The sequence below is a fragment of the Orbicella franksi genome, chromosome 15 (assembly GCF_964199315.1).
Source record: "Orbicella franksi chromosome 15, jaOrbFran1.1, whole genome shotgun sequence".
Lineage (NCBI taxonomy): Eukaryota > Metazoa > Cnidaria > Anthozoa > Scleractinia > Merulinidae > Orbicella > Orbicella franksi.
In genome coordinates, this window is record NC_138159.1 from 20,172,847 (window position 1) to 20,279,015 (window position 106,169).

The window sequence follows — 106,169 nt, forward strand, 5'->3', positions numbered from 1 at the left end:
AAAATTTACCAACAAGTTAGTGGGATATATTAACTGACCTGGCCTGAAGGTCGGCATCGGCATCAGCAGCCACAGCTTGCTTAGGAGCTTCTTTAGAGCCGACGGCTCCTGAAGTGGTTGGAAGGCCTGTAAGCTGAAAAAGGAAAGAAAATAAGTCAACAATAAATTTGTAAAGACTTGTCAGTCACTTTTGGGCCTGAGCAAGGGGCGGTTTTCAACTGAGTGTCAAAAGTAATCATGGTTTTGGTTTTAGGAGGGCTACGGTTTGAAATTGACTGAGTAGTCTAATTGGTAAGTAATTGATTTGGTTTTAGTTTTTACGACACTCAATTGTAAAGCCACTCTAAATATGCACTAATTTATTTATGATTTCAAAAAGACTTTTCCTTCTATAGTAAGTCTCCAACTGTTAAGACCATTTTTCAGCCAAAGGGTTAGTAGTGAAGGTGTAGGACACGCATGATATTACATGCAAGATATTTTAAGACCCTGGTTCATGGTGTTCCAGTTGAGATTTGGAAACACCAACTGAGCTCACCTCGTCGGTAAGAGTAAGTCCAAGTTCATCAAAGACTTGTTGGACAACTTGTTCACTGTGAGCAGAAACAGAGAGAGAAAAAAAGTAAACGGGTTAACAATACAGGTTTGACTGTAAAACAGGGCAAAGTCTGCATACGAGCCAAGCGGCCCATCAGGCGGGTGCTTATCCCGGTTTCTGTGGCATGAAGCGACTAGGAGTATTTCTACTCCCCCCTGGATGGGATGCTAGTCCATCACAGGGTTACCTGCAGCATTAAATTCGCCGGTACCCATTTATACATCTGGGTGGAGAGAGGCACTGTGAGAGTAAAGTGTCTTGCCCAAGAACACAATGCAATGTCCCTGGCCAGGACTCAAACCCGAACTGCTCAATCCGGAGTCAAGTGCACTAATCCTGAGGCCACCACGCCTCCGTAAACAGGTTTGACTGAGTGAGTGTGTAGCTAATAAAATGGCACCAAAAAAATCTCCAAGTTTGACCAACCTTTCTTCGTCATCTTCCTCGTCTCCAATGACATCATCAATAGCATCATTCATCATTTCTTCCTTCATGTCCATAATTTCAGACTACAAAAAATTCAAGTAGATATCAATTTGGGGTTGTGGTCATTATAATGGTGGTCCTATGTGCCATGTTTTGGTTAAAAAGTTCAACTGTTAGCATCTCCTAGCACTTTTGGTCAACTGTTAATTCAAAAAAAATTATCCAAACCTGTTTCTCAAACTCCATCATGATCTTTTGAATCTGTGGTAGTTTCAACTGTTTGTTCATGTTCGACATGGCCTACAAGGATGGAAACACAAGATAAACTTGAAGTTAATACAAGTCACAGTGTATATGTATGGGAACAAACACTTGATCTGTCAGTGCATCAACACTCAGTGAAGGATCACAAGAAGTCGGCAATGCAGTAAAGAAAGGATAGCTTGAAAAAGGAATTTTGGCATGAGCGCTTGCACACAGAATTCCCTTCTTTCTCCTACTTGCTACACCTGTCATGCTGACACAGACTACAGTGGAACCTCGCCTTAATGTCACCTTGTTATTATGGCCACTTTTTTTTGTCCCCAGTGAACCGCCATTTTCTTACAAGAACACCCCATTGATACGGCCCTGCCACCCCATTGATACGGCCTGGGTTCAATTTGAATTAGTTGTTTCAATTGTTTGCTCAGCCCCAATAGCCTCTGTGCTATAAACACTACCAAGGGTAAATAAAGGTTATTATTAAAGGGCCAAAATTACTGAAAGTTGCATCCAGTTTTCCTAACCAAGACTTTTATTCAAAGGATTTGTTTTCAAAATAGGTTATGTTTTGACTCATATTTTCCATCAATTAAATGACAAATGTGCAGATTCCTTCAATGACTAAGCTATAGTAAAAGAGGGTTCAAAGTTGTTACTTTCTCTTGGGGATAATTTATTGTTCTGTTTAAAAATGTGCTGACTTTGTTTTCTTGAAATCTTGATCAATGCATTTAGCTAAATCTAGCTATAGTGTAGTTGACAGGCATGCCACTTAAACTGAAAGAAACCAATATTTAAAATAAACATCTTTAGCCTTAATTAAAAATCACAACTGGCAGGAGGCAGATCTGAGGAGTCAAACTAGGGTCTACTGAGAAACAACTCAACTGAGTGTTCAGAGGAGGAGTTGACCCATTGATCTCCGAACCTCAGGTATCCTAACTACTCAGCCACGCTGCCTCCATGGAAACTGACTACAGTGGAACCCCATTTACACAATCACCAATGGCCAATGACCATACATATAAGATGGGGTCCCACTGTAATACATTAAGTAGTTTGGTAGTTTTACACAAAATAATTATATTCCCCGAGTGTGCTTGCTACAGAAATTTAAATGAAGTCCTACCTTTGCAACTCCTTTCATCGCTTGAGCCATGGCATTGTTGGATCGCAATGTCTGTGATCAGAAATGCATTTTTAATTAATAAACATACAATAATTTTCAACAATATTTTGCTGCAAGTGGTAGATACAAAATTAATATGCAAGTATTGCTGTTGTAAATGACTAAACAATATCACAGCTTTTAGTTAGTAGTTCAAGAAAAAAGAAATGACTGACTCCTACTGTAAGTGCTGTAAATTTTTATGCACTAGTAATTTTACTGTGAAAGCTTAAAGAGCCGAGCTTTTAAAAATGTTCAAGAACTAAATTATACCAAGGAATCTGTACTGCAGGTGAAATTTACTTTGCCACAGGGGAATTGAAATGTAATAGGTTAGGGTGATTATTTTTTTAATTTGAACTTACAGGTAAAACACTGTTTACTTGATGGCTATTTTGACATTTTTGCCTATTATTTCAACCTGAATAGATAACAAACTGTTTTTCTTTTTCAGTAACACTAATTAATCAAAATTTGAAAGGAAAATTCAACTCTCAAATTCATATTTTAAGAGTTAGTTTGAAAGAGAGATGTTTTTAAAGCCGAAACTTAAGGTACAGTGACTCATCTTGATATTATGCTCTATAAAATTGAACCTATTTTAATTTATGACCGCTCAAACAGTGCTTCTCTCCAAATGCAGAGCCTTAAAGATTTAATGCTCAACACCTTTATTAGCACAAAATTATTGAGCTAGAATGTATGCAGGCAGTTGAAAGTTACAATCAAACTTTTTCATTTTTAGAGTTATAAGAAGTCATTGCAATTTTTATACAGGAGCAATTGATTTTTGCCCTTCTCTGACCGGTTCTAATCAACTTACTAGACAAAGTATAATATGTCTTGCAGTCAGTCGTAAATGACTGCTATCGACAGAATAGTTATTTGCCACACTGAAATCAGAGCACTCACTGCTTGCCTAAAGCATAAAATACTATGAGTGCTTATAAAATATGGTAGCTGTCATTGCCAATTTTTGGTGTTTTACAAGCAACAATTAACTAGACACGGTTCAGCGAAAAGGTGAGAAGAGTATATGTTTCAGCCTGGAGTGAAAATAATCTGAACTAGATCTTCAGGAGGTCTTCATGCCTACTTTCAGATACATAATTATTAATTATTTTTTGTCTTGATCTGATACTGGTAAACCAGAGAATTGCTCACGTACTGATCATTTTTCTGATAAATATATTTAACAGTGTTATTTCAAAATGTTCTCACCTCTTCTATGAATATACCGTAATCTTAAGATAGTCAAAACACACTTGAAAATATATTCCACCTTGGAACTGTAATTCCATGTTAGGAACAACATACAAATACTAACATCTTTGACAATTGCTCTTTGAAGAAAATCTACCAGAAATGTAAATTAAAGTTGTCATGCAAAATCCTATTATTTACAGTGCACAGGAATTATTTCATATTTAACTTGACATGCATTTTTGTGTTAAAATTTGCCTTTTTAGTAAAATTGAATTTCCTGTGCACTGTAATTAAAATTATTGATAAGACAAACTAAATATCACTTAGAATTATTGCAAGTGACTAGATTTGTAATTAAGGTAATATTATTTTCCATGCAAATTGTTATCAATTTTGACAGGCATGCTTTTAGCTAAGAACCTACATTGTAGGCACAATGTTATAACGTCATGGACATATGAAATTTCAATTTAAAATCATACATGACTGAGCCATTGCAAATGAGTGACTACCTGGAAAATCTTTCTTATCACATGCTTAAGAAAGAACTTTTTTTCTCTCAACCAAAATGCTCAGCACATCTTATACATAACATAATTATTACACTGTCTAAAGAAATGGACGTTTTTACCAACGTCGCATACATGTAATACCCCCATTCAAGAATTTTTCATATTTTTCAAAGAAACAAAAAATCACCTATAGCATGATACCAGATATAATAAATCCTTTATTGGCCAAGCTTGCTTGGTCAAAATGGCTGGATATTGTACTTGTTGTTTTTCTGCGAGTTTATGGACCTCAACTCCATCTTGGTCCATAAATACATGTATGCAACAAGAATGAGGCCAATATCCAGCCGATAACTCATATATCTCAATAGCTGTGGACATGGCTGAGCAGTCTTGAAAATACATATTATGACCCAGTATTAAATCAGGAAAATCACAAACTCCATTTATTTCAAAAAACGTAATATTTGCTGCTCTTTCCACAAGTTTGTTCCACAAGTACAATCATTATGATGACTTACCTGGACTTTAAGTGATACAGCTTGAATATTTGCACGCATCATAATAAACTTTTTAATGTATCGTCTGGTTCTTACAAGGTCTTTGGCCATTATCTTTACGGCATCCTGGACAAAATACATTTATTCAATGATCTCATCGACTCTTACTAACTTATTAACTGATTACTGGAGAAGAACATAGCCTTTTGCTTGTACAAGAAGACGCTATGCAAAAGTGTAAAATCTAAAATCTTCAATGTTACTGCATGTAAGGAGAGAGGTGCTGGTTTGGTTAGCATATGTTGGATTATGATAGTGATAAAGTTTTGCAAAGAGAATGGCTTGTCCGGGATAGGGGGGTCTAGGTGGCTAGTCTAGATGGAGTTGCAAAGTCTAGCTGATCATGGTCTAGTAAAGAGTAAGAGTTTTAGTGTCCCAGTGGCACACCCCCACCCAAAGATTACAGAGTACCCCCCCCCCAGGGGGGGGGAGAGTACAGAGGGAAGAGTTAATAAACACAGGATGTGATCCTGAACAAAATGATAGCTGCCAGTCCTAGTAGGCAAATAGGAGTATCCCACCTCCTTGGCTGAAATACATTTACCAGTCTATCCAACGCTATCCCTAACCACTTTGTTAGGTCTGCATACAGTTTGCCAGTAACAACCATATTTATGCCACTGGTTAAAAAGAAGCACTGTCAGATTGTCTTGTCCTAGAAAATAACACAATAATCCAGGCTTGGACTACTGAAGACTCCGATACATTAAACTCTCTGGCGCAATTTTTAAGAAATTGTCATCATACCATCTGTCCAGCTTTTGCCATTTTCTTGATATCAGCTATAACTTTTTTCTCTTGTTGTTCCATCTTGGCACGTTCTCTATCAAGATCTCTGAAAAAGGACCATCATCTGAATTTAGATTTCTTCCACATTAACTGAGATGGAATGATTGTTTGCCATAATGAAAAAAATATTGTTTGAATGTGAAATAACATGTATTTAAAAAGGTCATTCTGAACTTTTGGAACATTCTCTCATATTTTGGAAAATCACGATCTATGTTCCAGATAGTTGTTGCAAAAATTGCAATAATTGAATGTATATTACTACAATGTCCTGGAGGAGGTCGAGTCTCCTAATTCCTACTAATTTCTTTGAGATTCCCAGCAAAAACTTGCTTTTCTTCCAAGCATCACAAAAGGTACATATATCAACCTCCATCAATCTAGTATTAATCTGCCTGTCAGTCAACAACTTAGTTCCAGCTGATGCCAACTAGAATAAGATCCAAAGACCCGAAGACCAGAAAAGCCACAGGTCTGCATTTGTTAACAGGCCTGCTTAGGTTGTTATTCACTATATCCCTTATTATTAAAGATCCAAGGTGGCAGTGGTTGGTCCAGATTAAAGATAAAAAGATTTGTGGTAGCACAAGGTATGTTAATGATTGTGTAGTCAGCAAATATAGTACTTACGCCTCCACCTCTGTTAATGCAAGATGCCATAAAACCTTGCAAAATATTGTAATCACTTAAAATTTTTATAGTGACCATGGGAGAAAGAGTTTCAAGTAGAAAACAGTAATGTTACATATCCAAAATTTGGAAAGGGTACAGCTTTCATAATTCTATTTCACTAACGTCCATGCAAACTCGATCGCACCCAAAAGAAATAAAAAAAAGTGATTTAAGTGCATGTTTATTAGTACATGCACTTACTCTCGTTCCTAATGCAATTATGTACGTTCAGTATGTGAACGGGGAATCCAAGGAAGATTACAGTATGACCAACAAAATAGAAACTAGTTACTCGTAAGATCGGCTCTGGCTTCGTAGGTAGGTCCTCATTGCAATAATGGTTCCAAGGTTTTCAATTTGAGATTCCATCGTGTTATTAAAAAAAAAAACTCATTTGCCAATGTATCTAACGTGAAAATATGGCACAGTCCTTAGCATACACTACAAAGAACGCCAATATTAATCAGCTAAAACCAACGGTGTAAACTTGCTTGAAGATTTCAAGAAAATGTTACTAACCTCATCGCCCTATTCAGCGCTCGCTGGTTCTGTTTAAGCATCTCCTCTGGAGTCTTCTTCTTCCCAAACAAAAATTCCATGATAAATGCTCTTAAATACAGCAGATTTCGAACAATAATTTACCTAGATGCACAAAGAAACGATCGAGGAAAGCAAAGTTTTCAGCTTTCCGTCAATTTCCAAAATAGAACTCCCGTCACATTGCGGGCTCAGTCACAAATGGATACGTCATGACTCACGTAAGGCAAGTGACGTCATAGCCTCTGCTATAAATGTATACAAAGAGAGAGGACCCTGGTAACGAGGTCGATATTTCTATATTGCCTCTTTAAACTTCTTTATGCAATAGCTTGAGCGAGTCAGTTTCTAAGCTACAGAAATATCTGTTCTGAATAGAAGTACGGTTCAAGTAACTGTTCCGAGAAATTTGAACCCGATGAAGTGAATACTTTTTGTGCGAGGTGGGTTGAAAAACTTAAAATTTTACAAAGAATGTATGATGAGGTCTATATGAGACCTCGAAGCAATCTCCTCTTGAATATTACACACAAAGAACCCAAAATTTCAACAATTACTAAGTTTCGCATGTTTGAAGACAACTCTTATTTAGCATGCATGCATGATGCCACCGCTGGGCTAATAAACTTTAATTATAAAGTCGTATGTTTAATAACGAGGAAATATAATTTAACAAGCCCTATATAGCTTAGTTAGAGTTGATATATATAATATTTATGCATTTAGTACTTGGTGTGTTTAACATTTGCTGATCTGACTGATGCTCGTGGTTGACGGGAAAAAAATTGATGTCGATATCATATATTGTTGATTTGAAATATTATTAAAATTTAAAGACGTTCTGTGGTTAAAATAGTTTAAAATTACGAGCTTTCGATTGCCAATCTGCAATCTTAGACAAATAGTGAATATAAGTCGCGATCGTTGAAATATATACGGTAAAAAGTGAGATGCAGAAAAAATTGCAATACGAACAAAAAGATAATTGCGAGGAAATAAAAATAAATGCTAATATGGGTTCATAAAAGAATAGAATATTGTCTAAGTAATGTTTTTTTTACTCTCAGATTCAATTGTAATTGCAGTATGCCAGGATTCCAAGGTCTTCCTCACGCGAAAATTTCCTTTATCAATTACATGGGCGTCATAAAAGTCAATAGAGCGGCCGTTCAACCATGCGTGAGTGGCAATGTTTGAACCTTGTTTATAGGTTTTCGTGTTCCTAATATGTTGGTGTTTACAAAAGAGGAAAACCATTACTTAGACAAAAATCTATTCTTGTATGAACCCCATATTAGCGTTTTATTTTATTAAAATTATGTCTTATACTGGTTAATTACTCGTCCATTTTTAATTGAAATATTATGTTTCAAAGAAGCAACTTTCCCTCCCCCCTCCCATCGGTTGTCCCATCATTTCATTTGGTCACTTACGATGTTTTATAATGATTGAGGAGTTTCACTTTCTTAAATAATGCTTCTACATAAACGTATTTTCATATCCTAGCTAATCAAATGAACGGCCAAAAAGAAATATCGGAGTAAAACTGAAAAAAAAAAAAAAAAAATTCAGGGTAGGAAAATATCCGGGCGGAAAAAGACGAGTTCAGAAGAGTTCATAATCAAGAAGTAGGATCTGCTTTAAAGATTGGGGCAAAAGATACATCACTTTCATCTTTATGATCTCTAATAAATTCTCGGTCTTCGGCCATCGTAGCTTGATTAAAAATATAAAACAAACAGCGGTGATAACATTTTAAAAACATGAATTTTATGAACTTGACGTTTCGTATGCTAGTCAACATACATTTTCAAAAGCATAACCGTTAAAACTTTTGGAAAGCTACTGTTTACCGGAAGAAGACATTAACTAGACTCTATACCAAATGGGATTCATTTACACCACGCAAATACAAAATCAACCTTATCTGCACGCTAACCTATCGATGCTTCCGTATTTGCTCCACCGCTTCATTGTTACAATCCGCTGTCGAGGATCTCCAAAGGCTTTTGCTGCAAAATGGTTACGCTCAGGGCATCGTCACTTTTAATATCAATGATGTCCTGAACAAGAACAAGAACAAGAACAAGAACAAGCCAAATGAACCCGTAGCAACAGTCCTCCAAAAAATATTATTATTTTACTACCAAGGGTATAAAATCTTGTGTAAATCGTTTCTACTCTTTTGTTAATTAATGTCAAAGTTATTTTTCAAAACACCCGGCGCATTCTTCCCATACAAGGACCGTCTCAACCGATCACAATTATCCAAAGTCATTTATAAAGTTAGGCCATCCCCTTTTTTTTCTCTGTTTAGCGTCGTCCGACCGACCCAGATTTTCGCGTTTTCAAAAAAAAAAAAAAAAAGTTACGCAGAAGGCAATGAAGGCAATGACACATTATTTCAAACAATTGTCACTTTAATCTGAAACATAAGCAATTTTTTGCCTTACAGATTTTTAGTTCTTCCCTGCTCTCGTTTGATTTTAACAACGACGTCGACTTTTTCCTTCCTCCGTTGCCGCGATGTTGACTTTGTAACCACACCTTGTTGTTTCCAGGCTCCACGGATATTATGCTGAGGTACCGGCCTGCTAGCTCCAGACTTCTTTTCCAATTTTATTATTTTATTAAGATAACGAGTTACTTGTGTCAGAAATGCAAAAAAAAATTGGGGTCATTGACTTCGTTCAGAGATAAAGTGTGTGGAAAACTACCCTGATTTTGAAAATTTGGCACACATAATTCAGCATGGTCTACAGGGGCCTATAATTAGAAATATCGAAGGTGAGTCAACGGAGGCAAACGATCTTAATCGTATTTTGTGGAAGTGGGTCTGTTGCGTAAATAATTCCAAATATTACCAACGTTCTCACAAAACTTAACCCTTCAAGAAGCTTTTGAAACCGTCGCAGAGATAAACGAAGAGCTAAAACGAACGGAATTCGATGGCACATTTTGCAAAAAATTCAAACTTCTAGACGATAGATTTTCTTCATTTTTTCGCTAAACGTAGAAAATCGGTAGAGAAAATGATCTGTCAAAAGAAAAATAGGGGTCACCGAGCGTCCAAGATCATTAAATCCGGGCAAAGCTATAGCAATGGCCATCTGCCCTATCATTTTTCATTTTATTACTTAGCGCGCGCTCTCATAATCGGTTGTCACCAAACTAGTTTAGCTCTTTAGTTATTTTGGGTGACCAGCAACTGTATGTATTTTTAGTTTATTTATTAATTAGTAATTAAGCTAATTTTTGTTGTTGACGTGGCGTGTGAATTTGCGTGCGCAGTAAGGATGCGCAGAAACAATTAGCGCGAACGTCCTTAAATTTCTACTGCAGATGTTTTCTGTCTAGGTTCTAGACACCCATTGGTACAGTATAAATAGCTTTCCAAAAATTTTAACAGTTATACTTTAAAAAATTTATGTTGACTAGCATACGAAACGTCAAGTTCATAAAATGCATGTTTTTAAAATGTTTATCACCGCTGTTTGTTTTATATTTTTATGATCTCTTTGTAAGCTCTGGTGCCCTATCGGAACATTTCTCTAGAATTATTTTTTGACCTTCTTTGGCTGCCTGCTGCGTTCTGTAGCAACCTCTCATTCCCAGGGTCGTGGTTGCTTCTACAGGCCCAGGTACCTCGAAATTTCACGGCATGCCTTGTGCACGCTTCGTCAATAAAAATGGCGGGAATTGGTCGATCGATCATTTGAATTAACCAATCAGCATGCATTATATCACGTAAGGACCAATCAGCTTTAAGAAGGCATTTCGCGCCACTATCTCTGGCGTGAGTAAAAAATTCTCGTCAATTCCCTCTGTAAGTTGACGAAAAGTTTTTTCATCATTGAAAACCTTTGTGCTAGTTTCATAGTTTTTACCTATCGAAGTTGGCTTTAAAGGGTTTCCATTCACACAAAAAGAGGGCTAACAACGCTTTAAAAAGACTTATTGTGATCTCACAAGGTGCCAAAGGTAAGTTCTTTGAGAAAAGTTTGTTCCGTTACATGCACGATCATTAGCGTCGTACAAAGTTCACCATACTCGAACCTTCATCGTAATTATTTTTCCAAGTCTCGAGCTTGAATGAAATTTTAAATTAATGAACAGAGTCCTTTTTTAAGTGCTAAATTTAATAATTGTCCCTTTTTGTTGCCACAGGTTGTCTATCTACGCCTTCTGGCCAAAGTTTAACAGACTTGTTTACAAGCTTCATACTTCGGGAAGGAAACTCAGGTAAGGTTGAGAATAACTGAATTGGAAAGGTGGAAAAAGAAGTCCTTTTAGAAAGCCATTCTAATATTTCCAAGTCCTTTGAGAAAAGAGAATTTCCAAAGATTCTTGCCAATTATATTAAAGCGCTTTGCTGGCGAAAATGGGGACCGACATTTTGAAAGTCGTGCAAACGTGGCGCGAAACAAGCGAAACAAGCTTGCAAAGTTTTGGCGAAGAGAGGAAATCAGCAATCCGATGTCATTTTTTTCCGTTGAGTTGAAGTTGCGGAGCATTCGTCCAGCTGTTTAAAGTTCTGGTAAACGATTTAGTTATCAAAGTTCAGAGATTTTTATCTCTTTCCACAATACAATAATGAATTTTGTCGCTGAAATTGACAGAGCTTTGTCTGGACTTGGCCTACAGACCAAGGACAAATATTTAAGCTTTATAACTTACATGGAAACTAAAAATGCCATATACACTTTCAACCAAAATCCCTCAATTTTTTTCTCAATTAAATGGTTTTCACAGTACTTCAAGTTAACAAACTTTCAACGTTTCGGAACTCGAACGGAAATTTTTTGCCATCGGATTCCTACACCAGGTTTGGTTCAAAATGCCGACTACCATGCAACCTTTCCTGAAGCTCATCCGCTCTTTTGAGAGTCCAAAACACTGCCAAACTTGATCAAAATCAGCGAGTGGTGTAGAAGTTATAGCTATGATTTTTGTAGTCATCTTTGAGCCATTTGTCAAACTATGCTATCTTCAAAAAATGTTTATATTGCTTAATGAAATGTCAAGGGAACAAACGGCAAATTTGAATGAATTGCATCTGTGGGCATATTCAAGCCTACAAAAAGCTGCAAGTACTTTTAGTGGTCGCACACTCAACGAGTTTCGTTGCCGTGTAGTAAAAGTTTTGAAACTACTGTACTTCAAAACGATTTCAACGTTTGTCTAGTTCATTCGTTTGTCTTAAATCACTGAAATCTCCAAAATTCTCACAACTAAAGCAGAGGTTTTTAAAGTTCAATCAGAAAAATTCCGAGATTTTGCTAGGCTTAAAGACAGGAACTGCTTCAATGATTTATCAACGGAATACTGACTGATACACCGTAAAAGAGAGACACAATTTTGTACCACTCGTTGTTTGTTTTTCTTTTCATCCCCATGGTCTCTGCCTCCAAACACGCTCAAACTATTTTGCTGTTGTTCTTTTTGAGAGGTCATTCCATATACTTTTGCGGACCGATTGTTCTGCATGTCACTTTTCACTTGTCGCTTCACTTTTCTTTTTTCCAGAAACATGCGATCAAATGAAACAAGAATGAAAACGTCACTTCTTCTTGGGTCTGTTCTCTGTTTATTTTGTTTGTCTCGTGCAAGAGACATTAAAATGGGGATCTTTCTTCCCTTCACTGGTAGTTGGCCAGGTGGTCCAAAGATGGCATCAGCAATCCTTATTGCTATGGACAAAGTAAACAATGATATTTACTGGCTTCAAGGACATAACCTGACCTACTTAGTTAAAGACAGTAAATGTGAAGCAAGAAGTTCTCTAGCCATTTTGGTAGACTATTATACAGTGGAAAGCCCCAAAGTTGATGTCTTCATTGGTCCTGGCTGTTCTGTGGCATGTATTCCTGGTGCTTACATAGCAGAGCACTGGAACATTCCCATGATATCTTGGGGATGCACTGCCTCAGTGTTATCCGACAAAACCCTGTATCCCTACTTTGTACGCACAGCTGGCACATACACTGGTTTGGGAGAACTCCTAAGAGCCTTTTTAGACCAGTACAAGTGGGATCGCATAGGTATCATGGCCTCAACAGAAACCGTTTTCTCAGAGATTGGCAATTCAGCAAAGGTCACTCTGGAGAAAGATGACAAGTTTCAGGTGCCCTTTTTTGGGAGCTTCGATCCTGGAGCAACTGACCTTTACAAATTAAAATCAATGGTCAGGTCTATGGCAACCAAGGCACGTGGTAAGTCTTGTGACCTAGGGGTAAACTAAGAAAACAGACTAAATTACCAGTACACACTTTTCGCAGCAAAACCAGTCATATGATCTCTTAGTTTTACCTTTTTAGTCACTTACATTTCATTATTATGATTACCTGAGTTTTATTCCATGTTTTCAACTGGTCAATTAGAGATCTGGTCTTGCATCAATGGGAGTCAGCAAACAGGTTCAACTCGTTTTTGTCTATATTGCTCATCCACATATTCTACAGCAAAGAAATGTTACCTTTAATGTAATAACACAAATTTGTAACACAAATTTGTCACAAATAAGTAAAATGAGGAATGACCCAATTCTCATAACCAGTATTTTCTACAGTGTTTATGCTGCTTTGCTACGGTGATGCTATGAGACGTCTAATGCTTATCTTCAATGAGCTGGGTCTATTAAATGGAGAGTATGTGGTGGTTGCCTTAGAGACACTCCCAGCCTCATGCGAAGCAGGAGATAGCAGAGATGAAGAGGCTTGTAGGGCCTTTGAAGGAATCATTGATGTTAGTCAGTACATCCCAGATTCACAGGCCTACGCGGATTTTACAACCAGTGTTTACAACAGGATGCCTGAAATGAACTACTCCATGAATGCACCCAACGAGGCAAGTGTCCCAATACTATAAAAAGCTTTGCGAAACATTAAGTGTTCTTTAAATGAAAAGAACGAAGACCCACTGATATTGATCTTCATCTTCTTCTGGATCAAAACAACCACAATATGATCAAGACAAATCCCATTAATTTTGTAGTGGTCTGTCTCTTTGCTCACAGGTCAGTTATAATCTGTCTTGTTTATATCAATACAGAAAAAGAAGAAATTTGTCCAAGATTATCATTCTTTATGATTTCTCTCAAGTCTTGGTGATTTGAACTGATTCAACAATGGGAAGTGAAAATTTAAAGGAATATCAAGGAAATGGACTGATTTCGACATCTTAAAATTCAGCTTGGCAGTGAGGCTTAGAGGACACAAACAAAGGAAACTGAATTACATGTCTATTCATTTCTTTTGTTTGTGTCCTCTAGGCCTCCCTATCAAGCTGGCCCCAGTTGTTCAAAGGCTGGATAATGCTATCCAGCATATCAATCACTATCCAGTGGATACGTGTTGGCAAAACAAACCACACTATGATAGTGTATCCACTGGATAGTGACTTATCCGGTGGAAAGTGCTATCCACCCTTTGAACAACTGGGGCAAGCGCAAGTGGCCTATTCAGGGGTGCTTGCCACATTTGTCTGTTTCTTTGTTCGCATGTCTATGCTTGGATGAAAGCAGTGCAGTCGCAACTTATGTAAACAATGCTTAAGTTGATGTTACAGTTCTGATGCATTGCCGACTTTCCCTTTGGGAGCATAAGTTGCCTCTGTGAGTGCTATTTGCTTTGTGTTGAAGACAAGCATTTTGAAGACATCTTCAATTCCACCTGGAGCCAGCCGACCTGATACATGAAGATGCTAACTGTGTGCTGCTTTTTCTTCCAGACTAACATCTATGCAGCTTACCTGCATGATGCCATTCTTTTGTATGCTCGCGCCCTTAATGAGTCCTTGAGGGAGGGTGTTAACATCACTGCAGGAAAGAATGTTTCTAGGTCAATGATAGGATTGGAATTCCTTGGTAAGCAAACATCTACATTACACTATATAGGTCACAAATGCACTCATACATACAAAGGAAAGTTAGTTTCAGTTAGGAATAATTATTGTTGTAGATATTTGTTTTTGCAACTCCAAAACTTGCACCTGTTGTGAGTAATATGTTATTCTATATTTATTATATGGCTGTGCCTTTCAAGGACTGGGAACTACCGAATTCCCAGATTTGATTGGCTGAAATCAATATTGAAAGTGGTCTAAATTATCCCATCTAGACTGGCATCTAGACCAGTTACATTTTGCAGTGAAAAAGTTGCAAACTAAAGTGCAAAAATCTTGACTATTTTCTTCCAACAATATTTATTTATGAAAGTGCCAAAAAGCCTGATGAGAAAAAAAGCAAAGAGGACCAGCAAACATTAGCAGAATTAAGTTCAGCTAATCACCTGTTCGCAAGCAAAATGTCAGCCCGTACAAACCAGTAACATTAAACAAATTAAATTGTTCTTGTTTGCCATATGATAAACATCTTATTAACCAAGTTTAGTCGGTCTGTATGGGAGAACCTTTTTTAATTATTATTCACTAGCTTTACAAATTACAAATATAGTCACTTACGTTACTTACAGTACAATACGGCTACTCACATTATTTACAGTACTAGTACAGTTGCTTACACTGCTTACAATACAATACAATACAATACAATACAATACAATACAATACAATACAATACAATACAATACAATACAATACAATACAATACAATACAATACAATACAATACAATACAAAACAGCTACTTACACCACCACTATTAGATACTGCTATTAATACTAACTACCACTGCTACCACTTTTACAATATTATAATACACTATGGGAGAATCTTGACCTCCGTCGTGTACAGACCTGAATACGTTCAGTCTGTACTCACAACTTTCGTCAAGATTCTCCAATACAGACCTCCTGCTCGGTCAATAAGAGCTAAGTATTAGTAAATGCACACTCCTGGATGTGGGGAATCATATTTACTTGTTTTCTCATCAAGGCTAAAACTATGTAATGGTGCATTCCTCTAAAAAAAAAAAAAAAAAGAAAAAGAAAAAGAAAACAGGAAACCTTAATAAAAAACGGAACAAACAGCATGATTCAGAACAATCAAAATTACAAAGTAAAGTGACTTTTCCTACAAAGTACTGTAGTTTGGTTCTCAACTGTTTACAGGTGTTTCGGGTCCTGTTGGCATTGATGAAAAGGGAGACCGAGTTGCCTCTTACAGATTACAGTCATTTTTGAAGGGTATGTCAAGTGTAAGGGTAGCCAACTATTTTGGCACAACTGGACAGCTTCAATTGTTGAATCAAACAATCATATGGCCTGGTGGCACAACAGAAATTCCTCTTGGAAGGCCTGCATGTGGTTTTGACAATGAATTCTGCAAGCCTGTAGCAGAAGGTATGAAACAAATCAAATGGATCTATTTCAGCTTTACAATAAGGGGTGACTATTTGTACAATTACTTACTATGCATGCAATTCGTGTTACTCATTTCACTATTTTTTCGGTACAGTACATAATCTCCCTGGCATTGAACTTTCTGGTGCCCTTCCCCTCCCCCAAGCCCATGCCACATAAAATTACGGTTCACATGATTCAAAGCTGTTTTTGTTGGGAAGAAAAATTCTTACAATGAAAAAGCTCAATTTTACAAATTCCATGTTGTCACGCATCTGTTCAGTAATAGATCACAGATGACATCAAGATGCAAAAACGTGGCACACAAGCCACTAGGCTAGTGTGTCACTGATGTTCTTGTCACATTTTGATGTCATCTGTGATCTATTATTGAACAGACATGTGGCAACATGGAATACAGGGTTCATACCCTTTTTCAGAAACAAATTTCTGAACCAGGACTCAGATTGATTTTTCAAGGACTCTTAAATTCACATTAACCCTTTCACTCCCAAGATCTTGATGTTAATTCTCCTCACTGTCTGCCATACATTTCATATTTTTTGCTTCAGTTTAACAGATTTCCAGAACTTTCCAGTCCTGGAAAATACCACAATAAAATTCTAGGACTTTCCAGGTTTTCCAGGACCCGTACGAACTCTTTATATAAAAGACACACAAAAAAATGTTTATGCTGTCATGCATCTATACATCTGTCCTCAAATAGATCATACTTTCTTAACAATTTTGGCTTTTGAAACCCTCCTCCCCCTTGGAATTTCTGTTAACCTTCCTTAGGGTGGGTATGGATATTTTCTGGAACTGCACACTGGCTAACTGTTGGTAACTTGTCGGGAGCCTGTAAGTTATTCTGTAGATCAGCAGCCTTTGATCAACAGTCAGTTGAGCAGAGCTAATCTTCAGAATATGCCTGTTCATCACATTATAACCAAAATAAACAAAAAAAATGATGCTTTCATCATCCTAGAGGACGATCCTACATGGCCATATATCTTGGCAGGAAGCCTTGTCTTTGTGCTGATTGTTTCAATTCTGGTTGGATTTTTATTGTGGCAGAGGTGAGAATAGTAAACTTTGAGACACTATACTACTTAAAGAAGTGGTAATCTCAAGACAAAGTGATAAAGGCAACCCATAATTTATGCCAAAGAGTTTTGGTAAAGGACATTAGGGCCATTTATATGAGAAAAATAAGCCGTGGCCTACATACAACACGAACTGGACCATTTATGCGAGCATGGCTTATTAAAGATGCAAAGTGCTCATATAAATGGTTCGCGGCTTATTTGTGGCCTCACTTTTGTGTTGGTTGTCATAGCATTCACAGAATTGTGTGAGCTGTTGCGTAAGTGTGGGAAAAATTGTGCTTGCACAGTCTGAGTTTGCGTCTTACGTAAGCTGCAAATAAGCCGTGATACCATTTATACAAGTGATTTCACATCCTATATAAGCCCCGTGTTTATTTAAGCCAAGCTTGAAACACTAGTATTACACAAGTCATGGCTTATGTTATCCATGGCTCATGTAAGACGTGAACTGGCTAAAATGTACCATTTATACGGTAAGTTCGTGTCTTATGTAAGCCTTATGTAAGCCCACTTAAGTAAGCTGCGGCTTATTTTCCTTGTATAAATGGCCCTATTGTATCTGAGATTTTCCATGAGTACAGTTAACTCCTGTTAACGTAAACCCCAGGAAACCAGAATTGTGCACTAACTCGAACTAAAATTGATTCCCTTAAACTTGAACCCTCAATAACTCAAACCTCTCACTAACTGTAATGCTCAGGTCATATTCTTTAAACATGTTTGTTTTCAAGATTTAGATAAATGGAATCCCTCTCATTCTGTTATTTTGCTACATTTTGTTTAAATCCCATCAGGATTGTTGATTTGCTATGTTCTCTAAGTATCATTCCACTTTTAGTGCTTCTCTGGAATCAACCGGATTGAAGCCAGATTGAAAGAGTATGTTCACCATTTTTGTTTGTCCCATTTATTTTATTTTCTGACAGAAAACAAGCTTTTGAGGCAGCTTTATTAGCTCAAACATGGAAAATAAAATATGAAGACATCAAATGGCCAAAGAATAAAGGAAAGTTAGGAAGTAGGAAGAGCATGGTAAGTTGAAAAACTTGCTACATCTGCATCATTCACTTAAGATACCACTTTGATTAGAAAAAAAGTGTTCAAAGTGGGAAAATCTCCCAATTAGAAAATGGGAAATGAACTTGTAAATAATTAATGGTTGTCATCAGTAAATGTTCCTTACATTTGCTGTATTAGACACGAAAAGGCCTGACTTGTAGCACATCGTTGTAACTGACAATGTAAATTTCCAGACCTGGGGCCCGTTTCTCAAAGTCCCCGGAAAATTTTTGAGCCCAAACAACCATTTTTAGTCAACCAGTATTTAAAGACAAAGAAGTGTATGTGCCTGAAACTTCTTGCACGGAATGAAACCTCTGTTTCTATTAAGAATATGTGAATAAATCAGCTCTGTAGTCATAATGTTTGAGATTTTGCTACGGCTTTCTGGGTGCGAAAAATTTTTGGGACTTTCGAGAAACGGGCCCCTGATGTTTCTTTTGAATGGCTAATTTCTGTTGCATTTATAGCAATAATACACACTGACCACTTAAGTCAATGTGGGTATCACTGATTAACAGCATGTGGAGTGACCATCTATGAGTGACTCTACGTAATGTCTAAAAGAGAGTGTTAAAAATTAATTCCATTAATTTGCTTGTTTGATGTCTTTAAAATGTGACTTTCTTTATAGGTAAGCATGGCTGGAAGTGAACGCGGATCAATGGAAGAGCTACGAGGGCAAATTTTTACAGTCCTTGGGATTTATGAGGTGAATATCTTATTACACAACTATGATATATTAAATTTATAAAACATGCAAAACCACTTAATAAATAGGCACCTGCAATAGTTAACTATCAACTGCTGACCAATGTACTATATTTTTAGGATATTTTCATTAGGTAAAACAACTTCTCTTGAAATTTATATAGGGCAACTCAGTGGCAGTTAAAAAGTTACAGAAGGCAAAAGTTGTTCTGGAACGTGATGTGTTGTTGGAGCTAAAGGAAGTAAGATTGATTGCATAAATTTTGTTTGATTATTTGCTATTTACAATACATGCATTTGCGACCAGCACCATGTAATTGACCTGAAAGGAGAAATGTCCAAAACAGTCTGTTTTGATGTCTTTATACAGTTAGGAGTATTCAGAAAGCAAATTCAAAGTTGTTCAAAAAAGGTTGGGGATGTAGGGAACTGCCCAGAGGCCCTTCTATTTGCTCTGAAAATGTTTTCGCCTTTTGAGCCTCACTTGTATTTTTGAGGCATAAGGGGGAGAGCAGTTGCTTCCTGGGCCTCATCTGTAGGTTTGTAACTGAATGGTACATAAACAATCTGACCAAATTGCCTCATTTTTTATGAATGCTCTAAACTGCTCATTTGCAGCACACTGCTTACTCAAAAGAGTAAAAGTTAGTTTTACTAACAGAGAAGTAATGCATTAATCTTATTAATACATATACATGTATATTTTTTGGAAGATGAAAGATCTCACCCACCAGAATATCAACACCTTTATCGGTGCTTGTGTTGAACCTGGTAACATTTGCATCTTAAGCCAGTACTGTGCCAAAGGAAGTCTACAGGTAACATAAAATTACCGAAATATGAATTGAAGTACTGAAGTACCAGTACATTACTGATTTACATTCATGATGTGTCTCCTTTTCCAAATATATATATAAATGTAACATAGCTGAATTGCTTAACAATTTGGGTGTGCATTCCTTACTTAGTATGATCCGTTTTGTAGGGCTCAATCTACAGAAAAGAATTATAATATCTAGCTGGAAAATTTCATAATAGGCCTATTTGCATCAACTTTATCTAGAGATCTCAATGTTACTTGTTTTGACACTGAAAGTAATGAAGTGGATATTGCATTACTTGACTAAAGCTACTAGGAAAAAGATGGTCTTTATCATGCTGTAACTCCATAACAAGGACAGTGATCTCCCAACCCCAACCCACATTTTCAATTGTATTTTTTTTTTTTTTGGCCTTTTGTCTTTTTTTAAGGGAAGGGGTTAGTTAATTAGTTTGCTTGTTTGTTTGTTTTTTATTTCTGACAACACTTGGCCTGATTACCTGGAAGTACAGCAAGAGTTTAAAAAAAATCTGAATGAGCATAAATGTCCTGAACTGTATTTATGATCCAATTTATGTCTCATATTTTGCAGGATGTGTTACATAATGACAGCCTGAAATTGGATTGGATGTTTCAAATGTCTATTTCATCTGACATTGCAAGAGTATGTATATCTGACTGTATAAATAATCCTCCGTAGGAAAAAAGATGGTGACTTGTACATTCACCCATAGTTCTTAGCGCACAAAAACCTTAACAATGTTCATAAAAACACACAGAAACATTATACAATCTTCAAACCTAGGCTACTTAATGTCCTTAGTACAGAGATGTATATTGTAATAATTTGGTTTTCTTTGTGCCTTTTAGGCTGTGTTAGGTTTGCAAGGCCTTGTGGTAAAATGTACATCCGCCATCTTTTTTCCTACGGTGGATTGGTGTCAGTCATCTTCAGTTGTATTTCATTGCTAGCTGGAGTGTGCAATCCCTTATTTAATACAAACAATCGATCTCTTATTGTCAAAAGAATAAAAGTGCATCTGGCAGTAAAGTGGTAGTCTATTTCACACAATACTGTCAGTTTCCATTGGTAAAGGAATCTTAATACATACATATTCACTTAGATGCCATCACTAATTGCAGTAATTTATTCATTCAAAAACAATAATCCTGAAATACTTACTTGTGATCAAAGAAAATATGTTTCAATTTCCCCCCAACAGGGCATGCACTTCTTGCAGAATAGTCCAGTTCAGATTCATGGCAACTTGAAATCTTCAAATGTACTCATTGACAGTCGCTGGACATGCAAAGTAACTGATCATGGACTGTTTCTGTTCAAAGAGGGACAAGAGGTTGATGTGGAAGCAGGAACAGAAGCCAAGTATTATGGTAACTTATGATTTTCTGAAAGTTTTATGTTGTTGACTTAATGTTAAGAGTACCATTTTTGCTTTAAGGGCGGTGCCTACTAAATACAAAGGTTTTTGCGCCACATTAGGACCATGAGGAAAAAGTAGATCTTTGCAAGGACTATTGGAATCCACAAAGAAAAATGGGGGTAGCCATGCATTTTGTTGAGATAATTAGCCTTGAATCTCAACAAAATTATGGAACAACCCAGCCCAGGAGCTCCGCTTTTAGGCTTGCTAGATGTATTATATTTGTTTTGATTAATATTGATTCCCTTCTTTGCAGACAGCCTTTGGACAGCACCAGAACACATCTTTAATGAACAATTTCCCCGATCACAGGCTGGAGATGTCTTCAGTTATGGAATTATACTTTCCGAAATTGTAACTCGTGGTCTACCATATGGCATGTTTGAAGATCTGTCAGCTAGAAGTATGTGTTGACTTTAGTGCTTGTTACTATTCTCTCTCAAGCTATCATAATCAAAGAATGTCAAGACTTAATTGAGAGTTTGTGCTATCAGATCCAATACTAGAACTGTTACTTACAAACATTAGTCACATGTGAAGACTAGCTTACAATTCCATGAATTTTAAGAAATATATATCATCCTTTCTGACTTGCTTTTGAAATAAAGTTAGTATATTATGTTGCATCTGTAAACTGGAAATGTGCTTTTAAGGTGGCTTACTACAGTTTTGATGGATTATAACAGCCCAACTTCTAACTCTTTTGAAAAATGTTCCAAGATGTTTCTTCTCTCTCTATTTACTGTTTACTTAAGTCTTTTATCATTCTATGTGAAACTTGAACAAACGTCAACAAATGGTAAACATAAACGACCGAGTACTTAAGGAGAGACTGGGCACTAGTAGGTTAAATCTCGTTTTTCTCAAAATCTACCCATATGACCTCACCTCAAAATTTCAGGAATAAGAAATTGGCTCTGAGTCAACTTTCATGCAAAGTAAAATAAAAATCTGTACAACAGATTTTTCACAAACTAAGAAAATGTGAAATCAAAAATAGCTCAAAAGCTGTCTTACAGATTTTTTAAAAATTTTGGCTCTAAACGTGATTCACCCCTACAAATCAACTGTGAAAATTTCATCATAGGTTGTACAGTGGGTTTTCAAGCAATCCTCAATCAAAGATTGGATTTTACAACCTTGGATGAGAATTGAACTGCGCATGCTCCAATATTTAAGCACACACTCATGTGACACCATGTATCACATGTGAGAAAGCAAGAGTAATTTAGTGCTCTTTTACCAGTTGTTTATCAAGTTTTTATGTCATTTTTTTGGTCCTAGGCTTAAACACACGTTAAAACACAGTTTGAAACTATTGCTACGTATACCAAATTGATTTAATGCCTTTCAAGTGCTGAAGTGGTTTTCGTTTCTTCTTAGGGTTGCTTGCGTCATTTGTGCACACGTAATTAATACTGACATCTGGCAAGCAATCATAGCACACGCTACTAGTCTCTGAAAAACTGTAGTAAGCCACCTTAAACGTCTTTACTGAATTGTGTGAATGTATGCTCTTTATAGGTGTTATTGGTCGAGTTCAAAAAGGAGAGACTCCATCTTTCCGTCCTCGCATTACAAAAGACATTGTAGGACACGCTCTGTATGTTGACATGATGAAACAGTGCTGGGATCAAGACCCAAATGCAAGGCCCAAGTTTACAGACTGTATTAAATATCTTAAGCAGATGAACAAAGGAAAGTAAGTTGACTAAAAACCCAGTTTGTGTAAATTTATATTTCCATAATAGAGCACTTCCTATTTCATGTTGACAACATCAGAAATGCTTTTGTTGTACGTTGTAATTTTTTTTTTTTTTTTTTTTGGGTTCTACTAGGGACTTCAATATTATGGATACTATGATCACCATGATGGAGAAGTACACCGATCACTTGGAAGACATTGTTGCCGAGAGAACCTCAGAGCTCGCCGCTGAAAAGGCAAAGACTGATGAGCTATTGTACAGGATGTTACCAAGGTATCGAGGTTACGTTGCGTCCCGTACGGTGATAGTAAAAGAGCAAACATTCTCCTTGGTTGATTAACCTAGGTCTAAGGAACTGACCAGCCCGGCCCGCCGCTGTATTTTTTTCATTTGTTTCAGTAGAAGAATTAGCGGAATTAGCTTGCAGCGACTTACATATTTTGCAGTACAGAGTCTACATCTTACCTCACAAGAACAACATTTGCCTCGGCGATTAAGCTGAACAGATTGAATTTAGCTCCCCCAAATCACCGATGTTATCTTTTCTTCATAATATTTAGACTGTGTACATACTCCTCTACAAACTTCGTTGTAAGGCGCCATCTTGCAAGGCGATATTTCAACCCAGTCCCTAATAGCCTGTTGCACGCGTTCCGTTAGACTGGTTAGTTGGGGCGCAGCGCGGAAAACAGCGCGCGAAAATATAAAAAAAGTCCGGCGCTTCCACTCACCGCACTTTTTTTAATTGTTGTTTGTTTTTTCGCGCGCTGATTTTCACGCTGCGCCCCAACTAACTGAGCGCCTGGAAGAGGCTAAGTCCCCGAGCGACTTCGTAATACGAAAGTGCGCTAAAAAGGAAAAAAAACCTATATATTGCGATTTCGATTGTCTTGTACAATTCTCAGTTTGATTAGCGGAAATACTTGGTAGCTTTTAAATCAAGCTCAAGTTTGTTTTCCTTTCTTTCTTTTTTTTTTTCTCTATTTATTAATTTACTCTTTTTTCTTGTACGATCACAGATCTGTAGCAGAGGAGTTAAAGAGAGGACAGCCAGTCACTGCTGAAACCTTTGACTCCGCTTCATTATTCTTTAGTGACCTCGTTGGATTCACCAAGCTCGCATCTGAAAGTACTCCTTTACAGGTAGCATTCATTGTTTCAGTGTGTAGCTAGTACGTATTTTCTGATTAATTTTCAAATGACACAAAACAAAACCACTGTCAGCAACGTTCCTATAGAAGCTGAAAGCTTTCTTTACTTCTCTCTCTTTTCTTTTCTTTTCTTTCCTTTCCTTTTCTTTTCTTTTCTTTCCTTTTCTTTCCTTTTCTTTTCTTTTCTTTTCTTTTCTTTTCTTTTCTTATTCCTTTCTCTTTTTTGACAAGTACTAAACCTGGCCAGAGTTAAGGCTTGTTTTGGGATTCCCTCAATATTATCACTCAGATATTTACGTGCTATTTCCTTGTATTGTCCTAATAGGTTGTCGATTTATTAAACGATTTGTACACTTGCTTTGACGAGATCATTGACATGCATGATGTATACAAGGTAAGATTCAAATTTTAATGCGTGAATTTCACGTAATAGGACTGAGTGGAGTCCAATTCGGTCTGTTATCATAAGAGTGATAGCAAAATCGGATGACCGCTCAGCGGGAGGCCGATTTGTTTATCACGAGTATGATTACAGACCGAATTGGACGACACGAAGTCTTATTACCGATTAATCATAAAAATTACAATTTCCAAGAAAAGAAAAATAGCCAAGTTATGAAAGAAAGGGAAAACTTGCATTAAAATTTCTACAAAGGAGATGTAAACATTCTAAGGCCACCGCGCCTCCTACCGGCAATTAGGAGCCAAAAACACAAAAGCAAGCGCGCGCGCGCACGCACTTAACTACAACTTTGAATGTGATTGGCTTATTGAACTGTCCGGTAACAGACTGTCCAATAACAAACTGTCCGATAACAACTTGGCAAGTGAATTAGTGGAAAATAGGAGTTTTTTTAAACCAATCACAATCGCGGAAATTGTAATTTTTATTCGGAAAAACATTCTTCCCTCAATGCGAAGCGTCAAGTAAGCTTTTCACCATAGCGGTAGACATGAAATTCGCCAGTCTGGAGCTTTTTTCGTCTTTTTTTCTTGGTACGGCATGCGTCAAGTTGTCTGGAATTTCCTACTACATGATGCAAGCAAATGCTCATTGGAACAAACTGCAAAAGTGCGTAAATGCTACACTTTGATGGCTATTATTGCAGTTTCCAGAGGTATGAAATACAGCCACAATGTCAATTCTACCTTGTATTGACATTTTCCACTTGTTTGGTGCCTTTTAGGGTAGGAGAGAAGAGGCGAGAACATTTGGCCTTTTCAAGGGAACAAAGCTCTAGACAATGAAATTATACTTTCTAGGTTGAATACAGGGATAATTTCCATCGCAAATAGGATTTCATTGATACGGAACAAACTTTTTGTCTACACAAACCTAGCAGTGCCCTTCGCGTGATGAGAAATCTTTATTTTTTCTCTCGTTTCAAATGAAGGTGGAGACAATTGGCGATGCCTACATGGTGGCTTCTGGATTGCCAAACAGAAATGGTATCAGACACGCTGGGGAGATCAGTAACATGTCTCTTGATCTGCTTTCAGCGATGACATCTTTTAAGATCAGGCATGTTCCAGGAAAGCAGCTGCAACTAAGAATTGGGATCCATACAGGTTGGTTCACATGCCTGTCAATACATGCATCTCACTGAACTTCTAATTAGTTTTAGAAAAACCAAGTTCTGGACAAATCGGTTAACACTGCTAAATGCTTAATGTTTTCAGGCCCTGTTGTTGCTGGGGTTGTAGGTCTCAAAATGCCGCGGTATTGTCTTTTTGGTGACACAGTTAACTATGCTAATCGAATGGAATCCTCTGGTTTGGGTAAGCGGTTGTTTGAATTTCTGAGCCATCTACCAGAAATCCATTTTGCATTTGACATTTCAGTGGACTAATTAAAAATATATATATCACAATAACTGCCCGAAGAAAGATAAGCTTGATAAAGTGCAACTGTTGCCAAGGTTTAAAATAATATGGGATTGTTTGCTAACGGATTGATGCCATCAGATCATTGTAAGACTGAAAAAGAGTGGTAGTGTTGATCTACCAAAGAGAAAGTAATGGAAATGTTGGAAACTCTTGCCAGTCACCTTACAACACTGCCACTATGGACAAGCGCAATTTAGCTCACAACTCCTAGTTTTTTAAGTCCTAAATTAGGAATCACTGGTTGCTTGACTCTTTGTGAAAACGGTTGTTTGGCTTTTTCAACGAAAAAGGGCGCCTTTCTGAAAGCTCTTTCCGGCTGTTGCTTTTCCTCTGCGGTTTAGCCGTTAGGCTATGGTGTGTCGGTGATATGCAACCCCATTAATTAAAACGTTTTCAATCTTTCAGCTCTCTGCATTCACGTGAGCCCTGAATGCAGAGAAGTTCTTGAACAGCTTGGCGGGTATATCTTGGAAGAACGAGGATTTGTGGAAATGAAGGTGGGAAACTTTAGTAATTGTACTTCTCTTTCCGATGACCGCCTGTTCTTTCGTTTACCTGATTACTATAGTTTTATTGCAAACATCCAATTAACCAAGCTGTTTATTTAACTTCCAGGGCAAGGGGAGTATCCTAACTTATTTCTTAAAAGGACGAGAAGGTTTTGACAAGCCTCTTCCAGATCTAAGTCTACAAGCGGGCATGGAGGAGCACACTTTTAAGTAACTGTCCTTAAGTGGTTTTATTTCTAAAGGCGAGACCTGCGTGTTTAGTGCAAATATAATCACTTTGAGGATATTTGGCCTTTGGAATTTTTTATCTCTACCACATAAACTGAAAAAAAACCCTGACTTATCTATTTAGTGCTTGATCTTTGAGGTTTGGTTTCTTAGGTGTCTTGTCCGTATTTTAGACAGAGAAAAAGTCAATTATGAACGCTATAACGCTATAGCTTTGATAGCCAGTTTTCGTTCTAGGTTATTCCTAGTCTATGTCACTGTTTCTGCCTGTCGTCTTGGATTACTTTGGGAGAGTTTTTGCGAAAACTACACAGCTAAAAGGGAAAATATTTCCCGCCGCACGTCCGCGCTTCTTGGTCCCCCAAAATACTTCACTTGACTTACAGGCAGCCGGTCACTGAAAAGTAGTGGGACGAGCGATAAATGCACACATGTCTACACCAGATAGAAAGACAGCTAAGTTTCAGTTTTTATTGCGCTCATTTTCTAAACCACTTGTTGGGTCCGTCGGAAGACAAAGTAAGCATGAAATGCACTTTCCTGGAAGTCACTGAGCTGAAGTTTGCTCGCATGACTTACATTCTCATTTCGCCGTTCTTGCCCGGCAATTTTAATTAACGGAGTACACGCCAATCTTAAGCTTTCGGTTGTTTGTATGTAAAGATCAAAGTTCCTTGGATTTAAAAAGAAAATGGCAAAAGAGACTCGTTCTCTCGACTACGCCAACTTTCGCAGTTCTTCAAAAACTACATAGGAACTCGTTCACAGGGCCGTCCGCAACTGTCCCGTTCACTAAGATCATAGACATTCAGATTTTTTGGCCAGTCAGACTGGATTCGCAATTCTAGTTACGCTGGTTTGTACATCAATATCGAAGACTGAGTCAAAAACAGGCTAAGTTGGTCTAGGCTAATTAGCTTTTGTTTGGGTAAGATCCTAGCTCTCACGCAATATACTGAAAAGTAGACCCGTTCAGACCTGTTTGACTTCATTGTTTAGTGTTTTGAGTCGCCGCTGCTTGTGGTCTTTCATATCTTTTGGCTTACATTCATAATTTATTTTACTACTAGATATAGTCACTTAGGCATTTAACTTTTACATTAATTGTATTTTGTGACAGGTTCTGTTTCGACATTAGAGAGGTAAAGCATGACGTTAACGGCAGACGGCAAACGGCGAAGATAACCTCTGATTTTGAGTTCTTTTCTTCTAATCTGTAAATAAAGCACACAAAAATGGAATAACGTCTCCTACTATTCATTGCAAATACAAAAATAATTTCACACTACTGTACACACAGCTGAAGAGAGAGGGAAAAAGTTTCATTTTTGCCGTTTGCCGTTTGCCGGAAACGTCATGCTTAACCTCTCTAATGTAAATGGGTTTTTTAAATACTTAAAAAAGGTTGTAAAAAATTGTGACTATTAAAAAGTTTTAATAAACATTGGACTTTGAAGGAATGTTTATATATTCAAGTTCTCAAAGTCGCTATTCCCTTTTAGCCGATAGGGGCTTATTTTTAGCGCGTGGAAAAAATGGCCATGGACATGCTGGAGAGGCGAGATTCTAGCCGACTAAGATTTCACTAATTCAACGCTCGTTTTCTTCCCCCAAATAACCATTCGTTGATCTCTAACTAAAACCGTGCCGAGACACCATCGGCCAGAGAATGATTGCGAGAAAAATCTCCCAATTTTCATTCCTCCGATCCCCTCCCAGGCCCTACCGGCCTTCCTTGTGCCTTTTGTGTTTTCCCTATATTGATCTCGATCCTATGTGATCGTTTTACTCCAAAGTGTGCACTTGTCGGTCCGGGGATCGACCATGCACGCTTCAACTGCTCGATACTTGATGCCCAAAAGTTTGTCTGATGCTTTCTTAGTAAACAGGCCACGATGAACCTTGTGCATTCCGATTGAGTCTGTGATACACTCGGACCACTCGGGCAGCTTTATCGCTCCTGTTGCACACTTAACTTAGCTGGAGAAGTCGACTGGAGACAATTATTGGACACCCTGTCCATTGAATATTGATTAGGTAGTTGAACATTGATGGCTCCGGCATGATGTGTAAAACTGACGCCCGGCCGTTGATAAAAGGTTGAATGATGAAACATAGGCTCCTGGTTCAATAAAGCTTTTTCCTCTAACAAGACAGTTCGCTCAGTGATTTTTGCGCCTTGGCTTTCCCTTCTCCAAGAAATCTGACACGAGAGATTTAAAACCCTTTCAGTTTTTTTCTCTTCAAAAAAAAACAGGATCATATATTTCTCTTTTTATCGTCATTATCGGTGAACAATTCCCTCACATCCACGACACTCACAGGGCCCAAACCAAACCTGCCAGAGATATTTAGTTTCTTTGCATTCATTTTCGAATTCACTAGACACACTCAGTTTATACTGAAAGTTTTCATTGTTGTTGTTTATAAAAGTTCTTGAACTGCCAGCTGGTTTCGAATTCCACGGGATCAACCGAGCAAGAGATCAAATTATGCTAAATATCAGGTCAGACGGTCCAATCAAAAGAGTGCGTAATGCATTCTGTGTCAATCAAACCCCTGGTATCTGACAGCCCATAATTTTGTAACTGTTCTTCCAGCTAAAGGCAAACTTGAGGATTTGGACGTGAAAACAAATGAACACTTATTGCGACCTACACAGGGAAAGTTTGGGCTCTGTTTGAAAGGCGTTATCAATGGACAGCATGTCCATTATAACGCAAGTTAACAAGGAAGATGAATCAGTGGAAGTGAGCCCGTATACGCAAGCTAAACGTAAGTACTTCTCGGGCTTCCATATTGCTCACTTGCTTCCAGTGCATGTCGTTCGAACGGCGCGAATTTCATGCACAGTTTTGTTTGCAATCCCGGCGAAATTCCGTCTGCAAAGAAGAAACCTTAGCCACCTCTTTTGAAACTCTCTTAATTTCTGTTTGCCTCAGACTGTCTTTTTGTGGTTAATTGAGTCAATGCAATCGTCAATCTAACATTTGATTTTAATTGAAGTTGGCCGCTTAGTTATGACGTTCGTAGATTTTGTTAACCTGAGATTATCTTCCTTCGCAGCGTGGTTACTAACGTTTGCTACTCTGTATTGCAGTACCTGGTTCGATCTCCAAAAAGACCAAAAATCGGAACATATTTTCTTCGTTTTTCTGTTGTTTTGGCGCGCAATCGGCTGCAGCCGGTACCCCGTGTACAACTGTAACCCACACAAATCACAACCACAACCAGAATGAAAACTCGCTCAGCAGCGAAGAAAAAGATTCGAAGGTAAGTACTTCTGCACGTAGATAAGCATAAATGATATTTCCAAGTTATATTCTACAGGTGTTCGATCATATTTTTCCGCTGGTCGTTTCAAAGCAGCATAGTACTCTAAACAACCGCTCTATACCGTATCATGTATTTCCGCTGCTGTCTTTTCTTAGAAAACTCGAAGGTCGTTTTATGAGGAATGTAGTGAAGCGAGCATAATTGTTATTCTCGAATCACTGCGGAGCAGCTATGTCCAAGATTATGTGATCTTCTGCTTTGTTACCGATGTTAATGGTCTTTGCTAAAAAGTGTATTCTTTACCATTTTGGTGTAAATTTAATATCCAAATTAATAACATGCTCGAGGGTTTCGTGATGTTGACATTCCAGCTTGTCTGTTTCGGAGAAGAGGAACGTGCACCTTGATATTTAAAGGGCTTCATCTGCGATCTTCGCTCTTTTATCTTAAATCTACGCTTACTCTACTCTTCGAAATTTTTTTAAAGCGTTTACTCGGATAGGCATTAGTATTTTGTAAAAATCGACGGATGGAGAGTAGAAACCCACCCGGTGGTAAAATACTAGGAAAGGAAGATCATCTTTTCCCGGTTCCTTGTCTCTAATTAACTTAACCCTCAGATGATTTCATACCCGCTTGGCGCACTTGTTTCGTGTCGATAGTTGAATCTGTTTCAAAAGGGAAATACTAATTAATTGTTCTTGTATTTCCGATGACGAGTTTACCGTATTCTTGGCTTCACTGGGATAAAACTAATATCAATCCTTCAGGGCTAGATACGCTGCGTGCATGTTTATGACAGCTAACTCTCAGAGCACAAAATCCAAAAGAAAACAAATTAAAAATTAAAAAGTGTCATCTTTGCTATACAAGACATACTCTGTAGTACCTTCTTGCTGCAGCAGATAGGAGAAGTTAGTGATCTCTTAATTCTATTTCCTGCTGTAGGAAATAGTTGAACTTTTTGTGACAAAAGGTGGCAAAATAGTGTACAAAAATTCGTGATTATTTTTATTGATAATTAGCGTAGGGTAAATCCGTGCTAAGTTGCATGCTAAGTACTTTTTTTTAGTCATGAATATTTGATGAGAATCTGTTGAAAATAAACAGTTATTAGGGTTATTAAAATAGTTCTATAGTTGATAAATTATGGATTTTCTAAGATTTGTATTCATGAAATATGTACTTTTAAATTCATGGAATGTTTTGAAGAAGTTAGGCCGCATGTTGATGAATATATTTCTGAAAATTAACTACAAACTGCATATATCAAGTTGATTTTTGTCATGAATTTTCCTTTTTTATTCATGTTTTTATTCTTCTACTCAAGCTCAAGCAAATAACAATGCTCGCTTGATTTGAAGCTGAAGATTAAACAATGTTCAAATTAATCCAAATAACTGCCGTGATATAACTGCTTGGTAACTAGTCAACTTTTAAACAAGCCCATTGTTTAAAAACAAATTTGCTCTGGGAGCAATGATTGTTTATTATCAACAAGGACATCTACAATATTTACAGTTTTGCTGAATTCATGCTTTTTAATAACAGCTGATGGCCTCACACCAGGAAAGACGTGCAGAATCTCAGAGTAGTTTCAGTACAACTTAGAACATTAACTTTAAGGAGGTGGTGAGATTTTGTACTTTGTAGTGTCCTAACTGAACTGTTTGCTAATGATTGATTATTGTTTCATTTCTATTTGTTTGCAGCCCTGTAAATATCTCCTTCCTCCAGTCAGACATCAGGATATGCACAAAAAATGTATAGTGATAGATCTTGACGAGACACTGGTCCACAGTTCCTTTAAGGTATATACTTAAAACAAATGCAATTCAATTTTTTTAGAGTAGCTGAAGCTGGATTGAAAATCTAATGTAAAATGATCACGTGTTCCAGCTAATGGGGAAGTAATGAATTCATTAATGGAATTTGAGCTCATACTTTGTTTCACACTTCCACTTACATGTATCAAATGTAGAGTTCATTGTTCACAATTTTGATTGGATTGATGGCAACTAGCTTGACCTGTGTCAGGCACTTGTTTTCCTAATAATATTTTCATAGAAGTAGAAAGGTCAACAACTTTTTACCCATTTTATTCATTAGCCATTCTTTTTCTTCTTTTTAAAATTTCACTTGCTAGTCGTGACTTTTTTTTTTTGCTGGAAATGGAAGAGGTTATACAGTCAGTATAAGTGAGATACATGTATTTTTACTACTGGAAATTGAACACATTAAATCACAACTGAAGGTCAAGAATGTAAAGGTCTTCCAGAATCTTAGGGATTTTACTTGTGATTTCCAATGATATGGTCCTGTCTTCCGATTCTGCTGATGACTCATTCTTTAGACTAATAAACAATGACTCTTCCCCTCTCTAAACCAGTTAAAGAATAATCTACCAAATTTTTAAGGAGATAATGTTACCAATGTGTGCTTCCGTTTAAAAAATTGTATCTTAATTTATTGAAATTCTTCTGTAATATGCCAAAACTATTGCTGTCTGAGTGCCCAGCTGTTTTGGTAAAGTAAACAGAAAGTAATTTGCATGTCCTTGAAATGTTGCATTGAACAGTTGTTTATTCTATGAAATGTTCTAGGACTGTTCAACCTGTATGTTTGAAATTTGTGGAAAGGAAGTTCAAATTTCTCGTTAGACTCAGATATTGGCTCCTGTCTGACTTTAGTATAATATTATCTATTTGAGTTGTTTTTTCCCCTTTGGACACTGCCAGTTGTCTTTGGTAATACATTTGTTTTCTTGTGTAGCTGAATCAATATTGTTTTAAGCAAGTGTACTAAGCCAGTAATAAAACATTAAGTATTCTGAAAAATATCCATACTCTCCCCACAGAATGTTTTTTTGGGGGGGTTTCGGCTCTCCCTGACTCCAGAAGTTCCAGTACAGTTGCATTCTTTCTGTAAAATGTGTTTTTTAAATAAAACAATTGGCTTTTGATATCCCCCGTCAGCTTGGAATTTCCAATGACCTTCAGTGGAGTGGGTATGGATATTTTCTGGAGCCATGTAATGTTAAAATTTTCTTCCTTTTAAGACTTTGGGTTTGTTTGTGTCATACATATTGAAAGTGCACATATAATTTTGTTGATTCAGATCCAGGCTTCAGATGTTACTCATTGCTTTATTGCTACAGCTCTGTTTTGTATGGCCAAGAATGACCACACTCATCAGGCAACATTAGCAAATGACCGTTAACTGACAATGCCGGCGATATAATACAAATACAAATGTATGGGCGTGCCAGTAGCTAGTGCGCATAGGTTCGTTACACACATGTTATGTTATTCAAAAGAACTTGTGTGTGAATCTATTTCTGTGGGGACATGAACTTGCCAATTCATTTCTCATGTTTAGGCTGCATAAATCTTTTCTACAAATAATCAAAAACTTTTCTTGGAGGCATGGGTTGCACTTCTTGCTCACATTATTGTACGGTTCACATGTTCTAAGAACCTTCCACCTAACATGAAACGACTTCTGTTTGTCTTTGAGACACCAGATGTACTTCGAAAGTGCACATACATATAACATGTATATCTAAAGTACAACTATGTTGTCTGACTTCCTTGTTGCAGCTTGGTTGAATTTTTATTCCTCACAGGACTGATCATTACTGATGATAAAAATGTTATTAGCAAACATTTCTTTCATGTTTGTTTGTTTTGTCATATTTCAGCCTGTTCATAATGCAGACTTTATTGTTCCTGTGGAAATCGACGGTACAATTCACCAGGTAAGCTATTATTTAGTGAAGTTGCTCCAACCATCAGTTTTCAAATGGCAACAAAAAGGAAACATTACCTTTAACTGTAAAATAATATTATGGTCTGCAATCAGTCTCAGCCATACTGTTTGAAGTAAACTGTTGACCAAATAGCTTTTAATTAGCCTTATTACATGTATTTTTATACACTGTATATCTTGTAAATAGCTTATCTTATCATCTATATTACATTATATTATATATCATGCTGGGAAGTGCTTCACATGGGTTACTACTCCCATCCCCCTCATGCTTTCCCTTTTGGGAGAAATTATTTTTTTTAAAAAAAGGTCATCTAGGAATTTAATAATCCCTGGTCTTTGCCTCTGCGTTGTGTTTCCTTTTTTGCCTGCCTGCTTGCCTCTCATCATCCTGGTGTCAAATAAGAGCTCACAAGAGCATGATATTCTTGTTGTCTTTAATTCCTATTGCGAATGGACTTTATTTTAATGGCTCTCGTTCAATTTTGAGTCACCAGTTGCCATCTTCACACCCATAACAAGTTTGTTACTTTGTGGCTGAATTGTATCTGAACAACAGGCAAGTTCACCAATAATGTCAAGGGTCTATCAAGCATACTCGGTCGCAACCGGTGTTATGGGTTACCACCCTTAATGACAGCCCTGATTTTTCTAACGTTGTTTAATTTTGTCAAGTTTGAATGTAATTTTCTTTATGTCCAGGTGTATGTGTTGAAACGACCTCATGTTGATGAGTTTCTTCAAAGGATGGGAGAGTTGTTTGAATGTGTTCTTTTCACAGCTAGCTTAGCAAAGGTGAGACTTCACAAGTGTTTTTCCTTGCATTCAATAAATGAAGAATGATGTGTCTTAATGTACTCTGAATGGAACCTCTCAAGCTGATCAAGAAGTAAATTAAGAAAATTGTTAGCTGAAGGATGTCATCTTAATGTTAGACCAAATTGTCAGAACGGAGCTTAACAGGGTTTGAAGAAAGTGCTGTCTGGTCATCCAGGACAAGTAACTTTTTTTTCCTGCCGGGCTTGTGAGTTACTTTTCATTCTCACTTTCATGATGGGCTATGGCCAAGGTAAGTCATATGTCAACTAAATAAAAAAAATAATAAACTAAGACTTAACCAGGGCAACCAAATTTGTGAGCTGCTTGTCCAAAGGGCAAATGGGATTCTAATCTCTGTTAGAAGTCTAATCGTTCACCCTCAAAGCCGAGGATCTAGTGAGGGTGTTGTACATATGCTTAAAATATAATGGCAGCAAGTTTTCCTGGTTTTCTAAAGAACCCTGCAACTAAAATCTGAATCTTAGGTCAGTGGCCTTAGGCCTTTGATGTGTTTTAAAATGTTTAATGTTTTCTCTATAATTTGTAAATAAATGTTAGTAGTGCTTTCAAAGAGGCCAGAGTTATAAGACATGTCAGCTACAAATTATTCATGCTATATCACTGTACGGCAAAAATTAATACAGCTGTGTATATTTTAGTATGCAGACCCAGTGGCCGACTTGCTGGACAAGTATGGATCATTCCGTGCCAGACTCTTTAGGGAGTCCTGTGTGTTCCATAGGGGAAATTATGTCAAGGTAAAATAAGGAAGTTAATCTCTGTGTTCGTGGCCATGTGGCCCATCAGGTCGATGCTTATCTCCAGTTTCTGTAGCATGAAAAGACCAAGAGTTTTCCTACTCCCTCTGAATGTGATTCTAGTCAATCACAGGGTTACCCCAGTATTTATTTCACTGGTACATGTTTATATGTACTGATACACCTGGGTGGAGAGAGGAACTGTGAGAGGCAAGTGCCTTGCCCAAGACCACAACACCTCACGCCCCGCCAGGGCTTCAACTTCTGTGACTACTTGATCCAGTCTCGTACATTAACCTTCAGGGCTCAGCATCTTCCACAAGGTGAGGATAATTATTAATTTTATAATCCCTTGGCCTTGGATGTTTGTATGCAATTTTGCAATGAAACTTGCAGATATATATATTTGTTTACTTTGACATGTTTGTTTGTTTGTTTGCAGAGATATTTTTGTTTGTTTTTGCCTAATTTAAGTAATTTTCACTGCTGGCTGACATTGTGGAATGGCTTATGTTTTGCAGGATCTAAGTAAACTAGGAAGAGATTTAAAGCATGTTCTTATTGTGGATAATTCACCTGCATCATATAGTTTTCATCCTGAGAATGCAGTAAGTGATGACATCTTTTTGCTGTCAAGTTACTTTACAGAGCATTCTGCTTCATTAGGCCAGTTAGTTACATTAATTTCATGCTGTTTTGCTTTCTCACAGCTAAGATGTTGAAGAAATGAACGAGACTATTCACTGGCAAATAAACTACTAATACTTGGAGTGATTTTCAATTGAGTGTCGTAAAACCAAAACCAAACCAATAACTTACCAAAAAGACTACTCAGCCATTCTCAAAGCCTAGTAGCACCAAAACCAAAACCAAAGTAATTGCCTGATTACTTTCGACACTGAAATGAAAACCGCTCCAAGCCATACTGGATTATAACAATATGATTCATTTTCCAAGACCCTCTCTATGATTGAAGTGAGTCAGGTAGTCGGGTAAAGAAAAGTGAAAAGATGTCAAAACATAGCATTGTACTTGTGGAAATTGACTGAAACCAGGAGTTTCCCTGTAACTGAAATTTTATAATAAGACTACATGTCACTTAAAAAAGGGGTTTGAAGATATTTACGACTTACAGTGGTCACTGGTTGTGTTAAACTGTTAAAGGAATCACAGCTGTAAAATGAATCAGGTAAGAGGGCAGGCAGTGAAGCTGGGTCAGTTAGGGAAATATGGGAAATGAAACAATTATTTTGTTGGGTTGGCCGTAACCAGCCAATCGGACAATGTGGTATATATTTACTGTCATCTAATGCTTAATGAACATTGTGTTTGTCGTCAGGTTCCAGTTGCATCATGGTTTGATGACTTTTCTGACATGGAACTTTTAGACTTGATTCCCTTCCTCGAAACATTGAATGAAGTTGATGATGTCTGTGCATTTTTGAGAAGTGCTAACATGAACATCCTGAAAGGCAGATGCGATTCACTGGAAATCCGTAGCTGAATGACAGTGTAATTAATTTTAAGGTTTTTAAACTAAAGGCTTTAATTAATTTACATTTTTCTCTTTTATATTGGGACACTAGACAAACTGAAAGTATTGTTAGTTAGCACTCTTATTGATAATTTTTATCGGTATTAGTGCACATCATGAGGTGAGATTTGGGTCTCCCGTGTGGTGTGCACAATATTTTTAAAAAGATCCACTTACTGAGCTAACTACAACCAATGCACAAATAACATTATCACAAAACATATTGCTTTGTATACATTTTCACAGTTGATTTTACCTTCTTCATAAGGGAAGTAAGGATTTTTCAAATTAGTTTCTTTTCTTGTTATAAAGAAATTTTCTCTCTGTAGAATGTTATTATTCATTTTTGTGAATCAAATTCATAAATGGACAGGTTTGCCCTACCGAACTGGGCTGCAGCCAGGTTGTAAATTAATGTAGAAGTAGTGGGTAACTGTGAAGAGCGACTCCGATTTTAAGTTGTTGGTAACCTGTCAACCAACTGTTGTTGACATGTTACCAACAGATGACCAGCACTATCTTTTGACAGCTGCTCTTCACTTTTACTAAAACGAAGCGTCACTGGTACATTAATTGGCAAGCTCTCAAAAATGTGGAACTCGTGAGAGTTGGTTACTATAATTCTCACTGGAGACACCATCATAGATCTAGGGTTCTTCGAGTATAGATGAAGCATGATTTGAGACGTCATGTGATTATCGCGATCCACTGAAACACTATAAAGCTCAGCCCAGTTAAATTCTGGAAAGGCTAAATCATGGCACAACACATCATAGGACAGTGTCATAGGCCACGCCTATTGCACTGTGGTAAAAGCCCTTATTGCCTTTTTTTAGAACTTTTTGTTTGAAACGTTATTTTTAATCACAATCATTACGTTGATTAACTATGTTTTTACGTAAAGTGTACATAGAACTGGTTCTGTAGAAAGAAATACTAAAGTCTCATTTATTATACAAAATTATTAACTCGTGGTTCCCATGTTGATTATAAACCTCGTGGCAGAAATGGCATAATTTTTAAGGGAGGCAACTTTCCTAAATAGAGAAATAATGTTTATCTTCTTTGCACTAGGTAAGACAATGTAATATAGGATTGACATTTTGATATGAAACAAATTTGTGCAGTGAATGTTGTTCAAACCTTGTTTATAGTCTAAACACCATTTTTTAACTTAGATCTATGTATTCTTGGAGTTTTGTACCAATTTAAACCAAAAAGAGATTCAAATGTGTATTTTGCCACTTTCAAGGAATTGTAATGGGCAAAATTTCCTGGGATTTTTGTATTTTTGTTGGACTCTTTGCTATTTTCATGAAGTCAAAGCAAAGGAAGTCACTAACCATGATTTCTGTAGTTTTGATATGCAATATTATTCCATGCTGTGGAGAATACAGCCAATTGCAGGGATAGAAATGGTGGTATCTTATGCGTGGGTGTTTTCTGTCTTGGTGTGTGCTCTTTTGGAATTTACATGTGTATGGGGATGGGGAAGTTATGTACTGCTTTTGCATGGTATACCATATATACAACTGAACTCTTTGTTTATGTCAAAATACAGTCTAGACAACTATGTAAATTAATATTTGTGTGTAACAAATCAATAGTAACTGTCCTTTATTATATGGCTGTGTCTCACAAGGACTGGGAACTACCGAATTCACGAATTTGATTGGCTGAAATCGATATTGACCGCAGTCTAGATTTTCCCATCTAGACCGGCATCTAGACTGGTTTCATTTTGCGTTGAAAAAGTAGCAAACTAAACATACAAAAATGTTTACCATTTTCTTTTATTTTCTTCTCAATCATTTATGGAAGTGCCAAAAAGCCTGATGACAAAAAAAAAAAGTAAAGAGGATGAGAAAATTTTGGCAGGTTTAAGTTAAGCTCATCGCTGTTCGCAAGCAAAATGTCAGCAAACCAGTTACATTAAATGAATTAAAGTTTTCTTCTTTGCCATATAATAAACATCTTATTAACCGAGCTAAGTCGGTCTGTATGGGAGAATCTTGACCTCGGTCGTGTGTACAGACCTCACTGCGTTCGGTCTGTACTCATGACCTTGGTCAAGATTTTCCCATACAGACCTCCTGCTCGGTTAATAAGAGCTAATTATAGTAACTTTTCCATTCAGCAACTAGAAATATTGAATAAGGTATTTCTTTTTGGAAAATTGTCAAATTTACATCCATGTAAACATCGGTAAATTGAATCTTTTGAATGCGGTTAGCCTGTGAGCAGGTTCTTTGCGGGGAGAGAAAAGCAAGATGTGAATGAGTTCAATAAAGATCATTTAATATATGATCCACTCTGACCTAACTTGTGCGTAAAACTGAACTAGGATTAGTCCCTTGTACAATATGATCAATGGTATACCATGCCAAAGGATTTCATTGCTATTTTCTACTATAATATAAATGAGACTCTCTGTGGATAATAATTAATTTGAAGTTGGGGATAGTTAAAATTTTAACAATTCCAGTGACTCGAGTGAGAATAAACTTTCTGATATAACACCAACAGTTTTGGTTACAAAATGAAACATTTGTGGAAACGTTGTTAGGAAAAATTTATTGCTACCTGTAGAGAGACTTGCAGTTAGGTTTCATTGATTGATAATTATTCTATGCCTCTGTTGATTTTCGTGTTAGTTATAGATGCTACTGCTTTAGTGCAAGGTAGTGTCAATGTTTTGAATTATATGGACTTGTTTTGCCTTCAGATTATACAAATACTTTACTTTTGCTATAAACACTAAATATTCAAGTGCATTTTGCCTGTTTTCAAAGTATAATTTTAAAGATTTGATTGCATTCTTGTAAAATAAAAGGAGGCAACAAACTGTCATTTTAACAGTTAAGTGGGATAAGGGGCCACGCAGTAAAGATTAGTTTTCGTATCAAATATAAGAGGGTTTCTTGTTCTAAGAGTGTCAATATCAGGGTAAAATAATTTTACTGTCCATCTCAATTCAGAGGCATAATAATTATTCAATATTAACTTGTTTATCTTTGTATTGTATATTTTTTATACCACACATACTTCAGATATTTTTGTAAAGCTGCAGTCCAAGTGTCAAACAAAAGGGTTGGTTATTAGCTTTTCAACATAACTGATAGTGACAATAAAAAAGTGTATTTTGTACTCCGTCATGTCTGTTTTAGTTACAACGTACAACTCGGTGTAGGTGGGTACAACTTGTCTTCACTCAGTTGTCATGGCTATGTGAGCTATCATCCCTAGATAGTGGACTTGTATATGAAAAGGTTGGGGATGCTCGTGCAGTCGCAGGGTTTTCAATTTGAAATAAAGTAGCAGGAGGAAATATTAAAGTAGGTGGAGCACTACTGGGTCATGATAAAAGCAGCCATATGTGTGTGGGGAATCAAAGAGTTCCGAAGTGGGTTACCCTGTCTGACAAGGGAAGGGGGGATGGGTGCGGGCTCTGGAAAATTCCTAAAATCTGTGTGCCTTGAGGTGCATTCTGTCCAGTTATTTCCTTGGAAAGATAACGGTGAATCACAAATGCATATTAAAAAACTGTGTACAAAAAGTATGCAGCACAAATCCTTGAAGTAATGGATGACTTGCGTTGGGCACTGGCTTATTTTGAAAACCCTGCACTTAGAGAAACAGTAAAACTCTTATTTGCATTTTTAGGCTAGTGCAGGCTTCGTCACTGAACAGCAGCTGGTAATGAAGCCTATTCCATTTGAAGTTGTATTATTTAGGGGTCATGTAAAGCTCGAGTCATGCTCAGATTGGCCTCCTCTAGGGTTTTAATTCAAACTTTACAATTAGCATCCCAACCATTTCACATGGGAATCCCCCCACGGCCATCATCTCATCTTGGGCAGGGCAGTTACCATCTACACAAAAATCTGGTCAGAATGAAAAAAGCCTTGTAGTGAGTATGGTTTGACAAAATTAATGGTACTTTGGTTGGGTTTTGATGTACAAGGATTTCAGCTTTCTTTGGAAACCATTCACGGAAATAAGCCATACTATTTGAAGTTGTAAACAGAACATTTTTGCTTTCGTGGCAAATGTAAAACAACCCTAGTTGGTAAGCCACAATCCCAGGAGACCCAGGTACTGTATGTCCACCATCCCAGGAAGCCCAGGGAGCCCAGGGACTGTAAAGAGCACTGCCCCAGGGAACCAAGGTACTGTAAATCCAGGGGCCCGTTTCTCGAAAGCCTCAGAATCTTTTTGGACCTGAAAAGCCATTTTTAGTTAATCAGTATTTAAAAACAAGAGGTGTATACGCTTGAAACTTCTTGTATGAACAGAACCTCTGTTCGTGTTAAGAGTATATGAATAAAACAGCTCGGTAGTCAGAAGGTTTGAGATTTTGCTACGGCTTTTCGGGTGCGAAAACTTTTCGGGACCTTCGAGAAACGGGCCCCAGGACTGCAGGTAAGTATGGACAAGATGGAAGTCAATACAAGAGCAAAAACGTTTAATTTCATCTTGTCTTGAGCTAGAAGCTTGCAGGTTATGTGTAAGCTTTTAGAAAGAAGTGTCGCGAATCACAACAGAAAAAACACAATTTTGCTATTTTTCATCACCAAGGGAACCATTTTTATTTGATCTGACTTTTTTTCTGGTACATATTCAACCAGCCACTAGCATGGCTATAGTAAAACAACAGTATCATCTTGGCATTGTGAACAGACTGTGCTTGACATAGATCTGACGCTGGCAATGTTACTGGTGATCAAATCTTGTTCCACAAGGTGAGAGACTAGAGATTGTGAAAGGACAATATAACATAGCAGTACAAGAACAACAAGCAGGGTTAGCCAAAGTTCATTCGTCCACATCTTCGCCATTCTTACTCTCTGCTGCCACAGCATCACTTGCTTTATTAGATGCCTGTGCAAAAAAAACAAAAAAAATGAATAAATAAATAAAATTGTTTTCACATTAAGTAGGTAACTGTAAATTTATTAAGGTAAAGTCTGCATACAAGCCAAGTAGCCCATCAGGCTGGAGCTTATCCCGGTTTCTGTAGCATGAAGCAACTAGGAGTATTTCTACTCTGCCCAGTATTTGTGAATAACCGTGTACCATGCAATTAAATGAAACAGTTAATTGAATCCTGGGACTATAGTATAATCAAGGAAGTAAAGACAATATTTCATTCACCTTCTTTTTCTTTCGTTTTTGAGTTTTCCTACTAGCTGATGTTGCTAGGATGGCCTGCAAAGTATATAACAAGAAACTTGAGAAAAAGGTTTAATCGAAAATAATTAACATCACAAGCATGCAAACAGAAATAGCAAATATTTTTAAGACAAATTGACCAGGGACATTCTGTAGTTGAAACTCAAAAATTTCATACATTAGCAAAAAATTAACTTCACCATTTGTAAAATGTCTCTTGAAGTCAAACATTAGACACATTTTAAAGTAAAGATTTCTTGTAAATTCCTAAACTGAAAACTAAAGAAACTGTAAATTATATAATGTTCAATATGTTACCTTTATATCTGGATCCTTTATTGAATGTTCTGAATGTATTACTTCCGGATCAAAAGGTCCTTGCGTTATCCTAAGAAAAAACAAAGTCAAGATTTTAGTAGATTGAATTCGGTATAGGAATAACTCATTATTTTATGCCCTCATATATAATTTATGTGACCTTTTTGGCTTCATATATTAGAGATTTCAGGGTCAAGATAAACTTTGAAGTAATGTCTCAGCTTTAAAATTTAAGAGATACATGTATACAACTCGGGGTATCACTCCATCAACATTTTCATCAGGAGGACAACTGGTTTTCACAGACAGCCAAAACTTTTTGAACTGAAATTCTTTATAAGGAAAACTTTCATCTAGATGCTCAAACCAGGCAGGCACAACTGTCCCCACAGCCTGTCAATTTGCCAAATGCCTGACCCCTAATGAAACCCCTGCAACTTAGTGTTATTTCCAACATGACATGACTGTGATGTGAAAACATTACTGCAAACCATTCCTAAGGATACCCTACCTGATTGGTCCATTTGGCATAAGTAACAATGTGAATTTGAACTGCGCTACATATTCACCTGTGGTAAAACAAAAGTGCAGTACAAATTTTGAGTGCCACTGGCAAGAAAAAAAAAGACAAAAAATAAGAAGATTAAGACCCAAAGAAAAATGGCAGAGAATAGCGGGGAAGCAGAGAAATTATTTTGGTTGGGAGAGGTCAAGTACACTACAACACTGGGACAACAATGTTTGCGCACTATGTGACACGAAAAGGATCAATGTTGATGATGCTGATTGCATATTTATTTGTCTAATGATGACTCCCAAATTTGCTAATAACAACAATACCTATCTAACCATCAATTTGTATTAATTTGTCTAAGTATATTCAGAATTAATATTTTTTCTACTGACCTTCTTTTTCCCAAAGAACATTGAAAGGTTCTAGAAGACTGTGTTTAACGCATTCCACAACACCCATTCTTGCCTTTTTCTCATCCTCAAACGCTCTGTAAAAAGAGTGCAATCAGAGATCAACATTCATCACCTGAAGAGGTGTCGGCTGACAGAGCTTCCTTTGAATACATCAAAAGAAACATAATGGAAAAAGAAGACAGGAAAGTCAGATACAATATTATTATAGTTTTAGAAACACAATAAGATTCACCTACCTTAGTGTAAATGGCATGGCAGTGAATTTATTAGTAACCTCACTGAAAAAAACTACAATAGAGCCAAGAGTTAACAACAAACAACAATAACTATTTACACTCTTTTACTCAACTGCAACCTTAACCTCGTTTAATCTGTATTAGAACATTCCTTGTAGACTAGCACCTAACCATGCTACATAGTTACACTGAATAATTTAATATCTTAGTCTTCTACAATTTTTTCACTCTAGAAACCCAATCAGACCTGCATCATCCAGTGATAATCCTACATGTATACATTTTTCTATAAGTAAGTTAGATATCAGGAAACACACTTTTCCATTGTAAATCATTCGGTGAACATCTGAGCCAGATGGCTACCACACTTTTACTGTACATTTTAATCTTAATGCCAAAATTTCTCATACACAGAATGCTTCAATTTAAAATTTCCATGTTGTATTTTTTTTCATGAAAGTGGCCATACATATAGAAGTGACAATAATTGTTCACAGTTGTACCTCTAGAAGCCTTCATTTTCAAGCTGTAATTGTTCTCAGTTTTCTTGTACACCGTTGTGCGTGTATCCTTTTCTTTAGTTTTGCCTTCTCCAGTACTTATGAGGAGATCGACAGCAAAAACGTCATGTACAGAAAATTCACACTTGGTATGGTCTTTCCTGTCACAAAAGAAAAATTTATAACAAAAATAATTATTATAAATGAATTGTTATAAGATCAACAGCAATAATATTTGAAGGGACGCCTTGAAAAAATCTGTAAGTGACTCCTGATAAATTGCTAGATTCTCCTTCCAGATTGCCTTATTTTCCCTTGTGAAACACAAGGAGAATTTGATGTTCCATCAACAGTCACTTGGACCTTATTCAACACACTAATTCATTTATAGTGTACATGAAGACTCAATGTGGTTTCTATCTGCCATTAGAGTTGCTACTCTATCAGGACAAAGTGCTAAGTCAACAAACATTAATTACCTTCACTGGCTAAACCAATAGTAATAAGGTTACCTTTGTTGCTCTGTGGGATTCTGTATGATTGCCTTCTCGCCATCTATGATATTTCTTTTCAGTTCATGGGATAACATACCTTAAAAATTAAAATTAAATTACCTTGAACTTGTTCAAAAGTTGTAAAGCAGAAGAATATTATTTAAACACTGAAAAAGGTAAACTGTAGTTGAGGTGGTAGACTTGACCATAAAAAGTCTATGTTTCAATGATAAGCATTTCTCAAATTAAGAAAACTGGCTTTAGTAAAACATATTAGGCCACGAAATATTAAGCTTAAGAGTAAGAAACATTGATATCACAGACTGTTGACAATTTTTCACACATGAGGTGACATTAATCCATTTGAATTGAAAGGTTCAAGATTGCCACTTTTTGAATTCAGAGCTGTACCTTCAAAGGGCTGACTAAAGAGGAATGCAGGAGTTTATTTCTATCAGGACTGCAAATAACATACCTTCAACCGGCTTGCATTGAAATGCCTCTGCTACTTTCTGTATATGATCTGTAACCGTGTAGTTCTGCAATAGGTTCAATAATCATTCAATATAACTGGTCAATTGTGTAACTGCATGTGTTCAGTACAGAACTTGAATAGGAAGGATGATACAAAACTGTACGTCAATTTCTCGTAATAATATTGATTGCTCAATCTAGGGTAGAATAACGGGGAAAAATGTTTGACTCTCTAAAAATAGGTGCCCCTCTAAAGTGAGTGTACCTTTAATGGTACATGCAAATTAAGAGGTCAAGTGGCCCTCTTTGAAAAGCATAAGCATCTAGGAGTACTTTTTCCTGTACGGAGTGCTAGTCCATTGCAAGATTGTTCACCTCTCTCCAACCATCTCTAAAGTGCGTACCTCTCTAACTATGAAATTAACACCTCAGACTACACTCAGTGCACAATATTACTCTGAAATAGAGGGCTTAAACTTACATAAATAAATTTTATGTATCGTAATTAGTTACCAAAGCAAAAGATATTTTCTCTAAGCTTACCTCATTACCGGCTTTCACCAGTCTTTGTGCTACTTCAGATGCTAAGTATGCAGCTTGAAGAACATCAGCTTTTCGGCCTGTTACTTTATTGTCCTACAATGATAAGTCAACAGATACACACCATTTCTGATTATTTGATGCACCATTTGTTACTAAAGAAATGGCAATACTTCTGCTTGAACATAAGATACCAAAAGGTTGATGTACAAATTCAAAATCAAGAATTCAAACTTTACTTTTGAAGCACCAACAACAATTGTGTGTCCTACTACTGCAATATAGCCGTCAATATGAACGCCGAGGTCTCTGTAGAAACAAACAAACTTACAAGTTAAAACAATACTCACCATGAACACCAACGGCCATAGCTAATAATTAGACAGGCTGCATTCAACAAATGGTAAGGCGTTTATAAGCCAGATCCTGATGTATAAGATTTTTAGAATGTTGAGAAATGATTCTGTAGTTGTAGGGCCATACCTGTGGGGCACATTATTATGACCAGGTCTGTCAATAAGGGCCATCACCTGAAGCACCTGTTACAAGTGAGCATGCTTGATGGGCTCTTGATGCTATAGGTGAACTTACCTGTAGTTGATATAATTCACCCATAAAGTACCAAGTTTGTTACAGGTGTGAAGATCAAGGATACAGACAAATCAAAACTTAATGACAGCCCTGATGGTCATTCCACAGTACCACGCTGAAAGTATAACACACAAACCAACTTACATTTTTACAAGGTCTCCATCATCAAGTGTGATATCAGGTTCACTCAAAAGCGGTGAAAAATGGCAAACGCAATTGTTCACTGAGATACACGTTGGGAAAGCAATACCTGGTGGTACAAAAGAGAAAGTCCCATGAAGAACAAAACCATTTACTAGTTAAAAGTACATAAACAGTCAGCTTTTTAAAAGTTTCAAGAAAAATAGCTGATAATTTGCTTTAAAATTAAACTATACCTTTCTTCAGTTCTTTTTCTTTCTTGTAAACTTTGCTCGTTTCCTCTTCAATAAGATTATCTCCCATTTGGCATAATGTCCGTGCTGTAGTTTCTTCAGTTGCAGCATCTATTAGTTTCTTCAAAACACCTTTGGAGTAAAAGATATATCGGTCAGTAAGAAACTATTCAGTGCAAATCCCGCTGATTTCTCTCCCTCACATCCTGTTTATAGGCCTCCCAGATTTAAATTATGGTGTTCCAGAAAACATCCACACACTATACCCCTTCCATGGCAGGTTTTTTTTTTCTGGATTTAACCACCCACCCCTCTGGAAATTCCAGTTTTGTTTCACAGTTTCCTCAACATATTTGAGCTTTTTTTTAGACCCCATCCCCTATTGGACTTTCTAATACCTCTTCTCGGGGCTGGTATGAAATATTTTCAGGAACAAAACATTGCTAAAATTTGATCTACTAAAAGAAAATCCTTTCCAGTTCAGCTCTGAGCACATAAACTGTCCCTCTTGGAGGTACATCATAACTCCCTCTTCCCTAACCCACTCTCCTCCCTAAGATTTCAAAAGGCTTACACACTTTATTGTGCAGTTCCAGAAAATATCCATACTCCCCCAAGAAAAGGGATTAAAATCTCCCAGGGATAAGAGGTTTCTCTAAGACCAAAACATTTAAAGCAATGTATCAAGCTTAATTGGAATTTCCGGAGGTGTGGGGGGGTCTTGAAAAAGAATCCCTTCTATGGGGTGGGGGGGGGGGGGGCGTATGGATATTTTCTAGAACTACACATTGTGATTTTTAAATAAACACATGTACTGATGTAATAGAAACCGCATTATCCAAAATGGATTTTCCCAGATTTGTCAATAATTTTTCTTTGTGGCCGTGAATTTATTGTGGCGTCCTTGTATTCAAGTTTTTGTTGATTTAGTGCCTTGATAACTCAGACTGTTCTCTCAAAGACCTAACATGCCTGGATATGGTGGTATCATGGTATATCCCTTTGCAACCTCAATCCACATAATTTTATTTTCATAAGGTGGTAAGCACCAGTAAGATGGCATTATTTAATAATGATATACAAAGTAATCTAAAATCCATACATGTTACTCTTATATTCAAGAAAAAAAGAAGGTTTGAGATAAAACCTTATTATTCCAGCTTTTATACTGACAAATGTACATATACATAATTACACTCCTGTTGTTATCTTAAAGGGTGTCTCATTACGGTGTTCGGTAATACTAAAAGTCAAATTTTTCGCGCGGACAGTTCCTAACTAAAATGTACCACTATGCTAATTTTTAAGAACTCTTTACCGAAAAAGCATGAATGCATAGAGCAAGGACTTTATTGCTGAAGCGACAGGAATCTGTTCAACAAGAGCCCTTTATCTCGAAAAGAATGAACAAGGTTGAAATTTTATAAACAAGTAACAAGGCTGTAGCTGTCATAACGGTTACCTCATCTAATAATTTTGGAATTTTTCACTAAATATTCCTTCAGGAAAACGAAAGAGCCGACCAACATATAGCTTATATTTTTACTTACGGTTAGCCATGTCGCCTGCCATTTTGTACTTCGTGACGACCACATCTTCAGCAATGGTAGGATCTTCCTCTTCTGCAGAATCGTTTCCTTTATCTGCCATTTTAACAAAAAAATGTTTGTACAAATGAACGAAAAACCATTCAAAGATGGCGGCACGTGCTGTGGAAGATGGTACCCAGGATTCACTGCTCAATGGGGGGTAATTTTCCACTTAGGGTACTCTGCAGGGGAAGACATAACAACACTCACCAGTAGACGGGAGAGATGGACTTTGTCACCTTGCGGTCATGCGATGCGAGGTTACGTGGACGAAGGTTTGTGAAATGGCACAAGATATCCATAGAAACTCTTTACAAACGGTTAAATATTGATTGTTCGATCGTAATATCTCTATTTTTTGTTAACCTGGTTGTAAGCAGAATTCAGCAGACTTTAGAGAAACCATGATAAAAGTTGTAATTCTTATTGGAGGGCCAATGAAAGGTAAAACTCTTGTATGTGTTTTTACACGATTCTTCCAACTATTTTAGTTAGCTTACAGCTAACGTTATGTTTTCCGCTTTATAGGAACAAGGTTCCGTCCTCTCTCTTTGGAGTTGCCTAAACCGTTGTTTCCTATTGGAGGATTTCCAGTCGTTTATCACCATATCGAAGCTTGCAAGAAGGTATAACAAGCTATACATGTCAAGCTAAGCTGCAAGTGATGGAAAATCCAAGAAGTGAACTGGCGTGAATTATTATGTTTTGGGAATTATCAAAGGCAAATGCTGAAATGCAATTTGATCAATGATTTTAGATTTAGATTTAGATTTAGATTTAATGCTGCTGTGCAGTGTAGTGTCGGCAAACTTTTTGTTTTGTTTTTGGTGTGTCCTTGTTTAACGAAATTATGACAGTAGTAAAAGAAAAATAATAGTTTTATTTCTCTGGTGATGGTAATATCCATTTCATGTCATAAATGGCAGACACATAAAGAAAAAAAGAGAAAAATTTTGGTGATAAATAAAAACACACATATCAACACATCTATCTAGAAATGTTCAAAATACTTTAAGCCTAGTTAAAGTTAAAATGTCAGACATCTTCTCCCAAATCACAGAGAAGTTAGTCACCTTGGGGGTTAAGGCGAGACGGCATCTGACATTTCAGACTAAAACGCTTTTGGAGATTGTCGTAACATCCTCTGAAATCTTCAAACGTCTTCTGTTATGGTGTGATCTTCTTTAAAAATGCTGTTACTCACAGGATGAGAATCTCATGCTGGTGACTTGGAAAATGTTGGCGGTTTTATCTTTTCTATTGTCTTTTTCAGTGTGAGAAGAATAATAGTGTTATTGGTTGTGCAAAGTTAAAATAGATGCAGAGTACATGTACATGGGAGGAAAATGATCCTTCACTAATGTTTGGTTTATAATTTTTTTCAGATTCCTGAACTGAAAGAGATTATCTTAATTGGATTTTACCAGTCCAGTGAGAGTTTATCAAAGTTTATTCAGAATGCTCAACATGAATTTAATATTCCTATCAGGTACATTACACTTCCTGTCATTTTGAATTCACTGTAATCATATTGTTAATCATATTGTGGAGGTGTGCAGGCTCACAGTTGTTGCGCTCACCTCTGGATCAAGTGGTCCAGGTTTGAGCCTTAGTTGGGGAGGTTTTATTGTGTTCTTGGGCAAGATGTTTTTCTCTCACAGTACCTCTCTCCACCCAGGCGTATGAATGGCAGGGCGTCGTGGGGGGGGGGGGGGGGAGTCCTGGGGTGCCCGTGATCCCCCCTTTTGTAAGCCTTTTGTAAGCAAACAGACTATAACAGGTGGCAAAATCGACATGACAGTCTGGCGAGTACCCTCACTTTGACACAGTGCGAACCCCACTTTGAAAAATTTTTGCTACACCCTGGAATGGGTACCGGCAAATTTAATGCTGGAGGTACTCCTGCAATGGACTAGCATGCCATCCAGGGGGGAGTAGAACATCATGCTACAGATGGGCTACTTGTCTCATATGGAGACTTTCCCTTACCTTACCTTACATAAAATATAGATGAAGGAAGATTGGGTTGCATGAAACTTGTAACTGGACATATGCAAGAGTATCAGAATGAATGAGTGATATATCAAGATTCCTATTTTGTTTGAGGAAACCTTTTTAGCTTATCAAATGTAATAAAAGTCTGGCATACGAGCCAAGTGGCCCATCAGGCCGGAGCTTATCCTGATTTCTGTAGCATGAAGCAACTAGAAGTATTTCTACTCCCTCCTGGATGGGATGCTAGTTCATCACAGGGTTACCCCCCAGCATTAAATTAGAGAGGCACTGTGAGAGTAAAGTGTCTTGCCCAAGAATACAATGCAATGTCCCCTGTTAGGACTCGAACCTGGACCGCTCGATCAACAAACACACTAACCATGCTCAAGGCCACTAGACCTCCCTTTTTTTTTCTTTATCAAATGTGACTTTAATGAAATTTTTTGGCTTTAAAAGTAGTAAATATAAATTTAAGATACATGTACTTAAGCTTGCAAAATTATTCTACATAGATATCTCCAGGAATTCCAGCCTCTTGGCACCGCAGGAGGAATATATCACTTCAGAGACCAGATTGCTATGGGGGAACCAGAGGCATTTCTTGTACTGAATGCTGATATCATGGGAGACTACCCTCTCCTTGAATTTGTTGAATTTCACCGCAAACATCCAGGAGAACATTCCATTTTGGCTACAGAGGTGAGGACTTTTTTGAGTCTTGATTTTATTGTAAATGGCAAGTTTATTAATAATAATGTTATCTTTCATAACAAAAATGTTAATTTATGGTTTTCTGTGATGGGTAGCTAGTTTTTGATCCATTGCCACTAAGGCACTGCCATAGGTTTAAGGCCATTGATGTACAGTTTCCATTACACTTTGTTAAGAGCTGCTTATTCCACATCAATTTGCAATAGCTAGTGTTCTTATCTTGTTTTCTCAAGAGTGACAATAACCAGCCATATTAACCTCTAAGTTACCTTTTTCTATCAGGCCAACAAAAAACAAGCGCACAACTTTGGCTGTTTGGTAGAAGACCCTGAGACCCACAAGGTTAGTGAATTTTGTTATTTTTGTCGTGTACCAGCTTGTTTATGGTATATTATTGTCTAAAATTGATCTTTATTTTATTAATATTGACTCGAAAGGGGCTTAGTTGAAAAACCACATCATCATGGAATTCAGCTACACCTACAAGAAATCTCAACTTTTCTTGACATCTGGCAAACTAACTGATTATTGACTCACCACAGAAGGTTCTGTTTCACTTAACAGTGATAATATTTCCCAGTCATCAATTTACTATTTCATATAGTCTGTTCCTTTCCACTACAGGTTTTGCACTATGTAGAAAAGCCAGAAACATTTGTTAGTGAAATCATCAACTGCGGCATTTACATCTTCTCGCCGGCTGCCTTGTTCAAACTCATGGGAGAAGTCATTCAAAAGAATTATCGCAAAATGAGGTAAGTACCAATAAATATATCTTATTAGATGTTTTGGTGTGTAGCATCACTGTATATTTTTACGAGATGTGCCGTATTTTGAGGAGCCCATAGGGCGAATCAAAATACAAACAATGAGTAAAAATATAAAGTGATACTAGACACCAAAACATCTAATAAGAGATTTATTATCCAACTGCTATAGCCAATAAATTTATCAATGAAAGCGGGAGAGAGTGACAGTTTTGCGCGCACGCGCCGACCTGTACGGCAAACAGGTTTTCTACTATACAAGTAACTGTACAGTAGCGCTGTATATTTTTACTGTTATTTGGACAGTATTCACTGCAGTTGGATAATAAATTGTGATTGTTTACCATTTACCAAAAAATTCTGGAAATTATTTTTTGTGATCTAAAATGGTGTGGCTATTTTGGTCTGTCTTTTGGAAAACTTCCAAATTAAAGAGAACATCTTGTGGTGTGAAATTCCCGACAAGAGTATTCAAATGGAGTGTGCTTAGCATTTGTACAATTTCCAGGCCCTCTGGCAGTTTTGACAAACTTTGGGTAAATCTGGGAAATGGGACACTCCAGATCTCTTATATGGAATTTCTGTGTAGGGCTTTTTGTCCACCATTTGCCCAAACTGTAAACTTGTAACTAGCTGGTTTCTTCGAAAGGGGTTTCATGAAATTTTTTGAAGTAGGACAGCCATTGGTTTTCACAGGCAGGAAAACTTTTTGAACTAAACTTCTTTATGAGAAAAACTTTGCTTTAGATGGTCAAATTGGGTGGGCAAAATTGTCATCACAGCTGGTCAATTTGCCCAGTGCCCGCTTTTTGTGAAACCCCTGAAATTGTATTAGACACCTGCAAGACATCTCGTGGGAGCATGCACAAAGAGGTATGCTGTACAGGTCAGGCCCTGTAAAACATTTATTAAACTAATCTAAAGGCATTTCTTGCAGTGAGGAACCATTTGCTGGCAATGTTGAAGCTGTAAGAATGGGTGAAGATGTTCTTGCTGCTATAGCCAGTTCAGGATCACTTTATGCATATAAGTCAACCTCGTTCTGGTCCTCAATCAAGAATGCTGGGTAAGAATCCATAGAAGAGATTCTAAAATCTCCTTTTATGTTCCTTAACCATTCATTAGCAAGTAATTGCTCATCATTTATAAGCAATTAATTTATTCCCTATAGTGAAATTTCTGAGTTTTGGATCCTTGATTTTTCAAACCTTCCAATCATTCAAAGTAAAAATTTGCTCCATTGACAATATTTAAAGTAAGAAGAAATCTACCCTCAGTTTTTCAAACCTCATGATTTTTCAAACCAATTTCACTTCCTCCACATTAATTGGGAAATCTGGATTCCACTACAATTTCAGAAAATTTGTTATCAGTTTCATACACTGTATTGGGTCTTGTTGTAATATTGTTGTTTTGTCTTGTAAATCATGTACTTGACAAGGTTGTCAATAACTGCCATAACCGGTAGCACCTGTTATGGCTGAGCATGCTTTATGGGCCCTTGTTGATACAGGTGAACTTGCCTTTAGTTGATACAATTCACCCATCAAGTAACAAGTTTGTTACAGGTGTGAAGATCAAGGATACAGGTGAATCAAAACTTAGTGACAGCTCTGCTAGAGTAACACCTGGTGTACTTTAGTTCTTAGTAGTTACAGGTATTGTTGATTTCCTTGTCAGGTCTGCAATTTATGCAAATAGAAATGTACTTTCTATGTATCACAAGACTCATCCAGATCTTCTGGCTCAGAATGGAAAAGGCCAGCCACACATTAGAGGTAACCACTGGACAGTATATTTTTGATATCTCATTATTCTTTTACAATTTTTCCCCCTACCCTAAATATATCTAAATTGCCAGTTTCATACCCAAAAGTACATCTTTCAAACCTCCATGCTACTTCTTTGAGTTTCCAGGCTTTATTGGTTAAATGATATTTTGATGGTATAATAAACAAATGATGGTTATAAATAATGTCTGATACTGGATGTTTCAGGTGATGTATACATTCACCCAAGTGCTGTGGTCCACCCTTCAGCAGTGGTAAGATTGCTGCAATGAGCTGATTAACTTTCCAGGCATACAATGCATTCAGAAGACAAAATATTTTCATGTAGATGTACTCTTTTGCATGCAGTGTTGTGCTCAGACTGTAATCCTAGTATAATATAACTAAGGGCTGATGGACTGACTGACTGACTGACTGACTGACTGACTGATTGACTGACTGACTGGCTGATGGATGGACTGACTGACTGATGGATGGACCGATGGATGGACTGACTGACTGACTGACTGACTGACTGATTGACTGACTGACTGACTGACTGATGGACTGATGGACTGACGCATGGACTGGCAGAATGACAAGCTGACGGACTGACTGACTGACAGATTTATGGACTGACAGACTAACAGACTGAGTGACAGACTGATGGGCTGACAGGCGGAATGGCTTACTGACAGACTGTAGAACAGACAGATTGGTGGAGAGAAGGACTGTGGGACTGATGAACTGACACAATGCCAGATTGATGGACTGACAGACTTGATGGATGCATGGACAGACAGCTTCTGCAGAGGGGTGAACGGCTTAACTGGCAAACTGCTAGACTAATGGACTGACAGACTGAGGACTGGCTTAGTAACTGATTGAGTGAGTGAGTAATTGATATACTGATTGATTTCAATCGTTCTTGTCCTCGTTAGCTTGGTCCCAATGTATCCGTTGGTAGTAATGTAGTCATTGGTGCTGGAGCACGGGTAAGAGAGACGATCTTACTTGATGGAGCAGAGCTGAAGGTAATGCATGGAATTCTTGAGTTCAAAAGCTTGCTTTACATTAGTCTTGCCATAATTTTACTAGTTGAGAAACAAAACGCTTAACATACAGTTTTCCAATACTTGTACAGAATGAGCAGCCGTGCTGTAAATTAAGGATTTACTGACCTGTAACTAGTAGAAGATAAACAGCCCCTATTTTCCCTTCTTCCATCGAGCGAGAAGCTAAAAGCAAAAAGCAGTTTGGGAATGCAATCAGCATAAAAACTAGAGTTTGCTCATTTAGCTATGCATCTTGGTCCTAATGTTTGTATGGCTCAACACCGCAATTAAGGGAAAAGAAGAACTACACGTACAAGGAGTCTAACACTTTCCCTGGAATTTTGTAAAGTTTTGAAAATGTCATTACATGATACACATTGTTTAAGAATAAGTACCGTGGAGTGATTTTCATGCCTGTGTTTTTCCAGGATCACTGTTGTATTCTGTACAGTATTATTGGCTGGAACTGTTCAATAGGAATGTGGTCACGAGTTGAGGGAAGCCGCTGTGACCCAAACCCCAATGAAGAGTTTTCTAGGCCAGATGGTGAATCACTGTTTGGTAATGACGGCAAGTTGACACCATCAATCACTATACTAGGTAAGGTATTAAAGTTGTTTTAGAAATAACATCAAACCAGTGGTAGTCAGACACCCTTGAGACCAGAAAAGGTGTCTGCTTATACAGGAGAGGTGCAGTTTCCTCATGATTGAGGGATTTTTTTTTCAGGCGTTTATTTCACGGTGGCTTAAGCTGTGTATATCACTGCAATGATCAATCATGTCTTCATATCTTTCTGAGCAGTTCAAATATATGGTATTTCGTATATTCACTATCGTCACCAACTACGGGTATATTATGAACTCATAACGTCACCAGCTCCCAGTTGACTTGATAGCTCAGTTGGTAGAGCACTGCACCGGTATCACAGAGGCCATGGGTTCAAATCCCGTTCAAGCCTGAATTTTTTTCAGAGTTTAATTTCACAGCTGCTTAAGCTGTGTATATAACTGCGATAATCAATCATGTCTTCATGGTTAATGTAAAGGTAACAAAAACTGTTATTTTTTTTCAATTTCAGGTCGAAATGTAACAATACCAGGAGAAGTCATAGTTCTTAACTCAATTGTCTTGCCGCACAAAGATCTTGGCCAGAGTTATAAAAATGAAATTATCTTGTAGTAAATAAGATAATGGGTTGTCTCTTCATCCCAGCTCTACGCTGCAAGCTATACTGCTTTTGTTTGTCTAGTTTGATTGTGCAGCTAAAAATTATTAATTGGTGTCGAGATAGAATGTTGAAGTTTCCTTCTCTGAAGCCTCGTAAACCCAGACAATCAAACTTGGCGAGCAAATGAATTAATGTCCTATTCTAAGTCTTTAGTTAGTTAGTAATTTTCAATAAATTAAGGGCTGAAGTCGATTAATTAGGGTAAATGAATGAACGAATTTTTTTAACGTGTCTAGCAGAGAGGGAGAACTCTCTGCTAAAGGGAGGGGCATGTAACTGAGAATACAAATACGGTAACTACGACGCTAAAGTACGTGAACAACAATATTTATATACAGGATCAAACAAGAAAAAGGATTGCACAGGTGGTGTCCCTTGTATCTATGTTAATCGATGTGACTGCAACTTAATCCTGTGGTTAAAAAACTGGTTTACGACAAATGAAAGTTATGGATTAGTTCTCCCTCCCATATAAAAATGTCGGAGGGGTGGGTGGGTGGGGGGGGGGGGGTGTTCATCGTACCTTTGAGGGGTTAACAAAGTGGTTTTGGTACCTCCTAGGGTGTTGAGCCTAAAAAGGTCCACAGCGGGAGCTTTAACGATACGTCTTAGGGTGTTGAGCCGAAAAAGTAGGACAGCAGATAATGTGATGTTTTAGAATGGGTACCTCTTAGGGGTGGAAAAAAATTCAAGCCACGGCCACAAAACAGGACTTTGCTACCTCTTAGGGGGTTCTTTTCAAACTTCCCGACGGGCACCCCGTCCTTTTTGTATGGGATCCCCCCGGGGTTTAGTTCGTTCATGTTTGTACTTCATTACGCTGTTGCAGGTCTATTCCATTCGTGTTCTCTCTCGCCGTGTCTCCCGATACCATACAATTTGTTCAGTGTTTGCGGTGAGAATTCGGTGGTACTTGAAGACATGATAGGCAATGTCCTTTATTCTTGTGACATCGGCTTCATTCAACGATTTTTTGAAAAGCGGTTGATGCTTTCCGATCAATATTCGATCGTCTTCGCAACTACCTTTCTGGTTTTTCAGCCGTCATTTCAATGCTGTTCAGCTGTGAAAGCCGGCCTGTAGGAAGTCATTCCCAACAATATTTTATTGGGAGAAGGGGGAATATTTACCCAAAATTAATACCAAGAGAATCTCAGTACTTGTGTTCCCGATTGTTAATAGTGTGTTCTGTTTGTTACTAGTGTGTTCTGCCATTTTTCGCGGCTGCTGTTCCTTTGTGGAAATAGAAGTTTCAGATTCTTTTGCTGTTAGTTTTAATTAACTGCCGTAGAAATGTACAATGCTGTTGAACATTGTGTTGTTAATCGGTGGTATAAAACATAGCAACATAAAAGAATACATTTCAAACTGTATATTGAAAACTCTGATCTGGATGGGAGATATTTGCAAGAAGATGAAAGCATTCAAGGTACACTTGTTTCTTATCGTAATTTCAACGGTCAAAGAAGTAGTTACCTGTCTTTTCTGGTCATTTGGACTCGGCAGCGAGCTGAGTTTCTCCTCGAAGCGAACTTTTCAACGTCATTCATTGTTTCGATCCCCTCCTCCCTAAGTCCCGGTTATAAAAAATTTATCTTGCCCGAGGAACGAAATCATGGTCACTGATAATGAACGAAATCATTATTATTATAAAGTGAGCGGTTTGTTTTTGAAAGCATTTGAACCTGATGAGAATGGTTCGTCTTCCTTACGACTGACAGTTAAGATCCTACTCCCAGGCCATATTCTCCTGTATTCAGATGAGCTTTTAACAACTTTACACACACACGATTGTTAAACGAGACTCCGACATTACAAGACCTAAGCAATGACGACCGCGTCCTCGAGGATAACGCCTATTAAAAAATGGATTTATATTTTACCTTCGAATTTCGCAATTGTCGATATCTGTTCAGAACGTTTATTGGTCTCTGAACTTGCTCAAGCTAAATAAGTAACTCCAGCGTTCAATTCCAAATGAAAAAACGAAAAATTAGCTGCCTTCGTTGGCGTTCTCCAAAATACGCAGAACAGAAATATACAAATATTTATAACGCTCGTGTACAGCTTTTGCCCTGCTCATTAAACCTTTTTGTTTGGTGGTGTTCTCGTTAAGGGGGGACAGGGTTGGGATATGGACTCTCCAAAACCTTTGTGTATGCTGTTTATTGAGCTGAATTCAAACCTAAATGTAATATGTCAAAGGCAATAAGCGTATGAGTCCTTAGGCTGTGTCCCGCAGACTAATTAGTGTCTTGCGTATTCGCTAAATCTTCCCGAAGGGATTTGCCCGCCAAACAAGAAACTGCTTCTGTGCGCCAGGTTTCCTAGCCGTCTTGTTTCATATATACAACAACAACAACAACACTTTATTTTACCTCATTCAGTATTTTATATACAATTATTTCAAATGATCTTTTTTTAAAAAATTAAAGGGGGTAGCAGCTCCCTGAAATAAGCTAAAAAATGTCCGGGGGCTGATTCAAACTGGTCTTAATGAATTTCGCCTTTGTTGGCACATTTCTCTTGATTTTTTGCTTGGTGAACATAACACCAGATTTTCGTGTGTCGCAGGCCCAGACCATTTTCTTTGAAAATGCATTTTTTTTAATGGGTTTTCGCCTATCGTGCACACTAAAACGCCCGAAAAACACTGATTAAAAAGGGGACTCCCGTAAACGGTTCCTAAAGTGAAATCTTTAACACGCATCGTTTTAAAAAACGCTCCGTTTCTAGTGTGGACGGGTGAAAACAGAGGCTTTTCAAAACGGTGACGAAAAAAGGCGTCTTATACTGTCGTTTCCATCAGCGTTTTCGGGTGTTTAGTTTAGTCTAGACGATGGGCTAGAACGCATCAAAAAGGTGTCGGAGCGTTTTGGAATGAAAAAGCAATAGTGTAAACAGATGAAAACAGAACGAAAACGCTAGTGTGGGTGACTTGAATATTTTGCTTCGTTTTGGTTGAAGCGAAAATGACTAGTTTTGAAACGAATTAATGGTCGAGGCCTTCTGTAGTTTATCAACAAAAAAGCATACTATCTAAGAATGTGTATGATTTTTTAGTTCAAAATAAGAACGGTATACTCCATAATATTTGCTTAAAGTCTAAGTTTCCATTTGGCTAAAATGGTTTAAACAAATTAAAAGAAAAACTGAACGAGTTATTAAGTCATCTTCAGGGAAGACTTAATTAGTCGAAAACGTTCGGTTTTTCTTTAAGTTTTTTTGACATTCTTAACCTCGTAAATAATGTCTTTTGAACGCGCGATTCTTCAGGTTAGAATCGAATGAATTTAACTGTCACTACTATGGAAACGTTAAACTACAATGCGTGGAGCTCAACTACAGATCTCGATCCATTTCGCTTGGCTCGCGTGTCCGATATTGATTTTGTTTTCCTTTAAAAACAAGCTGCAATACCTTGCTTACGGCACCGAAAGCACGCAATAACAGTTAAATTTCGTTTTTTTTAGTACTGATGCAATAGTTGTGTACATTTTGTGAACTAATGCATAATTTTACGGATGCTCTGTAGACACTTCCTTCCGCGATCAATTTCCAAAAGCGGCAATCAAAGTAGCTTAAAAAGAAAACGACGTTACCAGAGCACACATCGTGTTCTTTCAGTTCAAATCCGAGAATCTGGTGTGATCTTTGACGGTTTACTATTCGTCCATGTTAAAACTATATAGCGGCAAGTTCTCGATGAAAATCAAAACTATACCCTGTTTTTATAAGCGTAAAATTATATGTTTCTGGCAACTGTCCTCTACAGGCTTTCGTTTTTCTATGAAACGGTAGGAAGCTTAGTGGCGTTAATAACAGAAAACTCGAGCTCAAATGAATGGTGTTCATTTTAGCAACCTTCTCTTAATGCAGTCGCGTGAACCGGTTCAGTCGACGTCGAGAAAACATTAGTTTAGACAATTAAAAGTAGTCCGCTATATTTTTTTCATATCCAAAATAATAATCTCCAGTAAAGCAGAATTGCAACATAGTTTCAATTGATTAACTTAAAAGTCGCATCTTTTTTTGTCTATTCTGATTTAAAGATGAAATTTTTGTATTAATTCTCGAGAAATGTGTTTGAAATGTTACGTTGGCATTAGCTGGCGTGCGTCACAAGAAACTCTTCATGAACATGTCTATTTCCGTGCTTTTCGTACACGTTCTGTAATTGCTTTACGAACAGGCAGGTGAATTTCTCATCCTACATTGATTAACGGACTCTTTTTATCTTCATTTTATTTGCTTCGGACCGTTTGAAGTCATTTTTTTATAGCCCAAACCCAGCGCCGTGTTGTACCGTATCATACAAGTAGTATCATTACAATTGTGAATTTGCTACTTTTGGTTCTGAAGGGAATTTCTTGTGAAGAAAAACAACTTCGCGAGATTTCTTCCACAGCACGATATTTTAAATGAATGTTTTTTGTTCCGCCAAGAATGTTGGCATCGATAATGGTTATTTTCCAAGACAATATATGTGGAAAAACTCGTATTATAATTTATCTGTATCTCAGGCAGACATACAGGGACAAATACAAAACCACAAAACTCAAACCATTTTTTAAAAATGGCGTGATATCAATAGTTTGCCAGTATGCGGTAACCGTTTAGTCTGTATTCAACAGGGGATCAATTAAGAGCAGGCTAAGATTCATTATTCACAGGAAATAATGTGAGTGGAAACCAGTGTTGTTTGAAATAAGGATTGGTGTTGCTTAAAAGCTACCCACCCACTGTAAAAATATACACGAAAATAACCTGCATTTCTCTAGAACGTCACTCTTGTTTTTCGTGTGCACACAACGAAGTCGTCGCTTTATTTGTAATTTCGTGCCTAGCTTTTGACCTAAAACACCTTTAAATAATATATAATTATTCTTTTGCTATCTCGGCTGCAATCAACATATGCATGGACAACGGGACAAGGCGGGTTTAGGTTATCGCGCTCTACAATCACAGCTCCATTACACAAGTTGCTTTCTCAACAAGACTTTTAGCATGCACGCAGCTTTCACTAATTTGACGAGGGGTACTTTCTACAACATTTGCATTTTTGTTGCTCAAATATTAGTGGTCCACATCACACTCACCTCGTCAATCAAACCAACATTTCAGTATTACAACTTTTTTTATACGAGATTGGCAGTTTTACTCATTAAAGAGCTGCTGGCGCCCGGAGAAAATATGTTTATATTATAACCACCCGTTGCGCCCTTAGAGGCTTCAAAACGCTTTTTGTTAAGCGAGGTTTTCCCTGTATTTGACATTTCATGATTGATTGACGTGTCTGTAGTGCTTAAAATGATTTTCTTTGGTTTTCAAACGACTGCAGAGCGTCGAAATCTGAAGACCGATCAAAACAATTTATGCCGGAGGAACAATTAATAGACCAACATCTCCTACCAAAGAACAATATATTATCATTTTTCGGCTTTCTCTTCCGACATTTCTTCGGTTGTTTACATCACAGAACACTTCAGAGACTCAAGTGCTTCGTACGTTCGACCTCATTTCTTTCACCACCTTTGCTTCTCACTCTGAAGTCATGGGAAACAACACAGAACTTAATTTAACTTCAGGAAGCTCAGGCGAAACTGAAGCGACGATAAGAGCAGTGAAGTTAACATTGTATGCTGTAATATTCATCACCGGCATCGCTGGAAATATGTTAGTTTGTCTGGTCGTATGTCGTCAGCAAAAACTGCGCACCTCAACAAACTTTTACATCATGAACCTGGCCATAGCCGACCTCGCTGTAACCATAGTGTGCATTCCGTTTGATGTCGCTGTACAAGAAAACCACTATGTCTGGCCCTTCGGGAGGTTTCTTTGTCATTTGATTTATCCTATCATGACGATGAGTACTTTTGCGTCTGTGGGGACGCTCACTGCGATCGCATATAACCGATACAAAGCCATCTCACGGCCAATGCGAATCCAAGCTGGACGAAAGCGTGCGAAGGTAACCATCGTTTCCATCTGGGCGCTGTCGTTCGTTTTCGTCCTTCCCTACATCACAGTTTTACAAAAGCGAAATTCCCGATGCGAGGAGACATGGTCTGAACTTCACAGCCGAGTTTACACCTTATTTATATTTATTTTTCAGTATGTGATTCCACTGTCGATCATTTCACTGGTTTATATTAAGATTGCAATTCAGCTTCGCAGGAATCGAAAAAATCTGACACGCGCGCACCGCGTGCAGGATCGCGATGTCGCGAAAGTTGTTCGTATGATGGTAGTGGTGGTTTTGATTTTTGCAGTTTGTTTGCTTCCAAATCATGTCCTGTGGCTGCTGAGTGACTTCGAACATTTCCCCGAGGCTGGGAGGAAAGTGTTTGTTTGGGGTGAAATTCTGATATACGCAAATAGTTGTACGAACCCTATTGTGTACAGCATCTGTATCGAGGAATTTCGCCTGGCGTTTAAAGCCTACATCACGAAATGTTGCCGAGTCACCGACGAAGATATCAGGCCTGTCAGAAACGTTTTAGAGAGAATATCCGTTAGAGAAAAAAGCGTTTCGCATGACAGAATCTTCGCAAGGCAAATAAGCCGTCGCCTTCTCAACTCCTTTCAACGAAGCCAGTCGTTTGAAAGTCGCTTGAGTCTCCCGAGGATCTTCCGGACAACAACGACTGCCGAGTCGCCTCTAGTTGGGGAAAAAATTCTGCTCACTCCGTCGCCAAACTCGGACACAAGACGAAACACTCCAGAAGCTGAGGCTAACGGAAATGCTTATGCGATAACCACGGTTTAAAACGAAAGCAGAATTTGTAAGACTAAGCACTGAGCAATACAAAACTTATTAAACTTCTAGCTCTTTTATTTAGGAAAACTAGACGTTTACAAAACTAAGTTTTTGCTTTACTGAGGCCTTAAAAGTTGTAAAACTAGCGCTACGAGAGGAATAACTGATGATACAAGCCTAGTGGTGTTTTGTGATAATACAGTTTCGGTGTTCAATAATTAAACTGAGTTTTAAAAAATAGCCACGCCAAAATCTCGTATAGAAATGTGTACGATAATACTACAGAACCATTATAACGCATTTTAAACTTCATAAATGCCTAGTTGGATAAAATTATGTGCAGATTTCGCAAATCGCTATAATGAGTTGGTGAATTTTACCGAAAGGTGGGTTCAATTCCATCTGGTTCTCAAATGACGCAGAATGGTTATTTATTTAAAGAGCTCAAGGAAGTGGTTTATTAATAATATAAACTTTATAAATTTTCTACTTGCAATGCTAATAAGAAATTTTAATTTTCTTTGCAACATTAACCGAGATAACATTTGTAGTTATTTGAGTTTGAATCGCGGCATCGGTGAGACATTACTGCAAGATATTAAAAGTACACTTTTCATTTGATTAGCAGCCGTTTTGTAAGTTTGAATATGTTCAGCAAGACATTGCAGACCGTTGTCTCTAACTCCAGGGATTTAAAAAGTGGAACTGATATTGTTTTTCAGGAAAGGCTGTTTTTAATAATGAAGAGAATTAAATATTAAATAGTGAATCGGACTTCGAGCCAAACTTATTGAATTGAACTTTTATTACAAAACGAAGCAGTTTTTACTTGGTTATATAGCGCATGCGTTGGATTAGACTGAAATATAATCAATCGAGCGAAAATACATTCGAGCACTTTCGGGCTGGAAATTTAACAAACAGATTCGGCTACATCTAAAAGACATTTTGGAAGAAGAAATCAATAAAAATAAAAGCAATAAAGTTTAGTTCGCATAGCAAAATGACAAAGTCACCCCGTCGAATTGCAGCTTAGCTTTTGGCGATTTTACTTGTTTTCTATTCTCATTGTGGAGAATGATAAAATATTTATTATTATTGCATGGCGATATCTGACAGACTTTTGACCACGTTTATATCGAACATAACCACAGTTGACTTCTAAACACATTTGAACACCCTTACATCATTATCATTTAGTTTTATGTGGTTTGCTTGAAATTTATATCTAAAAAGTAACATTTCATTCTATTTTAAGATGATTGAAGCTACATTTGGTGAAGAAGCAATACAGAGAACTAAAACCTCTACACCTTTTCTTGGCATAATACTTTGCCATGACTGTCAACCGACTTTGACAGCATTGTGTCGCTGAGCTAGTTTCCAATTTAAATTTCAGTCTCGATTGGCTGTGTACGTGCAAATGGACACGTCTGTAGTGCAAGAGTATTACTCGTCCCTAAACTAATACTCTGTCATATTTTTCTTCGACACCTCGTACTTATAAGGTCCCCTTACAAGCAAACTCAGAACATATTTGTGCTTTTAGTCTCGGCTATTGCCGCAATCTGTACGAAGAGTCTGTAGGCGTAACAGCATGTTCCTCAAATGTTTTTTGTTAAATTTTTTTTTTTTTTTTTTTTTAACGGGTATCTGGGTTAGACGGGAAGGCTTGCCTTACACCACTTACCTGCAAATAGTTTCGGTTTATTTTACTCAAAAGATTCTCGACAGTTATGACTCGTGTAACTGGTGAAGAACCCAGGTTGTTAAACTACTTCATGATAATAAAATTGCTTGAAAGACCATTTCAAAAGAATCGAAGCACGAAGAACAAGTTTTACAAAGATGTTACTAACCTTTTATTTATGAAATTATCAACTTGCAAAAGTCAGTATAAAATAAAATCTGGCGAGTTAAGTTGCACGAGAGGTTTAACAAGAGTTTTAATATAGGTGATAGCCTTTGCTTGATCCATGTCATTTACTTGAATTCACCACGCCATTTTGTTTGGGGCGATATTAGCTATTCATAGCCCCAAGTATTTGAAGGTGACAGAATTAATGGTAGAAATATACTGATGCATTACTTTTTCGTTCATAAAAAGCAATTTATGAAGTGTTTCGGCTCTCTGATAAAGGATTACTGGCAAATCTTTGCTGTCCTCAAGAAGCTAAACGGCTTCGTGACCAAATAATTTCAAGTGCATGCATGAAAGTCAATTGCTAACCGAAATTAAATCAGAGGAAAAATAGTTTAGAAAAATGTTCCTAGTTTTACGTGTACATTTTACACAAAGCTTTCTTAATCAAGTCAGAATTATTTTTCAGACTTGTATTTGGTTAAGAAATTTATGTTTGATCTAATTTTTAATCTGGTTTTGAGGTTAAGGCTAAAAATAATATGCCCTGTGATCAGAATGATAAAAAGAAGATCCAAGAAAACAGCTGTCTTCTTAAAATAAAACAAAAATCGTCGTTCACACGACGTTCGCATGGTAAATGGGCAATTCTGAGTGTTAATAAATATTTTTAAGTTTCTGGTTACTTTACTCTAGTTAACATCCATTTTTTTTTAGCATTTTAATAATTAATATTATAGCTAGCTGTAATGAATTATCTTCGACTTCCTTGCCACGGGATCTTTTATCTCCAGTATAAAAGCACAGCCTTGATAAATTAGAAATTCGAAAGTTTCTACTTGGTCATTCTGAAAAGCTAACAGCACCACTCGAAAGTACTGCTCAAAAGCTTTCATTTGAATGGTCACACACTCGGGTTTTATCCACAGACTTAAAAGTTAGAACCACCTTGTGCAGCATAATAAACAGTACCACATGAAAGTACTGCTCAATACGGCTTTCATTTGAATCGTCACACACTAAGGTTTCATCCACAGACTTAAAAGTTAGAACCACCTTGTACAACATAATAAACAGTACCACATGAAAGTACTGCTCAACACGGCTTTCATTTGAATGGTCACACACTAAGGTTTCATCCACAGACTTAAAAGTTAGAACCACCTTGTACAACATAATAAACAGTACCACATGAAAGTACTGCTCAATAGCTTTCATTTGAATGGTCACACACTAGGGTTTCATCCACAGACTTAAAAGTTAGAACCATCTTGTACACCGCAGGAATACAGGAAGTAATGTCCAAAGCTATTCCGAAAACTACAAACTACAACTAGGAAACAATTTTGGGAACTGATACTTTGTCCTTTAATACTTCAGTGTTGCTCTTGATCGATTTTTAGCAAAGTCTTAATGATCACGACCTCGCTCGTAAACAGGTAAATATAAATTTTGCATCATTTGACTTGCACGCGGCGTTTAAATTTCAGCAATGCCATAATTGGGATCTTCCAGCGTAAACCCTTCCCGTTTGTCACAGTTTTCAAGAATGTACAAGATATTAGAAAAGATTTTACGAGGAATATTTAAGAAAAAAAACTCTGTCTCGCTCGCTTTCAACACGTGTTTCATTCTACTTCAAAAGTGAACACCACGCACAAATTTTCCCACTTTTTTAACCCAACACTTCGTTTAGAACAAAATGAAATGTCGACATCATCCAGTCGACCGAATTTAATTTAATAAAACAGTTATTCTATCTACCCTTGTACTCTGCGCGGATTGGACAGCGGGTGTTGGAGGAGTAAAGAAGCCAAGGGATATTTACGAAGAGATTCCACAATTTTAATGAAAATTTTTCTTGATCGCCTAATAACAAGTTATATGAGATAACGTCCACAGGCAAATAACACGTGAACGCATGGCGGGCGACTGTTTACGAAAGAAATACTGAAACAGAAAAATAAAATCTTTATTTATCTTGCTTTATTACAATATAAGCCAAACATGAAAGAAGCCTGATGTGAAGTTGGGAGAACAGCATATTCTCAATGATCTTCCTAACCCTAACACGTGACCGAACCCGCGGTTTTTATTACAGCGGCTGCTAAGCAACGGCACGTTTTCTTATGATGACAAGGTGACGTGAGTCACGTGACAGCTTGAGACAGAGAGCTCGTGGAAGCTTTTGATTGGATGATGATAATTGACAGTGTTTGTGCAAGTCTGTTGACCGAAGATCAGAGATCAGCAGTTGTTCCCCCGATAGTCACAGGAAATAGTATTAAATTTCTACTGACTGAAAATTTCTTAAGTTGAAGCTTAAAGTGCGTTTGTATTCAGTTAGGCCTGTTAAAATTAAGGCGTGCAGTTTTCTGCTAATGAATTTCAAATTTTAATTTTTTTCAAGCAAACAGTCGTTGCACAACAACGAGAAATACAAAATAATTTCTATCTTCTTAATTTTGCCCGTTAAAATTATGATTTTCAAAGGCTCGTTTAATTTCGAAACCGTAAAAGGAAAATAAATAAACTCATTTGTTTGTATTACAATCAATTAGCAAAAACGCTATTCTCAATTTTACCCCTCCCAATTTTATTTTTGTGTTTTGGCCTTAATAATTATTCTCTGTTCTACTGTTGTAAATTCAAAAGTGATAGTTTTTTTAGATTCTTAAATTCAAACGTTCTGAACGCTACCCTCAAAAATTAATGGTCAAGAGCATCAACCTGATTGTCGTAGACCGTTATTATTAATTTAATTCTAAAGCAAATCATAAAGGTATAAATTTACAATTTCACGGAACACCAGAGTACTGGTTACAAATCAGTCCAGATATATGAAGTGTATTTCAAATTCCAAAGAGAATTAACAATGTCGGCTCAGTAAAAAACCTCCCACTGAAGGTAAACGTTTGCCCGATCAAAGAAGATACCTAAGTTCATGGTATTCTAATTTTTTTTAACTTCATCTTCCGTAACCCTCGTTCCTTTTGTTACTTAGGTGTTATCTCCATTCATTTGATTGTAATTTTTCTTGCAATAACAAGTTTGACCAATTAAGGTAGTGTACTCTGTGTAAATTTGCGATGACGTTGGAAGGAGAACTGTTCCGGATAAGAGAATTTAAGATTCCACCAGATAACTGTGACTGTCAATCTTTGAATGGCTTTGTCTATTTACTCCTTTTCTATCACATCTGCCATATTTTATTTAATTCCAGGAGTATTTTACTTATTTCTCATGCTCATTGATTAAAATTGTTTGCAAATACTTTTTCACCAGTTAAAAATTTTTAATCACTTATGGCCAGCGATAATTTCTATGAAAAATGAAATCATCCCGTTATATGAATGAATTTAAAAATGCCCAACATTGAATTCCATGTTAAACAGTCTCAAAAACCTTACAAAATGTCTGCGGATAAATATAACGTCTTTTGCCATCTTGTCCTGTATAGCGAGCCAACTCTAACATCAGCACGCTTGTGAGCATGAAACTGGTTGCCGACTGTTCCTTTGTTGATTTGAATCGAAGGGGAACATTTGGAAATTTCCAATCCGCGTCTGTAACAAAATACCATTGACTGCATGATTTCCCACGTGATCTGGAGTCGTTTTGTATCTGTAGCAAATTATTTTCTGAAAACAGAGGAAAAAAGACGCAAGCAATAAGTAAGAAAGAAACCATATGTGATCATCTCCTCATTATATTTCCCCAAAGTTGTGAAAAAATACAGCCAATCTAAATGATTTTTTTCTTTGTTTTCTTATCTGCCGTAGGAGATAAAGCGTAACTGGTTACCAAGTCCTGGTTTTTCCACCATAAACAAACACAAAAATTAAGCATTTGAAGCTTCTATCTTATGTAGATTAGATATATTTTGAGATATATCGATTCTAGCTAAGTGTAGTTTTAGCACATATCTGTTCTTATTGTAAGCACGGTTTGCTCCACAAATAGCGATTTTGGAAATGATGACTTTCCTTTTTGATCTAGGGATCATCATGGTTTTGAAGTAGGTCAAATTACGACAAGGACTATTAACTTAAACAAATACGTCTCCCTGTTCTCTCCCCTCCCTCCTTTTTATCTGCCCTCCCCACCCTTTCCCTTGCCTATTTCACCCTAACTCACAAACACTTCACAGCATTATTTTTCTGGTATCCCGTACCTTGTTAGTTAATCCCATTTTGGTGGTTTATATGTAATCTTCACACCCATTGGTTTCTTGGGCTTCTTTCCACCAGCGCCGCCGCCTCCACCAGCAGAAGACTGGCTCCTAGTTGGCTTGTGTGGGACGTCAGTGATTCGGGGGGCCGATGGGTCTATGAATGACGCAATATTTTCCACATCCTCGACGCTTGCTTCGCCGTTCTGCTTGCTGTGTGAATTAGGATAAGTTTTGTCTGGCACGAACTCCCCCTTTCTTTGCCTGAGAAATAAAAACGAAATGTTGAAAATTCGTTACATGAGCGCAACTTAAAGGCCATCTGCTACCTGCTTCAACACAAGACAGCTAGATTAAATAAACCTTTGGCCTTTTATGACGCCATTTCATCCCCAGTAATTGTCATACAAGACAAAAATGTTGGTAACGTTACTCTAAAGTTACACAAATACCAAAACTTTAAAACTGAAATATGTACGGTTAGTTTGCGAGTGGGTTACCCAAAAAACAAAGGGCTCGTCGGTTAACTCGTGAACTTATCACACGTGTTAGACATACGGTAAGCAGAACAAATAACACTCTTTTGTATGGAAGACGTAACTAAATGCCATACAGAAAGAAAATGAGGGATATCGATTGATAATTCAGTTCATATGTCTCTTTGAAGTATGCGCAAACAGCGCAACTATGGTGCAACGAATACGAAATTTACAGGAACCGAATTTGGTCAATTTTATGTTTGGGATATACTTGGCTCGATTATACTGAAAATTTCTAAAAAAATGTTTCAGATATGACCTTCTATCTTTCCTTTCAATAAAATGACATTTCTCTGACAATGAAAGGAAACTGTCACAACTAATGGGTGCCATAAGATAGGACACCTGATGTACTTTACATGACGAATGCTAGGAATCTTGGAAAACGTTTCTAAGCCAGCTTTGTTAAAGTTACTTGTAACGAAAGCCTTCTGCGTCATGTCTTTTTATAAAAAATAAACATATATTGTTAATTTACAGGGTTTCATTCACTTCTGTTGTATCATGTATAGTGGTGGACTAAATATCTTGGTTTGAGGTAGACTCGTTTTTTTTAAATAACTATAAATTTAATTTCGGTGCACTCGGCTCATCCTTCGCAAAATTTTTTTTGTGCGTGACTTGTCACGGTGATTTTCAAAATCCTCAAATATTTTCGTTAAATTTCAGACCAACACTTCTTTCAATTATATTGGTTATTTCTAATAGCTAAAGGGAAAGAGAGCAATCTCTTCATATTGCAAAGTCAGCCAAGATACGCGTTAACTCCTGGAAGACTCGTGTTAATTTCTTTCCCTTACCGGTAAAAGCGTGTTAGTATGAATACCAACAAAACGACAAGTAGTACCAGGCCCCCGATTGCTGCGCAAACGATGAGGATGAGGGTTGACTGGGAAACACCTTCCTTGTCATCTTCCTCACTTTGACTGGCCACAGCGATTGTGGGCACTGAAATTAGACAATATCAGACAAGGCTTTGAAATTGGGAGAATTGAAAGAAGCAAAATTACTAAACTGTTTCCACCAATTTGCCTCAGCGGATACCCACAATACTCAAATCGAGAAAAAAATATTCCAATTTGTTCAGGAGCGACCACGTTCAATTGTAAAACGACGTCATCTGGTGGAAATCTGGAGCCGAGAAATTACGGGATCTAGGATGAAAGACAAAATACGGACTGTTCTCGGGACATGAGATTATACTCCGAAAGTAATAACAGACTCCGAGCGATTTCCGAAGATGTCATGGTTCCGGTCTAGCACCAGGTGAACACGTATAAAAACTGAAAATGGCCGTCGCAGAACAAAACGCTCGTCAATAATCAGCAGGTGGTATTATGTTTTATTCGTCCTGTAAAGTGAAATGCTCTACTTTCCCGCCCCCTTTTTATAACTGGCCCTCGGGAAAGTCAGTTTAAGCCCGTAAGAACGAAGAAGTTATCACACAGTGTTAGTTTCAATCTCTAGTGGAAAACTTACATAAAGTCAGCATAAAGAACCACAAAATCGCCTGACCTATGTGCGAGGCCTGGTGAAAACAAGTTTTTGTTACTTCTGTTGGAACAGTGCAATGAACTGCGTGAGCACGAGAAACCTAAAGAGGTCAGGCAAGACAAGTAAGGAGAACTTTGTAAAGAGAAGTAAACTTTCAAAATAGAATATGTTTGAAAAGTAATATATCTGGTTATGAATCGAAGTAAAAAGAATGGGAATTGATGTTGCCTTTACTGTTTATTTTTGCTCATTCTGCGTCTTGTGAGAGGTGCGATGGCCTAATGCTTAGTGCGGTGGACATGGATCGGATTGAACAGTCCGTGTTCGAGCCCTGGCCGGGGGCATTGCATTGTGTTCTTGGAGAAGACAATTTAATACTCTCACAGCGCCCCTCTTCACCCAGGTGTACAAATGGGTACCGGCAAACTTAACACTGGGGGTAACCCCGCGGTGGACTAGCACCCCATCCAGGGGGCAGTAGATACTCCTAGTCGCTTCATGCGATAAGTACCGACTATATCGGCCTCTGGACTCGAACCTATACCTGCGTCTTGCAATCACAAGCCAAAAAGGTGAGGCCCCGATCGAGATGGTGTTGTAGAAATCAATATCGTGCATGCGCAGGTCACAACACTGCTCCTTTTAAAAAAAGCCTCGACTGAACGACGTTGTCTTAAAGAAATGATCAAAGCATCTTTTGCTATCACAAAAGTCTCGCTCCACTGTGTTACAAAAATCCTACCTTGAGGGGTGGACAAGGACGTCTGTTGGTTATCTCTTCCGGGAGAGGGATTAGGCACCAGTGTTGTGTTAAACGGCAAGCTTGTTGGTTCAGAAGGTTTCGACTGCGAAGCTGAGAACGAGTCAATGGTTATATTTAATCTATTCTCAAGCATGCGTTTCTTATCCCTGAGAATTTGAATCAAACCTTTGCCATCAAGTACTCGTGTTAGATTTGTTCCGTTGATAATGGACGTCGCAGTGACGTAAAATGTCGTTTCAACTCTATGTGGAAGTCCAGACTTGGAGGACATACTGTAAATTATCACATTGATACGAGAGATATTAGACTTAGAGGGGTTTATGTTAGGACGAAGTGCTTCCTTGTTAACGGATGAACTAAGAGTTTGCGGAATAAAAATATACGAATCTGATTCCCTTTTTGTCTTTACACTATTTGAAGAAGAATAGTCTTCTAACAAATCAGTTTCCGGCGAACGTTTCTTACGTAGACCCGTCGTTTCAGATGAATTTTCGCTGCTAAGGCAACGAGTCGAATTGGACTTGCATGAATCCAAGATTTCTTCTGCTATAACGCGAGATACATTCGATACTTTTTGATGAAATGTCTCGACGGTAATGTCTGCCATGGTCATTTTTACTCCTTGCTGAATGTTTGTGAGGTCGATAAGATCCTGACAACATGTCTTGCGCGCTTGGTTGCAGTTAAAACAAACGCATACCATATTGTTTACTTTACAAGTTAATGAAGGCCTCTCTTGCACAGTAACCGACGATGGCAACGATGGTTGCACTGAAGTAAAACGTATTATTGTTGCAAAAGAGCTTGCAGTAGTCGCTGTTGTAGCATGAATGTGATGTCTTAACGAGGCAGATTTAGAGTACGTTTTAAAAGCAGTACTTGTGAGAGAGGTTGGGCTTGTAAAAGATGATGAATCTCCAGGCACGGCAGTAATTATGGAAGATGAAGAGTCTTTTGTTATGGCCGCAGTAGTCGAGAGTGATGACGAGTCTTGCTGAACAGCGGAAGATGCAGAAGACTCTTGCGGTGCAGCAGAAGATGGAGTAATGCGGCGAGTTTGTATCACTTTTGAAGGCAGAGCACTGGAAACGCTTTGCACCTGTTTGGCAGTACCTGTAGAGTAATGCGATAAAAATGTTGATTTACTGCGAGCTATTCCGGGCGATAAATCATCTGTACTAAACATGTTACTCGCTACATGCAAATTGAGCGTCAATCTGTAAACCGAATCAGTGAATTTTTCATGAGAGGACGATATTGATTGAGCAAGCTCAGGTTCGCTTGTTAGCGAAAACCTCGCACTTTTGGACAGCGTAAAAGAACTCTGCAATAAAGCCGTTTGCGCGATAATGACCGGCAAAGACCCTGTAGGTGAAATATCGCTATAAGGTGATGCTGTTTGCGTGTTACTCATTTCTATGTTACCAAACGCACTGGTTATTTCGCTCGCCGTTCTTGAGTTTGTGTTGTCTTGCATGTAGCTTGACTTCACCGCCGTGCTTAGAATAGTCCCAATTGTAGATCTCTCCCTCGTGAATTGTGAGGTTTGCAGATTTTGAGCTGCGCCTCCTCCTCTCGTACTTTGTCGAGCGTTGCGGTTTTCACTTTGAAGTGGGTGCCACACTGTGTGACTGGATGGCGTTGCTTCCACGATTGGAGCGTTCGTTTTAAGGCTTGAGGAGCTTAAACCTTGTGTTGCTCGTATAGTTACCGGCTTGTGGTCTCCTGTATAGACGCCAAATTGAGAAAGAAATCTATCGTTAACAGAATTAATAGCTGTTTCCATGTTCGTTTGTTCTGGAGGCGAGAGCGGAAGAGTTTGTCCGTAGGCTACGCCAGCGAGATTTGGCGTCGAGGTCAAGAACACAGATTGCAGTGGCGAGAAAATGGTGGAAGAATTCTTCGTAGAAAACAAGCTGGAAGGTTCGCAAGTTGCGCAGTAGGTCATAGCAAAGAAGACAAAGGCCAACAGATGACACTTAAGCTCGATTTCCCACGCGGAAACAGTCTCCTTGCTAGATGCAGCTTTTAAGGACAACATATCAAACAAGCGAGTTGTCGACCGCGAGAACCTTAAACTCTCATTCTACACAACCGCTTGCAAAAACAAGGGCTATGTCTCGCCCAAATAACCGCACATTTCTCCCGCCGAGGACGATACAGTATCTTGGCTCCAGCACAAGATGACTGCCAATGCAATATCGAGTTATTAACCTTCTACTCTTGTTCAAACAGACAGAAAAGTAAACAATTCTGATTGACACAAGTAATTCTGGAAACAGGTGGCGCTAGCACCTAGGCCAATAACATGGCGCTCGATGGCCTAAGAGTTTCTCACTGATTATGATTATATGTTAAATTCGCTGTAATTTTCATATAGAACGACCAGTGGCTTTAAGAAATACAATTCGACTTTCTCTCAGCGTTTTCCTTGCTACCAATAAAAACTCTTAATTGTGATTGCAACAAAGATAATAGAATTTTATTACCAAACACGAAACCACACGGACAGGAAAACAGCGCAAATATACATACGAATATTTAAGATTTCAAAAACTAATGACTTACTCGTTTTATTAAATATTCAGTTTTTTCTTTTTGCCAAGCATGGAGGCGGGATACCTTTTTAAAAACCGAGAGGACGAATTTTCTATTATTACTGAATAAAAAGCTCTTTTGAAAACTAACAAATGCAATAATAAACTGGAAGATTCGACAGAAAAGATAAGCTTACCTCAATTCTTTTCGTCATTTAAATCCTTTTTAAAAATACATTTCACCTCGTTCATAGTGCTTTCGCTGTAATTAAAAACTATTTTCATAATATTAGCTTATTCAAATTTAGCTTGGACCATTATCCCATTACTTACAATGTAGAGAGCCAAATTGTCGACAATTTTATCGAAAATTACAGAAAAGCAATTTCGCTCTTGTTTTGCGCCTACACGAAAACACTACGGTTACGGTTTTTTGAATAAATTTTCAGAATGCATTTGTAAATATTTTGAACTTACATTTAATCTTTTTCGTTTATCGTGATATCAATACGAGTTTTCATGGCAAAATCTTCACAGAACGTTTTTCCGATTTTCTAGACTCGACGTGGTTTTCCTTCCAATAAAGTCTCGTTTATGACCGTTTAACATCGCCGCTTTGTTACAATTGAAATGGCGGTTATTAAAAGTTCCCTCTTTACTTGTTTGACCGAGCAACGTCGACGACAGCGAAGAAGCCTGGATCTAAAGAAGACCTGTGTGTTTATCAGTAGTAAGCTGAAGGCTCTTTTAAGAAGATCTTGTCTCTGTTATTTGAAGAAATTATAAGATTATAAGTCTTCACTTAAAGATAAAATCTCCGCTGCACATCAAAGAGAGGTAACTAGGGCATCTGAGCATGTAGAGAGTTCTAAAGACCATGAAAAAGATTTAATTTCATGGTTATCAACTTCAGCTTACAATGCAACCCACTTCACAAATAGTTTCTCTTAACCGAAGTCTTAGAAAGCGTCAAATTGCGTTACTTCTACGGTTTTCGTTGCATTTCTTATCGGTTTAAGGAAAACTAATAGTCAACAACAAATCCAACTTGAATTTAAAGAATCAAAATGCTAAAAGGAACCCTTATGTTAAACAATAAATTATTGTGCTTCAGAGAAAGCGTTTTCTAAAAAAAACAATACTTAAAGTCAAGACGCATTTTCAAACGGTCAGATAAAGTCATTGAAAACCAAAAAAAAGTGCTTGACGTGTTTTCATATAAAATCCCGCTCGACGTAGATTTTTCTTAAAATATTAAATAAAGCGGGAATTTGCGAAAGATTTGCAAACAAGATTAGTAAACCAAAGTTTAACTTTAAAATAGAAGAATTAGAGTTTAATAAGACAAAAAGGTTCTTTATCATGTTTTTAATGAATTTTACGTCGGTGAATTAAGACACAAGCCACACGCAGCCATTATTTTCTCTTCTGATGAAAAATCAAGTGGACCACAGTAAAACTGCTTTTGTTGCCTGATTTAATTCATTCTACTTTTTTGATTGTTTATGATGGTTCCCAACGTTTGTTAGAACACTACGCGTTGTGAAAACTGAAAATAGGACCTGTATTTGAGATATTTTGCTCTTTTACAATGACACTCGTTGAAACCTCATATTCGATTTTAACTGCGCGTGTACGTAGGTACTTGCGGAGTACGCGCGCACGGGCACTACCTAATTTCTATTGTTATCGATCGTTGTTGCAGTGACCCTCAACAGCACAGATGAGAGCCAAATTATCTCATTGATAGCTCTTCGTAGCAAAATTCAAGGACGGAAATTATGACTCACGTTTTTACTTTGCTTGCTTTGCTTTAGTGTTAGTGTAGTCCTGACTGTATCCTGTGTTTTTGTTGTTGTTTGTTTCGCCGATTTAGCGCTAAGTGTGATCGTTCTAAAGCCGATTAACGCAAGCGTGCGATTAGTCAATCCCGATTTGACTGCCGCTTAGAAGGGTTTAAACTACTGCTGTTTTTGAGGGACAATTTAAGATCAGGCAAAGCTAAGGAAAAATGAAGGACGAATTGGTCCTTCTCAGTCTGGATTAGCTTAGTCCTTCTTTAAGCACATGAATCGGAGCCTGAGTCTGCATCAGTCGCAGATTTTTTGCAATAGATTGAGCGTGTTTGTAACCACAGAAAAAGACGATTAAGACGAGAAGAAGAGGAGGAGGAAGAAGAAGAAGAAGAAGACAGAGAAGGAAAAGACAAAAACGAAGTTGAAGACGAAAATGAAGAACAAGAACAAGAACGTAAAAAAAAAAACAAGAAGAAAAAAAAGCAAGAAAGTTACAAGATACTTGACCCGCAAGACCAAGTCAAACTGACCAAGATCCTGAAGACAAAGTCCAAGAACTGAACCAAGTCTAAGACCAAGACCAAGAACAAGACCAGCAAAATCAAGAGCTGCGAGATAAGGACGAAGACCTACAAGACAAGGACGAGGTCCTGCCAGACCAAGGAAAGCAAAACCAAGACAAGACAAGGACGAAGATCTGCAAGACCAAGAAATGAAATACTCAGACCTACAAAACCAAGCCCAGGACCAAGACCAAGACCTGCAAGACAAGGACGAGGACCTGCCACACCAAGAAAAGCCAGGCCAAAACCTGCAAGAGCTATGCCAAGACCTGCAAGACAAGGACGAAGATCTGCAAGACCCAGAAATACATGGCCAATACCTACAACACCAAGACCAAGACTTGCAAGACAAAGACGATCGAAACCAGGACAAAAACCAGGAACACGCTGGACTACTGGGAATGATTTTCCGATTCACGAGAAACTGAAAAGCTAACACAGTTGGCAGAATTAATTGCAGGCCTCCGGCTGTGTCAGCGTGTCACTGTAGAAGTAAGTGCACAGTTGAGAAGCAAAAGCAGCTACAGCGAAAAGAGGCATTTGATTTAGTTAGAATTGTTGGTATTTAAGTTACAGTAAAGAGTGGTTGTATCGTGAATGTCACGAAGAAAAACAAAAGACATTGAATGAAGGACTGTCACGCATAACAAATGTTTAAAACACTGAACAGACAAACATGACGAGTACTGGATTATGTTTGGATGACAGAGCCAAGCACACAAACATAAAAACTAAAATGGAATTTACGAAACAAACAATGATGTACAGAACTATAATGTATGTACTTCTTGTTGTTGTTAGATAACAAATAAATTGTAACTGAAAACCTTAGTGAAAATTTGGCATAAGCATTAGTCACGTGTCATGACGTCATATGACATCAGTGAAAAGCGTCATCACGGATTTACATTAGTGACAAATACACACTGTAGGGAGTAGGGTAGGGACGGGGTTTGACGCCATCCCTGGCTTGATATGGAATATGTGAGCTTGGATTTTACGTCACAACAAAAAAAAACGTGGCGTGCAAGAGATGCTGTTTAGCAAGATGATGTTTTAGTGAGTTCCCTGTTAAATCTCATTGAATTGTAAGTGAAATAAAAGGCCAAGCGATGAGAAGCTAATGACAGTCCTTCATGGACAGAGTATTAGTCAGTCAGTACTTGTTAGTCAGCAGTTACACGTCGAAACCCAGGATCTATTAGCTCTGTTATTGGATTACCCTGCATTTATTATATGGCTTGCGTTTGTAGGCGATATAACGCGCGGTCTGATTGGCTAATTCGATGTAGGACATTATTCTCCCGTAATACCCAAGGGCTAATTACGGGCCTGCAAAAACAAAGCAGAAAGCCATATAATAAACAACTTATTAACCTTCAAAGTCCGGTCTTTACAAGAAAATCTCAAACCTCAGCCTTGCTTTATCGCGGTCAACACGACATGGTCTCTGTCTGATATTTTCCGGTAAAGACCTCACTCTCAGTTAATAAGTAGTTAGTATTTCGCAAATTAGCAAGACTTAAGAGAATCAGACTCCTTAGTTCCATCCAGATATTAGACTCTTTCTTTAAGGAAGCACTTCTTCGTTCTTCGCTATCTAGGCCCCTTATATTATAAAATCTTCGTAACGATGGCAAAGGTTTTTTTTAGATTAGTAATTTCCCAAACGTTTCCCTATCAAGCCAGAGACAACGTTTTACAAAACATATTTTTACTAAACATATTTCCAATAAACTATAAATAGTCTAACGTTGGTATACACAAGAAGACATGACCTCGGGGGCAGACTTTCGTTTCCGTTTTTCTCACATAATCTTGTCGAGACTCCTTTTACAAATTCAAATTGGTTTTAATGAGGGAACAAGTTCCTGGAGGTTACTTCTCCGAAGGCTTGGTCTTGGCATGTTGACCGGGTCTTAAAACAATTTTGTTTCATACTTGAAACGGTATTCAGACCAGTTGAAGGCTAAGTTACCTGAACTCATTATTAACTACGCAAGCTACTCACATTTTAACTCTTATGGATCAATACGTGTCCATATAGCTAAATGGGGGACTACTCCCTCTATGGCAAGTACTTGAATTAGGACAAACGGAACGAAAACTCGACTACCCCCTTTCCAGCCATAGAATCGTTTCCCTACAGCACTGACTGCCCTCTTGTAAACTAAAAAAAGGAATTTTTTCGTTGGGTCTGGTCCCCCGATCGTGTCTCCAAGTGTATAACGACAGAAACTTGTAAAATGTAATTTTTACTCACAGGTTACTCCTAAACATTTGAAGTACAGGAACAAAAGAACGTAGAACAAGAAGTGAACAACGTATGCGAGTAGCTGAACATTTCCTATTTCGGAGCTCTGTAATAGAGCAGGGGAAGAGGGGGCTAGCATGAATTGCTTACGAGACTAGCCCAGTCTCACTTGAGAGGGTAGGGGTGGGGGAACTGAGTGCGTGAAGACAGACGAGTCAGTAACTAAGTCTTGTAGCAATTATAAGCGACGCACTGGAAATCGGTTCATTACAATAAAGGGACACTTTTGACTCACCACAGAAGTTGCAGGCCTTGGGGCATATGGAAGTCATTCGTTTCCTGTGGTTTTTACAATATCCATCCTGAGCCGCTAGTGCAGCACAACCCGCCTCAGAGTTGTCAATACAGGGCTCGGGAAGCCTTTGTTCTGGATAGAAATTACACCAAACAACGTAAGGTGAGAAAGAAAGGAACAAGTGATTCGCCTGTAACTTTCGCGTGATAGATATTTATTGTTAAAGATGAGGCATGCCATAATCCTGAGTACGTGCACGGCTGATGTGATGGAAGAGTCAATAAGTGTAAGGTAAGGTAAGGTAACGTAAGGTGAAGTAAGACTTCATTTACAAAGGGTATTACTCCTTGCATAGGGTGACTGAGCCCGCAGTACAAGCGGCAATCACAAACGAGCTGTCCTACCGAAACGACACGCGATAATAGTCTTTTTCTTTGCAGCCAACAAAAAAAAGACAATGCTTAAGTTGTTCTGGCCTCTTTTAATACTTAGCTTGAGAATTCTGGGTTTAATTTGAAGAAAAAAGAAACATATTTTGTTCAAAATAACATCACTATTTTCCTAACCAGCGATACTCGACGAGTGACGAGCGAGTTGACGGACACAGGCGACCCATTTTTGACGCCAAATTGAAACCTTGGACCCAGAATGCTTGATATTTTTCACTTTCTACAATCTGATACGGTTATTGGCATTTTAAATCCCTTCTCGTGAATATTCAATGATTCAATGCCGTCTCCAGTGAGAAAAGTTGCGCGACTTTAGTGCCTTTCCCGTTTAAAACATGCAATGGCTTCGTCAAAATTTCGCCTGCTGAATCCTGAGTGGTCAATTCAAATATCAGGCACGCCAGGCTTATGCAAGGTTGACTGTAGCTCAAACTGTTCCTTGAAGGTAACTTAAATTGTTCTAAATCTATTTCAAAACGACGGAGAAACGAGAATACGTTGTCATTATGTGGACGACCTTCAGCCACTGCACACTATTGGCTGATAATGGCTGATTAACCAATCAGATTGCAGCATTTGCATTAGTATACTAGTAAAATTCTGTTAATAATGATTAGGTAATGGTTTAATAGTATAAACTGAATAGTTCTATACCATAGTAGTATGATCCACTATTCCCTGATAACGCTAGTGCCTCGTCCAGTTTAAAACCCTAAGTCAGCGGCCACTTACAAAATTACAAAAACCACTTACCTCTCAAACAAGCGCTGTTAAGGTTGATGTCCGAGCAAATGCATTTAAACCTGTCCTCCATCTGTTGACACTCTACACCACCACGACAAGGGTCTCTGAAGCAGGGGTCATCTTTGTAAGGAAAACAAAATGTCAGCACATGGAAAATGAATTTCATATTTACAGGTACAAATTGGATATCGTTTTCATCCGAATCAGCAACAGTTAGAAAGAGATCTCAGCAGATTATACAGGGACTAAAATGTAAAGAGGCTTCAATGGATCCGGCATAGAATCTCTACCACTGAACAAGGAATCTCCAGCCCTCTTTTCTTCCCTGTTTTCTGTAGAATTCTAGCCCCCAACCCCCACCCCTTCCTTTCATAACAAATCACCGATAGAGCTTCAGGATGCCATTTAAATGCGCTGTGCCCCAGATTCAGTTTTGTGATAGTTTTGACAAAGAGAAAAAGAACTAAATGACTTTAGGGTATCGTGAGATTCGGAGGTAAAATATAAAATCTTTTTTTTTTATCGACGTTGTCCTCGACGTCGCCGTCGTGATTACTTAAACTTCCTACTTTTTGTTCATCATAATATAGTAACAGATGTCTTTTTTTTATCGACTGTAATGGTGCTCCTCCACGAAGCCGTACAAATTACAACAATCTACGATAAAAACTATTTGTTATGATAACGAGCTAACTCACCTTTCATGGTTTGACAGCATCTCAGTGAGTTCTTCGTCTTCGTCAGAGCAGAGAGGAAAGCGATTTCTACATCATATTTACTCAGTTCGTACGTCCAAATAACAAGATGAGCGATGCTAAGGTCGCCATAACCATTTTTGCTAAACATATCAATCAGCTTATTCGGTTTACCTATGGTAATTTCATCATTGGCCCTACCCTTGCCATCAACTACCGTCTCTGGGTTACTGCTGCTTACAACAAGCTGGCCATTTTTATAAAACTTCAACCCACGCTTGTGATTCCAGGTGAAAGCAAAATGAAACCACCATCTTGGGACATGGTCGAGCAGAATTGTCCATTTGTGATTTATCGTGGAGAGTTCAAGCTGAAACCTTCTTGACTGATACAGGTGAGGTCCTTTCTTTTTTGAGCAGTTTTCACAAATGAACCGAAATCCGGGACCGAAATTCTCATTGGTGTATTGTCCACTGGAAATAATAAATTTACCTGTAGAGGGGATAGAAAAGGTAAGTTCAGACCCCGTCCACACTACACCGTAGGAATCTGGAAACGGAGGTTTCACTCTAGCTAAAAGCGCATCAAATGTTCTCCGACCACACTACGCTGGAGGAATTTAAAAACGTAACAATCACCGGTCATTTTGGATTTGCCTCTGAGGAAAAGTCAGTCCGGAAAATCACATGATTATCGTAACGCCATCGTTTTCGAAAAGCTCCATTTTCAAAATGTTTTCCGTCCACACGAAAACGCAAAGCCGGCGTTTTCAAATTCCTCCGGTTTGAAGAGCGTTTTTGAAAAGCTCCGTTATCGTGACGGATTGTTGTGGACGGAAGGCCTAACCGTAGAAATAAAGCTGTTTGTTCAAATTCCTCCGGCGTAGTGTGATTGGCTAAGAAACCTTCACTGATTTTTTTTTTTTTACCATTTACTCCTTGTTAGTTTACAAACTTCCAGACCGTCTAAAAAAAGCGCAGCGCTTTTTAAAGCCTTACGTCTCTAATGGTTTTTTAAACTACAAACAATCGTAAGCAATAATAGACCTTTTTAGCCTAGCCGGTTTGTTGGCCCATTTCAGACCATGTGACCCTTTCAATATTCAGAGCTGATATTTCTGTAGTAGCTCAATCATAAAGTGAAGCGCTTCTGCAAATGAGCCAAATATTAAAAACAAGGATTCTGCTACTTCATAGGTAGTCCGTTAGGTAACATTCAGATGGCTTAGAGGACCAATCAGAAGGCTTCTTTTCATCGTGAAGCAGTAAGCTATACTGGGGAGGAATCTTTGGGGCACAAGGCATGAAAATATGTTGCTGATGCCACTTTTTTATTGTTTTTTTTTTCTACGATTTTGCGATATCAGCCAATCACATGCACCGATTTAACTGAAGTAAAAAATTATTATTTCTCACCTTTAAATCGATTTTGCCAAGTGCCAGCCTACTTGTTACGCGGATCATTAATTAAAAGGGCATAGTAAGATTTGCTGGCCCAAGGAATTTTAGCTTGATGTACTGAATATTTTTTTGTGATACTCGAGCCGGTTTAAAAACTAAAATGTTTTTTCACAACTGCTTAAGTTGTGTGTACAACTGCGATGACCAATCATGTCTTCATATCTTTCTCCGCAGTTCAAATATATTGTCTTTCATATATTCACTTGCAATGTATGAACCCATTAGTGCCTTTGCCACCAAGAAATTTTGCAGTTATTGAAAGACAATTTCTCCTTCAATATTACACCCAAAGAGCCAAAAATGTCACTCAGTAACTAAGTTTCAAAAGCTGTTTAAATTTTTAGAGGTCAATTTGTACCTAACATGATGCTTTCTCTGTGCAAAGTCGTATGCTAATGAAAAAATGTAAACAATGACGTCATCAACGATTGCTCTATAATTAACACTGTACTGCACTAAAGATTTTCACCTGCGTTGTATTTTATCCAAAATGCCACTGACAATCCTTCTCTACAAAGGCTTGGATCCACGACACACTGGTCTTTTATATTCTTCAGTTCTATAAAGTCATCAATACCGTCCAGTGTCAACACGTATCCTATCTGGTCAGCGGTCGACTGCTTGACTCCATTCTCGGTAGCACCGGATGCATTACCGCGCAGGTCAAGGAGCTTCTTCTGTGCTGTCGTGCCATTCAACGGCAGATAGTGATTCGCTTGGGTGTATCGCGCGCCTAACGGTTAGAAAACGATCATATTTTAATTAACATGATTAAAGCGATGTCAAAATCATGGGTATATTGATCCTTGGCCCCTCTCAAGGTCACTTGGCGCTGGGCGCAAAGTGCAGCTAAGGGCCTGGGAACCGGTTCAGCATTGTCAATTTCCGGTGCGTTATTAAGTTTTACGCGACAAGCGTAGCGTTTCTCCGATCTTAAAGTGGTATCAAAAGAAAGGTTGGTCTAAAAAAAATACCGTAAAATTCCACGTAAAACTCCCCGGTTATAAGCCCCACCGGATATACGCCCTTTTATTCGCTAACAGAGATATTATTCCGGAGGTAAGCAGCCCCAGATATAAGCCCATCTAATGTATAAGTGCCTTCCTTTTGCGTTTCATAAATGTATTATAAATGTAATAGCTCTAGATGTAATGGTATGTTAGCTTTAATTTGTTTCTCAGATTCGTTTTATCTCGTCGTTCCGAAACATTTTTTTATTCCGCTTATATGCCTCCCCACCCCCACCGCCCCCCCCCCCGCTCCGTTTATAAGCCCACCCAAAACCCCTTATGAAGTTTTATAAGCCCAGAGTTTTAAAGTGGGATTTTACGGTATGTATATATTTGTCTCAAGAGCATAACTTGTGGAGCGGAAGAATTTGTGATATTCAAATTTTCACACCATGCCATATTTAAATTTGTAGATTATCTTACGAACGGTCAGAGCGCCCGTCCGGTATCCCGGAGTCATGGACTCGAATCCCGTCGGGTAGTCTGTAGGGTTTTTCTTTGTCCTAGCTCGTAACATGCTGAACAACCTTTCATGTGTCAAATTGCTTCGAAAACAAGAAAAACAAAAATAATAAAGACGATTGCGCACTTGAGGCTTGTCACTTTCTCGTTTTAACACCATTGTAATCCAGTTGGAAAATCCTTCAAACCAATGAACCCACAAGATGTAATTGGGTTTTGCCTATTTTCAGTTTGGTCTCCTTCAATTTATGTTTAAGGTTATATTCGATAAGATTCTTGTAAAGTAGGCCCGTGCATTTTGTTTTCTATGTAAATACGGCTGCTCATTGAATAAAAGTGCAATAACTTTCATTTAAGGAGAATAAACTTTGATATCAAATATAACAGCTTTTAGAAAAGTGAGACACATTAAAATCGTTGCCCTAAGTTTTCGAAATTTTTCCTTTTAATTTATTAATATCTAATGAAGCTTATTGAAAAGGATTTCAAGGAATCAAAGTGACAATTTGAAGAAGTTGTTGGAAATGCATTTCAAATTTGAAAGAATTTCATTTTTTATCTCGCAAAACACAAAAGAACTCTATATAAGCTCTGACTACCTTTATTATACAATATTACTTTACACGCTGTTCCTAGCGGTGGTTTTGTTGCTAGTAACACGCGCTTCTTTGTAAGAGAGCGGATACGAAACAAAAACCGAATAGAGCTAAATTTAACTGACCTCAGCTGTTAATAGCATTTTTTTTACATGGGAGCAAGGCATTACTTCTTTTGTTTACAACAACAGAGAACTAAAAATGATATTTCTCGCGGGGCGAAGATAATTTAAATTAGTACTGCCGGAGAAATGAAGAGAAATTGTGAACCGTCGTGTTCAGGCCGCTCAAGAGAGTTGAAGATTTTATGTACACATTCACATAACGGAACGTAAACAGGAATAAGAGAGTTAAAGGAAGTTGCAACTGTATGTATACTTCAAATTCACAACATGACCAAATTTACCGCATGCGGAGCTGTTTGATAATTATAATGGCCGCTTTTTCACGATTCAATACGAAAATTATTTCCAATCAGAAAAAGAAAGACATTTCAGTTGGCACGCGACAAGTTGACAAATTACGAGAAAGACTTTTTGGAAGGAAGTTATGGATATCAAGAGTACGAATATATTCTTGAATAATTACGAAATCCTCCAGAATCTCTATAAACTTAACGCAGAAATCGATCACAATCTGGTTTTCATTAAAAGACGTTAAAAGTAATGTTCTAGTCTAGCGAAAAAAATTATCAGCGCTCTTGAATGGAACTGAAATCTGCATTGAAAATTTGAAAGCATATGAAACATGTTCAATGAAAACATCAAATACGACGGAACTGTATATTTTTTTTAAAAAAAAAATCACACTTCCTTTCTTTATTCCAGCTTTGTAGAGTTTCTCTTTAATAGTGCCATGATTTTGACAAGACAAAATAGTTTTTTTGTCAATGAGAGGGTAATTTTTTTTTTTTTGCGGCATCATGCGTCAGCTAGGTGCAATCGGCAACGCTCGTTAGAAAAAGAAATAATAAAAAACATTTCGTGGAAGGTTTTTTCAGCGCCATACGTCAAATGCATGCTTTAATAACTCGAACAGAAATAGCAGGATTTCACGGCACGGGAAATATTCACCAACCTTGAAATGTTTCAAACCGGGCTTTCCTGTGTTTTCGTCCGTTGCGGCTTCCACGGGCAATTGAAGTCAGGCAAGCGATCAACAGGAAAAGTATTACTATAGAGTACGAAGTTAAGTTCATTTGTCGATAAATTAAGCCAGCGGAGAACATCGCCGCAAACTAATTACATTTAGGCTGGATTCTCGATTCTCGGTGTATTTTGAGCACTTCGCGATTTCATTTCCTTTTAGACGTCGATATCAAACCGTGGGAAGGGAAGCCATTGAGGTATCGGTGGAGCCATGTCGCTGTTTCTGCACGTAGCGGCGGAGTTGGAAGAATTTATTCCTGTTTCACCTGTGTTTTTCAATACAGATGAAAGCTTATAATTTATTCATCGCTGATCTGAGAGATCGCGGCTCAAAATGCTAATTAACTAACTTCGGAAGCAGAAAAAGCGGTTTTTAATTTGCACCGCTGATCGCGAAGAGCTTTCATTTTCAGTTTTCACTAATGTTGTTGAAACTCTGTGGCAGAAGTGTCAATATCACTTAGCACTACTTTGTCTCAATCTGATTACGAATTGCAGCCATCAACTGCGGCTTCGCGAGTTCTGGAAAGGTAAAGGGCCTTATATACGCTTTCTGAGCTGTCTTTTATTTTGCTAAATGAATCCAAATGAAAAATTTTCAAACAATCGTGTAGGGAACCAATGGCTTAAGATTTGCGTCAATATGTTTAAATTAAAATCCACGTTAAAACCTAGACAAAATCAGACAAAAGATCTGCAAGAGGAGTTGTCACAAACAATTTCATTCTGTCATAAACTAGAAGAAAGATCTTATTTTCTATGCCTACATTAAAGAAATTTTCTAATCAAATATTTATCAGTGTACACTGATCTGCTGTGGAAGTTACCGTTGTCTAATTATCTCGTGCAATGACACTGTTATCGATCCGAGTTAGTACGGTGTACGAAACCAAAACCTTAAACTTATACCGATGAATTTGTTTCGATACCTTTTTCCACGTAAAGAAATTTTTATTGTCCAGAGTATGGGAACTTAGCTGTAACAATCACATTGAAAGAGACTATAAAATAGAACTCTCCAATAAAAAACCTCTAACTCACTTTAATCGATTGCAAGTCTAAGAGTTTTACACTTGGACGATAAAAATGAACTGATTAAAGATTCCATAAGAAGCACAGAGAAAAGAAAACCCGTTTAATGTGTATCGAACGTTCTAATGGCTCCACTGAACCGCAACAGTGCAATGGTTTACTCGCCAAAGCCAATGATCACAAAAAAAAACATATTTAGTGTTCGCGTGGCTTATGTTCATGTTTTTAAACTTCTCTTTTCACAGTTATTGTTTCAGGCTTTCTGTAACGTCACAATAATTGGGTTGATGACAAAAAGAGTTGAAAGGAGAAAAGGTTACCATAGATAGCTTTGTATTGTTAACAATAAGGTGGACATCTGCACTTCTGCAGTTCTTTTTTCTTGCATGATTTTCACCTCAATCTGCCTCTAATATCCCTCGTCTTTGTAAGCAAAAAATACAGTCTTTCTTTATACATAGAACATTGTAGTTTTCAGGTTCTTAAAAGTCATTTGAGATCAACCTTGATGCTACAATAGAAGAATATTTGTCATTTCTCGCATATTTCTTTCTTTACTGAAAGGTCGAAGAAAATTACATTTTTAATAACTGAAAATATCTTAAATCTCGTTCCTTTAACTAATCAGAGCTGAGTGTATGAAAATAAAAATTAAAAAGAGAGCGACATTGACTGAACAACGAAGTTTACAATTTTTACTTTTTATCTAACTGAAGAAAAATTCTTCTCTGTATAAACTGTTAAAGATAAATACGCCTAGTGAATTCTCGCAAATACGAAATTGTCCGTTGCACATCGATTTCGTTCAGCGGAAATGTTAAATGTTTATATTTCTGTTTTCTGATGTTTAATTATTTAGGAACACACCTTTCGTGTCGAGAGTTTATGAAGTAATATCGTTGTTTATATTAAATACTCTGCGTGCATTATATAAATCACAATGTGTAGCACGATACGGTTTGTAACGCCTGACACAATTGTTTCATTACAAATTACTAAACGACACGTCTAAGAAAGCTTTCATCCGATTTTAACGCCATATCGAGCGTCCACATTTTGTCCAGTTTCACATTCAAGAGCAATTTACAACTGAAATTAGCTGAAGCGTGTCTGTCTGTTTGAAACCGTGATGTGCATTAGATAAGCTCGAGGAATATATCGCTTACCTAAACCTCACGGGATGAAGCTAGAGATAAAATGATAAAATAGGGGCAACCTCTTTGAAAAAATTTAAGGTATTTGTTCAGACGTGAGCATATCATTTACTTATATCACAAGGAAAAAAAGCATCTGAGACTTAAATATTTGATAAAATATCAAAAGAGATTAGCTCCGTAAAATCTGATAAGTAAGATTAGCTTGGAGTGTATCTCATTTACTTATCTCATCAGAAAAGTCTCTCCGGCTAAAGTTATAGATAAAGGTAAATGAGCCAACAATCTTTAAAACCCAATAAAAAATTAACGATCTCTGCAGCAAAGTATTTCACAATCAAAAAACTCAAGTTCAAATAGTGAAAAACAGTTCACGCACCACGCAAATCAAAGCCGTGGTAGGAGTCCTTTTTGTATTTGCATTAATTCTGTTACAAAAAAAGACTCTTTGTGTATCTGCTGTTGTCTTTTTAATGCTAATCGACTGGGAAGGTGGTCACAAGAATATTTTCAGGTTAGCTTTGACCAACCTCATTCCCAGGCTCTCTCTTCTTTTCACCCTGTGGAGGTAGGGAGGGACTGGGAACAAGAAAGAACGACCAAGCAAGGTTGGCTTATGTGCTGTACTTATACGGCATTATGTCGCCACATACCTAAAAAACCGAAATGAATTTTCAGCTCAATTTTCCTTGAGCTTATCTTTTTTCAGTTCAGTTGAGTCCTAAAAAAGATTTGGAGGGCTAATCCTATTAAAACTAACTAAAAATAATACAAAATGTGTCTGGACATAGATAAGTTATGTCTGATTACCGAAGAGGAAATAATGTAATTATCATCTTCCCAAATAAGATAATTCTTTGGGAAATTACAGAGCTGACGTATTTCAGTTTTTATCCGCTTATCACTGAAATTTACGTTAGCTGACCTCAGAGGCAAACCTAGTGGGAAACACGCCTCAGTAGGTTGTTTTTTTCAATAAAATCGGTTGTAAAAAGTTGTGGGGTTAACAAGGGCTTTTCGATAACTTGGTACAACACATGCATACTAGTTATTCAACGTTTTCGAGTGGTGTACAATGGGATATCCCACGAGTCACTTGAATTTTCGCGTAGTGCACACGAGCCTTTATACGAGTGTGTATACCAACAAAATACGAGTGACAATTGGGATATTGCACGGTATAACCCAAGAGGGCGTTGTATAACTATTTTATATCATGCCATAGAAAATACAGTGGCGAACGCAATCAATGCGACACACGCGCGGGGCATGATGGGAAGGTTGGATGTAATACCGTCGAACACACAACAGCTTTCAAGTATTCTGATTGGCTGTATTTTCTACGGCATGGTATAAAATGTTATATATGCTAAGCAGCGCAAGTCGGACATTATATCAGTCTTATATACTGGGACAGAGGCAACGAATATTAGGATTTTGCAAGAGACGATATTGTAAACAACTATGAACGTCACGTGCCGGGCATATCTAGAGTTAAGACTAATTATAGCACTGGTGACGGTCAGCTCTGATATAAATCAATCCGCTCTTATTCAGAATGAACTTCTTCATTCTCAAAAATAACCAACGATATTTCTGACAGTCAAAAAGGAGAACAAAATCGAATATTCGATAATGCTCGAAGATAGAAGGGCCAGTTTTTTAAACCTATTTTCGTTGTGTTGTCATTTGACCCTTTCCCTCACAACCTAGGAGACTTGACTAACAAGCACTCATTGGAAGGAGGCTGGGGCTGGTTTGGAGCTAATATGAGAGAGTGCTTGGGACGGCAACCTACTCGCCTCAGGCCCCAACAAAACTTTCTCCTTCTCCTCGCCAGCTAGTACACTCTCATTTGGTATAAGTGCACGTTCGAATACCAGTCGTTTTTGCTAAAGTCAGTAATGCTTACTTACCACAAAACCCGTCGTGTTTTTTCTGTATCCATGTCTGAAGGAGACAGGATTCCAATCTAAGGACGCACATGGTAAGGTACGATTTGTCGTTGTCTCCGCACACGTAGGCCTCTCGCGCGGGGGTGTTTTCAGGGTGACACTGAGGGCACCTGCATTCAGCGTACCCGTTTGTAGTTTGGAAACACTTTGCATGGTACTGGCACTCAAGGACCTCACAAGATTCTCCTGGCGGAAAAGGAGATGAAGAAATAATTTTACAAATTTTACTTGTGTTGAAACGAGGTCGATATCTACAATAGCGCTCTCCCTACCCCTGTCGGGATTACAACGTTCTAGTAGGTAAAGACTAGTTAACATTCTGTCTAGTGTAAGATAATTAACCGAGGCTTTGATAGTTTGGGAAATAAATGAAGACCGGCGCAAAAAGGAACAACAAAGGTAGAGATCTGCAAAAATTGACTCCGATTACGAGACACAAACTTGAATTATTTCTGAAGGCTCGTAGACGTAGCAGTGGGCAAGTTGATGCAATCAGGAACAGCTTGAAGTCACTGTGGCTTATACTATCACTGGAACTCAGACAGGCGTGGTATGTCTGATCTTAGCGACTCCTTCTTTCATAGCTCTACCACTTTGTTTTTAAAAAGTAAACTCTCAGGTCACACGATGGTATAATGACCCACCTCGCGGCAATCTTCGTCTCGTCGGCGTTTGCGGCCATAAGGTTGGATTACTTGCTGCTCCGCTTCCCGCGGGACGGGAGTTTGTCGGGACGAGTGGGGTTGGCTCCCTAGATTCCCGCGAGACTCTGGACATGGACGATGAGGCGGTCTTTAATGTTGGTTTCAGAGTTGTGGAAGGATGCTCGGGGGCTGAGTACCAAGAAATGACAGAAACAGTTAAAACATACTTTCAAATCGCATCCTAATTATTAGTTAAAAACCTGGGAAGGGAAGTAGGCAAAAGCTCACTTACCACAGTAATCACAAGATCTAGGGCATATTTCACGCATTTTTCTGTGTTCGCAGTAACGAGACTGTGCTGCGAAATCACTACATCCCGTACTTTTGTCTTCACATTCTCCGGTTATCTTTTCTGCAAGAAATTAAAACCAAGTTATTTGCACATTGACAAGAAATGACACGACAAAAGTTCCAAAGCCCATTGCAATGAGAACCATCACTAGGCTCATTGGTTCCAAGGAGCTGTGCAGGAGATTTTGATAACGTTCCTCTCCATGGTTTATTAGGCTACGTACACACTGGTACCCGAGTACGGTACCAGAGTACAATTCTCGCTAAGCACTGATCTGATCACATCTTTTTTCAAGTACTCACGCTAGAATTGGGGCACAGTGCCCGTGCCCCGGTACAAGGTCTTGATCTTATACTCAGGTACTAAATGGTACGCGGAGTGTCCAGTGTCTAAACAAAACACTATCTTAGAGTGTCTACCGTGGAAAATGTTATTTAGTTTTTTACATAATGACTGATATATTGCATCATATATAATAATTATTTACCTTCGCATGTTTTGAGTCGTAGGTTTACACCTGGACAAATGCACTCTTCCCCGGCAGGACTGGAGTCGCTTGGTTTACGACACTGGTCAGCATCGACACAAGGATTTGTGACGCAAGATTTCACTAAAAGTACACACTAATGGTGTTAAATAATGAGTAAAGTCTCAAGTATAAATCTCGTCTGTCTTCTCAGTATAAAACTCGAATTTAGAAATTAATCTAATTTTGACACTAACAGAGTGGTTTTTATTTGAGAGACGAAAGCAATCCCGAATATTTTTGGTTTTACTTTATTGTGTTCAGTGATTGGTTAAAAAAACGCTCACCAACTTAACTCTTAACTAATAAGATGCAAAAAAAAAAAAAAAAAACCAACCAATCACGACTTAGTCACGTGCATTTTCTTGAGAGTCATGTGTATTTTCTATGGGTTCTCGCTGGTTTGTTAGGTTGTTTCTTTTGATCGGCCTGTGGACTTGCTTTGGTCTTGGTTTTGCCACATTCAGTTGAAACGGCTCTATTATAAACATAGTTCAAAATCAGCTTCAAAAACTGCATTTAACATTTGCAATTTGTACTGCACCTATTTTCTTGTCACCCAGCAATTTGACCTTTCTCAACAGAAATATCTAGCTCAACATAATTAACTACAAAATGCAAGAAGTTTACACTACCTGATTTGAAATGACAGCAAAGAACAAAGTTCTGATGGAGAAAAGCGTGTCCATCTTGGTAAATACCCGCTATGTCATCTGCAGACAGCTCCTTGAGCCAAATGGCAAACTGAGAAATCTCAAACTTTCCAAACTCCTTAAAACTCATGAGGTTACTAGGCCTTGCTAATGTAATTATAGGAGTGTAATTCTGTTGTCTTAGAACATTCAGTGACACTGGTTTGTCTGTAAACGTACTCAGGTTTCCATCCTCGTAATACGAAAGTCCGTTTCGCGCGCGCCACGTGAAAGCCATGTGGGTCCAAAGTCCAACTTCCTCGTGCAAGAGCAGTGTCCATCTTTTGTCTCTTGTTTCGAGGAGAAATTTAAAACGTTTTAAACTTTGTTGGTAATAGAGCTGATAACCAGGTCCGTTTCTGTGATTGGTAAAAGAACCAGATGACATGACATATCCAGTGCTATACACCTTCAGCCAGAATGTCATTGTAAAGCCCTCCTTGCAAGTCGATGGTTCCGTGACGCAATCCGCGTTAAAACCACCTGCAAACACGACAGTATTTATTTTTAAAAGGAACTCAGGGAAATAAACCTTTCTGTCACCGTTTCTCTTATAAAACCTCCCCTACACGGTAAGTGAGGTGTGAGACGAAAACGCATCACCCTTTCACTCCCAGAATCAATTCGAGACCTTAGTCCGTGACCATTCAACCGAAAGCTATTGCGCAGTTCTTTCATGTAGTACTGTTTATTATGCCGTACGAGGTGGTTCTAACTTTTAAGTCTGTGGATGAAACCCTAGTGTGTGACCATTCAAATGAAAGTTATTGAGCAGTATTTTTATGTGGTACTATTTATTATGCTGTACAAGGTGGATCGAACTCTTAAACCTGAGCATGAAACTCTAGTGTGTGACCCTAGTTTGGAAAAGAACTTTGTATTTTTTTTTTCCAGTTTGGAACTTTTTTCATGTTTGGGAGTGAAAGAGATACATAACGACTATTTCTTTCAAACTGCGCGAACTAGGAACTGAAAGATTACATTTAAGCATTGAAAATGGTGCGAGTGATTTTTAGTTACAGTGCAGGCAGAGGAGAGAGAAGAGATGTGGAAATGAACAACGTGCTCGTGTTTAAGGAACACTGTCCGTTTCCCAGATTTTCTTAAAACTGAAACAAATACGTGAAATAATTCTTTTAGTCATGGCAAATAATTTTCTGAAGACTATGTTCACCTAACTAAAACACGAGCAGATGTTTAGAAAATATAACCCTTCTCCCCGATTCCTACTACAGCAAGAAAAGTTTTAAAATTTTAGCCTAATTAATTCAAAATCCGTTTATTTTTAAAACAATAAAAAGAAGATATTTAAAAGGTTTTTCGAGATATTTAGAAAAATGTTTGTGATATTTAGAAATGTTTTAGAGATTTTTCGGAAAGCTATTTAAGCGATTTTACGTGATATTTGCGGAAAGGCCTAGCAGTGAACAAGGTATAGTGTTTATGATCAGTGTTTTTGAGTTATTCCATGAGAGGTCATGAAATAACATCTAACGAGATGACAGTGTTCCTTCTCAAGATACTTGTGGAGGAGGTGCGGGAAGCGAAACCGTACTTACAACCAAACTTGGCTGACGGGAGTGAGCTGCATTCCCGACTCCTCCCTAGAGGAGAGTTGCCATTCGTCACCAAAATAAAAACAAAACAAAGTACGAGGAATGAACAGCAAATAAAACTGAATGTTTAATGTTGGAAGGGTCTAATTTGATCATACATCAATTTTGGACCCCTGAACACTACAGAAATCTTACTTTATGTTTTCTGTTACGACTACATTTTGACAAATCTAAAGGATCTCGGAAAGACCAAACAGAGATTTACAATGTGGGAGAAAAAAAATATTTGTTAGCTTTAATGAAAAGAGTTCTTGGCATGCATCGTCAATAGACCAATTTCGATATATTAAAATTCAGCTTAACACAATAGACCTCGGCACGAGGCTCGGGGGAATAAAGTCCGCAAACTCTGTAGTTATTCCCGGGAGCCTCGTATTGAGGTCTATTGTTTTAGGCTGAATTTTAATATATCGAAATTGGGGAATTAGATTACTTGTTTTTCCGATTGTTCTTGTCCAATCAGATTTAGCACTATTCTGCCACGTCACCATGATACATCATTTGCTAAGCAACGAGATTGTCAAAAGTTGCGGGCTCAGATCTCTCCTCAAAAACGGACCTTTGACTTGTATGGTGGGTGTTTGGTCGGGTAGATGCAGGGACACAAAATGTTGCTTATATGAAGCACTAGGTTAACGAGATAAACGCCTGGTATCGTACGCATGCGTGGTGCATATTTAAGAGATAACATCGCTCATACCGCAAGTGAGCTGCTTGTACTTACCTGTGTCCACCCAGTCATCCTTGCCGTCCAGTGACAGCGTGTATCCCAGCTGGGGATCTTGAACTATCTTTGCATCATTGTGTACAACAGTGTGAGCGGCACCCTCCACATCTTCCAGGATCCCGTCTGTAATGTTAGACATGGGCCAGTAGTGGTCGGCGCTCTGATAAGGAGACCCCCAAGCGGGGTAGGGGTAACGAGAGGCTGGGATGAGGAAAAAGAGAAGTGCTATGAGCCCTCTTTGATTCACGCGTTTGAAAAATCTCCTCTCAATTTTCATACATCGTCAAGTTGACAGGCGATGACAATAAAATCCACGAAACATCAGAAGCCCTTTCCACGGTTTGCTTTCCTCATTACCATTACAATGTAATCCAACGTGGATGCGAGATAATTTCGGGCTTCCTAAAATTGCCTCACATGCAAGAAAACCGTGAAAAAGGGCTATTTCTACGAGCTGATGTTAAAAGAGCTGTATAGAAATCTGTAGTGAAAGTTAGTATTCCCTGGTTAGTGGAGAGTAAGAGGTGATGTGAGAGAATGCTGGTAGATATACAGTAATAAGAGAAGCGATTTTAGAACGGCAAGCGATGAGTGTCGCAGAATCCAGCGCAATGCATGATTTAGATGAAGCACAAGTACCGTGTAAAGGGCGAGACAAGATAATTTCTTCTGAAAGAATTTTGGAATCAAAGAAATTATTGAATTCGCAACTCAAAGTAAGTTTTAGATCTATGATATAAAAGAAACAATGATTTGGGAAAAATGGAACAAACACCTTAGACACTAAAGTAACGATGTCAATCGTTGTATAACTGTGTTTATAGGGAGATTTTGAGAATAAAAACCCGTTCAGCAGTGTTCAAAAACAAATATTTTTCCAAAATATTCTCCCACGAGTAAGAGAATTCTATGAAATGCTCAAGAGGCATTAAAAAGCTTTTTGAGTTGTCTAACCTTAGTTGACCTTCGGATTGAAAGGTAGAAGGTGAGGGAATTCGAAAATTCAAGAACAAGTAAATTCAAGATCATGCATTGTGTATGTTCAAAAATACGGGATGAAAATCGCAAAAGAAGGATTGGTTTGAGAAAGGAAGATGATTATAGACCATGTTGAAGAACAGCATGCACGCACGCAAGAATGGATGCAAAAAAAGTGACGTTTGAGACGTCGAGAACGTTTGTACATGTACCCGAGAGATGTTGCAAATGAAAGCGAGTTGCGTATGAATACCAATAAGACTCGAGAGACACACAACGAGATGAATTGTTCATCGAAGGCATGAAATAAAATTGATTTCCAACTCGTTCTTCTGAGAAAAAAAGTTGCGGGTGCGTGCTTAAAAAAGCGGAACAGATGAAGTGCACAGACGTGTTCAGTAAAACACGATTACTTACAAGAAGACCGCTGCAAAACTAGACACATTCCAGTTGCAGTTGAGTTTGGTGAAGCCCAGCGTCGTAAAATAAAAGAGTAACAAAACTTCGAGTCAAAAGGAAATAACATTTAACTGTCAAACACTATACAGTAGCTGTTTAGATTTCAAGCAGTTCAGAGACTGAAAACACCAGACCCTTCCTTTCTTGTCATGACTTATCATCACTGAACCCAGTTCATATTAAGGACTATTATTCCTGTCAGTGTCGGCCCGTAAATCAGGGAAATATTTACCTCACCGCTTCATAGCTTAGTAAATATACATTTACATCCACCTCTCTATATATGAGAGGAAGAATCGTTAAACATTGAATGTTTGAAAGGCAATTACAAAAGGAAATTTTTTCTACTTTTCACTGATTTGGTTCTTGTGTGATATTCCACCACAGATAACAGATTAAACCAAATTTTGGCAGTTGTTTTTATATTTTAGCAATATTGCATTATAGAGAGTGTAATTGAAAATAGCCTTCTTATCTACTCAATCGAAAGATGTAATATTATGAATATCTAACGTCAAGTGCCTAGGTGATCCTCTAAATATACGGCTAATAAGGCTTTTAAATCCGCTTTCACAAGACTAGCATGTCAATTAATTATAAGAACAGAAGGTTTGTAACTCATGAAACACTTCATACTAGTTTGAGAGAAATATTGCTTAGTGACTTTTGAAACCACTTTCCGTCCTTTATGTTTTCTGTAAATATCTCTGACTCAGGTATGTCTTCTGACAAAAAGAAGATATTATTCCTAACCGCAGAAAAATATGCTAAATCATAATTAATGAATATCGAGAAGTTTTGTCTTGAATGTTAACCTCAGAAAACTTTAGAAAGATAAGCACGTCCGTTAAAATATTCCAGATTTATTTCAAAGTCACCGAAAATTGCTTTCAGAGTAAATAGTATTTTATTTGAGGGTGCTTGCTTGAAACCCGAAGAACGATGAAAAAGTTCAATGGCTAGCTGGTACAATACAATTAGTCGTACAGCCTCGGATTTCCATCGTTTTAAAGTTGTTGACATCACTTTGAAAGATAACAATATAGCTACAGTACTAGCGTGGTTTTTCTTGTTTTGTACCACCGTAGCAAGGCCAAATATATGACTGGTTTAAAATCTTTGCTTATCTACACAAATTTGAAAACAAATTAATCATGGAAATTTACAAATGTGTTGTAAACTCCACCATTATGTTAGACTAAGGTTCGACGAGGTCCACGACAAATTTTTTTGCAGAAGAATTTTCAATTTTCAAACATTTCGGCGAAAATGTTCGGTTGGTGACTTTGTTTTTCACGAACAAAACCGTGGAGAAAATTCTATGAGCTTATATCACCAGGTAATACATAATTTATCTCTTTGGACGCGCTTTAAAAAATATACGGAAAGAGTATATAATTAAAGTAAATTTGCGAATATTAAAGAAAGTGACGAAATATTGTCCCAAAATTATACCTGAAGCTACACACTAGCGACAGAAATACAAAAAGAAAAATACTAAGCGGAATGGGAATCAAGCATATTAAAAAAAATTAATTTATCCGTGACAAAGAGCAGTTGTGAATGTTATATCCAAACGGAACTGATGAAATAATATTTTCTTGTGAAACACCCTCGAAATACGTCATGGCAGGATAATTATATGATACGGTAATCAAACCTTATTAGTAAAAAGTTTAGCGATAAGAAAAAAAATCACAGCCAAGTACTCACCGATGATGAGAACCCAAAATAAAATCCTGTTAAAAACAACGAAGTTTTCGATGTTTCGGACCATAATCAGAAACTTCCAGTTGTCCCTCCCATCTTAAAAGTGCTGATTATTTCTGTTGTCTCTTCGCAACATAGTACGTGCGATGTATCGCTTGAACGACTCCAAAACAGCTCGCTCTCAATCAATTCTTGTGCGAAAACCTGCAAAAACAACAAACACTAGGTAATTTTAAATTTACATGCATGATCTGGAATTACACACTGCAAAACCCTAGGAGATTTCTTCCAACGTGAGGCACTGTTGTGTTAGATTTCTCCTAACCCAATTAAAGTTCGTTTATCCCGAGGAAAAAGTTGACATAAAAATCCCGGGCTTTGTTTGAACGTATGCCATATCTCAGCGTGGGGCCTGTAGTTATATTTTGAACTTTTATACTGTACCAATATTTCCACCTTACTTGCACCGTGTGATAGAGAACCGTTTACTTCTTCCGAGCAATTTACAGTGAGACACGTTGTAAGAATCATCACAATTGTCAGAAGCGCTTGTCTTAAATAGAACAAACCTCAGTTAATGAATTATGTAAGTGAAAAATTTCGTAAAGAAGCTTAACAATGTTTTGCACTCCTCCAATCAATGAACATAACAACTGTTATATTATTTCCTGACAAATTCCTTTTTTGCGTGTCGCAAGAGTGAAATATCCCTCATTACTAAGCGAAAAAGAATCGGATTGTGAAAATTAATTCAAATAATACAAGAGGTGGAGATTTTGAAATATTTAACAGTTTATGTTCCGGAGGACAAAACAAGTGTCGTTTTGAGTTTGTGTAAAGTTAGTGTGAAAGAAAAAAACATCAATCAGTTATATTATATAATCTGTAAGTTCTACAAGACTATAAATAGAAGGTACTTTCCAACATAAATAGAACTTATATAAATATAGGCTGAAAAATAACCTTGTGCGCAACGTGAAATATAATCGGTCGGCAAACTTCACTTGTCCCCTATCCCACCCGCTAATCGTTCGCGATTGTAACGGTTTTTTGTCTTTCACTAGCAGTGAACACATTTTTTTCGATGATGCATCAGTGATGAAAATTTGTCAGTTAAGTTCTGTTATCTTAATATAAATTAAATGTCTTGACGGGCGTACGTTTTTTGCGATTTTACCGCGTAAAACCCGATTGCAATCTCGTTTTAGAAGAAAGCACCTGAGTTTCCTAGTCGGATTTTAGTGACTACTTTGTTGACATGAATTTGCAGGATTATTTGGAAAATAAGCAAGAAGGTGTTTTTTGAAGCCTATTGTAAGAAAATTAATATTATTTTCTTCGGCCTGTCAAGCTGTTTGTTGAATTATACAAGGAAAGACTATCATGACACATTTAGAGTGCTATGTTTTATCAATAGAAGAGAGAAGCCTTCGAGCGTAATCGGTGCCTCGCACCTACATCTCGTCTTTTCAGAGTTCATTAGATAGTTTGACAGTTCATCACTTGCTTTGTCCAAGAGGAGAACCTATGTGCAACCGTGATTCTTTCTATTTTCTAAATTTTTTTTTGCGTTTGAAATAACAGGATAAATATAGAAAGATTCAAACAATTTTCCGCGTTGAAACCATTTTCAAAGACTCGTTAGTGTCATAATATATAGCTATTAAAAAGCTGTAACTACATTTTGCAAGTTGGTTTAACGAAAACCGCAACCAATTCGCGCATTTAAATAAGAGTTATGATACAGTCTTAAACTAATGTGTATTCCACCAACCATCTATATCTCTGAAATATTTCCAACCCTTTGCACAGTATTCTCTCAATATTTCCCTTGTTAATTGCTCGAGTTCGCATGCATTCTATTCAATATTCCTTCCCCACAAGGATATTAATATTATAAACTGGTTTGTTATTTTAAAGGTATAATCCCTTTGTTTGATAAGTCGTCTAATGAAGTTATTCTTCCTATATTGTCATCAAACTTTGTTCAACTCTTTCCGTTAATTGTCAAACAATAATTGATTATTTTTTGGTTAGATCTTATCGCATCTTCGTATCTCTTTATCTTTCGTAAGCTGAAAAGAAAAAAAAAGTGGCGTCAAACCTAAAAGGGTGGTTTCTTTGTTCCAAGACAAAAGAATAGAAAAATTGAAAACCTTGACAACTGTCTTCTGAACAAACACTACCTCATCCATTTGACCACTTAAAACATTTATTCGATAGCAATAAAAATTTTACGTAAATTATCTCACATCTTGTTTGCACGCTTTTAAAATTAATGACGAAGGAAAAAATCCTCTCGGAATGCAGACATCTGACTATCTTAGCAAGAGTTAATTTACTACATCAAGAGGGAATGACTACTGACAGTAATAGCTTTATAGTTCCATCGAAAAGAACTCAGTTGAAAGCTTTTGCCATTGCAGTTTGATAATCAGGGATTAATTTTTGTTAGTTGATTAGTTTAAAAGCAGGCTAAAGAAAAGCGGATTTTTCGGGAATAAATCCGATTAAGAATTACAGACACAGCGGAACTTGTCTGTCTGGAGCATTTGAGTAAATACATAAATGGAAAGCATTTTAAGTGTTTACAAAAGTTTTTCAACAAGTCCACTGGATGAGTACTAGTCTTAATCCTCTGTGTCACGTTCCGCCGAGATACTTGGAAGAGAGGGAGTGGGATCCATTTCTCCATATATTGCGCTTATTGAATCTTTCCTTAGTCAAATTTGTGGGATTTTCATGATACTCGGATTGCCGAAGACATTACGATGAGCAACGAACATTACCGAAAATGTTCCGACAATTATGGAGTGTTGCGAACGAAGCCGGAACGTTTATTCGCCGTCACATGATAAGCCACAAAATGCGTTTGGACACAAATTGGATGAATAAATGATGTAGCATTCTAAAGGCTAGTCTTCTTCTTTTTTTTCCAGTCTCAAAATTAAATCAAATTTATTATATGTTGCTGTTGTGACCAGTGGTCCGCATTCGAGAGTAACGCATAAACATGGTTCATACGTTACACTAACACCTCAGCCTTTGGAGTTGGCTTGCGTCATGTCACTTAGCAACACCGCTGGTCGAAAACCGCGGGGTCATAGTCTACTCCTGGCGAGATAAATATCTGTGAAATCACAAAAATACTAAAATAATAAAGAAAAACATAAAAATAAAATTAAGATCGTTAGGGTGCATCTCATAACTTGTTATGTTGTGCTGTACCTTACAATTAACCATGTAGCGACAATCAGTTGCAACTTAAATATTTAAGCGAAGCGGCATGAATACTTCACTAGCTAAATAGCTAAACATTGAATTCTTTAGTGGAAGAAAATAACCAATGATATGAAATACTGCCCACCCGTTAGTGAACTTATATGATGTCAAATTTCCAAGACTAAACAGAAAAGTGGCGTGTTTCAACAAAATGATGAAAAAATTGTGGCTTTGAAGCAGAAGTTATATGATCATTGCATTTCAATACCTTCGCGGAAGAAACAAATGCGAAAGGATGTTTCCAGACAAGGATTTTGACGCAATGAATAATACAGCTCACGCACGTTGTTCACGTAAAAATTACATTGAGCGTAAACATTACTTCGAATAATATTTACATCAAAAAAGCACAAATATATTGATAATATTTGTCTTACCGCAAAAGTCGCTGCAACACTGAGCGCCGATAAGCTGGAAATTGCATCAAAACGTTGCTTTGAAGACTTCAGACCGAATTCAAAGTGTTTTAAACGTCACTGTCAAAAGCACGGCACAAGTTATCTCTCTGATTCAGCCGCGAGCATATTTGATTTAATCTTATTTAATATCAGCAATTAGAAGGTTTTATCCTGTAACCATTTAGAATTCAAGACGAAAGTTCAAGATAAGCTGTAAACCTTGGAGTGGAGAATTGTCGATAAAAATAATTGTGCCATGAAATTTTTATTTTGACTCGTGACTGGCTTGGGGAGAAATATCTATTTTCCAGCTGACTTCTGAATGTTGTTTCTTTCGTGAATATTTAACATGAGAATATCGCAATAAACTACATGACAAACTCACTTGATTCGTGGTTATTTTTCCACTGTACGGAGCGCACAGAAAGGAAAAAATCAGTGTAGTAGATATCTAAAGAGACGCTGGCGTAATAAATACGGAAATTCAAGTCGAAACAACATCAGCGTTTGTAGCATATTGCGTAAGATTCAAAATCCTTTTCTGAATCAAAAAGTCAAATGATTGCCAGAGATCTTTAACCAAGAAGAAGGCAAGGATTTTGATGATGGTCTTAATCGGGCTATCTTCAAACCAGGAAATCTTGAATCTTAAAATGCTGCACATACGCTCGTAAACAAATTTATAAAAGACTTTGCTACTGTTGTTGCACTCATGTAAATTCATTATCATTTTTGTAGTTTAGTTTGACACGTATACTTTAAGTTGTTCAGTTGTTGTTGGACTTTTTTTCATTAAAACATGCTCTTTTACAACCAGAATCACGAAATAGCGAGAAGTCTCATTAAAATCTCCCCATTTATCTGATATTAATTAAATTAATAATCTGATAGATTGCAAAGCAAAGGTTGATCTATACTTCAAGAAAAAGTAACAACGAAACTTTGAATTGCTGTTGTTCCGAAGTGATCAAAGTAAAATTTCTCTTTATAATTTCAATACAGTTTCAAAGGGGAAGGTAATGAGAAAAAAGAAAATGATCAACGGAGAAATACAAGTCTTGATGAAACATCAAATTTTCAGACTTTCTCTTGGTAGGGAACAATTTATCTTTACAGTTTAAATTTGACTATCAACATGATAACATTTGTTTATTGTAGTATTGCAGACAGTGACGGATTAAATGGAAGTTGGGAATTCACAACTAAATTGGATCATTTACAAGACCTGGCTGACATTCCGTTATAGAATCCATTCAAACTTTTACTTTGAACATAAAGCTAAGTTACTTGCTTTTAATATAACTAGTGTGAGCTAAACTGATAAAATCATTTCATAAATTATTGGAAATGTTTATTTTGTTCTTGGATCTTAGATAGTTATGTTTTTTGCGAGAGTGCAGCGCGTCTTTTGAAGTACCTCCAGATCTTATTAGTACGAAATAAGACTAAACAAAAATCTGGGTTCTGGTTTGGTGGATTTGTGAAAGTCAGAGTTATTATTAGTAAATTTAAATCAAGCCCGAACAAACCGCGCTTTAAGGCAGCTAATTGTCGGCCCGAAATGCAGATAATACAATTGAAGTTCGAATTGTCTGAAAATCGCTATGACAATAACAACAGATGTTATGGCTTCAGAATTCTATTCAAATCAAAATTGTTAAAATCTCCTTCAGTCTGTACGTACATCTTTCCGTCTTCGACGTTCCTGCCACTCAGATCATTCACTGTTGAAAATTCAAATTCCTCAGTTTTATATGTTCTGTTTTGGATCTGTGGGCCGGAAGATTTGTTTGATGGAAGACTGACTAATAAACTCGTCGCAAACTTGCCCGTAACCGCTTCATCCCCCCAGCCGCGCAAAAGAAAACTACCAAATTTGATTAGATTTCCGACCCAATACGAGCCGCTCAAGTTAATAAAAATCTTTATCGACACAAACCACGATTCAAGCATCTCAAAATGAAGTATCACAATTTAATTTCGTCAAGTAATTAAGTCAAGCAGCTTACATCGTATTCTTCGTGTCTCTAAAGCGAGTTGTTCCATCACGCGATAGGTAGCTATTGTCACGGAATACTCAGAGTTTGAAATTTCTTCGTCAGAATATGAAAGACGAAACTATGTCCGTAATACAATAGAGTTTTAAAGCTTAAAAACCTACCTTAGATCTACGTCTTTCATCAGCATTAATATTTCAAATGCCTCGGCGAAGTTTACGGACCAACTTCGATCTCATTCTCACGGCTGTGATTACGGACGGAATTCCGGATTAAGACTTCTAGAACTAAATAAAAAAAGACTTTTTTCAACAATACTGGATCGATAAAACTGAAAGAATTCAAGGGAAATTCTTTAAGAGTTCCCATACACAAGCTTAAAGAACTTTACCGTGGTATGTGGTATGTAGTCAATTCCGTGCTGAAATATGTTTCAAAGCGGTTTTACTAGTTACTACACGACTAAAACCGCGATTGCCTGTTTTCTCTTTGCCATAAATTCCCTGGGGTTTCCAGCTTAACGCAAAAGGCAGCTTAAAAATCCTTCAGAACAGGTAAACGTTCTTGGCTAGGGCCGTTTTGAGTCGCAGCGCTTCTGCGACTAGATGAAAAGAAAGCAAATAGCTTAGCGTTGTTAAACATTTATAGCTGTTATTGACTGATACAACAGCGCAGCAAGACAGAGACGAAAATCCCAGATACCGGCGTTCTATAAACAGCCAATAGATTGTTTGACCGCTTTATTTAGTTAAACCCCCCAGAGATGGTTAAATGCAATAATTTCAGCGCATAAAAGAGTTGTAAAACTGAACATAAGATAAACTTCATTTTTAGTTGACACGCAATATACTATTTTATAACCTCACCAAAAGTTACAGTTTTCACACAGTCCGAAAATCCAGCTAGGGTAATGTTGGCCGTGCACAGGAAGCCCAAAATTGAAGATGTTGCAGCCATCTGACCTTTGGAATAATTCAAAATTAAATGACTTCAGTAGATATTCCTCTAATTAATGCTGAGGTATAAACGAGAAGACCCCTATCTGTCACGGATCCACCTAAATCAGAGCACTATATGGACCTCTCAAAACCCGATACCAGAAGAATTCTATTTTTTCTTGCTCCTCTATAAATAGATTTCCATATTCTCAAGAACTGAACCTTGACTTTGTAGTGAACATTTGAGGAGATACTGGCTGTCGATCAGTTCTTATAAACAGCACTGTGATTGTCACTTGGATTTTTAATTTAATTACATGCAGGAATCAAATAAGATCAGCATGTTTGAGCAAAATCCAGATTAAGTTTTGTCTATAGCTAAAAATGTGTTCCAGTTAGCACTATCACAGAATATGAATATCTAGCTGTTATCAGGCTTTGCCTATCTAACGATATATGCGCCCGCAAAAAAGCGGAAACAATATGGGAGGATTGACAGACGATCGACTGAACCTAATTACCATAAACTGATGCACCATTGCAACCCTCGACTTGCTTAGGCAATCACGAATTTAAAAGGGTGGCAAACCACTGTCATTTAGCTATTTAAAAGGGCCTTTCAAAATACCTCGTGTACAGGTTTATAATGACGAGGTGGTGCGAAGGCCTTTGGGGGACGAAAATTTCTGGTGGACCATTTTGGGAGAGGATAATTCTGCAGGCCTTTTTGGGGTCGGTGAGAGTGTACTGTAGGTATGTGAAAGGGGTGGCATGCTCTATGGAAAGTATATGAAAGGATTGCGTTTTGATAAAAATGGTATATTTTAAGGCTGATTGACGGTTTGGACCTCGGAGCGGACGCCTCTCTGTAAAAACTTTGTTGAGTACCTCTCTCTCCCGGAATGTTTCTTACTGACAAGTTGTTCCTTTACCTCGGTAACCTTTCCCGCAAACGTTTCCCAGGGGGAACCTTGATGTACAGTCTTCAGTAAAAGGCCTCGTACAGCCATAGTTAAAAGTATTCCTGTTGTCAAACTTTGTCCATGAGTGCTTATAGTTTTCACTGATGTGTTGTCCGCGTAGTGCTATTAGCTTGAATTATATGCATTCACTTCCTCTCTGCATAATCATCGAATGACTAATAATGAGTTTAATTTCGAAGGGATTTGCTGGCACTCTTGCTTATAGGAGTTAATTTTGGACCAGCGTTCAATTTTTGGTTTTAAAATGATATCAAAACCTAAGAGATATTGCTTTGCCGTTTCCGTTTTGTGATGTTTTGCAAAAACTACCACGGACTAAGAGATTATCCTCAAAAGACACCCTGCATACGCAAAATCCCCACAATACTGTGGAATCTATCTCCCATTATTTATTGTTAGTTTTTTTAAGAACGGGTACAGTTTCTGGTAATGTTCACCTTAAATTTTTTTACTAGTTTCTGGATTGCTAACATCATTTTATACTTGAAAGAAATTATTCACTTCATTATGGTGCTCAATCTCCATGGTTCCGCCCTAAAAGGCTATTCGACTCCAAATCATGTTTTCTGCCATAGCTTATAGTTACATACATACATACGTGTTTCTATCGAGTTTTAGTATCACCCAACTAGTGGACTAATGCAAATCCTGCATTTTGATTGGCTACGCTACCAGAGGACTATTAGTAATAGTCCTCGAGTAGCGAAATTGGCGCAATCGAGCGTGACGCTTTCTTTCATTTTATTCCCAAATAAATTAAATATTTCTTTAACTTGCATTTGCTAACTTTATTATGGCCTTTTCTGTCCGACTAGTTGGGTGATACTAAAACAATTAGACCCTTCGCCTTCAAGGGCCACGGGTCAATAGCCCATTCGGCTTCGCCTCATGGGCTATTGACTCGTAGCCCTTGCGGGCTACGGGTCTAATTGTTAAATAGAAACACGAGTGCAAGTTTGGGAGAACGAGAAATGCTATGGGAACACGAGCCGCAGGCGAGTGTTTCCACAGCTTTTTCGAGTTCTCCCAAGCTTTCACGAGTTCTACAACTCGATAGAAACACGGAGAACATGTTTTCTATTTCCTTTAGAAAACACCGCGACGGAAAAGAGGAAAACAACTTGCTAACTTTGATTATCAAAATGTAAATTCTCTTTGCTCGCGCCATCGTTACGCGTAAACAGTTCGTGCTAGTTCTGCGTTTCTGTCGAGTTATAGAAACACGATTTTTAACCAATCAGCGCACGTATTTTCTCAGATCTGTTTTCTAAACGTGTTTAATATACGCGTTAGCTAAGAAGGAACGCGCCAAAACGAACAATTCTCCACAAAAAAGTTGTTTTCATAGCACTTGAACAATTCAGTTTGACTTGAAGCTAAGCAAATAGAGGAAAATCTAATGATATTAATTTTCGACGTCTTCAGAACCTAAGCTTTTATTTGAAAAGCTTTTTTCTATGACAGGTGTAAACACCATTGGAAATAAATTTGTAGCTGAACAAAAAACCCTATCCCGAAGGCTTACAATGCTCAGAGCGTTAGTCTTTCTGGACAGGGGACCCTACCTCAAAAGAATCTG

The 106,169-nt window shown here is 37.7% G+C and overlaps 7 protein-coding genes and 1 long non-coding RNA gene across 18 annotated transcripts in view; 4 read left to right on the plus strand and 4 right to left on the minus strand.

The window, feature by feature from the left end:
• The window catches only part of LOC145469649 (charged multivesicular body protein 2a-like), an 8,609-nt gene extending 1,627 nt beyond the window's left edge, over positions 1 to 6,982 (minus strand). The window contains exons 1-8 of the mRNA XM_081453408.1: positions 6,715 to 6,982; positions 5,482 to 5,569; positions 4,696 to 4,800; positions 2,418 to 2,468; positions 1,253 to 1,324; positions 1,025 to 1,107; positions 539 to 593; positions 39 to 133 (exon numbers count right to left, since the gene is read on the minus strand). Of these exons, the coding sequence (XP_081309534.1) occupies positions 39 to 133; positions 539 to 593; positions 1,025 to 1,107; positions 1,253 to 1,324; positions 2,418 to 2,468; positions 4,696 to 4,800; positions 5,482 to 5,569; positions 6,715 to 6,794 (629 nt within the window). The 5' untranslated portion in view covers positions 6,795 to 6,982. The remainder of the gene's footprint in view (positions 1 to 38; positions 134 to 538; positions 594 to 1,024; positions 1,108 to 1,252; positions 1,325 to 2,417; positions 2,469 to 4,695; positions 4,801 to 5,481; positions 5,570 to 6,714) is intronic.
• Positions 6,983 to 9,989: 3,007 nt separating this feature from the next.
• LOC145470291 (atrial natriuretic peptide receptor 1-like) lies at positions 9,990 to 29,145 on the plus strand. Its single transcript, XM_081454120.1, has 20 exons — positions 9,990 to 12,944; positions 13,301 to 13,578; positions 14,461 to 14,596; positions 15,800 to 16,030; positions 17,019 to 17,109; positions 18,066 to 18,171; positions 18,833 to 18,910; positions 19,074 to 19,151; positions 19,623 to 19,727; positions 20,322 to 20,393; positions 20,953 to 21,121; positions 21,428 to 21,574; positions 22,696 to 22,873; positions 23,010 to 23,150; positions 23,897 to 24,020; positions 24,354 to 24,422; positions 25,423 to 25,597; positions 25,709 to 25,807; positions 26,321 to 26,412; positions 26,531 to 29,145. Exons 1-20 carry the CDS (start codon positions 12,218 to 12,220, stop codon positions 26,636 to 26,638), a joined length of 3,204 nt encoding a protein of 1,067 aa, XP_081310246.1. The 5' UTR covers positions 9,990 to 12,217; the 3' UTR covers positions 26,639 to 29,145.
• LOC145470292 (uncharacterized) lies at positions 12,351 to 23,736 on the minus strand. 5 transcript variants are annotated; one of them, XR_014042472.1, is made up of 6 exons: positions 23,343 to 23,736; positions 20,913 to 21,063; positions 19,641 to 19,721; positions 13,077 to 13,187; positions 12,896 to 12,969; positions 12,355 to 12,422 (listed from the first exon to the last, which is right to left on the minus strand). It is a non-coding gene; the product is annotated as an uncharacterized LOC145470292 (long non-coding RNA). The 5 variants fall into 5 exon arrangements; XR_014042473.1 differs by lacking the exon at positions 12,896 to 12,969 and having other exon boundaries at positions 12,351 to 12,422; XR_014042471.1 differs by having other exon boundaries at positions 12,896 to 13,187.
• Positions 29,146 to 29,263: 118 nt separating the features above from the next.
• On the plus strand, positions 29,264 to 38,800 carry LOC145470290 (carboxy-terminal domain RNA polymerase II polypeptide A small phosphatase 1-like). The gene is made up of 8 exons (XM_081454119.1): positions 29,264 to 29,427; positions 29,753 to 29,925; positions 31,641 to 31,739; positions 33,629 to 33,685; positions 34,399 to 34,491; positions 35,175 to 35,273; positions 35,795 to 35,881; positions 36,613 to 38,800. The coding sequence occupies exons 1-8, from the start codon at positions 29,349 to 29,351 to the stop codon at positions 36,775 to 36,777; spliced, it is 852 nt and encodes a 283-aa protein (XP_081310245.1). The 5' UTR covers positions 29,264 to 29,348; the 3' UTR covers positions 36,778 to 38,800.
• A 2,162-nt stretch (positions 38,801 to 40,962) lies between these two features.
• LOC145470294 (proliferation-associated protein 2G4-like) lies at positions 40,963 to 48,177 on the minus strand. Its single transcript, XM_081454122.1, has 14 exons — positions 47,984 to 48,177; positions 46,437 to 46,565; positions 46,204 to 46,309; positions 45,708 to 45,777; positions 45,472 to 45,564; positions 44,930 to 44,993; positions 44,473 to 44,551; positions 43,964 to 44,121; positions 43,461 to 43,512; positions 43,204 to 43,298; positions 42,809 to 42,866; positions 42,298 to 42,367; positions 41,962 to 42,015; positions 40,963 to 41,688 (listed from the first exon to the last, which is right to left on the minus strand). The coding sequence occupies exons 1-14, from the start codon at positions 48,081 to 48,083 to the stop codon at positions 41,623 to 41,625; spliced, it is 1,194 nt and encodes a 397-aa protein (XP_081310248.1). The 5' UTR covers positions 48,084 to 48,177; the 3' UTR covers positions 40,963 to 41,622.
• A 127-nt stretch (positions 48,178 to 48,304) lies between these two features.
• Positions 48,305 to 55,731, plus strand: LOC145470293 (mannose-1-phosphate guanylyltransferase regulatory subunit alpha-A-like). The gene is made up of 12 exons (XM_081454121.1): positions 48,305 to 48,466; positions 48,551 to 48,648; positions 49,408 to 49,511; positions 50,530 to 50,716; positions 51,011 to 51,070; positions 51,353 to 51,483; positions 52,433 to 52,561; positions 53,176 to 53,273; positions 53,493 to 53,539; positions 54,206 to 54,298; positions 54,748 to 54,919; positions 55,401 to 55,731. Exons 1-12 carry the CDS (start codon positions 48,427 to 48,429, stop codon positions 55,499 to 55,501), a joined length of 1,260 nt encoding a protein of 419 aa, XP_081310247.1. The 5' UTR covers positions 48,305 to 48,426; the 3' UTR covers positions 55,502 to 55,731.
• Positions 55,732 to 60,204: 4,473 nt separating this feature from the next.
• On the plus strand, positions 60,205 to 63,464 carry LOC145469883 (somatostatin receptor type 5-like). The gene has a single exon (XM_081453691.1). The coding sequence runs from the start codon at positions 61,105 to 61,107 to the stop codon at positions 62,317 to 62,319; it is 1,215 nt and encodes a 404-aa protein (XP_081309817.1). The 5' UTR covers positions 60,205 to 61,104; the 3' UTR covers positions 62,320 to 63,464.
• Positions 63,465 to 65,778: 2,314 nt separating this feature from the next.
• LOC145469311 (uncharacterized) lies at positions 65,779 to 102,915 on the minus strand. Of its 7 annotated transcripts, none has more exons than XM_081452993.1 (16): positions 102,834 to 102,915; positions 96,996 to 97,196; positions 93,843 to 94,046; positions 91,446 to 91,985; positions 90,772 to 90,894; positions 90,225 to 90,344; positions 89,933 to 90,121; positions 89,250 to 89,474; positions 82,401 to 82,664; positions 80,475 to 80,963; positions 79,786 to 79,896; positions 78,584 to 78,715; positions 71,118 to 72,863; positions 69,682 to 69,829; positions 68,346 to 68,606; positions 65,779 to 67,812 (listed from the first exon to the last, which is right to left on the minus strand). In XM_081452993.1, exons 2-15 carry the CDS (start codon positions 97,057 to 97,059, stop codon positions 68,354 to 68,356), a joined length of 4,608 nt encoding a protein of 1,535 aa, XP_081309119.1. In that variant the 5' UTR covers positions 97,060 to 97,196; positions 102,834 to 102,915; the 3' UTR covers positions 65,779 to 67,812; positions 68,346 to 68,353. The 7 variants fall into 7 exon arrangements, with proteins under 7 accessions (XP_081309119.1, XP_081309116.1, XP_081309118.1 ...); XM_081452990.1 differs by lacking the exon at positions 102,834 to 102,915 and adding an exon at positions 98,767 to 98,880; XM_081452992.1 differs by lacking the exon at positions 102,834 to 102,915 and adding an exon at positions 97,454 to 97,758.
• Positions 102,916 to 106,169: the final 3,254 nt, after the last annotated feature.

What these genes read in the sequence shown, in the direction of transcription:
- LOC145470290 (XM_081454119.1), top strand. Translation starts at nt 29,349, where the DNA reads ATGGACAGCATGTCCATTATAACGCAAGTTAACAAGGAAGATGAATCA. An exon ending in TGGTCCACAGTTCCTTTAAG is followed by an intron (nt 31,740 to 33,628) that starts GTATATACTTAA and finishes GTCATATTTCAG; the next exon opens with CCTGTTCATAATGCAGACTT. An exon ending in TCGACGGTACAATTCACCAG is followed by an intron (nt 33,686 to 34,398) that starts GTAAGCTATTAT and finishes CTTTATGTCCAG; the next exon opens with GTGTATGTGTTGAAACGACC.
- LOC145470294 (XM_081454122.1), bottom strand. Translation starts at nt 48,083, where the DNA reads ATGGCAGATAAAGGAAACGATTCTGCAGAAGAGGAAGATCCTACCATT. An exon ending in GATGGAGACCTTGTAAAAAT is followed by an intron (nt 45,778 to 46,203) that starts GTAAGTTGGTTT and finishes TTGTTTCTACAG; the next exon opens with AGACCTCGGCGTTCATATTG. An exon ending in GAAAATGAAGGCTTCTAGAG is followed by an intron (nt 43,513 to 43,963) that starts GTACAACTGTGA and finishes GCTCTATTGTAG; the next exon opens with TTTTTTTCAGTGAGGTTACT.
- LOC145470293 (XM_081454121.1), top strand. Translation starts at nt 48,427, where the DNA reads ATGATAAAAGTTGTAATTCTTATTGGAGGGCCAATGAAAG. An exon ending in AAGACCCTGAGACCCACAAG is followed by an intron (nt 51,071 to 51,352) that starts GTTAGTGAATTT and finishes TTTCCACTACAG; the next exon opens with GTTTTGCACTATGTAGAAAA. An exon ending in TCCTCAATCAAGAATGCTGG is followed by an intron (nt 52,562 to 53,175) that starts GTAAGAATCCAT and finishes TTTCCTTGTCAG; the next exon opens with GTCTGCAATTTATGCAAATA.
- LOC145469883 (XM_081453691.1), top strand. Translation starts at nt 61,105, where the DNA reads ATGGGAAACAACACAGAACTTAATTTAACTTCAGGAAGCTCAGGCGAA.
- LOC145470291 (XM_081454120.1), top strand. Translation starts at nt 12,218, where the DNA reads ATGTCACTTTTCACTTGTCGCTTCACTTTTCTTTTTTCCAGAAACATG. An exon ending in TGAAGATCTGTCAGCTAGAA is followed by an intron (nt 21,575 to 22,695) that starts GTATGTGTTGAC and finishes TGCTCTTTATAG; the next exon opens with GTGTTATTGGTCGAGTTCAA. An exon ending in TTGTACAGGATGTTACCAAG is followed by an intron (nt 23,151 to 23,896) that starts GTATCGAGGTTA and finishes GTACGATCACAG; the next exon opens with ATCTGTAGCAGAGGAGTTAA.
- LOC145469311 (XM_081452989.1), bottom strand. Translation starts at nt 94,122, where the DNA reads ATGAAAATTGAGAGGAGATTTTTCAAACGCGTGAATCAAAGAGGGCTC. An exon ending in TTGCTGTCATTTCAAATCAG is followed by an intron (nt 90,895 to 91,445) that starts GTAGTGTAAACT and finishes GTGTACTTTTAG; the next exon opens with TGAAATCTTGCGTCACAAAT. An exon ending in AAAACACGACGGGTTTTGTG is followed by an intron (nt 82,665 to 89,249) that starts GTAAGTAAGCAT and finishes TCTAACCGTTAG; the next exon opens with GCGCGCGATACACCCAAGCG.